Source organism: Salmo salar, chromosome 17, assembly GCF_965601325.2.
Source record: "Salmo salar chromosome 17, fSalSal1, whole genome shotgun sequence".
Taxonomy (NCBI): Eukaryota; Metazoa; Chordata; class Actinopteri; order Salmoniformes; family Salmonidae; genus Salmo; species Salmo salar.
Genome location: NC_138307.1, coordinates 14,585,805 through 14,697,500, shown reverse-complemented (window position 1 = coordinate 14,697,500; position 111,696 = coordinate 14,585,805). Strand labels below are relative to the sequence as shown.

Below are 111,696 nucleotides of genomic sequence, written 5' to 3'. Positions count from 1 at the left end.
TGTCAATCACCGTGTTCTTATCGGCAGACTTAACAGCCTTGGTTTCTCAAATGACTGCCTCGCCTGGTTCACCAACTACTTCGCAAACAGAGTTCAGTGTGTAGAATCGGAGGGCCTGTTTTCCGGACCTCTGGCAGTCTCTATGGGGGTACCACAGGGTTAATTTCTCGGACCGACTCTTTTCTCTGTATACATCAACGATGTCGCTCTTGCTGCGGGAGATTCTCTGTTCAACTTCTATGCAGACGACACCATTCTGTATACATCTGGCCCTTCTTTGGACACTGTGTTAACTAACCTCCAAATGAGCTTCAATGCCATACAACACTCCTTCTGTGGCCTCCAACTGCTCTTAAATGCTAGCAAAACCAAATGCATGCTTTTCAACCGTTCACTGCCCGCACCCGCCCGCCCGACTAGCATCACTACTCTGGACGGTTCTGACCTAGAATACGTGGACAACTACAAATACCTCGGTGTCTGGCTAGACTGTAAACTCTCCTTCCAGACTCATATCAAACATCTCCAATCCAAAATCTAATCTAGAATCGACTTTCTATTTCGCAACAAAGCCTCCTTCACTTACGCTGCCAAACTTATCCTCGTAAAACTGACTATCCTACCTGTCCTCGACTTTGGCGATGTCATCTACAAAATAGCTTCCAATACTCTACTCAGCAAATTGGATGTAGTCTATCACAGTGCCATCCGTTTTGTTACCAAAGCGCCTTATACCACCCACCACTGCGACCTGTATGCTCTAGTCGGCTGGCCCTCGCTACATATTCGTCGCCAGACCCACTGGCTCCAGGTCATCTATAAGTCTATGCTAGGTAAAGCTCCGCCTTATCTCAGCTCACTGGTCACGATAACAACACCCACCCGTAGCACGCGCTCCAGCAGGTATATCTCACTGGTCATCCCCAAAGCCAACACCTCCTTTGGCCGCCTTTCCTTCCAGTTCTCCACTGCCAGTGACTGGAAGGAATTGCAAAAATCACTGAAGCTGGAGACTTACATTACTAACTTTAAACATCAGCTATCTGAGCAGCTAACCGATCGCTGCAGCTGTACATAGTCTATCTGTAAATAGCCCACCCAATCTACCTACGTCATCCCCATATTGTTTTTATTTACTTTGCAGCTCTTTTGCACACCAGTATCACTACTTACACACCATCATCTGATCATCACCATCTGCTCATCTATCACTACAGTGTTAATCTGCTAAATTGTAATTACTTTGCTACTATGGCCTATTTATTGCCTTACCACCTCATTCCATTTGCACACACTGTATTTAGACTTTCTTTTTTTCTATTGTGTTATTGACTGTATTTTTATTTATTCCATGTGTAACAATGTGTTGTTGTTTGTGTCGCACTGCGTTGCTTTATCTTGGCCAGGTCGCAGTTGTAAATGAGAACTTGTTCTCAACTGGTCTACCTGGTTAAATAAAGGTGACATAAAAAAATGTAAAAGACAAACATATGAAACTGTCTTTACTTATGTGACCATTTATGGTCCTTTATTCCTACTATTTGTTCTAATATTACTGTTTTAAAACGGCCTCATCTGACTCCAAGTTGCAGTGCTGTCTATGTTATTCCATCTGCCAACAACTGAGTGAGACAGGTGATCATGAACAAGTCTTGTTCACACAATTCACGGACACGACTCCATACAACTACTTTTAAACAAGGCCCACAGGACAACCAGGTTGCGTCAAAGCATCATAACACTAGCATCTAGACACTAGCATCTAGACATTAGCATCATAACACTAGCATCTAGACACTAGCATCATAACACTAGCATCTAGACACTAGCATCATAACACTAGCATCATAACACTAGCATCTAGACACTAGCATCATAACACTAGCATCTAGACACTAGCATCATAACACTAGCATCTAGACACTAGCATCTAGACACTAGCATCATAACACTAGCATCTAGACACTAGCATCATAACACTAGCATCTAGACACTAGCATCATAACACTAGCATCATAACACTAGCATCTAGACACTAGCATCATAATACTAGCATCTAGACACTAGCATCATAACACTAGCATCTAGACACTAGCATCATAACACTAGCATCTAGACACTAGCATCATAACACTAGCATCTAGACACTAGCATCATAACACTAGCATCTAGATTGACATTGTGTTGTTGCTTATTTATATGCATTCGTCAAATTTCTGAGTCTGCTTTTAATTTGCGGTGCTCAGTTGGTAGAGCATGGTCCTTGCAATGACAGAGGAGTTGGTTTGATTCCTGGGACTACCCATACATAATAAAACCAGAAATGAATGCACCCACGACTGCAAGTCGCTTTGGATAAAAGTGTCTGCTAAATGGTATATATTATTTGATTCATTGTTAGTGAAGAAACACAGACGAGTCCAGGCAGATATACATATTAATTTATCTTCAAAAAGGAAAATTGTGTGTTAAACGTGGAATTAATCTTCAGAGAGTTCATTTTAAAGGGAGACTCAGCTACATGACATCATCGTACACCGCGGGTCAACTTCCTGTTTAGAGACATCATCAACAACAAAATTCAAATCAGTCACTGGCTCTTCCCAATATGGGCATGTGTCAATGAACAATGAAAATTGTCTGTAAGCAGGAAGTTGCCCTTCTGTGTATGATGATGTCATTTTTCAGAGTCCACCTTTAATAGAAAAAATATATATATTATAGAATTAGTGAATTCAATATTAAAGTTATCTTCATTGCCAGACTACAGGCAGCAGTGTCTTTGTGTGAGTGTGACTACATAGCAGTGAACAAACTTTGAGTGGTCTTTTCCAGTAAATCAACACGTGAACAGATAGATGTCCATTTTCCCATCAACTCTCTAACAAAGAATCACAAAAGGATGAGAAGTGAGGAAGACTAAGATGTGAAGACTATGGCTTTGTCGAAAATGGCATCCTATTCCCTAGATAGCGCACTACTTTTGACCAGACCCATATGAGTCCTGGTCAAAAGTAGTGCACTATATAGGGAATACAATGCAATTTGGGACGCACCCTATGAGAAAAGTAGAAAGTGCATGGTGTGAAAACAGTAAAACAGTAAAATCTCTTTTATCAATACTAGTCTAAATTATCAACAGTGTCATGATCAACATCTTCTAGTAAGTGTACAGCATCTCTGTTTTGAAGGACTGAAGGGTAAGGGTTAAGTGAAACATCATAGAATTGGACAAACAGATGCCCTCGTTGGCGAAAATGTTTGTGTGTTTGTATTGTTTTAGCCAGGATTATATATAATGCATCCGGATATCCCCTTACAATATTTATTTTTTAAATCACATGTAAAACTGCAAATTTGACATGTGTTTTTTTCCCCTAAGGGTCAGAGAGGTCAACAAGGGACATACTGCTCCTTTAAACTCTGGAAGAAAATAAAATCTTTTGAGCTTTAGTCGTTGAATGTAATGTAATTAGACACTCCAGACGTAAAGCAAACCTACAATGAAAACACATATAGCCCTCATGTCAGTCACCTCGTTCACATTATCAGGTTCCAGGCAGAGGAGAGAGAGAGAAACACCAGTGTGTTGCTGTTTCAATCTTCTCCCATCATCTGTAGTAATCTCCCATAGTCAAACCCAACATCCCCTCCACTGTATGGGTTACCAGATGACCAGACCTCCACACCGCCGCACCAGACAAGGGTCTGTCTGTGGTTCTGTCCCGATCAGGAGGCTCCGTCTGTGGGTTCAGTGTGTGGCTCTCTCCCCTGGATGGGTGATACTCTGGATGTCTCTGGGTCTCTTTCCCCTGGGAGAAGGAGTGTTTGTATGAGTACGTGTGTGACGTCAGTGTGTGTGTGTCCATGTGCGTCAAACCGGTGTGCTGTAGGGGCGTCTGTTACTGCAGGGTGTGTTAGGGTAGATGTCAACGGGGCTGGGTTGGCAGGGCTGGGTCAAAAAGAAGGGGGCCTGTGGCGTGTCTGACAGGGGCAGTGATTGACACAGTCCGGGGTTGTCATAGTGATACGTATGGAATCCCAGCCGCTCGGTTCCGTTGTGCAGCTCGTCACTAAGTCCCGGGCGTAGCCAGAAGGGGGAGCAGTTGGGGCAGTAGCTGGGGGGAGGGCCCACCTGGAACACACACAATCACCATAGAAATAGAATGAGTCATTCAAATTCTATGTATGGATCAACTGCCTACTGTAGCTCTAGGTTTAGGTCTAGGGTTTTGTGTTAGTGCTGTACTCTAACCTCCAGGGGCTCCAGGCAGAGAGGGGTGACAGCCAGGCTGTCCATCCCAGGGGCGCTGCACGCATTGCAGGCAAAGTGAGCCTGAACCTCCCCTTGAGCATCCCCTTCTCCTCCTCCCGTTCCATCACCTCCTCCAGCCAGGGAAGCCAAGTCCACCTCCGACTCATTTTTCTTACAGCAGTAGTACTGGAATTAGTGAAGGGGGGGGAGGTTTTGTTGCAATCAGTTATTGTTCATGAAAGACTGTGCAGATAAAACATACACGGGCACACGCACACACAAACACACACACACACACACACACACACACACACACACACACACACACACACACACACACACACACACACACACACACACACACACACAATTTACAATTTAGTCATTTAGCAGACGCTCTTATCCACACAGGTTACCTGGAGCCTGCAGTAGCACAGCACTGCTACAATACAGAGCAGGATGACTGTGGCGAGAAGTCCTCCACTTATTACTACTGTTCCTGCTGACATTAAACTGGTTAGAACTCTCCATCAAACCCTGGAGAAAGAGAGATGGGGAGGAGAGAGAGAGAGAAGAGGGGGAACTATAGTAGTTACTTATACTCTATGTTCCTAACTATAACTTGACAGCACATTCAAGGAGTGTAATACTTACGTTCAGCAATGGGTTCTATACCTGCAAGGACAAAGACAATCAAAGGACCTAAATTAGTTTGGTTGGGATAGAACCATGATCTAAATGAACTAAGGCCAGGGCCCGTGTCTACCATGTGCCTCAGGATAGGATAGCTGATCTAGGATCTGTCCATACAATCTTATTCATCATGAAATAAAATGTTAAACTGATCCTAGATCAGCACTCCTCCAAGACGCTTTTTGTGGATACAGGCCCAGAACTCACATCAAAAGTCAGGTAGAGGTGGAGAGGGGGAGGAGGCAGAGAAGGGGGCGGAGGGTCCTGCGAGGCCTCAAAACCTCTTCTGGTTGGATCTCCTGCAGAAAGATGAGTTAGAAGATAAAACATGGATCTCTTCATCCATTATATCTTCATCGGTCTCCTATCAGCAGGTGAGAGAGAGAGAGAGAGAGAGAGAGAGAGAGAGAGAGAGAGAGAGAGAGAGAGAAAGGGGCATTCCACAAATCTGTGTGCGTGTGTGCATCTGTGTCCATCAGACAGCTCCTCCTCTATGTCACCACTGCTCTAAATTATATACAGCATGGGCAGGTTGATGCCGTTAAAAGCAATGTGAAATGTCCATCTCTGCCTTTCTCTCTTCCCCCCTCTCTCTCTCTCTCCTTCTCCCAATCTTCTACCTCTCTCTACTCCTCCTCTTCTCCTCACCTCCTTCTCTCTCTATGGGCCATGTCCAAGCAGTTCATCACACAACAGGGTCTGATTACAATGGCGAGAGAGGAAAGGAAGAGGCAGAGAGTTAAGCCTGGAATAAAATATAGGGTTGAAGATTCACCCCTCTACCTTTTCTGACCATCACAGCACACACTGTGTCAGAAAATGCTATGGGATTGAAGACACACACACACTCCTGTAGTGTATGACCTAAAAGGAACCTGTGGTCCCAGGAGGGATCTGCCAAAAACTCCATTAACTATTAACCAGGAGGAAAGAGAGAGACAATGGAGGAGAGGAGAAAAATAGGATCACTATATTACCTACGTAAAATAGTCTACAGAGAATTCAGGAGAGGAGAGGAGAGGAGAGGAGAGGAGAGGAGAGGAGAGGAGAGGAGAGGAGAGGAGAGGAGAGGAGAGGAGAGGAGAGGAGAGGAGAGGAGAGGAGAGGAGAGGAGAGGAGAGGAGAGGAGAGGAGAGGAGAGGAGAGGAGTGAAGAGAGGAGAAGTGAAGAGAGGAGAAGTAAAGAGAGGAGAGGAGAAGTGAAGAGAGAAGAGGAGAAGTGAAGAGAGAAGAGGAGAAGTGAAGAGAGGAGAAGTGAAGAGAGGAGAAGTGAAGAGAGGAGCAGAGAGAAGAGAAGATAGGAGAAATAGAGGAGAAGATATGAGAAGAGAGGAGAAGAGAGAAGAGACGATATGAGAAGAGAAAAGAGGAGAGGAGAGGAGAGGAGAAGAGAGGCGAAAAGAGGAGAAGAGACTTGCAATATCGTAGTAGATCCTCAATATATCTTCTTTTAAATATAATGATATTAATATTTCGTTGTGGTGTGTGTGTGTGTGTGTGTGTGTGTGTGTGTGTGTGTGTGTGTGTGTGTGTGTGTGTGTGTGTGTGTGTGTGTGGTTTCTAACTTTTCACAGGAATAAATCTCGGTGAGCCTGCAATTTTAAAGCCCTGGACGTTCAATTATTCAAAAATCTTTCCTGCAACAATATTTTTCCATCAGGGGACAATTTAGCCAGGTAGTCAAGGCGAGACTCTCCCTCTCCTCTCTGCTCTCTCCCTCTCTTCTCACCTCTTCTGAAAGCACTCTTCTCTCTGTGTAAATAGAGATACACACTCATTCCTAATCTCTCTGTGTGCGTGTGTGTGTGTGTGTGTGTGTGTGTGTGTGGTGTGTGTGTGTGTGTGTGTGTGTGTGTGTGTGTGTGTGTGTGTGTGTGTGTGTGTGTGTGTGTGTGTGTGTGTGTGTGTGTGTGTGTGTGTGTGTGTGTGTGTGTGTGTGTGTGTGTGTGTGTGTGTGTGTGTCTAGGACAGCCACACCACTTGCAAAAATGAACAATGCCAGAAGAGGAGGAGAAGTGGAGAGAGAAAAGTCTACAGGGAATTCAGTCCTACCTGGTCTTCTGTGGCTGCCAATAGACTGTAACTATATGTCCCAGTGTTTGGAGTTTATACTTTATTGCATTAAAGGTGCTATATGCAACAATTTAGTGATATGAATACAACTGAGAAATACCTGAACTCTCTCAGTACATCTTTCCTTGTCATAATCCAAAAACATCCGCTGCAGAGTCATGGTGTTCTACTGTTTATGTTGTCTACCTGACGGAGATCTTTGGGTTGAAAAGTTGCACTGAACAGAAGTCGATCTATTCAACACTGGGTATCTACTCAACAATCTATTCAACACTGGGTATCTACTCAACACTGGGTATCTACTCAACACTGGGTATTTACTCAACAATCTATTCAACACTGGGTATCTACTCAACAATCTATTCAACACTGGGTATCTACTGAACAATCTATTCAACACTGGGTATTTACTCAACAATCTATTCAACACTGGGTATCTACTCAACAATCTATTCAACACTGGGTATCTACTGAACAATCTATTCAACACTGGGTATCTACTCAACAATCTATTCAACACTGGGTATCTACTCAACAATCTATTCAACACTGGGTATCTACTCAACAATCTATTCAACACTGGGGTATCTACTCAACACTGGGGTATCTATTCAACACTGGGTATCTACTCAACAATCTATTCAACACTGGGTATCTACTCAACAATCTATTCAACACTGGGTATCTACTCAACAATCTATTCAACACTGGGGTATCTACTCAACACTGGGGTATCTACTCAACACTGGGTATCTACTCAACACTGGGGTATCTATTCAACACTGGGGTATCTACTCAACACTGGGGTATCTACTCAACACTGGGTATCTACTCAACACTGGGGTATCTACTCAACACTGGGGTATCTACTCAACACTGGGGTATCTACTCAACACTGGGTATCTACTCAACACTGGGGTATCTACTCAACACTGGGTATCTACTCAACACTGGGGTATCTACTCAACACTGGGGTATCTACTCAACACTGGGGTATCTACTCAACACTGGGGTATCTACTCAACACTGGGTATCTACTCAACACTGGGTATCTATTCAACACTGGGTATCTATTCATGACTTTTGTTTTTGAAACCTGCACCTGAAAGTCACTGGAAGTGTATACACTGATTTTGAACTGTTTTCAACATTACACACACGGACGCACGCACGCACGCACCACACGCACGCGCGCGCGCACACACACACACACACACACACACACACACACACACAGAGTTCTCACCTGTGTAAATCAGCACCAGGAGGATGCATCCTGTAGGTCAGGAGTGGACAGCACCTAACAGTCCCCTGGGAAGAGAGACATGACATCATCAGCACAGCACAGGTCAATGTAAACACTGTCAGAATGGTTGAGACATGAGCACAAACATGCTGGAACACTAACTTACTGGTCTTCAACAGTCTTGCAACTTTACCTTTCAATTAAGGCAAAACAGTGTTTCTCGTGCATTCTTCCCTTCCTATAACATGAATTGTACCCCACTCACAATGCCATTATGTAGATGTAATAGTTCTCTGGAAATAGATCTACACTACCTTTAAACTGATAGCACTTCTGGCACTCATATAAGTACATAACTGAGCCAGTTGGGTCAGCGATGCCAGGGTTACAGTGACATTATAGGAAAGGCGTTATAGCAACTAGTAATAGTGATATTAATAGTGTAATCACACACCGCGGGAAACACAGGACCAATTATTGTATTTTAAAAAACGTACCTGTCAGATAAGCCCGTATCCTGGTATTTCACAAACCTGTGATTGGGATATTCACTAAAACACTTTCGGTGTGATGGTCAATGGTGCACTAACTAGCCTACTGTATTACACCGTTGCCCGATGCTTTACTTCGACATCACAAATCCTTTGCCCTGTTCGCTCCAGCAGCTTGTAGTCAATCCGCGCTATAACCGAACTCTCATGTTATCCTTCTTTTCCGTTGTCCCTTGTTTCCACACTCTCACCTGTACTGAGACGGCGTGAGAAATAACCCAGCTGACATCTCATGGCATGTCCCAGATGGTGTCCGTAGGGGCACAGAGACATCGATACGGGCAGAGATTGTGTGTGGTCGGCGAGGCTTTATCCATCACACCGCTGAGACTGGGGGACTGGGGAGAATGGATGCCGTTACGCGTAGTGCTACTCCCTCCGAGAAAACGCAACAGCCTGCGATATGTTACTTGTATCTAACAGCGCCCTGGGTGGATTCTGCTGATATAGGATCAGATTACCAAACCTCTCATTTTAACTTTAAACCGCTCATTCTAACTTCAAACTGGCCTCAGATCAGCTTCCAGGGACAAGCACATCTATCCTACACCAGAGGATGGGGGGTTAAAGCCGGCTATGGAAAACGTTCAATCATAAACCAGGCTTACGTCACTGACCTGCAGGGCTCAATTGTATTGCCAAGAAAAGTAAATATTAAGAAAACTTCTGTTGGACTACCATCCATTGGCACCCACGACCCAAACATATTAGGTTAGTAAGGTATGTTATTAAAGTGTTAGAAAGACAGTCAACGATAACTTTCAATTCGAAATGTCTAACTGTGTGCACGAGTTCTCTAGTCCTAGACCTTATCAAATCAAATCAAATCAAATTTTATATAGCCCTTCGTACATCAGCTGATATCTCAAAGTGCTGTACAGAAACCCAGCCTAAAACCCCAAACAGCAAGCAAAGCATGTGAAAGAAGCACGGTGGCTAGGAAAAACTCCCTAGGAAAAACTCCCTAGAAAGGCCAAAAACCTAGGAAGAAACCTAGAGAGGAACCAGGCTATGAGGGGTGGCCAGTCCTCTTCTGGCTGTGCAGGGTGGATATTATAACAGAACATGGTCAAGATGGTAAAATGTTAAAATGTTCATAAATGACCAGCATGGTCAAATAATAATAATCATAGTAGTTGTCGAGGGTGCAACAAGCACGTCCGGTGAACAGGTCAGGGTTCCATAGCCGCAGGCAGAACAGTTGAAACTGGAGCAGCAGCACGGCCAGGTGGACTGGGGACAGCAAGGAGTCATCATACCAGGTAGTCCTGAGGCATGGTCCTAGGGCTCAGGTCCTCCGAGAGAAAGACAGAAAGAGAGAAAGAGAGAATTAGAGAGAGCATATTTAAATTCACACAGGACACCGGATAAGACAAGAGAAATACTCCAGATGTAACAGACTGACCCTAGCCCCCCGACACATAAACTACTGCAGCATAAATACTGGAGGCTGAGACAGGAGGGATCAGAAGACACTGTGGCCCCATCCGATGATACCCCCGGACAGGGCCAAACAGGCAGGATATAACCCCACCCACTTTGCCAAAGCACAGCCCCCACACCACTAGAGGGATGTCTCCAACCACCAACTTACCGTCCTAAGACAAGGCCGAGTATAGCCTACAACGATCTCCGCCATGGCACAACCCAAGGGGGGGCGCCAACCCAGACAGGAAGACCACGTCAGTGACTCAACCCACTCAAGTGACGCACCCCTCCCATGGACGGCATGGAAGAACACCAGTAAGCCAGTGACTCAGCCCCTGTAAAAGGGTTAGAGGCAGAGAATCCCAGTGGAAAGAGGGGAACCGGCAAGGCAGAGACAGCAAGGGCGGTTCGTTGCTCCAGCCTTTCCGTTCACCTTCACACCCCTGGGCGAGACTATACTTAATCATAGGACCTACTGAAGAGATAAGTCTTCAGTAAAGACTTAAAGGTTGAGACTGAGTCTGCGTCTCTCACATTGGTAGGCAGACCATTCCATAAAAATGGAGCTCTATAGGAGAAAGCCCTACCTCCAGCCGTTTGCTTAGAAATTCTAGGGACAATTAGGAGGCCTGCGTCTTGTGACCGTAGCGTACGTGTAGGTATGTACGGCAGGACCAAATCGGAAAGATAGGTAGGAGCAAGCCCATGTAATGCTTTGTAGGTTAGCAGTAAAACCTTGAAATCAGCCCTTGCCTTAACAGGAAGCCAGTGTAGGGAGGCTAGCACTGGAGTAATATGATCAAATTTTTTGGTTCTAGTCAGGATTCTAGCAGCCGTATTTAGCACTAACTGAAGTTTATTTAGTGCTTTATCCGGGTAGCCGGAAAGTAGAGCATTGCAGTAGTCCAGCCTAGAAGTAACAAAAGCATGGATTAATTTTTCTGCGTCATTTTTGGACAGAAAGTTTCTGATTTTTGCAATGTTACGTAGATGGAAAAAAGCTGTCCTTGAAACAGTCTTGATATGTTCTTCAAAAGAGAGATCAGGGTCCAGAGTAACGCCGAGGTCCTTCACAGTTTTATTTGAGACGACTGTACAACCATCCAGATTAATTGTCAGATTCAACAGAAGATCTCTTTGTTTCTTGGGACCTAGAACAAGCATCTCTGTTTTGTCCGAGTTTAAAAGTAGAAAGTTTGCAGCCATCCACTTCTTTATGTCTGAAACACAGGCTTCTAGCGAGGGCAATTTTGGGGCTTCACCATGTTTCATTGAAATGTACAGCTGTGTGTCGTCCGCATAGCAGTGAAATTTAACATTATGTTTTCGAATGACATCCCCAAGAGGTAAAATATATAGTGAAAACAATAGTGGTCCTAAAACGGAACCTTGAGGAACACCGAAATGTACAATTGATTTGTCAGAGGACAAACCATTCACAGAGACAAACTGATATCTTTCCGACAGATAAGATCTAAACCAGGCCAGAACTTGTCCATGTAGACCAATTTGGGTTTCCAATCTCTCCAAAAGAATGTGGTGATCGATGGTATCAAAAGCGGCACTAAGATCTAGGAGCACGAGGACAGATGCAGAGCCTCGGTCTGACGTCATTAAAAGGTCATTTACCACCTTCACAAGTGCAGTCTCAGTGCTATGATGGGGTCTAAAACCAGACTGAAGCGTTTCGTATACATTGTTTGTCTTCAGGAAGGCAGTGAGTTGCTGTGCAGCAGCTTTTTCAAAATTTTTTGAGAGGAATGGAAGATTCGATATAGGCCGAAAGTTTTTTATAATTTCTGGATCAAGATTCGGCTTTTTCAAGAGAGTCTTTATTACTGCCACTTTTAGTGAGCTTGGTACACATCCGGTGGATAGAGAGCCGTTTATTATGTTCAACATAGGAGGGCCAAGCACAGGAAGCAGCTCTTTCAGTAGTTTAGTTGGAATAGGGTCCAGTATGCAGCTTGAGGGTTTGGAGGCCATGATTATTTTCATCATTGTGTCAAGAGATATAGTACTAAAACACTTTAGTATCTCCCTTGATCCTAGGTCCTGGCAGAGTTGTGTAGACTCAGGACAATGGAGCATTGGAGGAATACCCAGATTTAAAGAGGAGTCTGTAATTTGCTTTCTAATGATCATGATCTTTTCCTCAAAGAAGTTCATAAATTTATTACTGCTGAAGTGAAAGCCATCCTCCATTTGCGAAGGCTGCTTTTTAGTTAGCTTTGCGACAGTATCAAAAAGAAATTTTGGATTGTTCTTATTTTCCTCAATTAAGTTGGAAAAATAGGATGATCGAGCAGCAGTGAGGGCTCTTCGATACTGCACGGTACTGTCTTTCCAAGCTAGTCGGAAGACTTCCAGTTTGGTGTGGCGCCATTTCCGTTCCAATTTTCTGGAAGCTTGCTTCAGAGCTCGTGTATTTTCTGTATACCAGGGAGCTAGTTTCTTATGACAGATGTTTTTAGTTTTTAGGGGTGCAACTGCATCTAGGGTATTGCGCAAGGTTAAATTGAGTTCCTCGGTTAGGTGGTTAACTGATTTTTGTCCTCTGACATCCTTGGGTAGGCAGAGGCAGTCTGGAAGGGCATCAAGGAATCTTTGGGTTGTCTGAGAATTTATAGCACGACTTTTAATGCTCCTTGGTTGGGGTCTGAGCAGATTATTTGTTGCAATTGCAAACGTAATAAAATGGTGGTCCGATAGTCCAGGATTATGAGGAAAAACATTAAGATCCACAACATTTATTCCATGGGACAAAACTAGGTCCAGAGTATGACTGTGGCAGTGAGTAGGTCCAGAGACATGTTGGACAAAACCCACTGAGTCGATGATGGCTCCGAAAGCCTTTTGGAGTGGGTCTGTGGACTTTTCCATGTGAATGTTAAAGTCACCAAAAATTAGAATATTATCTGCTATGACTACAAGATCCGATAGGAATTCAGGGAACTCAGTGAGGAACACTGCATGTGGCCCAGGAGGCCTGTAAACAGTAGCTATAAAAAGTGAGTGAGTAGGCTGCATAGATTTCATGACTAGAAGCTCAAAAGACGAAAACGTCATTGTTTTTTTTTTTGTAAATTGAAATTTGCTATCGTAAATGTTAGCAACACCTCCGCCTTTGCCGGATGCACGGGGGGTATGGTCACTAGTGTAACCAGGGGGTGAGGCCTCATTTAACACAGTAAATTCATCAGGCTTAAGCCATGTTTCAGTCAGGCCAATCACATCAAGATTATTATCAGTGATTAGTTCATTGATCCACACATTGATCCACAGAAATGTGGGCAATGTCCCTCAGAACGTTGGGGAGAAAAAAATCTCAAATGCTTGCCTGGGCTGGGGAGGTAGACCAACAGTAGTAGGCCTATCTATTCTTTTTGTTTTAAGTGATTTTAGACATTCAGTGGAAAGGGTAAAATAGCAGCTTCAACTTGCATTTGTTTTGACTTTATTAGGCAGCGGAGGTCACAGTGTTGCCAACTCCTCAGTAAGGAAAGTAGCTATTGGCTGTCCTAAAAGTCGCTACATGACGCCATCCCCTAATTTGCATAATTGGCCATGTGCATGTAATTGTGATGGACGCTGTAGGAGAGAGGAATAACGTCGTGGGAGAGACAAAAAGTGAGTAAAAAACACCCTAAATATGTTTAGAATTACAAATGAACTTTCTTCTGTCCATTCTTGTTTTTTTTAATGTCACAATTCCAACCCTCCTCCTTTATCCGGGCTTGGGACCGGCAGAAGTGACCCAAAAGAGACACTCTGGCGGAGTTACTTCGTTTTTTATTTACATTTTATTTTTTCGTTTTTTCATTTAGTTTTCTTAATTTGGTTTGGTTTTTAACCTTATGGTCCACTTAGGAGTGGCCAAAAGTTTTGAGAATGACACAAATATCACAAAGTCTGCTGCCTTAGTTTGTATGATGGCAATTTGCATATACTCCAGAATGTTACGAAGAGTGATCAGATGAATTGCAATTAATTGCAAAGTCCCTCTTTGCCATGCAAATGAACTGAATCCCCGAAAAACATTTCCACTGCATTTCAGCCCTGCCACAAAAGGACCAGCTGACATCATGTCAGTGATTCTCTCGTTAACACAGGTGTGAGTGTTGACAAGGACAAGGCTGGAGATCACGCTGTCATGCTGATTGAATTCGAATAACAGACTGGAAGCTTCAAAAGGAGGGTGGTGCTTGGAATCATTGTTCTTCCTCTTCCTGTCAACCATGGTTACCTAGAAGGAAACACGTGCCGTCATCATTGCTTTGCACAAAAAGGGCTTCAGAGGCAAGGATATTGCTGCCAGTAAGATTGCACCTACATCAACCATTTATCTGATCATCAAGAACTTCAAGGAGAGCGGTTCAATTGTTGTGAAGAAGGCTTCAGGGCGCCCAAGAAAATCCAGCAAGCGCCAGGACCGTCTCCTAAAGTTGATTCAGCTGCAGGATCGGGGCACCACCAATACAGAGCTTGCTCAGGAATGGCAGCAGGCAGGTGTGAGTGCATCTGCACGCACAGTGAGGCGAAGACTTACTTCTCTCCAGGAAAAACATCAGGGACAGACTGATATTCTGCAAAAGGTACAGGGATTGGACTGCTGAGGACTGGGGTAAAGTCATTTTCTCTGATGAATCCCCTTTCCGATTGTTTGGGGCATCCGGAAAAAAAGCTTGTCCGGAGAAGACAAGGTGAGCGCTACCATCAGTCCTGTGTCATGCCAACAGTAAAGCATCCTGAGACCATTCATGTGTGGGGTTGCTTCTCAGCCAAGGGAGTGGGCTCACTCACAATTTTGCCTAAGAACACAGACATGAATAAAGAATGGTACCAACACATCCTCCGAGAGCAACTTCTCCCAACCATCCAGGAACAGTTTGGTGACGAACAATGCCTTTTCCAGCATGATGGAGCACCTTGCCATAAGGCAAAAGTGATAACTAAGTGGCTCGGGGAACAAAACATCGATATTCTGGGTCCATGGCCAGGAAACTCCCCAGACCTTAATCCCATTGAGAACTTGTGGTCAATCCTCAAGAGGCGGGTGGACAAACAAAAACCCACAAATTCTGACAAACTCCAAGCATTGATTATGCAAGAATGGGCTGTCATTAGTCAGGATGTGGCCCAGAAGTTAATTGACAGCATGCCAGGGCGGATTGCAGAAGTCTTGAAAAAGAAGGTTCAACACTGCAAATATTGACTCTAAGGCAACTTCATGTAATTGTCAATAAAAGCCTTTGACACTTATGAAATTGTCACGACTTCTGCCGAAGTCGGTGCCTCTCCTAGTTCGGGCGGCGTTCGGCGGTCTTCAAGGCATCATCGATCTACTTTTCGTTTTCCATTTGTTTTGTCTTCCCACACACCTGGTTTCAATTCCATCATTACATGTTGTGTATTTAACCCTCTGTTCCCCCCCATGTCCTTGTCCGGAATTGTTTATTGTAAGTGCTTGTGCACATTATGTCTGGTGTGCAACGGGTTTTGTACCCATTTATTGATTGTTCTGTTTCCGGTGGTTTTATTATTAAACTGCGCCGTTGTAAACACAGCTTTTGCTCTCCTGCGCCTGACTTCTCTGCCGCCAGTACGCACCCCTTACAGAAATGCTTGTAATTATACTTCAGTATTCCATAGTAACATCTGACAAAAATATCTAAAGACACTGAAGCAGCAAACGTTGAAAATTAATATTTGTGTCATTCTTAAAACTTTTGGCCACGACTGTACAAGTCACAGTAAAACATTACAATTTTTAACCATAACATTTTTTTAAAACGTAGTATACAATTTACATTAACAATCTAAATGGACCAAAAATAGACAATAGAAAAACTGTCAATGGCAATGTGAGAAAATTATGGTAACTAGTCTGCCCTAATTCAAGTAAAAAAAATATATATTTATGTAAGCCAGGGCGGGATCAGCCAGTGGCGGCTTCCCGCATGCGCGATTCATTTGCAGTCTGGACGCGGAGTGGTGAACATCTCCTGCTCTGACTGCAGTTGGTCGGGACCGCTGCGGAGGACTGGGCCGTATGTGAGTGCTTTGGGACGGGGGTGGGACCAGTGATGCCAACTTAACAATTTTGTTGCTAGACTTAGCAACTTTTCAGACTACCCTGGCAACAAGAATACTTTTCAGACTACCCTTTTCAAACAGCACCTAGCAACACATTTAGCTACTTTTAAAAAATGTATTTGGAACTTTTAGAAACTTTTGAAAAGTGACTAAAACGCTAAAATGCACGCATTTCCCCTCTAAATGGCACAAAAACGATTTCTCTATCACACACAGTCACAACACACGTGCCTGGCTGCAAAAGTGCATTGTGAGTGACGTCAGCAGCAGGCCAGCAGCAATTTCAGTAAATTGCAAATCATTGTTGGCTGACTGCAGTAGTACGGGTTCGACGAGCCAAACCCAACGAATATAGTTGGTCACGAATGTTTGATCTTGAACAGAACTTACATCAATCAACATGCCTCAATCAAAAATGTACAGAAAAGAGTGGGAGTCTGTACCTGAACAAATGTCAAATCATATTTTTTGCTGATGGCCAGTCAACTTGAGTAACGTTATTGTGTATCCTACGTAATGACGCAGTTTTACGTTACCACGCAATGACATGCCAACGTCATTTAGCACCTAATCACCCTGCGTCTAGCAACTTACTCTGAAAATGAGTTCGCAACACGGGGTGGGACCCGCAGTAGCACCCGCTGCTCGTTGAGAAGAGTAAGAACGATATGTGCTTTCACGTCAGAGTCTCCAAAAGTCTCCAATAACACCAGAAAAAGTCGCTAGATTTGTCGCTTTTTTGAAAATGTGTCGCTAGAGGGGTCTGAATACTCGCTAAATATAGCGACAACGTCGCTAAGTTGGCAACACTGGCGGAGGACCGATAGGCGAACACGTGCTACACCGGCGGAGAGATGACTTCTAGTGATGACGTGAGGTTCAACATGGACAACAGTAGGCATAACTTTAGCATGTAGCACAAACGTCAATTTGTTTTCTAACATCTATTAAGTCTCAGATGTATTGGTGCTTATTAAAAGTAAACTAGGCCGATGCTATTTCTGTCTGTGTGCACACCTGTATTGTGCTAACTCTTAGGATGACTGTGAGGAGATGAATGTGTATTTTCTCAGAGCAAATGGACCAGTTTGGCGGAATGGGAGAAAAAGCGCTACAGAAACATGAAGAGGAACCACTTGGCCATGTTGGCTATAGGTACTATATATCTCTATGAGGCCATGACTATTGTGATGAAGGATAATGCTCTCTGTTGTTCCTCAGGGGCTTGTTTCAGGACATTAGCCACAGATAGAAATGTGTTGTGTAGAACAGATTATAATTGTCTGTCAGGTAGATCAGGGAATCGTGATCTATTCATTATTTTTCTATGTGGAAAGTTAAGATTGTGCCACCTCTCTGAATACACCTCAGGTCTGCAGCCGCTGGTCCCTGTATTTATGATGCATGGCCGGAGGGGAGGAAGAGAGAGCGCAGACCGCCCCCACAAGGACCCAGTGACACAGTGGAGGAAGAATGGACCTCTCACCTGGAGAGACAACACCAGGGTAAAACTCAAAGGAGAAGGGAGAATGAGTCCAGAACACCTTCTATAGCCTGCACATCTAAACCCCCTCAGTCCAGACCACCTTCTATAGCCTGCACATCTAAACCCCCTCAGTCCAGAACACCTTCTATAGCCTGCACATCTAAACCCCCTCAGTCCAGAACACCTAAAACATTATTGACTACAGGGTCCTATATCTCACCTGCTATCTCAGCCTCAACCAAAACCCTCAACACAGAGACCTTATCCCCTACCGAGACACAGACCTTAAACTCATCACCAACCAGAACCAAACGTTCTGACACCACAGCCACACCTAAAACCTCGACTAGCTCAGAGGTGACCCCAACCTCAGCCACGCCCACTGCTACACAGGTAACCACAAGATCTAACCCCTCGACCCCAGCCAGACCCCAGCTGAGCAGAGGACCGGTGGTGACACGTACTTACACCTGGATGTGGACTGACTGGGACAGTCACAAAATGGGAAGAGAACCTTCAGGACAACCTCACCTGGATGAGCTGACTGGAGAGAGAGAAGGAGAGGAGAGAGAGAGTAGGGACGAGACGGAGCGGAAGACAAAGAAAGAGAAGGAAAGAGAGGGAGAAGAGGAGAAACAGGAGCCGCTGAACGAAGAGAGAGACGGAGAAAAGGAGAGAGGAAAAGAAGGAGGGATGGAATCAGAGTGGAAGAGTGGGGGAGAGGAGGAGAGCGGGAGTGAAGGAGAGCGCACACCCAGCAGCTCTCACAGGGTGAGTGAGGAGGGAGGGAGAGGATATTTTATTCATGTTGACTAATTCCATGAAGATAAGTATTTAGTAATCAGTAGTAAAACATGTCTGAGTAAACAACTCTACTCAGGTGTGAGCCACACCACTGTTGCTACTCTGTAACCATTTCCTCCTCTCCTTACAGGACCCAGTGTGCGTGTCAGAGCAGATGAAGAGGGCGTGGCTAAGGCAGATGAACCTCCGCAGCAGAGCCAGAGTTGGCTATACTGAGGAAGAGGAGCTGAGAGATGAAGAGTACTTCTGTGAGTCTCCATCTAAATACAGTGTATCTCTATGTGAAACCTTCATGAACCTGTTTTTAAGGTCTTTATAGATGCAGTATTTTTGTGATATTTGGTTAAATTGCCCCTAATGTCTTGTTTTATCTACTGGCTAGCATAAACATGATACAATCCTGTAACTCGTTTGTATATTGTGTAGAGAATGTGCTGTTTTTCATATCTATCAGTCTGTGAGGAGTGCAAGTCTTTCTTCATCGAGGAGTGTGAGCTCCACGGTCCCCCCCTCTTCATCCCAGACACCCCTGCCCCCCTGGGGGCCCCAGACAGGGCCAGACTCACCCTGCCGCCCGGCCTGGAGGTTAGGACATCAGCCATCCCTGGAGCTGGGCTGGGGGTCTTCAACCACGGACACAGCGTGACCCAAGGGACGCACTACGGACCGTATGAAGGAGAACTCACAGACAAGGAGCTGGACATGGAGAGTGGATACTCCTGGGTGGTGAGAGGAGTCTGTCTTTGTCTCTGTTAGAGGTCGACCGATTATGATTTTTCACCGCCGATACCGATTATTGTAGGGCCAAAAAAGCCGCTACCGATTAATCGGCCGATTTATGTTTTTTTTGTGTGTGTGTGTGTGTGTGTATTTATTTATTTATTTATTTATTTATTTATTTATTTATTTATTTATTTATTATATATATATATTTATTTATATATATATATTTATTTATTTATTTATTTATTTATATATATATATATTTATTTATTTATATATATATATATATTTATTTATATATATATATATTTATATATATATATATTTATATATATATATATTATATATATATTTATATTTATATTTATATATATTTATATTTATATATATTTATATATATATATAAATATATAATATATATATATAAATATAAATATATATAATATATATATATATATATATATAAATAAATATTTATATATATATAAATAAATATTTATATATATATAAATAAATATATATATAAATAAATATTTATATATATATAAATAAATATATATTTATTTATTTATGGAAAGTGTAAACAGACTTTTTACTCCAGGTTATGAATGTTGTATCTCGACACTGCAGAGATGTTTTGGGACAAAATGGCTGTCGTCTTCTTGGCTCTGCAGCCAGTTGGTTAACTTATCTCCACTTTTTGTTAAAGTCTGGCCACCTATTGATAAATATAATAAACCCATGTATTTGTAAATCACCCTCACCCCAAGAAAAATAGACAAGTTTAAAAACAGTAAGCCAAGTTTATTGACGTCACTGTTTACAGCACAGCTTTTGACTCGAGTGATTGACATCACTTAGGACCTATATATATATATATATATATATATATATATATATATATCACACACAGCTCTGAAGTGACAACGATACTGAAGAGTCTGCTTAGGAGACAAATACTCTCAACTGTTTGAATAATAAAAATAGAGTTTAAGTTACCTGTGATGAATGCTGAAAACAAAAACTGTAATTTCTATATGCAGGAAATCCTATTTTAATAATGGGCATGGTATGAATTGACTACCAAAGTGCGAGTCACAATTCCCATGACACCTTCTAGCAAAATCTGAAAAGCGGTTCCTTCATTTATTCCATAGGATATTTTTAGATTAACTGAAAATAAGGTCTGTGTTTGGTTTAGGCTTACACCACCTTGCCAATTTTATAACTGTGTAGATATCCATAGGATATAACTCTGATCAATATAAGCGAAGATAATTTTTTTTGTAGAGTGGATTTATGAAAATATGTTGACAAAGGTTACCTAGTGAGATTTACACGGGTATCAAAACGCCGAGGCGGTTTAAGCACAAAACACAGACCTTATTTGAAGTAGATCAAGACATTCTCTATGGAAGACATGAACGGTAAAATAACGAAGGAACCCCTTTCAAGTTCAGCCGCAAGTTATTACAGGAATTATGACGCGTCGACTATTTCTCTCTAAACCATATACCTTTGACTATTACGAGCCTGCTGCTGCCTACCACCGCTCAGTCAGACTGCTCTATCAAATATCAAATCATAGACTTAATTATAATATAATAAACCTTAGGTCATTAATATGGTCAAATCCGGAAACTATCATCTTGAAAACATTATTCTTTCAGTGACATACGGAACCGTTCCGTATTTTATCTAACAGGTGACATAAGTCTAAATATTCCTGTTACATTGCACAACCTACAATGTTATTTCATAGTTCTGTAAAATTCTGGCAAATTAGTTCGCAACGAGCCAGATTCTGTATACCCTGATTCTGCGTGCAACGAACGCAAGAGAACTGACACAATTTCACCTGGTTAATATTGCCTGCTAACCTGGATTTCTTTTAGCTAAATATGCAGGTTTCACAATATATACTTCTGTGTATTGATTTTAAGAAAGGCATTGATGTTAATGGTTAGGTTCAGTCGTGCAACGATTGTGCTTTTTTTCGCAAATGTGTTTTTGTTAAATCTTCCCCCGTTTGGCGAAGTTGGCCGTCTTTGTTACTAAGAAATAGTCTTCACACAGTTCGCAACAAGCCAGGCGGCCCAAACTGCTGCATATACCCTGACTCTGTTTGCAAGAGAAGTGACACATTTTCCCTAGTTAAAAGAAATTCATGTTAGCGGGCAATATTAACTAAATATGCAGGTTTAAAAATATATACTTGTGTATTGATTTAAAGAAAGACATTGATGTTTATGGTTAGCTACACGTCAGAGCAAAGACGCAAATGCGCACCACATCGATTATATGCAAAGCAGGACAGGCTAGATAAACTAGTAATATCATCAACCATGTGTAGTTAACTAGTGTTTATGATTGATTGATTGTTTTTTATAAGATAAGTTTAATGCTAGCTAGCAACTTACCTTGGCAACGTAAAGCAGGTGGTTAGAGTGTTGGGCTAGTTAACGTAAGCTTGCGTCCCCAAGCTGATAAGGTAAAAATCTGTCGTTCTGCCCCTGAACAAGGCAGTTAACCCACCGTTCCGAGGCCGTCATTGAAAATAAGAATGTGTTCTTAACTGACTTGCCTAGTTAAATAACGTTTTTTTTTTTTTTTAATCGGCAAATCGGTGGCCAAAAATACCGATTACCGATTGTTACGAAAACTTGAAATCGGCCCTAATTAATCGGCCATTCCAATTAATCGGTCGACCTCTAGTCTCTGTCTGTCTCTCTCTGTCTGTCGATCTGTCTGATTAAAGCTCAACACCAAGTGCTGATTGGCTGAGTGAAATAACTGCTGAGATACAATTGGTCCTCAGATCTACAAAAGCAAGCAGAGGGACGAGTACATTGATGGCAAGAGAGACACTCACTCCAACTGGATGAGGTGTGTCTTTTCTCCAGCTATCCATCCCTCTCTCCGTCCATCCCTCTCTCCGTCCATCCCTCTCTCCGTCCATCCCTCTCTCCGTCCATCCCTCTCTCCGTCCATCCCTCTCTCCGTCCATCCCTCTCTCCGTCCATCCCTCTCTCCGTCCATCCCTCTCTCCGTCCATCCCTCTCTCCGTCCATCCCTCTCTCCGTCCATCCCTCTCTCCGTCCATCCCTCTCTCCGTCCATCCCTCTCTCCGTCCATCCCTCCATCCCTCTATCCCTCTCTCCATCGATCCCTCCATCGATCCCTCCATCGATCAATCCAGCCCTCTCTCCATCTATCCATCCATCCCTCTCTCCATCTATCCATCCATCCCTCTCTCCATCTATCCATCCATCCCTCTCTCCATCTATCCATCCATCCCTCTCTCCATCTATCCATCCATCCCTCTCTCCATCTATCCATCCATCCCTCTCTCCATCTATCCATCCATCCCTCTCTCCATCTATCCATCCATCCCTCTATCCATCCATCCATCCCTCTCTCCATCTATCCATCCATCCCTCTCTCCATCTATCCATCCATCCCTCTCTCCATCTATCCCTCTCTCCATCTATCTATCCATCCCTCTCTCCATCTATCCATCCATCCCTCTCTCCATCTATCCATCCATCCCTCTCTCCATCTATCCATCCATCCCTCTCTCCATCTATCCATCCATCCCTCTCTCCATCTATCCATCCATCCCTCTCTCCATCTATCCATCCATCCCTCTCTCCATCTATCCATCCATCCCTCTCTCCATCTATCCATCCATCCCTCTCTCCATCTATCCATCCATCCATCCCTCTCTCCATCTATCTATCCATCCATCCATCCCTCTCTCCATCTATCTATCCATCCATCCATCCCTCTCTCCATCTATCTATCCATCCATCCATCCCTCTCTCCATCTATCTATCCATCCATCCATCCCTCTCTCCATCTATCTATCCATCCATCCATCCCTCTCTCCATCTATCTATCCATCCATCCATCCCTCTCTCCATCTCTCCATCCATCCATCCATCCCTCTATCCATCTATCATCCATCCATCCATCCCTCTCTCCCTCTCTCCATCCATCTCTCCCTCTCTCCATCCATCTCTCCCTCTCTCCATCTCTCTCTCCCTCTCTCCATCCATCTCTCCATCTCTCCATCCATCCCTCTCCATCTCTCCATCCATCCCTCTCTCCATCTATCCATCATCCCTCTCCATCTATCCATCATCCCTCTCCATCTATCCATCATCCCTCTCTCCATCTATCCATCATCCCTCTCTCCATCCAGCCATCATCCCTCTCTCCATCCAGCCATCATCCCTCTCTCCATCCATCTCTCTCTCCATCCAGCCCTCTCTCCATCCAGCCCTCTCTCCATCCAGCCCTCTCTCCATCCATCTCTCCCTCTCTCCATCCATCTCTCCCTCTCTCCATCTCTCTCTCCCTCTCTCCATCCATCTCTCCATCTCTCCATCCATCCCTCTCCATCTATCCATCCATCCCTCTCTCCATCTATCCATCATCCCTCTCTCCATCCAGCCATCATCCCTGTCTCCATCCAGCCATCATCTCTCTCTCCATCCATCTCTCTCCATCCATCTCTCTCCATCCAGCCCTCTCTCCATCCAGCCCTCTCTCCATCCAGCCCTCTCTCCATCCAGCCCTCTCTCCATCCAGCCCTCTCTCTATCCAGCCCTCTCTCTATCCAGCCCTCTCTCCATCTATCCATCCAGCCCTCTCTCCATCTATCCATCCAGCCCTCTCTCCATCTATCCATCCAGCCCTCTCTCCATCCAGCCCTCTATCCATCCAGCCCTCTATCCATCCAGCCCTCTCTCCAATCCATCCAGCCCTCTCTCCATCCAGCCCTCTCTCCATCCAGCCCTCTCTCCATCCAGCCCTCTCTCCATCCAGCCCTCTCTCCATCCAGCCCTCTCTCCATCCAGCCCTCTCTCCATCCAGCCCTCTCTCCATCCAGCCCTCTCTCCATCCAGCCCTCTCTCCATCCAGCCCTCTCTCCATCTATCCATCCATCCCTCTCTCATCTATCCATCTATCCATCCCTCTCTCCATCTATCCATCCAGCCCTCTCTCCATCTATCCATCCAGCCCTCTATCCATCTATCCATCCAGCCCTCCCTCTCTCCATCTATCCATCCATCCATCCCTCTCTCCATCCATCCATCCATCCCTCTCTCCATCTATCCATCCATCCCTCTCTCCCTCTATCCATCCCTCTCTCCCTCTATCCATCCAGCCCTCTCTCCATCTATCCATCTATCCATCCAGCCCTCTCTCCATCTATCCATCTATCCATCCAGCCCTCTCTCCATCTATCCATCCAGCCCTCTCTCCATCTATCCATCTATCCATCCAGCCCTCTATCCATCCAGCCCTCTCTCCATCTATCCATCCATCCAGCCCTCTCTCCATCTATCCATCCAGCCCTCTCTCCATCTATCCATCCATCCATCCCTTTCTCCATCTATCTATCCATCCATCCCTTTCTCCATCTCTCCATCTATCCCTCTCTCCATCTATCCATCTATCCCTCTCTCCATCTATCCATCTCTCCCTCTATCCATCTCTCCCTCTCTCCATCTATCCATCTCTCCCTCTCTCCATCCATCTCTCCATCCATCTCTCCATCCATCTCTCCATCCATCCCTCTCCATCTCTCCATCCATCCCTCTCCATCTATCCATCCATCCCCCTCTCCATCTATCCATCCATCCCCCTCTCCATCTATCCATCCATCCCTCTCTCCATCTATCCATCCATCCCTCTCTCCATCTATCCATCCATCCCTCTCTCCATCTATCCATCCATCCCTCTCTCCATCCATCCATCCATCCCTCTCTCCATCCAGCCATCATCCCTCTCTCCATCCAGCCATCATCCCTCTCTCCATCCAGCCATCATCCCTCTATCCATCTATCCCTCTCTCCATCTATCCATCTCTCCCTCTATCCATCTCTCCCTCTCTCCATCTATCCATCTCTCCCTCTCTCCATCCATCTCTCCATCCATCTCTCCATCCATCTCTCCATCCATCTCTCCATCCATCCCTCTCCATCTCTCCATCCATCCCTCTCCATCTATCCATCCATCCCTCTCCATCTATCCATCCATCCCCCTCTCCATCTATCCATCCATCCCCCTCTCCATCTATCCATCCATCCCTCTCTCCATCTATCCATCCATCCCTCTCTCCATCTATCCATCCATCCCTCTCTCCATCTATCCATCCATCCCTCTCTCCATCCAGCCATCCATCCCTCTCTCCATCCAGCCATCATCCCTCTCTCCATCCAGCCATCATCCCTCTCTCCATCCAGCCATCATCCCTCTCTCCATCCAGCCATCATCCCTCTCTCCATCCAGCCATCATCCCTCTCTCCATCCAGCCATCATCCCTCTCTCCATCCAGCCATCATCCCTCTCTCCATCCAGCCATCATCCCTCTCTCCATCCAGCCATCATCCCTCTCTCCATCCAGCCATCATCCCTCTCTCCATCCAGCCATCATCCCTCTCTCCATCCAGCCATCATCCCTCTCTCCATCCAGCCATCATCCCTCTCTCCATCCAGCCATCATCCCTCTCTCCATCCAGCCATCATCCCTCTCTCCATCCAGCCATCATCCCTCTCTCCATCCAGCCATCATCCCTCTCTCCATCCAGCCATCATCCCTCTCTCCATCCAGCCATCATCCCTCTCTCCATCCAGCCATCATCCCTCTCTCCATCCAGCCATCATCCCTCTCTCCATCCAGCCATCATCCCTCTCTCCATCCAGCCATCATCCCTCTCTCCATCCAGCCATCATCCCTCTCTCCAGCCATCATCCCTCTCTCCAGCCATCATCCCTCTCTCCAGCCATCATCCCTCTCTCCATCCAGCCCTCTCTCCATCCAGCCCTCTCTCCATCTATCCATCCAGCCCTCTCTCCATCTATCCATCCATCCATCTCTCCATCCATCCATCCATCCCTCTCTCCATCTATCCATCCATCCCTCTCTCCATCTATCCATCCATCCCTCTCTCCATCTATCCATCCATCCCTCTCTCCCTCTATCCATCCAGCCCTCTATCCATCCAGCCCTCTATCCATCCAGCCCTCTCTCCATCTATCCATCCAGCCCTCTCTCCATCTATCCATCCATCCAGCCCTCTCTCCATCTATCCATCCATCCAGCCCTCTCTCCATCTATCCATCCATCCAGCCCTCTCTCCATCTATCCATCCATCCAGCCCTCTCTCCATCTATCCATCCATCCAGCCCTCTCTCCATCTATCCATCCATCCAGCCCTCTCTCCATCTATCCATCCATCCCTCTCTCCATCTATCCATCCATCCCTCTCTCCATCTATCCATCCATCCCTCTCTCCATCTATCCATCCATCCCTCTCTCCATCTATCCATCCCTCTCTCCATCTATCCCTCTCTCCATCTATCCATCCATCCCTCTCTCCATCTATCCATCCAGCCCTCTATCCATCCATCCATCCAGCCCTCTCTCCATCTATCCATCCATCCATCCAGCCCTCTCTCCATCTATCCATCCATCCATCCAGCCCTCTCTCCATCTATCCATCCATCCATCCAGCCCTCTCTCCATCTATCCATCCAGCCCTCTCTCCATCTATCCATCCAGCCCTCTCTCCATCTATTCATCCATCCATCCAGCCCTCTCTCCATCTATTCATCCATCCATCCAGCCCTCTCTCCATCTATTCATCCATCCATCCAGCCCTCTCTCCATCTATTCATCCATCCATCCAGCCCTCTCTCCATCTATTCATCCATCCATCCAGCCCTCTCTCCATCTATTCATCCATCCATCCAGCCCTCTCTCCATCTATTCATCCATCCATCCAGCCCTCTCTCCATCTATTCATCCATCCATCCAGCCCTCTCTCCATCTATTCATCCATCCATCCAGCCCTCTCTCCATCTATTCATCCATCCATCCAGCCCTCTCTCCATCTATCCATCCATCCATCCAGCCCTCTCTCCATCTATCCATCCATCCATCCAGCCCTCTCTCCATCTATCCATCCATCCATCCAGCCCTCTCTCCATCTATCCATCCATCCATCCAGCCCTCTCTCCATCTGTCCATCCATCCAGCCCTCTCTCCATCCGTCCATCCCTCTATCCCTCTCTCCATCTGTCCATCCATCCATCCCTCTCTCCATCTGTCCATCCATCCATCCCTCTCTCCATCTGTCCATCCATCCATCCCTCTCTCCATCTGTCCATCCATCCATCCCTCTCTCCATCTGTCCATCCATCCATCCCTCTCTCCATCTGTCCATCCATCCATCCCTCTCTCCATCTGTCCATCCATCCATCCCTCTCTCCATCTGTCCATCCATCCATCCCTCTCTCCATCTGTCCATCCATCCATCCCTCTCTCCATCTGTCCATCCATCCATCCCTCTCTCCATCTGTCCATCCATCCATCCCTCTCTCCATCTGTCCATCCATCCATCCCTCTCTCCATCTGTCCATCCATCCATCCATCCCTCTCTCCATCTGTCCATCCATCCATCCATCCCTCTCTCCATCTGTCCATCCATCCATCCCTCTCTCCATCTGTCCATCCATCCATCCCTCTCTCCATCTGTCCATCCATCCATCCCTCTCTCCATCTGTCCATCCATCCATCCCTCTCTCCATCTGTCCATCCATCCAGCCCTCTCTCCATCTATCCATCCATCCATCCAGCCCTCTCTCCATCTGTCCATCCATCCAGCCCTCTCTCCATCCGTCCATCCCTCTATCCCTCTCTCCATCTGTCCATCCATCCATCCCTCTCTCCATCTGTCCATCCATCCATCCCTCTCTCCATCTGTCCATCCATCCATCCCTCTCTCCATCTGTCCATCCATCCAGCCCTCTCTCCATCTATCCATCCATCCATCCAGCCCTCTCTCCATCTGTCCATCCATCCAGCCCTCTCTCCATCCGTCCATCCCTCTATCCCTCTCTCCATCTGTCCATCCATCCATCCCTCTCTCCATCTGTCCATCCATCCATCCCTCTCTCCATCTGTCCATCCATCCATCCCTCTCTCCATCTGTCCATCCATCCATCCCTCTCTCCATCTGTCCATCCATCCATCCCTCTCTCCATCTGTCCATCCATCCATCCCTCTCTCCATCTGTCCATCCATCCATCCCTCTCTCCATCTGTCCATCCATCCATCCCTCTCTCCATCTGTCCATCCATCCATCCCTCTCTCCATCTGTCCATCCATCCATCCCTCTCTCCATCTGTCCATCCATCCAGCCCTCTCTCCATCTGTCCATCCATCCAGCCCTCTCTCCATCTATCCATCCATCCATCCAGCCCTCTCTCCATCTGTCCATCCATCCAGCCCTCTCTCCATCCGTCCATCCCTCTATCCCTCTCTCCATCTGTCCATCCATCCATCCCTCTCTCCATCTGTCCATCCATCCATCCCTCTCTCCATCTGTCCATCCATCCATCCCTCTCTCCATCTGTCCATCCATCCATCCCTCTCTCCATCTGTCCATCCATCCATCCCTCTCTCCATCTGTCCATCCATCCATCCCTCTCTCCATCTGTCCATCCATCCATCCCTCTCTCCATCTGTCCATCCATCCATCCCTCTCTCCATCTGTCCATCCATCCATCCCTCTCTCCATCTGTCCATCCATCCATCCCTCTCTCCATCTGTCCATCCATCCATCCCTCTCTCCATCTGTCCATCCATCCATCCCTCTCTCCATCTGTCCATCCATCCATCCCTCTCTCCATCTGTCCATCCATCCATCCCTCTCTCCATCTGTCCATCCATCCATCCCTCTCTCCATCTGTCCATCCATCCATCCCTCTCTCCATCTGTCCATCCATCCATCCCTCTCTCCATCTGTCCATCCATCCATCCCTCTCTCCATCTGTCCATCCATCCATCCCTCTCTCCATCTGTCCATCCATCCATCCCTCTCTCCATCTGTCCATCCATCCATCCCTCTCTCCATCTGTCCATCCATCCATCCCTCTCTCCATCTGTCCATCCATCCATCCCTCTCTCCATCTGTCCATCCATCCATCCCTCTCTCCATCTGTCCATCCATCCATCCCTCTCTCCATCTGTCCATCCATCCATCCCTCTCTCCATCTGTCCATCCATCCATCCCTCTCTCCATCTGTCCATCCATCCATCCCTCTCTCCATCTGTCCATCCGTCCATCCCTCTCTCCATCTGTCCATCCGTCCATCCCTCTCTCCATCTGTCCATCCGTCCATCCCTCTCTCCATCTGTCCATCCGTCCATCCCTCTCTCCATCTGTCCATCCGTCCATCCCTCTCTCCATCTGTCCATCCGTCCATCCCTCTCTCCATCTGTCCATCCGTCCATCCCTCTCTCCATCTGTCCATCCGTCCATCCCTCTCTCCATCTGTCCATCCGTCCATCCCTCTCTCCATCTGTCCATCCGTCCATCCCTCTCTCCATCTGTCCATCCGTCCATCCCTCTCTCCATCTGTCCATCCGTCCATCCCTCTCTCCATCTGTCCATCCGTCCATCCCTCTCTCCATCTGTCCATCCGTCCATCCCTCTCTCCATCTGTCCATCCGTCCATCCCTCTCTCCATCTGTCCATCCGTCCATCCCTCTCTCCATCTGTCCATCCGTCCATCCCTCTCTCCATCTGTCCATCCGTCCATCCCTCTCTCCATCTGTCCATCCGTCCATCCCTCTCTCCATCTGTCCATCCGTCCATCCCTCTCTCCATCTGTCCATCCGTCCATCCCTCTCTCCATCTGTCCATCTGTCCATCCCTCTCTCCATCCGTCCGTCCATCTGTCCATCCCTCTCTCCATCCGTCCGTCCCTCTCTCCATCTGTCCATCCGTCCATCCCTCTCTCCATCTGTCCATCCGTCCATCCCTCTCTCCATCTGTCCATCCGTCCATCCCTCTCTCCATCTGTCCATCCGTCCATCCCTCTCTCCATCTGTCCATCCGTCCATCCCTCTCTCCATCTGTCCATCCGTCCATCCCTCTCTCCATCTGTCCATCCGTCCATCCCTCTCTCCATCTGTCCATCCGTCCATCCCTCTCTCCATCTGTCCATCCGTCCATCCCTCTCTCCATCTGTCCATCCGTCCATCCCTCTCTCCATCTGTCCATCCGTCCATCCCTCTCTCCATCTGTCCATCCGTCCATCCCTCTCTCCATCTGTCCATCCGTCCATCCCTCTCTCCATCTGTCCATCCGTCCATCCCTCTCTCCATCTGTCCATCCGTCCATCCCTCTCTCCATCTGTCCATCCGTCCATCCCTCTCTCCATCTGTCCATCCGTCCATCCCTCTCTCCATCTGTCCATCCGTCCATCCCTCTCTCCATCTGTCCATCCGTCCATCCCTCTCTCCATCTGTCCATCCGTCCATCCCTCTCTCCATCTGTCCATCCGTCCATCCCTCTCTCCATCTGTCCATCCGTCCATCCCTCTCTCCATCCGTCCATCCCTCTCTCCATCCGTCCATCCCTCTCTCCATCCCTCTCTCCATCCGTCCATCCCTCTCTCCATCCCTCTCTCCATCCCTCTCTCCATCCGTCCATCCCTCTCTCCATCCGTCCATCCCTCTCTCCATCCGTCCATCCCTCTCTCCATCCGTCCATCCCTCTCTCCATCTGTCCATCCGTCCATCCCTCTCTCCATCTGTCCATCCGTCCATCCCTCTCTCCATCTGTCCATCCGTCCATCCCTCTCTCCATCTGTCCATCCCTCTCTCCATCTGTCCATCCCTCTCTCCATCTGTCCATCCCTCTCTCCATCTGTCCATCCCTCTCTCCATCTGTCCATCCGTCCATCCCTCTCTCCATCTGTCCATCCGTCCATCCCTCTCTCCATCTGTCCATCCGTCCATCCCTCTCTCCATCTGTCCATCCGTCCATCCCTCTCTCCATCTGTCCATCCGTCCATCCCTCTCTCCATCTGTCCATCCGTCCATCCCTCTCTCCATCTGTCCATCCGTCCATCCCTCTCTCCATCTGTCCATCCGTCCATCCCTCTCTCCATCTGTCCATCCGTCCATCCCTCTCTCCATCCTGTCCATCCCTCGTCCATCCGTCCATCCCTCTCTCCATCTGTCCATCCGTCCATCCCTCTCTCCATCTGTCCATCTGTCCATCCGTCCATCCCTCTCTCCATCTGTCCATCCGTCCATCCCTCTCTCCATCTGTCCATCCGTCCATCCCTCTGTCCATCCGTCCATCCCTCTCTCCATCTGTCCATCCGTCCATCCCTCTCTCCATCTGTCCATCCGTCCATCCCTCTCTCCATCTGTCCATCCGTCCATCCCTCTCTCCATCTGTCCATCCGTCCATCCCTCTCTCCATCTGTCCATCCGTCCATCCCTCTCTCCATCTGTCCATCCGTCCATCCCTCTCTCCATCTGTCCATCCGTCCATCCCTCTCTCCATCTGTCCATCCGTCCATCCCTCTCTCCATCTGTCCATCCGTCCATCCCTCTCTCCATCTGTCCATCCGTCCATCCCTCTCTCCATCTGTCCATCCGTCCATCCCTCTCTCCATCCGTCCATCCCTCTCTCCATCCGTCCATCCCTCTCTCCATCTGTCCATCCGTCCATCCCTCTCTCCATCTGTCCATCTGTCCATCCGTCCATCCCTCTCTCCATCTGTCCATCCGTCCATCCCTCTCTCCATCTGTCCATCTGTCCATCCGTCCATCCCTCTCTCCATCTGTCCATCCGTCCATCCCTCTCTCCATCTGTCCATCCGTCCATCCCTCTGTCCATCCGTCCATCCCTCTCTCCATCTGTCCATCCGTCCATCCCTCTGTCCATCCGTCCATCCCTCTCTCCATCTGTCCATCCGTCCATCCCTCTCTCCATCTGTCCATCCGTCCATCCCTCTCTCCATCTGTCCATCCGTCCATCCCTCTCTCCATCTGTCCATCCGTCCATCCCTCTCTCCATCTGTCCATCCGTCCATCCCTCTCTCCATCTGTCCATCCGTCCATCCCTCTCTCCATCTGTCCATCCGTCCATCCCTCTCTCCATCTGTCCATCCGTCCATCCCTCTCTCCATCTGTCCATCCGTCCATCCCTCTCTCCATCTGTCCATCCGTCCATCCCTCTCTCCATCTGTCCATCCGTCCATCCCTCTCTCCATCTGTCCATCCGTCCATCCCTCTCTCCATCTGTCCATCCGTCCATCCCTCTCTCCATCTGTCCATCCGTCCATCCCTCTCTCCATCTGTCCATCCGTCCATCCCTCTCTCCATCTGTCCATCCGTCCATCCCTCTCTCCATCTGTCCATCCGTCCATCCCTCTCTCCATCTGTCCATCCGTCCATCCCTCTCTCCATCTGTCCATCCGTCCATCCCTCTCTCCATCTGTCCATCCGTCCATCCCTCTCTCCATCTGTCCATCCGTCCATCCCTCTCTCCATCTGTCCATCCGTCCATCCCTCTCTCCATCTGTCCATCCGTCCATCCCTCTCTCCATCTGTCCATCCGTCCATCCCTCTCTCCATCTGTCCATCCGTCCATCCCTCTCTCCATCTGTCCATCCGTCCATCCCTCTCTCCATCTGTCCATCCGTCCATCCCTCTCTCCATCTGTCCATCCGTCCATCCCTCTCTCCATCTGTCCATCCGTCCATCCCTCTCTCCATCTGTCCATCCGTCCATCCCTCTCTCCATCTGTCCATCCGTCCATCCCTCTCTCCATCTGTCCATCCGTCCATCCCTCTCTCCATCTGTCCATCCGTCCATCCCTCTCTCCATCTGTCCATCCGTCCATCCCTCTCTCCATCTGTCCATCCGTCCATCCCTCTCTCCATCTGTCCATCCGTCCATCCCTCTCTCCATCTGTCCATCCGTCCATCCCTCTCTCCATCTGTCCATCCGTCCATCCCTCTCTCCATCTGTCCATCCGTCCATCCCTCTCTCCATCTGTCCATCCGTCCATCCCTCTCTCCATCTGTCCATCCGTCCATCCCTCTCTCCATCTGTCCATCCGTCCATCCCTCTCTCCATCTGTCCATCCGTCCATCCCTCTCTCCATCTGTCCATCCGTCCATCCCTCTCTCCATCTGTCCATCCGTCCATCCCTCTCTCCATCTGTCCATCCGTCCATCCCTCTCTCCATCTGTCCATCCGTCCATCCCTCTCTCCATCTGTCCATCCGTCCATCCCTCTCTCCATCTGTCCATCCGTCCATCCCTCTCTCCATCTGTCCATCCGTCCATCCCTCTCTCCATCTGTCCATCCGTCCATCCCTCTCTCCATCTGTCCATCCGTCCATCCCTCTCTCCATCTGTCCATCCGTCCATCCCTCTCTCCATCTGTCCATCCGTCCATCCCTCTCTCCATCTGTCCATCCGTCCATCCCTCTCTCCATCTGTCCATCCGTCCATCCCTCTCTCCATCTGTCCATCCGTCCATCCCTCTCTCCATCTGTCCATCCGTCCATCCCTCTCTCCATCTGTCCATCCGTCCATCCCTCTCTCCATCTGTCCATCCGTCCATCCCTCTCTCCATCTGTCCATCCGTCCATCCCTCTCTCCATCTGTCCATCCGTCCATCCCTCTCTCCATCTGTCCATCCGTCCATCCCTCTCTCCATCTGTCCATCCGTCCATCCCTCTCTCCATCTGTCCATCCGTCCATCCCTCTCTCCATCTGTCCATCCGTCCATCCCTCTCTCCATCTGTCCATCCGTCCATCCCTCTCTCCATCTGTCCATCCGTCCATCCCTCTCTCCATCTGTCCATCCGTCCATCCCTCTCTCCATCTGTCCATCCGTCCATCCCTCTCTCCATCTGTCCATCCGTCCATCCCTCTCTCCATCTGTCCATCCGTCCATCCCTCTCTCCATCTGTCCATCCGTCCATCCCTCTCTCCATCTGTCCATCTGTCCATCCCTCTCTCCATCTGTCCATCCGTCTCTCCATCTGTCCATCCCTCTCTCCATCTGTCCATCCCTCTCTCCATCTGTCCATCCCTCTCTCCATCTGTCCATCCCTCTCTCCATCTGTCCATCCCTCTCTCCATCTGTCCATCCCTCTCTCCATCTGTCCATCCCTCTCTCCATCTGTCCATCCCTCTCTCCATCTGTCCATCTGTCCGTCCAGCCCTCTCTCCATCTGTCCGTCCAGCCCTCTCTCCATCTGTCCATCCAGCCCTCTCTCCATCTATCCATCCAGCCCTCTCTCCATCTATCCATCCAGCCCTCTCTCCATCTATCCATCCAGCCCTCTCTCCATCTATCCATCTATCCAGCCCTCTCTCCCTCTCTCCATCCATCTCTCCATCTCTCCATCTATCCATCTTTCCCTCTCTCCATCTGTCCATCCCTCTCTCCCTCTCTCCATCTGTCCATCCCTCTCTCCTATCTATCCATCCCTCTCTCCTATCTATCCAGCCCTCTCTCCTATCTATCCAGCCCTCTCTCCTATCTATCCAGCCCTCTCTCCTATCTATCCAGCCCTCTCTCCTATCTATCCAGCCCTCTCTCCTATCTATCCATCCAGCCCTCTCTCCTATCTATCCATCCAGCCCTCTCTCCATCTATCCATCCAGCCCTCTCTCCATCTATCCATCTATCCAGCCCTCTCTCCATCTATCCATCAGCCCTCTCTCCATCTATCCATCTATCCAGCCCTCTCTCCATCTATCCATCCATCCAGCCCTCTCTCCATCTCTCCATCCATCCAGCCCTCTCTCCCTCTCTCCATCTCTCCATCGCTTCCTCTCTCCCTCTCTCCATCTCTTCCCTCTCTCCATCCCTCTCTCCCTCTCTCCATCCATCTCTCCATCTCTCCATCCATCTCTCCATCTCTCCATCTATCCATCCATTCCCCTCTCCATCTATCCATCCATCCCTCTCTCCATCTATCCATCCATCCCTCTCTCCATCTATCTATCCAGCCCTCTCTCCATCTATCCATCCATCCATCCCTCTCTCCATCTATCCATCCAGCCCTCTCTCCATCTATCCATCCAGCCCTCTCTCCATCTATCCATCCAGCCCTCTCTCCATCTATCCATCCAGCCCTCTCTCCATCTATCCATCCAGCCCTCTCTCCATCTATCCATCCAGCCCTCTCTCCATCTATCTATCCAGCCCTCTCTCCATCTATCCATCCAGCCCTCTCTCCATCTATCCATCCAGCCCTCTCTCCATCTATCCATCCATCCCTCTCTCCATCTATCCATCCAGCCCTCTCTCCATCTATCCATCCAGCCCTCTCTCCATCTATCCATCCATCCCTCTCTCCATCTATCCATCCAGCCCTCTCTCCATCTATCCATCCAGCCCTCTCTCCATCTATCTATCCAGCCCTCTCTCCATCTATCTATCCATCCCTCTCTCCATCTATCCATCCATCCCTCTCTCCATCTCTCCATCCATCCATCCATCCCTCTATCCATCTATCCCTCTCTCCATCCATCCCTCTCTCCATCTCTCCATCTCTCCATCTATCCCTCTCTCCATCTCTCCATCCATCCATCCATCCCTCTATCCATCTATCCCTCTCTCCATCCATCCCTCTCTCCATCTCTCCATCTCTCCATCTATCCCTCTCTCCATCTCTCCATCCATCCATCCATCCCTCTCTCCATCTATCCCTCTCTCCATCTCTTCCTCTCTCCATCCATCTCTCCCTCTCTCCATCCATCTCTCCCTCTCTCCATCTCTCCATCTCTTCCTCTCTCCATCCATCTCTCCCTCTCTCCATCCCTCTCTCCCTCTCTCCATCCATCTCTCCCTCTCTCCATCCATCTCTCCCTCTCTCCATCCATCTCTCCCTCTCTCCATCCCTCTCTCCCTCTCTCCCTCCATCTCTCCATCTCTCCCTCCATCTCTCCATCCATCCCCCTCTCCATCTATCCATCCATCCCTCTCTCCATCTATCCATCCATCCCTCTCTCATCTATCCATCCATCCCTCTCTCCATCTATCTATCCAGCCCTCTCTCCATCTATCCATCCATCCCTCTCTCCATCTATCTATCCAGCCCTCTCTCCATCTATCCATCCAGCCCTCTCTCCATCTATCCATCCATCCCTCTCTCCATCTATCCATCCATCCCTCTCTCCATCTATCCATCCAGCCCTCTCTCCATCTATCCATCCAGCCCTCTCTCCATCTATCCATCCAGCCCTCTCTCCATCTATCCATCCAGCCCTCTCTCCATCTATCCATCCAGCCCTCTCTCCATCTATCCATCCAGCCCTCTCTCCATCTATCCATCCAGCCCTCTCTCCATCTATCCATCCATCCCTCTCTCCATCTATCCATCCATCCCTCTCTCCATCTATCCATCCATCCCTCTCTCATCTATCCATCCATCCCTCTCTCCATCTATCTATCCAGCCCTCTCTCCATCTATCTATCCAGCCCTCTCTCCATCTATCCATCCATCCATCCCTCTCTCCATCTATCCATCCATCCATCCCTCTCTCCATCTATCCATCCAGCCCTCTCTCCATCTATCCATCCAGCCCTCTCTCCATCTATCCATCCAGCCCTCTCTCCATCTATCCATCCAGCCCTCTCTCCATCTATCTATCCAGCCCTCTCTCCATCTATCTATCCAGCCCTCTCTCCATCTATCCATCCAGCCCTCTCTCCATCTATCCATCCATCCCTCTCTCCATCTATCCATCCAGCCCTCTCTCCATCTATCCATCCATCCCTCTCTCCATCTATCCATCCAGCCCTCTCTCCATCTATCCATCCAGCCCTCTCTCCATCTATCCATCCAGCCCTCTCTCCATCTATCTATCCATCCCTCTCTCCATCTATCCATCCATCCCTCTCTCCATCTCTCCATCCATCCATCCATCCCTCTATCCATCTATCCCTCTCTCCATCCATCCCTCTCTCCATCTCTCCATCTCTCCATCTATCCCTCTCTCCATCTCTCCATCCATCCATCCATCCCTCTCTCCATCTATCCCTCTCTCCATCTCTTCCTCTCTCCATCCATCTCTCCCTCTCTCCATCCATCTCTCCCTCTCTCCATCTCTCCATCTCTTCCTCTCTCCATCCATCTCTCCCTCTCTCCATCCCTCTCTCCCTCTCTCCATCCATCTCTCCCTCTCTCCATCCATCTCTCCCTCTCTCCATCCCTCTCTCCCTCTCTCCATCCATCTCTCCATCTCTCCCTCCATCTCTCCATCCATCCCCCTCTCCATCTATCCATCCATCCCTCTCTCCATCTATCCATCCATCCCTCTCTCATCTATCCATCCATCCCTCTCTCCATCTATCTATCCAGCCCTCTCTCCATCTATCCATCCATCCCTCTCTCCATCTATCTATCCAGCCCTCTCTCCATCTATCCATCCAGCCCTCTCTCCATCTATCCATCCATCCCTCTCTCCATCTATCCATCCATCCCTCTCTCCATCTATCCATCCAGCCCTCTCTCCATCTATCCATCCAGCCCTCTCTCCATCTATCCATCCAGCCCTCTCTCCATCTATCCATCCATCCCTCTCTCCATCTATCCATCCAGCCCTCTCTCCATCTATCCATCCAGCCCTCTCTCCATCTATCCATCCAGCCCTCTCTCCATCTCTCCATCTATCCATCCAGCCCTCTCTCCATCTATCTATCCAGCCCTCTCTCCATCTATCCATCCAGCCCTCTCTCCATCTATCCATCCATCCCTCTCTCCATCTATCCATCCAGCCCTCTCTCCATCTATCCATCCAGCCCTCTCTCCATCTATCCATCCATCCCTCTCTCCATCTATCCATCCAGCCCTCTCTCCATCTATCCATCCAGCCCTCTCTCCATCTATCCATCCAGCCCTCTCTCCATCTATCCATCCAGCCCTCTCTCCATCTATCCATCCAGCCCTCTCTCCATCTATCTATCCATCCCTCTCTCCATCTATCCATCCATCCCTCTCTCCATCTCTCCATCCATCCATCCATCCATCCCTCTATCCATCTATCCCTCTCTCCATCCATCCCTCTATCCATCTATCCCTCTCTCCATCTCTCCATCTCTCCATCTATCCCTCTCTCCATCTCTCCATCCATCCATCCATCCCTCTCTCCATCCATCCCTCTCTCCATCCATCCCTCTCTCCATCTCTTCCTCTCTCCATCCATCTCTTCCTCTCTCCATCCATCTCTCCCTCTCTCCATCCATCTCTTCCTCTCTCCATCCATCTCTTCCTCTCTCCATCCCTCTCTTCCTCTCTCCATCCCTCTCTCCCTCTCTCCATCCCTCTCTCCCTCTCTCCATCCCTCTCTCCATCCCTCTCTCCATCCATCTCTCCATCTCTCCATCCATCCCTCTCCATCTATCCATCCATCCCCCTCTCCATCTATCCATCCATCCCTCTCCATCTATCCATCCATCCCTCTCTCATCTATCCATCCATCCCTCTCTCCATCTATCTATCCAGCCCTCTCTCCATCTATCCATCCAGCCCTCTCTCCATCTATCCATCCAGCCCTCTCTCCATCTATCCATCCAGCCCTCTCTCCATCTATCCATCCAGCCCTCTCTCCATCTATCCATCCAGCCCTCTCTCCATCTATCCATCCAGCCCTCTCTCCATCTATCCATCCAGCCCTCTCTCCATCTATCCATCCAGCCCTCTCTCCATCTATCCATCCAGCCCTCTCTCCATCTATCCATCTCTCCATCCATCTCTCTCTCTCTCTCTCTCTCTCTCTCTCTCTGTCCGTCCCTCTCTCCACCTATCCATCTTTCTATCCTCCTGTGTTTTCATCTGGTTCGATGATGTTGAGTTGGCCTGAATTGATTTAATTCTTATTGTCTCCCACTTTTAAAAAAATGCATGTAGTTCTGTCCTTGAGCTGTTGTCTATTAATGTTCTGTATTATGTCATGTTTCATGTTCTGTGTGGACCCCTGGAAGAGTAGCTGCTGCTGCCGCTTTCGCAACAGCTAATGGGGATCCTAATAAACTACCAAATGCCTTCCCTCTCTCTTACCACTCCTCCTCTCTCTGTCAGGTATGTGAACTGTGCCCGTAGTGAAGACGAGCAGAATCTGGTGGCCTTCCAGTACAGAGGAGGGATTCTGTACCGCTGCTGTAAGCCTATAGCTGTTGGAGAGGAGCTGTTGGTGTGGTACGGAGAGAAATACGCCAGAGACCTGGGCATCGTCTTCGACTTCCTCTGGGACAAAAAGTGCTCAGCTAGAGGTACTTTTGGGCTTTCTCTCTCTACCTCTCTCCCTATTCCCTTTCCTCGTCCCTCTAGAACAGGCAGTCATTGTGCAATAATGTGAACGAATGTGTTTCCCTCAGTCAGCTGAATCCACCGCTTACTTCATAGAACCGTGGTTACGTGAGTAATCTTCTATAGCCGCTATAGCGGCTGGGGCAAACAGAGAGGTAACAGCGGTTTCTAGCCCATGTTCAAATGGTTTTCTTCCTACAAATTTCTCTCTTGCTTTTTAAGGATTGCCGCTATTAGCAACTATGACCCCATGAGTGAAAGCTAAGATTTTCAGGAACACGTATGGTCTGTTTCCATCTATGGCACACACAGGCTGAGCAGGCCTTGGAAGGCGGAGTGATGTGAATGTATCTGCACAGAATGACTAGTGGAAATAAATGGCTTCTCCACGGAAGACCATACACACCTAATGTTTTCCTGAACTTTCCAATCACCCCAAAACATACTTCCTTCCAGTGGTGGAAAAAATACCCAATTTTTATACATGAGTAAAAGTAAAGATACCTTAATAGAAAATGACTCAAGTAAAAGTGAAAGTCACCCAGTAAAATACTACTTGAGTAAAAGTCGAAAAGTATTTGGTTTAAAATGTACTTAAGTATCAAAAGTAAAAGTATAAATTATTTAAGTCCTCATATTAAGCAAACCAGACTGCAGGATTTTTTTTGTTTTTTATTTATTAATGGATAGCCAGGGGCACAATTCATCACTCATACATCATTTACAAACTAAGCATTTGTGTTTAGTGAGTCTGCCAGATCAGAGGCAGTAGGGATGACCAGGGATGTTCTCTTGATAAGTGTGTGAATTAGACAATTTTCCTGTCCTGCTAAGCATTCAAAATGTAGCGAGGTCTTTTGGGTGTCAGAGAAAATATAAGGAGTAAAAAGTATATTATTTTCTTTAGGAATGTAGCGAAATGAAAGTAAAACTTGTCAAGAATATAAGGAGTAAAATACCCCAAAAAACTACTTAAGTAGTACTTTAACTTAAGTACTTTCCACCACTGCTTCCTTAAGACTTAAATTTGGCATTATCCGATTTGACATATTGTGCTATTATTGAGATAATGATACCCCCAAGTGTCCAAACATTGTGAATCAAATAGCTTCATGGTCCTTGTCAATAAAATGTCAAATAGCATGAATATGAATCAATTTGGGTAGGTTATGGTGGCTCACCCAGTGAGTGTTTTCACATGTCTCCCCCAGAAATATTAGACTACCACTGCTCTAGAACTACCTGTTCAATTACCCCTCGTTCCATCTCTCTATTCAAGTGAAGTGGATTATAATCATATCATTAGTCTCTTTTTCTTTCAGTATTTACTTCTCTATCAAACTTGCTATTCTCTTTGACCTCTCTGAACACCCCTTCAGTTCTCTATCCAGCTTGCTATTCTCTCTAAACACCCCTTCAGTTCTCTATCCAGCTTGCTATTCTCTCTGAACACCCCTTCAGTTCTCTATCCAGCTTGCTATTCTCTCTGAACACCCCTTCAGTTCTCTATCCAGCTTGCTATTCTCTCTGAACACCCCTTCAGTTCTCTATCCAGCTTGCTATTCTCTCTGAACACCCCTTCAGTTCTCTATCCAGCTTGCTATTCTCTCTGAACACCCCTTCAGTTCTCTATCCAGCTTGCTATTCTCTCTGAACACCCCTTCAGTTCTCTATCCAGCTTGCTATTCTCTCTGAACACCCCTTCAGTTCTCTATCCAGCTTGCTATTCTCTCTGAACACCCCTTCAGTTCTCTATCCAGCTTGCTATTCTCTCTGAACACCCCTTTCGTTTCTCTCCTTTCCTTTCAGGTGTGAATGAGTCATCCCAGTCTCAGATCTTTTCCTGCTCTGGTTGTCTGTTCTCCTTCACGGCTCAGACCTACCTCTACAAGCACATAAAGAGATGCCACAGGGAAGAGTGCGTCAGGCTGCCTAGGAGTGGAGGGATTAGAGCAGAGACGCTAGCACCACCCAGTGGCTCTCAACGATGTTCAACAACTCCAGATCGCACCCCCATCACACTCCTCACCCAGAAACACAGAGACACAGGGAAGCCAGCACCTCACCACTGCTCTCAGTGTGGGAAGAGTTTCCGTCGATCAGGAGACTTAAAGGTGCACCAACGTACTCACACAGGAGAGAGGCCATATCACTGTTCCCAGTGTGGGAAGAGGTTCAGTGTGTCAGGACATTTAAAGACACACCAGCGTACTCACACAGGAGAGAGGCCATATCACTGTTCCCAGTGTGGGAAGAGTTTCTGTCGATCAGGAGACTTAAAGGTGCACCAACGTACTCACACAGGAGAGAGGCCATATCACTGTTCCCAGTGTGGGAAGAGGTTCAGTGTGTCACGACATTTAAAGAGACACCAGCATATTCACACGGGAGAGAGGCCATATCACTGCTCTCAGTGTGGGAAGAGTTTCAGTGCGTCGTGGAGTGTTAAGAGACACCAGATCACTGTTCACAGTGTGGGAAGAGTTTCAGTCAGTCAGGAAGCTTAAAGGAACACCAGCGTACTCACACCTGACTCTGAATCACTAGCACCAACTGATTTACTGGTGCCATTCCAAAACTCAAAATGCTGCAAATAGTTTGTTTGCCTGAATAAAAATCCAGTGTAACTGTGTGTACACCATCTTTGATTCCGTGTGTGCTGTGTAAGAGGAGGGTGACTGCAGTGAGAGACATGTTGAATATGACAGGCCAGGACTCGTCCATGTTTGAATGTTGTAGGGAGCTGGTTGCTGACTGCCAATAAGCTGTTATGAACACTTATAGCAAGTCTACATAAGCTATACACTATGCCTAAAAAAAAAAAACATTTTCACAAAAAATTGCAGATTCCTACTTTTGTCACCAAAATTGATGACTCCGATCATGCCGAACTAGCGACATTCTGGACAGGCCTAAAAAAAAAACATTTTAAAACCATTTTCACAAATAAGCGCAGATTTTTTTTTTTTTTTACACAAAATGTCCAGAATGTCGCTAGTTCGGCATGACCGGAGTCACTGTTTTTGTGTCACGAAAATGAAAAAAAAAATTCTGCAATTTTTTGTGAAAATAGTTTTTTACATCCTCCATTAGAGGCATACTACATACTGTATTTATAGTAAGTGTTATATTGCCTTATAAACATGCATGGTGCAGTTTTAAAGTCTCATGAGATGAAGTTGTGATAATCAGCCCCAAAGACAGTGCATCTCATTGAGTTTATTAGATGTTATGGTCAGGCAATATTGAGAAAATAGATATTGGTAGTCTATTGGATGATCTTGTGGTATGGGAAGAGGGTAAGGCTCTGGGTAAATGAAGGAATGTCCATGATGGATGTAGCGGCGGCCATCTTGGGCGAGGCGGGGAGGAAGGTCAGTTTGGACACTTCTCCATAGGACGAACTGCCACACTCTTCCTCATCCCGCTCTCCGTTGCCATGATGATTCTGCTTGTCATCTCCTGGGGGGTCGCCCTCCTCCGGCCCAAAACCCACCACCTAGGGAGGGAGGTCGATGTTAGAGCGCACACACACACACTGCTCAACTATACACACACACTGCTCACCTATACACACACACACACTGCTCACCTATATACACACACACTTACATGTACACTGAGTTTTCTGCAGTTGTGTCCTCGGTGCTCCAGATACCAGGATACCAGCTCTGCTCTGGTCATCTGCTTCAGGGCCTCAATCTACTCACACGCACACACATGAAATACATGAAACATCTGCAGCAACCACAGAAAGCAATGTCAAATTCTGCACACACCACAAACAGAAGAACTGAATTGTCTGGTGTGTGTGTCTCACCTCTCTGTGAAGCCGGTTGAAGACATACTGCTGTGTAGCGACCTCGGCCCAGTTCCTGTCCACCTCCTCTCCCAGGTGTGTGTCCTCACACTCCTTTAGCTTGACCAGCGCAGTCACCTGTACACACACACCTTCAGCTTAACACGTAAACTACAGTACACTCAGATATAGTCAGACACACACCTGTGTGTTGAAGGCACTCTCAGTCAGAGCACTCAACTTCTCTCCAAAGGAAGACAGAAACTCCTCTATCTTCAACTCTACCAGCTCAGTACTGAGAGAGAGATGGAGAGAGAGAAGAGATGGAGAGAGAGCCCACTGTCATTACTATGAGGTGTTTACAGGTCATAAGAGACAGTACTTCTAGCCTCAGGAAGGTCACATCAAAATCACTGCAGTGCACAATCAGTATGAGGACCTCACTTGAACTTGGTGGCCTGTGTTTCCACCGTGACAGAGAAGCCCAGGACTCCAGATGTGTTTCTGCAGGTTGGATAAACATGATACCTGGAGAGAGTTGGAGAGAGGGGTTTAAGTTGACTGAGCCAATTGGAAGCTGGGACGCTGAGGAAGGTTGGGGCACTGGGACGCTGAGGAAGGTTGGGACACTGGGACGCTGAGGAAGGTTGGGGCACTGGGACGCTGAGGAAGGTTGGGGCACTGGGACGCTGAGGAAGGTTGGGACACTGGGACGCTGAGGAAGGTTGGGGCACTGAGGAAGGTTGGGGCACTGGGACGCTGAGGAAGGTTGGGGCACTGGGACGCTGAGGAAGGTTGGGACACTGGGACGCTGAGGAAGGTTGGGGCACTGGGACGCTGAGGAAGGTTGGGGCACTGAGGAAGGTTGGGGCACTGGGACGCTGAGGAAGGTTGGGGCACTGGGACGCTGAGGAAGGTTGGGACACTGGGACGCTGAGGAAGGTTGGGGCACTGGGACGCTGAGGAAGGTTGGGGCACTGAGGAAGGTTGGGGCACTGGGACGCTGAGGAAGGTTGGGACACTGGGACGCTGAGGAAGGTTGGGGCACTGGGACGCTGAGGAAGGTTGGGGCACTGAGGAAGGTTGGGGCACTGGGACGCTGAGGAAGGTTGGGGCACTGGGACGCTGAGGAAGGTTGGGACACTGGGACGCTGAGGAAGGTTGGGGCACTGGGACGCTGAGGAAGGTTGGGACACTGGGACGCTGAGGAAGGTTGTGACGCTGAGGAAGGTTGGGGCACTGGGACGCTGAGGAAGGTTGGGACACTGGGACGCTGAGGAAGGTTGGGGCACTGGGACGCTGAGGAAGGTTGGGACACTGGGACGCTGAGGAAGGTTGGGGCACTGGGACGCTGAGGAAGGTTGGGGCACTGGGACGCTGAGGAAGGTTGGGACACTGGGACGCTGAGGAAGGTTGGGGCACTGGGACGCTGAGGAAGGTTGGGACACTGGGACGCTGAGGAAGGTTGTGACGCTGAGGAAGGTTGGGGCACTGGGACGCTGAGGAAGGTTGGGACACTGGGACGCTGAGGAAGGTTGTGACGCTGAGGAAGGTTGGGGCACTGGGACGCTGAGGAAGGTTGGGGCACTGGGACGCTGAGGAAGGTTGGGACACTGGGACGCTGAGGAAGGTTGGGGCACTGGGACGCTGAGGAAGGTTGGGACACTGGGACGCTGAGGAAGGTTGTGACGCTGAGGAAGGTTGGGGCACTGGGACGCTGAGGAAGGTTGGGGCACTGGGACGCTGAGGAAGGTTGGGACACTGGGACGCTGAGGAAGGTTGGGACGCTGAGGAAGGTTGGGACACTGGGACGCTGAGGAAGGTTGGGGCACTGGGACGCTGAGGAAGGTTGGGACACTGGGACGCTGAGGAAGGTTGGGACGCTGAGGAAGGTTGGGACACTGGGACGCTGAGGAAGGTTGGGGCACTGGGACGCTGAGGAAGGTTGTGACGCTGAGGAAGGTTGGGACACTGGGACGCTGAGGAAGGTTGGGACACTGGGACGCTGAGGAAGGTTGTGACGCTGAGGAAGGTTGGGGCACTGGGACGCTGAGGAAGGTTGGGACACTGGGACGCTGAGGAAGGTTGGGACGCTGAGGAAGGTTGGGGCACTGGGACGCTGAGGAAGGTTGGGGCACTGGGACGCTGAGGAAGGTTGGGACACTGGGACGCTGAGGAAGGTTGTGACGCTGAGGAAGGTTGTGACGCTGAGGAAGGTTGGGACACTGGGGTTAACACTCCTACTCTTTCCAGAGGTTCCATGGTCTATTTAGTCACCAGAGAGACAGAAGAGTGAAAGACAGACACTGACCCCAGAGTCTCTTTTGTCCTGAGGAAGTCAAAGCAGGGCTCCTCCATGTGCATCTGGAACCACAACAATAACAACAGAGGTCAGAGGAAGAAGGGATGAGGGGTTAGGGGATGAATGGTTGTTGGTGTACTCACCACCAGCAGCTCCATCAGTGTGTGTTCTCTGAGGTTTTTCAGACCAGACTGGAGAGAGAGGAAGGAAGAGAAGAGAGTGAATGAATGTCAGTGGTGAGTCAGTCATGAACAGATGAATTGTACCAGTGTGTGTGTACCTGGTAGTAGACTGTGACCTCTGAGTTGGCGTCTCCCTTGTTCAGTGCTTTGACCTTACAGAGGTGCTGTTTCAGAGGCAGCTCCACCACTCTGAACAACACAGGGACCTCTGCTGGCAGCTTGGAGAACTGCAGCTTACTGACAGAGGACAGGGAGAGAGGACAGCAAAGACAGTTATGTGTATGTGTATGTGTGTGTGTGTGTGTGTGTGTGTGTGTGTGTGTGTGTGTGTGTGTGTATAAACTTACTCAGTGACGTACTGCAGGAACTGGATTGACTCCTACAGAGAAAACAGATCACACTTTAATAAACATCAGAAATCATACAAGAGGGTTTGGTGGAAAGGGTGTGTAATGTGTGTGTGTGTGTGTGTGTGTGTGTGTGTGTTCATGGTCCAGTCACCTGGCTAGTGAAGTTCCCCTGCACCAGTCCCTCTGCATAGAGCTGGGTCTTGAAGGTTCTGCTGAACTCCATCAGTTCTTCTACAGTCAGACCACCGTCTGCCAGCGCCTGGTACTTCTCTACCATGGACCAGCGACCATGCTCCAGGACCAACAAACGCACATCCCTGAGAGGGGGAGGGAGAGAGAGAGGGGGAGGGAGAGAGAAGACAATGGTGAGGTGGAACACACACCAACAAATAGACCCACACACACACACACGTGACGTACTTGCCCAGTTTCTCAGGTCGTATGAGGATGTTGAAGTAGGTCTTTTTGAGCTGCTCAGAGAACATATTGAAGACATCTTGACAGGCAGAGAAGTCAGCCAGATGGTCCAGGATCAGATGGAACAGGAGCTACAGAGGAGGGAGTGTGTGAGTGTGGAGTGTGTGGCGCGGCGTGCGGTGCAGTGTGTCTGGTCTAACTCACAGGCAGTTTGTGGTTGAAGCCCTTGACCTTGATAACCAGTCCGTGTTCTCCTACTGACAGCTTGTAGTCCAGCTGGGCCACGTCAGCCTCGTAGGCTGGTTCTGCTAGGTTATGACCCAGTATGTTCACTAGCAGGTCAAATAACACCAGGCTAGGGAGGGGAGGGGGAGAGAGAGAGAGCAGAGAGTAAGAGAAAGGGGCGGGTGGAGAGAGTGGAGAGAGAGAGAGATAAGCAGAGAGTAAGAGGAGGGGGCGGGTGGAGAGAGGGGGGAAGGGGATGAGAGAGTGGAGAGAGAGAGATAAGCAGAGAGTAAGAGGAAGGGGCGGGTGGAGAGAGGGGGGAAGGGGTGTTGGGAAGGGGCGGGTGGAGAGAGGGGGGAAGGGGTGTTGGGAAGGGGCGAGTGGAGAGAGAGAGATAAGCAGAGAGGAAGGGGCGGGTGGAGAGAGGGAGATAAGCAGAGAGGAAGGGGCGGGTGGAGAGAGGGAGATAAGCAGAGAGGAAGGGGCGGGTGGAGAGAGGGAGATAAGCAGAGAGGAAGGGGCGGGTGGAGAGAGGGAGATAAGCAGAGAGGAAGGGGCGGGTGGAGAGAGGGAGATAAGCAGAGAGGAAGGGGCGGGTGGAGAGAGGGAGATAAGCAGAGAGGAAGGGGCGGGTGGAGAGAGGGAGATAAGCAGAGAGGAAGGGGCGGGTGGAGAGAGGGAGATAAGCAGAGAGGAAGGGGCGGGTGGAGAGAGGGAGATAAGCAGAGAGGAAGGGGCGGGTGGAGAGAGGGAGATAAGCAGAGAGGAAGGGGCGGGTGGAGAGAGGGAGATAAGCAGAGAGGAAGGGGCGGGTGGAGAGAGGGAGATAAGCAGAGAGGAAGGGGCGGGTGGAGAGAGGGAGATAAGCAGAGAGGAAGGGGCGGGTGGAGAGAGGGAGATAAGCAGAGAGGAAGGGGCGGGTGGAGAGAGGGAGATAAGCAGAGAGGAAGGGGCGGGTGGAGAGAGGGAGATAAGCAGAGAGGAAGGGGCGGGTGGAGAGAGGGAGATAAGCAGAGAGGAAGGGGCGGGTGGAGAGAGGGAGATAAGCAGAGAGGAAGGGGCGGGTGGAGAGAGGGAGATAAGCAGAGAGGAAGGGGCGGGTGGAGAGAGGGAGATAAGCAGAGAGGAAGGGGCGGGTGGAGAGATGGAGATAAGCAGAGAGGAAGGGGCGGGTGGAGAGAGGGAGATAAGCAGAGAGGAAGGGGCGGGTGGAGAGAGGGAGATAAGCAGAGAGGAAGGGGCGGGTGGAGAGAGGGAGATAAGCAGAGAGAAACAGGATTAAAATACTGTGTAAAACAGTTCCTAGCTATGGCTGCATTCTCGAGAGGCTAGCAATTTTAGCACAATTTCTACCTGTGAAACAATTGTTGGCTAATGGCTTACTTAACCCTGGACTTACTTCTTGGCTGACTGCTGGATGACCGGAGAGATGAGATGGAAGCGGATGTACGCTGAAGGAGAGAGAGAAGAAACGACAGATCAGCGAAGGAGAGAGAGGAAACGTCAGATCAATGGAGAGAGAGTAGAAACGAGAGATCAATGAAAGAGTGTAGCTATTGACCATTTTAATTGTTCACTGATGTCGTAACTCAATCAATCAAATTTGTTTTATAAAGCCCTTTATACATTAAATAAAGGTTAAAAAAGAAGAAATGATCAGCAGACGATGAGGAAACCTAGAGAGGAACCAGGCTCAGAGTGGTGAACAGTTTTCTACTGGCTGTACCAGATAGAGACCAAGGCAGCAACTCTGTTGATATAGTCCCAAAATGTTTTGCATGTCAGCAATCATGTTTTAAAGATATATAACTTTCAAAATACAGAAATACAGCCAGTATGATGCTAATGATAAACTGCTGACATTTTGTGACTATATCAACAATGGACTAATGAAACAAATACCAAAAGATCGTTTTTGGGTGGAATCTTCCTTTAAGAGAATATGTGGACATTGAGGCCAGATTGTGTGTTTTATAAAGTAGTTACTTCGAAACACACACACAATTACTGTATGGATGAAAATAAAATAACCATAATTTTTTTGGGGTGGGGGGGTACGAAGAGGACGGCCTGGAATTTGTGCGATTGAGTCTGTTAGTGCTGTAACATGTACTCTAAACAACGTGATGAAACGTCGTTGCTCCTACTTGAAACAAGCATGGTGTTGTAGCAAACGAGTCTTCGGTTGCCTAGGAAACAGCAGCACACATTGAAAAGAACGGGCTTGGAACCATAGAATTATCAACTGTGTTTCAAAGTAACTACTTTATAAAACACACAATCTGGCCTCAATGTCCACATATTCTCTTAAAGGAAGATTCCACCCAAAAACGATCTTTTGGTATTTGTTTCATTAGTCCATTGTTGAATCATTTAAGAGGATCTATATGCTTGGAACCTCCTACCCTGGTAATTTGACTGGTAAACTCATGGTTACACTCAGAACGGCTGCATGGTATTGTGATGCAATAACTTCCATGGTAATGTAGAATGTTCATTCAAATGATGTAATGAAATGTCTTTTTTGTAACGTCAGTTGAGTTAAATCAAAGATGTTCAATTATATTGGCAAGATAGTAGAGTGACCGCTCTAACAATGGAAATACATACCTTAAAGATGAAAGGCATTCAGGTGGGACCATTCTAGCCAATGAGAGGGCAGAATGGTCCCACTTGAACAACAGGCACAACTCTGATATAAAGTCGTTTTTTTCAAAGTTGGTCAAATGCGTCAACTTATATCAGTGCACCTAACCATTCCGAAAAATCTATCAGAATCAAATAAGCCTCACGTAGCAATATAGCAATTACATTGTTTGTTCACCAAATTCAACACTCTCTCATTGACCTCCATACAAAAAAAAATCCTCACTTCGTGGTCTTATTTTTGCGGAGAGATTTTGGGCGGAGTAAACCCTCCTATGGGTACACTCGCAATGGCTGCCAGTCCACCCATTATGCCATCATTGACTTGAATGTGGACGCCCGTTCTATTTTTTGTATTACCATTCAAACGGTTATTACAGAGATCGCGTCATTTGCCTGGCCAATTACCGTCATCCAAAATTCCATGACCGTCACAGCCCTAACACACACACACACACACACACACACACACACACACACACACACACACACACACACACACACACACACACACACCTTTGGGTATGTTGAACTTGTTGTCCTTCTTGTACCAGAGACATCCTCGGTCGTTGGCAGTTACTCTGACTGGCAGATCAGTATCAGGACAGTCAGACTGCTTCAGGCTGAAATCAGTCGCTGGAAGGAAGACACAAAATATAAACACATTAGGAAGGTTCACAACACACAAACACACAGACACACACACTAACCGATGAACTTGTTCTCGACAGGGAGGTGCAGCTCAGAGCTGAGCTCTAAGTCTCCGTTCCAGCGCTCTCTCCACTCCTGCTGGATATCTGGACAGAGAAGAGACAACTATCAGGATACCCTCTCTCTTTCTCTACATATTGGGACCATGTTGATATGATCGGGTCCTTTAATAATGCAAATACATACCGTGCCTTCAGAAAGTATTCACACCTCTTGACTTTTTCCAAGATTTTTTTGTGTTACAGCCTGAATTTCAAATGTATTCAATTGAGATTTTGTGTCACTGGCCTACACACAATACCCCATAATGTCAAAGTGGAATTATGTTTTTAGACATTTTGACAAATGAATTAATAATGAAAAGCTGAAATGTCTTGAGTAAATATGTATTCAACCCCTAAAAGCCTAAATCCGATCAGGAGTAAACATGTGCTTAACAAGTCACATAATAAGTTGCATGGACTCACTCTGTGTACAATAATAGTGTTTAACATGATTTTTGAATGACTACCTCATCTCTGTACCCCACACATACAATTATCTGTAAGGTCCCTCAGTCGAGCAGTGAATTTCAAACACAGATTCAACCACAATGACCAGGGAGGTTTTCCAATGCCCCGCAAAGAAAGGCTGGTTAAATGGTAAAAAAATAAAAAAATAAAACAGAGATTGAATATCCCTTTAAGCATGGTGAAGTTATTAATTACACTTTGGATGGTGTATCAATACACCCAGTCACTACAAAGATACAGGCGTCCTTCCTAACTCAGTTGCAAGAGAGGAAGGAAACCAATTACAGAGTTTAATGGCTGTGATAGGAGAAAACTGAGGATGTATAAACAACATTGTAGTTACTTCACAACACTAGCCTGTACAGAATAAAAAATATTCCAAAACATGCATCCTGTTTCCATTAAGGCATTAAAGTAAAACTGAAAAACATGTGGCAAAGAAATAAACTTTATGTCCTGAACACAAAGTGTTATGTTTGGGCCAAATCCAACACAACACATCACTGAGTACCACTTCATATTTTCAAGCATGGTGATGGCTGCATCATGTTATTGGTATGATTGTCATCGGCATGACTAGGATAAAAAGAAACGGAATAGATCTAAGCACAGGCAAAGAGGAAAACTTGGTTCAGTGTGCTTTCCAAGACACTGGGAGACAAATTCACCTTTCAGCAGGACAATAACCTAAAACACAAGGCCAAATATACACTAGAGTTGTTTACCAAGACGGTATTGAATGTTCCTGAGTGGCCTAGTTACAGTTTTGACTTAAATCGGCTTGAAAATCTATGGCAAGACCTGAAAATGGCTGTCTAGCAATGATCAACAACAAACTTGACAGAGCTTTAAAAATAATAATTTGCAAATATTGCACAATTCAGGTGTACAAAGCTCTGAATAGCCTTAATTTCTCAGAGCAAGAATAGACTGACGAGTTTCAGAAGAAAGGTCTTTGTTTCTGGCCATTTTGAGCTTGTAATCGAACCCACAAATTCTGGATGCTCCAGATACTCAACTAGTCTAAAGAAGGCCAGTTTTATTGCTTCTTTAATCATCACAACAGTTTTCAGCTGTGCTAACATAATTTCAAAAGGATTTTCTAATGATCAATTAGCCTTTTAAAATGATAAACTTGGATTTGTCACATCCTGACCATAGAAAGATGTTATTTTCTATGGTAGAGTAGGTCAGGGCGTGACAGGGTTTTTTTCTAGTTTAGATTTTCTATGTTGTTATGTTCTAGTTTTGTATTTCTTATTATTCTTATTCCCACCTGGGTTTGTGGGAGATTGATTTGGAGTATGTGTATGTTAACTCTTCGTCACGGTTTGTTCAGTCAGTTTATTTTGTATGTATTGCATAGTTTCACAGTTCAATAAAATATGTGGAACGATAATCACGCTGCACTTTGGTCTGCTTCATCCTACGACAACCGTGACAGGATTAGCTAACACAACGTGCCATTGGAACACAGGAGTGATGGTTGCTGATAATGGACTTCTGTACACCTATGTAGATATTCCATAAAAAATCTGCAGTTTCCAGCTACAATAATCATTTACAACATTAACAATGTCTACACTGTATTTCTAATCAATTTTATGTTATTTTAATGGACAAAAAAAAAGGGTTTTCTTTCAAAAACAAGGACATCTCCTAGTGACCCCAAACTTTTGAACGGTAGTGTATATTTAATCCATTTTGAATTCACGCTGTAACACAAGAAAATGTGGAACAAGTCAAGGGGTATGAAGACTTTCTGAAGCCACTGTAGTAGGCCCGTATGTGTGTGTGTGCGTGCGTGCGTGCATGTCTCACCCTCTACACTGTAATGTGTCCCAAACCATTTCTCCCTGAGGGGACAGTGGCCTTCGTGGTCTGGAGAGAGCAGCAACAGGTTGGATCTGTCTGGAGTCAGCAAAGACAGGGCCGCACTGATCACCTACACACACAATAAATACTTTCTTTGAATCAACAAATCACATTACATTCAAGAAGGTTTCAAACATTTCAAAGGTCTTTGTATGCATGGACACTTAAGGATACAGAAAGCACCTTCTCCAAACAGCGCGCGCACACACACACACACACACACACACACACACACACACACACACACACACACACACACACACACACACACACACACACACACACACACACACACACACACACACACACACACACACGTCCGTACCTCAGGTGAATACTGGAACATGAGCTGGTCTCCGGTGAGGAAGTGTTCTTTAGGAAACAGCTGCATGTTCTCACAGATATCCTCCACATACTCTATAGGGTCTGTCTGAAACACACAGGGGTTCATCGGTAGGTTGGGTGCATTCATTCCTGAGCTTGTAGATAGGAGGAGAATGCTAGTAGTATTTACCTGTTCCTGGTAGTGAAACTCATTGGCTTCAATCTTTTGAATCTCCTCATAGATCCTACAAACATAGAGAGGAGAGAGGCAGAGCGAGGGAGGGAGAGAGACAGAGAGACAGAGTACGAGCAAGATGGAGAGAGAGAGAGAGATGGAGAGAGGGAGAGAGAGAGACAGAGAGCGAGCGAGATGGAGAGAGAGAGAGAGATGGAGAGAGAGAGAGAGAGGGAGAGAGAGAGAGAGATAGTCATATACTGTATATATAAAGCACATATTCTGCATTTCACATGCCTATAATGAAGCCATAATCACAGAGGCACTACCTTTGTTGGGGGCCCAGGCTCTGCAGCATCTTGAGGTACTGGAAGACCAGGTGAGCCACCTGTAGAGAAACACAGATAATGTGTGTACTGTATACCAAATGTTTTACTATACTTGTGAGTACCAAAAGTGCTCACGAGAATAGTAAGCCAACTAAAATTCAGAAGTGAGGAAATGTTGCCAGTCCTCACTTGTAAAAATACTATTTTAGGCTTAGGGGTTAGGTTTATAACTAGGGTTAGGGTTATAATTAGGGTTAGGGAAAATAGGACTTTGAATGGGTGTGTGAGTGAGTGTGTACCAACCTGGTAGAAGTTCTGGAATCCTTCGTCAGTGAGTGTGTACCAACCTGTTTAAGTTCTGGAATCATTGGTCAGTGAGTGTGTACCAACCTGGTAGAAGTTCTGGAATCCTTGGTCAGTGAGTGTGTACCAACCTGGTAGAAGTTCTGGAATCATTGGTCAGTGAGTGTGTACCAACCTGGTAGAAGTTCTGGAATCCTTGGTCAGTGAGTGTGTACCAACCTGGTAGAAGTTCTGGAATCCTTGGTCAGTGAGTGTGTACCAACCTGGTAGAAGTTCTGGAATCCTTGGTCAGTGAGTGTGATGGAGATGGAGAAGATGGAGTAGGTAGAGTTCTGGTCAAAGCCTGTTTCACTGTTCCCTCCAAACAGAGCCATGGCCCAGCACCTACACACAGACACACACAGACACACACACACCTCAGCAGCTAAGTACAGTTACCACATAAACATTGCTATAAAACGGTGCATTATGGGTTATGTAGTCCTGTATGCTGTAGTTCTGACTCACTTCCTCCTGAGAATTGATAGGATGCTGCCTGTGCCCTCGTGACCAATCAGCCAAGAGATGTAGTGGAGAGGCTTCACCCTGAGAAAGAGAGAGAGAGAGGTAGAGCGAGAACGGGATGGGGGGACGGAGAGAGGCAGAAAGAGTGAGGCAGAGAGAGAGGTGCATCATCAACTGTAGTATCTCTCCTGTAGTTTCTGTGTTATAAAGTTGTATTATCTGGAGTAGCTGTAGTAGCTGTACTATCTGTAATTGCTGTATTATCTGTAGTAGCTGTATTATCTGTAATAGCTGTATTATCTGTAGTAGCTGTATTATCAGTAATTGCTGTATTATCTGTAGTAGCTGTATTATCTGTAGTAGCTGTATTATCTGTAGTAGCTGTATTATCTGGAGTAGCTGTATTATCTGGAGTAGCTGTATTATCTGGAGTAGCTGTATTATATACCTGTATTATCTGTAATAGCTGTATTATCTGTAGTAGCTGTATTATCAGTAATAGCTGTATTATCTTGAATAGCTGTATTATATGGAGTAGCTGTATTATATGGAGTAGCTGTATTATCTGGAGTAGCTGTATTATCTGGAGTAGGTGTATTATCTGTAATAGCTGTATTATCTGGAGTAGCTGTATCATATACCTTTATTATCTGCATTAGCTGTATTATCTGTACAGCTACTGCAGCTATCTGTATTATATGTAATATCTGTAATAGCTGTATTGTCTGTAGGAGCTGTATTATCTGTAGTAGCTGTATTATCTGTAGTACCTGTATTATCTGTAGTACCTGTATTATCTGTAGTAGCTGTATTATCTGCAGTAGCTGTATTATATGTAATAGCTGTATTATCTGGAGTAGCTGTATTATCTGGAGTAGCTGTATTATCTGGAGTAGCTGTATTATATACCTGTATAATCGGTAATAGCTGTATTATCTGTAGTAGTTGTATTATCTGTAATAGCTCTATAACCTATAGGAGCTGTATTTCCCTGTAATAACTGTATTATTTGCAGTAGCTGTATTATATGTAATAGCTGTATTATCTGTAGTAGTTGTATTATCTGTAATAGCTCTATAACCTATAGGAGCTGTATTACCTGTAATAACTGTATTATCTGGAGTAGCTGTATTATCTGCAGTAGCTGTATTTTATGTAATAGCTGTATTATCTGGAGTAGCTGTAGTATATGCCTGTATAATCTGTAATAGCTGTATTATACACTGCGTGCACAATTGTTAGGCAAATTGTATTCCTCGGGATTAATTTTATTGTTGAACAAACACAATGCTCTCAGTCAATCTAAAATGTTATTGAACCTCAAACCTGAATGTTTAACAAAGGAAAAGTGAGTTGTGTCTTTCTCAGGGAAATATATAAGTGTGCACAATTATTAGGCAACTAAATTACAAAAATAATTTCTCTCAACTCACTTGTTGATTCTCAATTTTTAGAGTAAGTGTAACAGAAGTAACACAAAAAAAAGATCATGGCCTTCTAGAACGCTGAGGACTTCTTCCTGTACCACTGTTTGACGAAAGAATCTTCCAGAAACTGGCAGTATGTTCGGGAGTTGAGTTTCAGTCCATCTTCAACCCGAAAAGGTCCAACTACCTCATCCTCAATGATAGCAGCCCATACCAGTACCCCTCCTTCACCTTGCTGGCACCTGACTCAAAGTGGTGTCCTGTGTCCATTACTGATCCAGCCACGGGCCCATCCATTTGGTACATCAAGAGTCACTTTCATTTCATCTGTCCATAAAACCTTTGAAAAATCTGTCTTCAGGTATTTCTTTGCCCAATCTTGACGCTTCAACTTGTGAATCTTATTCAGTGGTGGTCTTGTTTCAGTCTTCTTGACCTTGGCCATGTCTCTGAGCACTTGACACCTTGTACTTCTGAACACCCCAGGTAGGTTGCAGTTCTGGAATACGGTGGCACTGGAGGATAATGGGTTCCTGGTAGTTTGACGTTTAATTCTTCTCAAGTCTTTTGCAGTTAATTTGCGCCTTTTCTTCCCCATGCATTTTTTGCGCCCCAGTTGACTATTTGCAACAAAACGTTTGAATGTCCGGTGGTCACACCTCAATAGTTTAGCTATTTAAAGAGTGTCACATCAGTCTGAAAGGCATTTTACATTTTGGGCTTTTCAGTGTCAGTTAAATCTCTTTTTTGGCCCATTTTACCTGAGGTAATGAGGCTGCCTAATAATTATGCACACCTTGATATAAGGTGTTATTCACCTTCGCCACACCCTCCCTCATTACACAAATACATATCACCTGAAAATGATTCAATCCAATAAGCATTCAAGTTTATATGGTTTGGAGTTGGAAAATGTGAATGGAAACAATGATAAGATCAGAATACACACTTGCCTAATAATTGTGCACGCAGTGTATGTAGTAGCTGTATTATGTACCTGTATTATCTGTATCAGCTGTATTATCTGTAGTTGCTGTATTATATGTAGAAACTGTATTATCAATAGTTGCTGTATTATCTGTAGTAGCTGTATTATATACATGTATTATCTATATCAGCTGTATTATCTGTAGTAGCTGTATTATATGTAGTAGGTGTATTATCTGTAGTAGCTGTATTATATACCTGTATTATATGTAGTAGCTCTATTATCTGTTGTAGCTGTATTATCTGAAATATTTGTAATAGCCATATTGTCTGTAGTAGCTGTATTATATATAGTAGCTGTATTTTCTGTAGCAACTGTATCATCTGTAGCAGCTGTATCATCTGTAGCAGCTGTATCATCTGTAGCAGCTGTATTATCTGTAGCAGCTGTATTATCTGTAGCAGCTGTATCATCTGTAGCAGCTGTATCATCTGTAGCAGCTGTATCATCTGTAGCAGCTGTATTATCTGTAGTACCTGTATTATCTGTAGCAGTTGTATTATCTGTAGTAGCTGTATTATCTGTAGTAGCTGTATTATCTGTAGTAGCTCTATTATACTAGAGGTTAGAGCGTTGGGCCAATAACCGGAAGGTTGCTGGATCTAATCGCTGAGCTGACAAGGTAAAAATCTGTCATTCTGCCCCTGAGCAAGGCAGTTAACCCACAGTTCCCGGGCGCCGAAGACGTGGATGTCGATTAAGGCAGCCCCCCGCACCTCTCTGATTCAGAGGGGTTGGATTAAATGCGGAAAACACATTTCAGTTGAATAATCTGGAGTAGCTATATTGTCTGTGGTAGCTGTATTATCTGGAGTAGCTATATTGTCTGTGGTAGCTGTATTATCTGTAGTAGCTGTATTATCTGTAGTAGCTATATTGTCTGTGGTAGCTGTATTATCTGTAGTAGCTGTATTATCTGTAGTAGCTGTATTATCTGGATTAGCTGTATTATCTGGATTAGCTGTATTATCTGGAGTAGCTGTGTTATCTGTAGTAGGTGTTTTATCTTTAGTAGCTGTATTATCTGGATTAGCTGTATTATCAGGAGTAGCTGTATTATCTGGAGTAGCTGTATTATCTTTAGTGCCTGTATTATCTGGATCAGCTGTATTATCTGTATTAGCAGTATTATCTGTAATAGCTGTAATAGCTATATTGTCTGTGGTAGCTGTATTATCTTTAGTAGATGTATTATCTTTAGTAGCTGTATTATCTGTAGTAGCTGTATTTTCTGGAGTAGCTATATTGTCTGTGGTAGCTGTGTTATCTGTAGTAGCTGTATTATCTGTAGTAGCTGTATTGTCTTTAGTAGCTGTATTATCTGGATTAGCTGTATTATCAGGAGTAGCTGTATTATCAGTAGCTGTATTATCTGGAGTAGCTGTATTATCTTTAGTAGCTGTATTATCTGGATTAGCTGTATTATCAGGAGTAGCTGTATTATCAGGAGTAGCTGTATTATCTTTAGTAGCTGTATTATCTGGAGCAGCTGTATTATATACCTGTATTATCTGTATTAGCAGTATTATCTGTAATAGCTATATTGTCTGTGGTAGCTGTATTATCTTTAGTAGCTGTATTATCTGTAGTAGCTGTATTATCTGTAGTAGCTGTATTATGTTGAGTAGCTGTATTATCTGGAGTAGGTGTATTATCTGTAGTAGCTGTATTATCTGGAGTAGGTGTATTATCTGGAGTAGGTGTATTATGTTGAGTAGCTGTATTATCTGTAGTAGGTGTATTATCTGGAGTAGCTGTATTATCTTTAGTAGGTGTATTATCTGTAGTAGCTGTATTATGTTGAGTAGCTGTATTATCTGTAGTAGGTGTATTATGTTGAGTTGCTGTATTATCTGTAGTAGGTGTATTATCTGTAGTAGGTGTATTATCTGTAGTAGCTGTATTATGTTGAGTAGCTGTATTATCTGGAGTAGGTGTATTATCTGTAGTAGCTGTTTTATGTTGAGTAGCTGTATTATCTGTAGTAGGTATATTATCTGTAGTAGGTGTATTATCTGGAGTAGATGTATTATCTTTAGTAGGTGTATTATCTGTAGTAGCTGTATTATGTTGAGTAGCTGTATTATCTGTAGTAGGTGTATTATGTTGAGTTGCTGTATTATCTGTAGTAGGTGTATTATCTGTAGTAGGTGTATTATCTGTAGTAGGTGTATTATCTGTAGTAGCTGTATTATGTAGAGTAGCTGTATTATGTTGAGTAGCTGTATTATCTGTAGTAGCTGTATTATCTGTAGTAGCTGTATTATCTGTAGTAGCTGTATTATCTGTAGTTGTGTTTCTTACCTGTAGTGTTTCTCCTGAGGAGGCAGGGACCAGGTGATGGTCAGAGCATGGACCTTCCTCACAGGAACAACTGAAACACACAGCTATGTCTTACTATACTTGTGAGCATATCTTTTTGGGGACCAACAATTGATTCCCATTCAAAATCCTGTTTTCAAAGAGCTGAACTGAAGCAGTATGGCACTAATGGAGATCAGGAGAGAAGTCTGTACAGGTCCGCTCAATAGAGCAGGTGTTCCTACCTCTGTACAGCTTGTTGAAGGCTGGAGTATCAAAGGGATCCAGCAGCTCAGAGAAGTCCGGCTTGGGCTGAGCACTGAGGAACAGGGTTCAGTAAGTGTTCGCTAAATGGCCATATTATAATATGAATGGTGAGGGATTTATGTACAGCTGAGACTCACTTGTTGGGCACTCCACTGAAGATCTCCTTCACCCACTCCTCTAGAGTGTCCAGCTTCTCTACACACACACACACACACACACACACACACACACACACACACACAGGAGGACAACAGAGTTACATGTGTGACTGCGCGGCCAGGTCGTGTGTGTATGTGTGTGTGTGAGTGTGTGCCACCTTTAGACTGCACAGCCAGGGTCATGTAGTGGGCAGAGTAATGTCTCTTCCAGAAGGAGCGGAGCCTCTTGTAAACGTTGATCTTCTTTTTCCTGGGCTCTGTCTTCAGAGTCTGGGCGTTACCTGGGGAAACCATGACAACCACTGGGTGAAACCATGACAACAGCTCAGTCACATACCACAATAACACAACATCTGTCTCTCATTTACACATGACAACACAGTACACAGAGTAGTTTGTGTGTGTGTGTGTGTGTGTGTGTGTGTGTGTGTGTGTGTGTGTGTGTGTGTGTGTGTGTGTGTGTGTGTGTGTGTGTGTGTGTGTGTGTGTGTGTGTGTGTATGTGTGTGTGTGTGTGTGTGTGTGTGTGTGTGTGTGTGTGTGTGTGTGTCTGCCCTCACCCCAGCAGAACTTGCCCATGGGGTGACCTGGCTTCGCTAGACTCCCAAACAACATCTCTTTCCTGTGAGAGTCAGACGGCTTGGCCAGTTGGTACTCTGATAAAAGAGAGAAGGGAGAGCAGGTCACTACATAACCAGTGCATAAGGTCTGAATAAGGTCAACAACCAAAAAATCCCAGAATGCCTCTCACCGGAGTCGACAGCTTCCACCTCCCTGTCAATGGCGTCTCGGATCATCAGAGGACTGATGAAAAACTGGGCCCATCTGGAGAGAGCCAATCACAGACAGGTACAGAGTCAGATGGACTAATCCGAATCAAGAGACAAGGCACAGAGACTATAATGGTGGTGTGTTGCTGACCTGTCCAGAGCCTCTCTGAATTTCTTCCTCTGAACGTCAAACTGGAAGACGGTTCTCTCACAGTCCGTGGAGGCGTTGTCGCTGCCTCCATGTTTCTTCAGGAAGGCATCGAAACCATTCTCTGATGGGTACTTCTCACTGCCCATGAACACCACTACAGGAGGAGAGTGGGAGAGAGGGAGGAGAGAGGGAGGAGAGAGGGAGGAGAGGAAAGTCTGTTTTATATCCCCTTGTGTCACAAACACAGCATTGCACCAGATTTATCACAACAAAACAATCTCATCCTTAAGGGTCATCATACTCACTGTGTTCCAGGAAGTGGGCGAGGCCTGGGAGATCATTGGGGTCACTGAAGCTGCCAATACCCACACACAGCGCTGCTGCAGACTGACACACACGCAAACACACACACATAAACACACACATAATCATCAACGCCCTTATTACTATTGCTGCTAATGTGCTGTTATCTCCTCTTCAGGTCACCCTCTCACCTGTTTCTCTGAGTGTCCCTTCTTCCTCTTCCCTTCATCCTCGTCATCCTCAAAGTCACTGTCCTTGTCATCCTCCTCTTCTTCTGACTCTTCCTCTGTTCCCTCTCCTGAGTCTTCTTCCTCCTCTTCCTCCTCCCCCAGTTCCTCCTCCTCCTCCTCTGATTCGTCGTCTCCAGAGGAGGCGGGACCAGTGAAGTCTGAAATTAGCAGAACTCGAAGCCCATTGGTTAGCTCGATGTACCTGTGGGAGGGGTTAGACAGAGGTAAACACTATTCTCTTATTCTAAGATGCTGACACAACCACACACACAGTTTGGCCCTCCAGACAGACAGACAGACAGACAGACAGACAGACAGACAGACAGACAGACAGACAGACAGACAGACAGACAGACAGACAGACAGACAGACGGATGGAAAGAAAGACAGTCCCTCTCTCTCACACAGTCCCTCTCCCTCTCTCACACACACACACACACGTTGGTGTGTAAGGTAAAGGTTGATGTTACCTGTACTGTTTGGGGTCACTAGGGGACTTGATGATCTCTGGATCTCCAGTGTTCTCTCCTCCTCCATCCCCTGCTTCCTGGACTTGGACCTTTAGTTCTGGCTCAGCTTCCTCTCTTTCTTCTCCTCTTTCCTCCCCTCGGCCCGGTCCGGTGCTAGAGCCACTGGCTGAGGCACTTCTGGACTTGTTGGTCTGTGGCATTCTGAATAGCGACGACACTTTGGCACTGTGGGGCGACAACAGCGAGCCACGGTGAATAGAACTCAGGGAAACCAATAGACAGGTTATTCAACTCCAGGTCTGGAGGGACTCTACTCTACTTGGAAGTTCATTCATGTCACTGATTGGGCAGAGAGTCCATTCACCTTGTGTGCCAGGTCTGAGTCAGTCCATGATTAGCAGGGAAGGATGACAAGCAAAGGGGTTTGGGCCCTGCAGGTCTGGAACTGAATAGCCCTGCTCTACTGGCCAACACCGTGACACAGCGTGTCACTCTAAGGACAGCAATGGTGATAGGCTGGATTTAACTTAATTTAGAATGATTGCGTAAGCTAGGCTACTGAGTAAATATTTGATTTTAATGACACGTCTGTCAAGAAGTGACAGTGATTGAAAGTAAGACTCTGTGAAGCAAGCATCTGTGTATTAGTTTGATCAGCTGTCAAAAAATGCTGATCATGTCAGACACAGTCAACAAACGCAATGGGGGGGTGAGGGGACAATACATCTATTCACCCAACGCCCGTCTGGTTTGTTCGCCCGTATTCAGCTGTGTGTCAGCTAAACCAACATCCCCAGTCCCCCAGGGCCTTACACTACACCGTCCTCGCTAGCAGCAAACTGTCGCAAGCGAGACATCCGTTACAAGATGGCAATAAGATGAAAGATACAGTAACACAGCGAGAGCAGGCTACAGGCTACTTCACCATGATTGACCGACAAGTCTATCAAAAAGCCTCAGACTTTTCTAGGCTAGCGACTCACACAACACATGTCAAACCCCACCCAACGTTTCTACTACAGAAACGTACACTTTAAATTGGTTCTACGTCCTAGAAATGAATCTTATGTTTGGTCAAGTTTGACAGCTAACGAAGTAGCGTTGATCATGGCGATGTTTCCATACCTTGCTTCTTGATATCACAGGGACGGAACCTAGTGTTTCCCCTGCATATGGTGGGATGGTTATTCTGCTATAAGGAGCGCCTTGATTCGTCGAAAACCAAGAGCATTTCAACATTGCAACATTTGATTGCTCCGAAACAAGGCAGACACACCCAGGGGCGTGATTACGGAAACGTTGAACGATCGTGATTGGGCAGAAATACGCGACACGTGGGAACTTCTCTACTCTTCACATTGTGGTTACATTGTAGCAGCAACACGAGACTGTTTGTTACATTGTAACTAACAAGTACTGTAGCACTAGCAGCAACAACAAAATGGACAGTGTCGACAAGTTGTCTGGCAGGACCTATACTTACCACAGTCCCGCGTTACAGCAGGCCATAATGAGTTTATAGCACTCATTCATTACACCGTAATAAAAACAGCATCGAGGTAGTTACAGTCGCTTGTTGGCTTGTCCATGGACAGGCCTGAGGTAGGCAATTGTACATTGTGATGCAGATACAGTAGATACGTTCTATTGAATTGCTTCCTAAATTCCAAACCTTCCAGTGGCAGTGTTAAACCGCTAGGGGGTAGGCGACAACAGGCAGATATTGATAGAGTTTGTCTGCTGATGGTCTGTAGGCCTACAGTTGAACGAGCGACTGCTTAAGACATGACCTTGCTTTTGGGCCGTTCGCAGACACACAGATTAGACTCTCAGTCTCCTGAACAGACTGAAGACTAATGATAATGTGCTGCATATCCTGATAATGACTAATGAAACCACAGACTTCACAGTCTGTTTAATGCAGAACCAGGCCAGGGAAGATTCAACAATACTTTCAAAAATACAGTCTACTCTATGTAATTCTATGCTGTTTATTTATATTATATTTGTCTCTCTGTGTGTGTGTGTTTCTACCTGTGTGTGTGTGTGTGTGTGTGTGTGTGTGTGTGTGTGTGTGTGTGTGTGTGTGTGTGTATACTTAGTCTGACTTTAGATTCTAAAGGGCCAAGGTTCCCATGGCAACTGATTAAAACCCTAATTACATTACATTTTTACATTTAAGTCATTTAGCAGACGCTCTTATCCAGAGCGACTTACAAAATGGTGCATTCACCTTATGATATCCAGTGGAACAACCACTTTACAATAGTGCATCTAAATATTTTAAGGGGGGGGGGGGGGGGGGTTAGAAGGATTACTTTATCCTATCCTAGGTATTCCTTAAAGAGGTGGGGTTTCAGGTGTCTCCGGAAGGTGGTGATTGACTCCGCTGTCCTGGCGTCGTGAGGGAGCTTGTTCCACCATTGGGGTGCCAGAGCAGCGAACAGTTTTGACTGGGCTGAGCGGGAACTGTGCTTCCTCAGAGGTAGGGGGGCCAGCAGGCCAGAGGTGGATGAACGCAGTGCCCTTGTTTGTAATTAAAGCAGGGGGTTTAATTCATTAGCTGATGTGTGTGTGTGTGTGTGTGTGTGTGTGTGTGTGTGTGTGTGTGTGTGTGTGTGTGTGTGTGTGTGTGTGTGTGTGTGTGTGTATGTGTGTGTGTGTGTGTGTGTGTGTGTGTGTGTGTGTGTGTGTGTGTGTGTGTGTGTGTGTGTGTGTGTGTGTGTGCGTGTGTGCGTGTGTGTGTGTGTTCCAGAACCAAATGCAAGAGACTAGAGGTGAGTAGAAGCCAGAGCAGAGTGTCTTGTCTCTGGCTGGGTAGAGTCCACGGAAGAGGAGAGTAGGGTAAGAAAGAAAGAGAGAAAGAAAGAAAGAAGATTGTCAGGTTTAACAGTACAGAGGAATGAACAAAAAAGAGGAAGAGAAGAGAGGGAAGTAATGCAGTCAATTTCAGCGCTGGACAGCTCTTAACATAGATAGTACCTGAGTATAAATAGACTACCTATTTTAGAGGCTCCTCCAACAGTCTAAAAAGTACACTCACAGACACAGTGCACAACTCTACCCCCAGAGAATAGACAGAGGTATCTGATTAGCATCTCTGTTGGCTCCCTTCATGATTTATTCTTTTTATTAGGATCCCCATTAGGTGACACCAACGGCGATAGCTAGTCTTCCTGGGGTCTGACACATAACAAAAAAAGACATTACAGACAAAAATACTTCAGAATTGACATATATTAAAAACATTAACATACACATTACAGACTTATTTATAAACAAATATTTTTAAAACCGCAACAAAAATGTGTGTGTGTGTCTGTCAGTTATGTCAGTACATACACATCAAAATTAGGTCACATGGGGGAGAGGTGCTGTGCTGTGAGGAGTTGATTTATGTTTTTTTTAAATCAGGTTTGCTGTTCAGTTGACCTATATGACAAAAAATGATTGATGCAGTAAATCTCTCCTCTGCTTTGAGTCAAAAGAGACCGACGTGGATATTGTTGACATTGACCTCTGGGTACATTGAAGGGCATGACGTGCTGCTCTTTTCTGGGCCAGTTGCAGCTTTTCTAGGTCCTTCTTTGCAGCATTTGACCACCTCACTGGGCAATAGTCAAGATTAGATCAGACGAGAGCCGGCAGAACTTGTGGTTGACAGTGGTGTAAAAAATGCTGATCATCTCTTTATCACAGACATACCTCTCAACATCTTTACAACAATTGAACCAATATGCCTTAACCATGACAAATTGCAGTCTAACTCTTTGTTTAGGGTTGCAGTGATTTCACTAGCTGTGGTTCCTAACAATATAATGTTGAATCATCAGATTACATAGACCCACAGGTTTTGTTAAATGCCAGTGGTAGATTATTAGTAAAAATAGAAAACAGTAAAGGAACAAGACAGCTACCTTGCGGAATACCACACTTTACATGTTTTACATTAGAGAAGCTTACATTAAAGAAGCCCCTCTGTGTTCTATTGGATAGATAGCTCTCAACCCATGAAATGGTAGATGTAAAGCCATGACAATTTATTTTAGTCATTTGTGTCATTGCAGTACATGTTGAGTGCCCTTCTCATGTTGAGTGCTCTGTGACGTAGTAGAGTAGTGGCCGGAGGGCACAGACTTAAGGTATTGTGAAATCCATTGTAAAATGTATTTTAATGTTTAAAAATGTTATTATAATGTTGTCCCTGCTCTCGCTTCCCCTCCCTGGCGCTCGAGGGTGCCAGGCTGCCCATCATTACGCACACCTGTTAACATCATGTGCATCAGTGCTCATTGGCCTCACCTGGACTCCTTCACTTTGTTGATTGCCCCCTCTATATCTGTCTGTTCCTTAGTTTGTTCCCTTTGTCAGCATTATTGTCATATTGTTATTTTGTTTATCCCCTGTCCAGACACTGTTCTGGTTTGTTTCATGTCCATGATTTATTAAATGTTCACTTCCTGTACCTGCTTTTCGTCTCCCAGCATCTGTTCCTTACAAATGTATACTACTGCCTTAATTTTTGCTGGACCCCAGGAAGAGTAGCTGCTGCCTTGGTATCAGCTAATGGGGATCCATAATAAATACTAATACAAATAAGCATGCTGAAAGTCTGTTGTTAAATTGTTCACAGAGAAATACAGTGGATTGCGAAAGTATTCACCCCCTTGGCATTTTTCATATTTTTTGCCTTACAACCTGGAATTAAAATGGCTTTTTGGGGGGTTTGAATCATTTTATTTACACAACATGCCTACCACTATGAAGATGCAAAATATTTTTTATTGTGAAACAAACAAGAAATAAGATTTAAAAAAAACAGAAAACTTGGGCATGCATAACTATTCACCCCCTCAAAGTCAATACTTTGTAGAGCCACCTTTTGCAGAAATTACAGCTGCAAGTCTCTTGGGGTATATCTCTATAAGCTTGGCACATCTAGCCACTGGGATTGTTGCCCATTCTTCAAGGCAAAACTGCTCCAGTTCCTTCAAGTTGGATGGGTTCCGCTTTAAGTCATACCACAGATTCTCAATTGGATTGAGGTCTGGGCTTTGACTAGGCCATTACAAGACATTTAAATGTTTCCCCTTAAACCACTCGTGTGTTGTTTTAGCAGTATGCTTAGGGTCATTGTCCTGATGGAAGGTGAACCTTTGTCCCAGTCTCAAATCTCTGGAAGACTGAAACAGGTTTCTCTCAATGTCACGTCCTGACCAGTAAAGGGGTAATTTTGTTATTGTAGTTGGTCAGGACGTGGCAGGGGTGTGTTTGTTTTGTGTGTTTCGGGGGTTTTGGTTTATGTTCTATGTTTTCTATTTCTATGTGGGTTTTCTAGTTTGTCTATTTCTATGTTAGTTTTGGGAACGACCTCCAATTAGAAGCAGCTGGGTGTCATTGCTTCTAATTGGAGGCCATATTTAAGTGGGGTTATTTTCTCTTGTGTTTGTGGGTGGTTGTTTCTTTGTATTATCGTAGTACCTTACAGGACTGTCGTTCGTTTTCTTGTTTTGTTTAGTGTTCACGGTTAAATAAAAATATAAGTATGGACACTTACCACGCTGCATATTGGTCCGATATTTCTTACTCCTCATCTGAAGACAAAGAATATGACACTCAATAATTTCCCTGTATTTATCTCCATCCATCATTCCATCAATTCTGACCAGTTTCCCAGTCCCTGCTGATGAAAAACATCCCCACAGCATGATGCTGCCACCACCGTCCTTCACTGTGGGGATGATGTTCTCGGGGTGATGAGAGGTGTTGGGTTTGCGCCCGACAGTGTTTTCCTTGATGGCCAATTTTTTTCTTTTTTTTTGTCTCATCTGACCAGAGTACCTTCTTCCATATGTTTGGCGAGTCTTCCACATGCCTTTTGGTGAACACCAAACCTATTTTTGCCTATTTTTTTCTTTAAGCAATGGCTTTTTTTCTGGCCACTCTTCCGTAAGCTCAGCTCTGTGGAGTGTACGGCTTAAAGTGGTCCTATGGACAGATACTCCAGTCTCTGCTGTGGAGCTTTGCAGGCCCCACAGGGTTATCTTTGGTCACTGTGTTGCCTCTCTGATTCATGCCCTCCTTGCCTGGTCTGTGAGTTTTGCTTGGCGGCCCTCTCTTGGCAGGTTTGTTGTGGTGCCATATTCTTTCCATTTTTTAATAATGGATTTAATGGTGCTCTGTGGGATGTTCAAAGTTTGGGATATTTTTTTATAACCCAACCCTGATCTGTACTTCTCCACAACTTTGTCCCTGACCTGTTTGGAGAGCTCCTTGGTCTTATTGGTGTTGCTTGCTTGGTGGTGCCCCTTGGTTAGGGATGTTGCAGACTCTGGGGCCTTTCAGAACAGGTGTATATATACTGAGATCATGTGACAGATCATGTGACACTTAGATTCCACACAGGTGGACTTTATTTAACCAATTATGTGACTTCTGAAGGTAATTGGGTACGCCAGATCTTATTTAGGGGCTTCATAGCAAAGGGGGTGAATACATATGCACGCACCACTTTTCCGGGTTTTCTCATTTTACATTTTTGAAACGTGTTATTTTTTTCATTTCACTTCACCAATTTGGACTATTTTGTGTATGTCCATTACATGAAATCCAAATAAGAATCAATTTATTAAATTACATGTTGTAATGCAACAAAATAGGAAAAATGCCAAGGGGGATGAATACTTTTGCAAGGCACTATAGCACTGTATCTGGTCAAACACATTTTTTTCCAAAAGTTTACTAAGAGCCGGCAGCAAACTGACTGATCGGCTGTTAAAACCAGTAAAGGGCACTTTGATCTTAATTTTGGGGTCCTCTGTGGATTACAGTTTTGAGGACACTTAGTGTTTTTTTAATGGATTCTGTCTTACAATTTGCCCCTAACCACAGATTTTATGATCCGATTACTGTGTACTGAAATCGTAACTTATTCACCTGGGGGATAAATACATACAGTGCATTCGGAAGGTATTCAGACCCCTTAACTTTTCCCCGAATGTTTATACGTTACAGCCTTATTCTGAAATGTATTGAATTGTGTTTTTTCCTGAACAATCTACACACAACACCCAATAATGACAATTTAAAAAACAGTTTTTGTGAAAATTTTGCTAATATATAAAAAAAAATGTATGAAAGATAACAACTACATATGTATTCAGACTCCTTCCTCAGTACTTTGTTGAAGCACCTTTGGCAGCGATTACAGCCTCGAGTCTTCTTGGGTATGACGCTACAAGCCTGGCACATCTGCATTTGGGGAGTTTCTCACATTCTTCACTGCAGATCCTCTCAAGCTCTATCAGGTTGGATGGGGAGTGTCGCTGCACAGCTAATTGCTGGTCTCTCCTGAGATGTTCAAGTCCGGGCTCTGGCTGGCTGGGCCACTCAAGGACATTCAGAGACTTGTCCCGAAGCCACTCCAGTGTTGTCTTGGCTGTGTGCTTAGGTTCACCTGTTGGAAGGTGCAGGTTTTCATCAAGGATCTCTCTGTACTTTGGTCCGTTCATCTTTCCCTCGATCCTGACTAGTCTCCCAGTCCCTGCCACTGAAAAACATCCCCACCACCACCATGCTGCCACCACCATGCTTCACTGTAGGGATGGTACCAGGTTTCCTCCAGACGTGACACTTGGCATTCAGACCAAAGAGTTCAATCTAGGTTTCAGCAGACCAGAAAATCTTGTTTCTCATGGTCTGAGTCTCCTTTAGGTACCTTTTGGCAAACTCCAAATGGGCTGCCATGTGCCTTTCACTGAGGATTGGCTTCAGTCTGGCCACTCTACCATAAAGGCCTGATTGGTGGAGTGTTGCAGAGATGGTTGTCCTTCTGGAAGGTTCTCCCATCTCCACAGAGGAACTCTGGAGCTTTGTCAGAGGGACCATCGGGTTCTTGGTCACCTCCCTCACCAAGGCCCTTTCCCCCCGATTGCTCAGTTTGGCCAGGCGGCCAGTTCGAGGAAGAGTCTTGGTGGTTCCAAACTTTTTCTATTTAAGAATGATGGAGGCCACTGTGTTGTTGGGGACCTTCAATGCCGTAGAAATGTTTTGGTACCCTTCCCCAGATGTCTTGGAGCTCTACGGACAATTCTTTCGACCTCATGGCTTGGTTTTTGCTCTGACATGCACTGTCAACTGTGGGACCTTATATAGACAGGTGTGTGCCTTTCCAAACAATGTCCAATCAATTGAATTTGCTAAAGGTGGACTCCAATCAAGTAGAAACATCTCAAGGATGATCAATGGAAACAGGATGCACCTGAGCTCAATTTCGAGTCTCATAGCAAAGGGTCTGAACACTTATGTAAATAAGATTTTTCTACAAACCTGTTTTCGCTTTGTTATTATGGGGTATTGTATGTAGATTGATGAGGGAAAAAAAGTATTCAATCAATTTTAGAATAAGGCTGTAATGTAACACGATGTTGAAAAAGTCAAGAGGTCTGGATACTTTCCGAATGCACTGTATCTGGTCCTATGCCATGTGTATGCGTACAAGTGCGTGTACGTGTATGTGTGTGTGTTTCCATTGTTTGTGCATTATAGCTTTGTGGGAAAACTGTTATCATACACTAATGCACCTGAGAGCTCTGAAATCTATAACCATCATCTAACACACACACACAAACAAACACACACACACACACACATTGACATTACTGGAAGTGCCTCAGTCTCTCCCTCTCTGATAAACATCTACAAGGAAAGATTCTCTTTTTTTATCTCTGTCAGGAGAGAGAGAGAGAGAGAGAGAGAGAGAGAGGAGAGAGAGAGAGAGAGAGAGAGAGAGAGAGAGATTGTGAGAGACATAGTGTGAGAGAGAGAGAGAGAGAGAGAGAGAGAGAGAGAGATTGGGAGAGACAGTGTGAGAGAGAGAGAGAGAGAGAGAGAGAGAGAGAGAGACAGACAGACAGAGACAGACAGAGAGAGAGAGAGATATGTAAGTACTACTCCATTACCCGTAGGTAATTCACATCAATGTAAGCTGAGATCAATGTGAAATTGAACTGGAAATGGTTATAATGGCATGTAGGCCAGGCCTGCGTTTACATGTTGTGATGTGCTGTTAGGCTCACAATGTAAAATAAAACGCTCATTTATACGGTAATTTTTGTCATTATCAACTGTAAAATACTGTGAAATATTTTACTGCAGCATACTCTAAATTATGGTCCATAGTGGGAAAATGTTGTGGCCAGGGAAAGAATTCCTGTATTTTCATATTTTTGGAGTGCAATTTTTGGGGGGAACACTAGTGGGTGCATGGTATTTTCTTCTGGCTCAGTAACATATTTTGAGACGTGCCTTGTCAGAGGATATGTTTGTTGCACCTGTTAGTGAGAGTGCTGTACCAATTTAACTGGTATGCGGTAGTAGTGCCCCATGAATTTAAAATGTATAGGGGACAGATTGGAGTGGCAGCAAGTCTTAAACCATTCATGGTTGAGCATTCTGCTATATCATGTTGGTCTGTTTAGTCGCTGCCAGTTTGGAAGCCTTTGTTAATAAGGTCTCTAGAAGTGTAAGTAATAAAAATCCCATATATTCATTGACATGCTGTAATCTGTTTGCACCAATTACATGTAATTACAATAAAATACTGTGAATTAGAAACCCCATCTCCCCTCAATGAATTTAATTAATTCACTCATTCATTACGATTACAGTAGCATTTGCTTTGTTACTGTATAATACAGTCAATTATACGGTATTGTACTGTGTCATAACACAGTTCTTGCTTTGATTCTGTATTTAGATTACAGTAGGTGTACTGCAATATGAAATACAGTAACTTACTTGCCAATGAGCTGCTTTGAAGTTACAGTGTCCGGGAGGGAAAAGCGCATTCAGGCCTTAGCCTAGCATGGGGTAGCATTGATCTATGATGGCTATTATGGCCAGTCTTTCTCCATGCATTCCATCACATTATTGTTCTAGCCCAATTCCACTTTTTATTATTAACTAGTGTGTGTGTGTGTGTGTGTGTGTGTGTGTGTGTGTGTGTATGTGTGTGTGTGTGTGTGTGTGTGTGTGTATAACCGGTCTATACAGTATATTCTGTGTATACAGTACAGTAGAACAGCAGAAGATAAGTCAGTCTACCGAGGTGTGCAAGGATGCCGGCTGGCGCGGGTCGCCATGGTAACTAAAACACCGGTTCTCTAGAAATCCGTTGTTGGTGCTTAAGGGCATGAGCAGAGATATAGAAAGTAATGAGATGATAAATTATTGTCGGTAAAGCTGAAGGCCTGGGTAGGGTGCTTTACATCTGTGCATGTGAAGATACAGTTGATTGCCCGCTAGGCAGTGGCGGTTCTAGACCATTTCAACTGGGGGGGCCAAGCTGGGACCAGTTGTACTGTTAGAGGGGCCAGTTACATTAGACGTTATTGTTGTCATATCGTTTTCTTCACTGCATTGCAGGCATTAGCAGGCAAAAGACCATGTTCCGCGTTGCCACTGTCTAATAACGGATGTAAAAAAAAGAACGATAGCAAAAATGTGTTATGTAAAAATTATTTCATACTCCACATTTAGGGGGGGCACAAGGGGGTCCAAAATTGTTGTCACAGGGGCACTGGCACCCCATGCCCCCCCAGATCCACTAGTGCCGCTAGGCCAACAGTTTAGGTAGACTAATGTCTGCGTGGTGTCATCTGTCAACAGTCCTCGATTGAGGAATAATTCAAAACGAAGAATATTTGGTCACTTTTACAGACCTAGCCGTTTTAACGTTTAAACCCTTATTTACAAATACCCCAATGGACACCGATTACATTTACATTGGATGCAGAATCCACCACCCTAGTACTAAACTGTTTCTTAGCGAAGTAACCTACCGATAGCCCTATAGGCCTACTCTGGTTTTCTTTAGGCCTGTATAATCCATTCAAATAGAATTAAGCATGGCACTAAATCCAAACCAGCTTCTTCTTCAAATGCTTCCCCAGTTTCCCACTTCACTCCACTCATTCCTCCTTTCTTTTATTGTCCTTTAGGCTACTTCATGTTCTTTACTTTAATCAGGCTACCTGGTTATCAAAGATGGAGAGACAAGTCATCCTCCTAAAATATTCCACGCAGCATCATGCGCGTGTTCGGTGGCAGTCCCGCGCCGCAGCTGAGTTCCCGCGGGCAGCACTGTTGAGCGCTGGAGAGGGGAACAGACCTGCATTCTAAAGCGGTGCGCTTTTTCTACGGTTCTCTCTCTCTCTCTCTCTCTCTCTCTCTCTCTCTCTCTCTCTCTCTCTCTCTCTCTCTCTCTCTCTCTCTCTCTCTCTCTCTCTCTCTCTCTCTCATCCACATTGCAGTCCTGTCACGTTCCCTCTGCTCCCCCCATCCGCCTCAACCGCTCCAGGAGAGGAAAGGAGAGAGGGAAGGAAGAGTGCAGCTGAAAAGAAAACAGACATGTCGACAGCCAACGCATAAAGTCTCCCATCGGCTGTTCGTGGATTTCTTCGCGGGACCTGAGTGAGTAAAGACCTCGTCTCTGCAGATCCACTGCCGCTGTATGGTTCTTAGCGCTAGTGGGAGGGGAAGGGGAGGCAGACAAAGGCGAATATACATGGTTTGCGTTAGTGCCAAGGATTTAGTGCCTTAATAATAGGTTAAATTAATGACTATTTGGACACGCAGTAATTCTATAATTACAATTGTGCCCAGTAATGTTACTAATTGACATTATTGTATGGATGTAGCTATTCACATAGTCTTGATTTTGGATGGTGCGTTGTGTTTCTTGGGAAGAGGGGCCGGATTGCGCCAGGCAGGGAAAGCTCTGTATCGGCCCTGGTTGGACAGTGGGTTCGTGAGGAAAGGTAGACGCTGGGATTATGTGACATGAATATGTGTTGTAATAAGCAGCTGCCGCGGTCATTGCTGGTTGGTTTGCGCCAGGGTGCAGGGCCTTGGAATGGAGAACAGGAGGAGGAAGGTAGGAAGGAAGGAAACAAGGAAGGAAGAGTCACGAAAGAAAAGCAAAGTAGGTCTAACCACACCTGTTCTGGATGCATAGATGAATGGATAGATGAGTGGATGGATGGATGGATGAATAGATTTCTGTGAGAGAGAGAGATGAAAAATGAGAGAGGGTGACAGGAGAGAGGGGCCTGAGTTATTAGCCAATGAAGTGGCTAGAGCAAGTAAACAGTCTTGTCTTGTAGGTCAGACAGTCATTATCCAATGAGGACCAAATTGCAATACTTCAGTAGTGTCTATTTAAATATTGATCCAGCACAATATGTTTAACGTCATAATTATAGTGTGAAAAGGATACTAGAATCCACGGAATACAAACCTGCATGTATTTATCCACTGAATACAAACCTGCATGTATTTATCCACTGAATACAAACCTGCATGTATTTATCCACTGAATACAAACCTGCATGTATTTATCCACTCAATCTACAAACCTCTCTCTCTCTCTCTCACACACACACACACACACACACACACACACACACACACACACACACACACACACACACACTCTCTCTCTCTCTCTCTCTCTTTCTCTCCTTATATTTCTCTCCAGCCAGGGAACACTGTGTGCAGGGAAAAGGAAGGCTTTTGATACAATCAATATCAATAGATTTGAACCGTTTCACTTGGAGCTCTCCTGTGTGTGTCTGTGTGTGAGAGAGAGAGAGACACGATAGCCTTGACTGACTGACTCACGGTTTCTCATGGTTACGCAATCAATCCTCTCTCTTCAGCACAACATTCTGCTCCTCCTCTCCTCTTTCCATAAGACCCTCTCTTTTCTTTTCTCCTCTTATTTTCTCTCTCTTCTGCTCCCTCTCTTCCTCTGCTCATTTCCCCCTCACTCCAATCTTCTATTTTCTTCTCTTCCCCCGTCTCTCATCTTCTTTTCCCTGCTCTCCAGTCTCCTTTTCATATCTATCATCCTCTCCTCTCCCCCTTTCTTTCCCACTCCCCTTCTCCTCTTCTCTCCCCTTGTCCTCTTCCTCTCATTCCATAATCACCTCTCTCTGACATCTCATCTCAGGTTGTCTGTTTATCGTACTGCAGTATTTTCCCAGCCACTGATTCACATCATTACCTTATCATCACCCTTTATTACATTATCCTTATTGTTACATTATCATTACATTTTATTATATGGTCCTTGTTGTTACATTACCACTGTACTTTATTGCATTACCCTTATTGTAATAGTATTGTTGCCTTTTATTACATTATCCTTATTGTTACATTATCGCTGTTGTAGTTGCTGTTATTGTTATCATTGCATTATTCATTATTCTTTTTTTTACCTTCATTATCATGGCCTTCTTCAGTGTGTGCTAGCTGCTTCTAAACTAATCTCGTCCAGCAGCCAGCCGGCTCTCTGTCTCTCTAAATGCAGGAGCAATTGAGCCTGTGGACGACTCTCTGTCTGTCTAAATGCAGGAGCAGTTGAACTGGCTAGTAGCTTCTGATTGTTATTGTTTTTTTATTAGTAGCCCATTACCTTCTGCATGGTGGCCTCCAAGTTACATGAATCAGGCAAAGAGAGACTCCTGATTTAGATGTAATTTTCCTGGTTAAAGACAGCATAGAATTATACTGCATCTCTTGTTTTCTAGTGCAGTCTTCTCCTCTCATCCATCCGGCCCTGTGTTCATAATATATTATTTTATTGTCATCATCAGCATCTCTCTGACTGTCATTATGATTTTAAAGCAGCCTCTTATGTCCCAAAGAGGTCTTCAGAGCCTCTCTCATGCAATCTGCTGTATTATCATGGTAATCAACCTAATGTATTATAATGGCCTTGGATTGCTGTTGTCAGTTCCTTGTTGATGAATGTAATGGGTGTTTTCCACATCACTGTCTGGTATGGAACCTGAAGTGTTATGTATCCTGAACCGTGCTATAACTCCTAAATAAATATATATACTATAAACTTGAATTCTATTATAATTAAGCAATAAGGTCAGAGGGGGTGTGGTATATGGCCAACGCAGGGTGTCTAGACACAGCCTTTAGCCGTGGTATTGTCATAGGCGTCGTAAGGATAGGACCAAGGCGCAGCGGGTAAAGTGCTCATCTTCTTAATTTATTTAAAGAAACCACTTACACAAAATAAACGAACGACGAAAACAGTTGCATAAGGCTCCCAGGCTATACAGAAAATAACGACCCACAAAACACAAGTGAAACAAACCTCAACTAAATATGGTCTCAAATTAGAGGCAACGACAACCAGCTGCCTCTAATTGGAGGTCCTACCAAAAACCCAACATAGAAAACTAGATTTAAACATAGAAATAGAAAACATAGAACCTAAACCAAAAACACACAAAACAAACACCCTCTGCCACGCCCTGACCAAACTACAATGACAAATAACCCCTTTTACTGGTCAGGACGTGACAGTACCGAATGCACGTGACAGTACCGTGCAGACACCGAATGCACCTCAGACACCGAATGCACCACAAAAACAGCCCCAAACTGGAAGGGAGGGTGGCCACCGTCAACGACGGTCCCTGTGCTACACCCCCCCTTCCCAATCCTCCCACTACGGAGGTGGCTCTGGCTCTGGGCGTAGCTCCTGTTCAGAAGACTCCGGGCTGAGGAGCGTCACTGGAGACTCTGGGCTGAGGAGCATCGCTGGAGACTCCGGGCTGGGGAGCGTCGCTGGAGGCTCAGGGCTGGGGAGCGTCGCTGGAGGCTCAGGGCTGAGGAGCATCGCTGGAAGCTCAGTCACTGGAGGCTCAGGGCTGAGGAGCGTCGCTGGAGGCCTCCGGCGTGGAGCTGGGACCGGTCTCCCCGGACTGGGGAGACTTACAGGAGATTGGGTGCGCAGAGCGGGCACGGGGCACACTGGGCCACGGAGACGCACCGGTGGTCTGGAACTCAGGGCTGGCACACCCCGTCCTGGCTGAGTGGTCACTGTAGCCCGGCACGGGCGGAGCGCTGGCACAGGGCGAACTGAGCTGTGCTGGAGAGTGAGGGCTGCCGTGCGTAGAGCAGGCGCAGGGAAAACTGGACCGAGGAGACGCACTGGTGGCCAGATGCGCTACGCCGGCGCACTTCTCCCTGGCTGCCGGCCAACTCTCGCCCGGCAACGCTGCGGAGCCCTTACTGGCCGCACCGGACTGTGCGTGCGTATGGGCGACACCGTGCGCATTTCTGCGTAGCTCGGTGCTTTCCTCGTCACCCGCTCCCAACGGTAAGCACGGGGAGTTGGCTCAGGACTCCATCCTGACTCTGCCCAACTCCCCGTGTGACCCCCCCCCCCAATTTTTTGGGGGGGGATGCCTCTCGGCCTCATGTAGCTCCCTTAATTTCCTCTCCCAGAAACGTTGTTCTGCCTCCCACGTCCATCCTTCTCCTCGGTGCTCCAATCCTCGCTGCTTGGTCCTTGTTTGGTGGGTGGTTCTGTCATGGGGTTGTAAGGATAGGACCAAGGCGCAGCGTGTAAAGTGCTCATCTTCTTAATTTATTTAAAGAAACCACTTAAACAAAATAAACGAATGACGAAAACAGTTCCATAAGGCTCCCAGGCTATACAGAAAATAACGACCCACAAAACACAAGTGAAACAAACCTCAACTAAATAGGGCCTCCAATTAGAAGCAACGACAACCAGCTGACTCTAATTGGAGGTCCTACCAAAAACCCAACATAGAAATAGAAAACTAGATTTAAACATAGAAATAGAAAACATAGAACCTAAACCAAAAACACCAAAACTCACAAAACAAACACCCCCTGCCACGCCCTGACCAAACTACAATGACAAATAACCCCTTTTACTGGTCAGGACGTGACAGGTATATTGGCCATATATCACAAATCCCTGAGGTGCTTTATTGCTATTATAAACTGGTTACCAAGGTAATTAGAGCAGAAAAATAAATGTTTTGTCATACCTGTGGTATACAGTCTGATATACCACGGCTGTCAGCCAATCAGCATTTAGGGCTCGAACCACCCAGTTTATAATAATATTTACTCTGCGTTGCGTTGTGCCTAAGAACAGCCCTTAGCCGTGTTATATTGGCCATATACCACACCCCCTTAAATATAGCACTATAACTCATATATCTATATACGATATAAAACGATATTTTCACTCATGTGAAAACCAAGTTAATTCTGGTAAACCAAGTGTTGGTTCCAGGATGTGAAACCAGAGTACTACCAGGAACAGTAACGTTAACGCGACGGTGCCAGTAGTTCATAAACAAAGGGACATGCATAAGCATCACTCTGCTGGGTCTGAGAGGATCCCATTTAACAGTAGCCATGTGTGTGTTTCTGTATGCAGTGCGGTGAGGGGTGGGTGTGTGCCGCTGCCCTGGGCTGGGCTGAAGGCAGAGGAGGCAGGATGCTGTGGCTCTCCCTGCTGTCTGTGGTGGTCCTGGGTTGTGTGACCCCAACCCAGACACACACTCATACACACACCCCGACGCCCACCTCCACACACACCCCTATGGTGGACAGTTCGGAGGAGGAGGTGGACGAACCGTGTTTCGAGCCGTGCACGTGCGAGGTCAAAGAGGGCGTGTTGCACGTGCACTGTGATGGGCGGGGCTTCACTAACGCCAGCCAGGTGACTGCACTGCATTACCTTAATCTAATGTACTTCATATTATAATATACATACTGCAGTAGTATATTAATAAACAACCCTGTTCTGCACTGTACTGCATTACTGCACTAAATGTGCTGTTTCTGTTTTGGCGTATGTGTATTTGTATATGATTAAATAAAGTCAACCAACCAATCAATCAATCTACCAATCAGGTGTCCCAGTCTTGGCTCCGCCCCTTCAAGCTCAACCTGCAGAGGAACTCCTTGAGGCGTCTCTATAGCAATGGCTTCCTGCACCATGGCAATGCTGTGGCGATAAACCTAGGCAACAATGCGCTGCAGGACATCCGTGCCGGGGCGTTTCATGGTCTGGGGACACTGAGACGCCTCTACCTCCACGAGAACAAGCTGGAGGTGTTCCGCAACGACACCTTCTCTGGCCTGGAGGCACTGGAGTACCTGCAGGTAGGCCTGCCATCATTACTACCCATTAGAACCATCAATAAACACTATGGTCAATCCTCATCAATAATCACTGGGATTAGTCCTCATCCATACTTACTGTGACAACGATAATCAATAAGTTCTGTGTGATCTCCTGAGCCTGATGAGTTCCTGTTTGTGTCAAAATGTAACATTCGAACACTTTGACTTTAGCTCTATCCCCTCTACCTACAGGCCGACTACAATGTCATCAAACGCATCGATAGCGGGGCGCTACGCTACCTGCATAAATTACGAGTGCTCATCCTCAATGACAACCTGATCCCTGCTCTGCCTCCTCATCTCTTCAGGTATCTACCTGCTTATTAAACGTGCCTTACCATGTCCACATCATGGGTCTGTTTCTCACTCTGACCAAGGTAGCTGTCTGAAAAAGTTGTTTCCAATCACATTTATAACATGCATCAGTCATGTTGCTTATTCTTCAATAACATGATCACCAATTCCAATTCTTCGCAATGTGGAAATTTCATTCCTGAATTGAAATGGAATTGACCCCAGCCCTAATGATCCCTTCCACCCCCAGATCTGTGTCTCTGACCCACCTGGACCTGCGGGGGAACCGTCTGAAGAGCCTGTCATACGCCGGGACCCTGGAGTACGTGGGCCGCAGCCTGATGGAGCTCCAGCTGGAGGAGAACCCCTGGATCTGTGGCTGTGAGTCTGTCCAGCTGCAGACGTGGCTGGGACACATCCCTTACACCGCAGTGGTGGGGGACATCACCTGCGAATACCCCTTCCACCTGCACGGGAAAGACCTAAGGGAGATACCACGCAAAGAACTGTGTGCCGGAGAGGTGGAGGGAGAAGGGGAGAAGGAGGGAGAGAGGGAGAAGCATGGAGGGGTACAGCCTCCTCAGCATCCGCCCTCTCACCCGAAAGCGAACCCCAACCATGGGAGGCCCAGACCCACCAAGCCGTCCTCCATGGTTCACCATCAGAACCCACATACCTCATCTTCGTCGACTTCTTCATCATCGGTGGAGCGGAGGGAGAGAGAGAGGTCCCCTCGGCCCACCAAGCGTCCCCGGCCCTCCAGGACGCCCCCCACCCAGCGTAGCCTCCTCCCCAACCAGCCCCCTCCCATCGCAGGGTACCAGACTCGCCCCCCTATCCCTATCATATGTCCTCTGGGGTGTACCTGTAACCTCCACATCTCAGGTACAGTTTGGATGGGACTTCTTTGGCTCAGCAGTATGACATCACACACAGCAGGGTGACTTCCTGATAACAGATATAAACAACAACAAGATTTGAATTTGCCAAGACTGCTACTATTGTGCTTTTCACAATGTGGGCAAGCCACAAGGGACACAAACTAACAGGGACAATCATGGCACTATGCACAGGGGACAAATCTGATTTATGTTGTTGTTTGTAAACAGGAAGTCGCCCCTACTGTGTCTGATAATGTCATACTGCTGAGACTAGCTTTGCATATGTGCTCAATGCAAAACACTTTGGGCTGAAATGTATGAAAAGAGCTGAACAAACAAAGTTGATTCAGTATAATTGTTCCAGACCTAGGGTTGACAGTCAACTGTAAGGAGAGCGGCTTCCACAACGTGTCCCAGCTCACGCCACGCCCCCTCAACGGACGGAAGCTGTACCTCAGCGGAAACCTCATCCAGCGGATCTATAAGTCAGATTTCTGGAATTTTTCCAGTCTGGATCTACTTCACCTGGGAAACAACCGGATCTCCTTTATTCAGGTTGTCTTTAGCCAGAGGATCTCCTTTATTCAGGTTGTCATTAGCCAGAGGATCTCCTTTATTCAGGTTGTCATTAGCCAGAGGATCTCCTTTATTCAGGTTGTCATTAGCCAGAGGGTCTCCTTTATTCAGGTTGTCATTAGACAGAGGATCTCCTTTATTCAGGTTGTCATTAGCCAGGGGATCTCCTTTATTCAGGTTGTCATTAGCCAGAGGATCTCCTTTATTCAGGTTGTCATTAGCCAGGGGATCTCCCTTATTCAGGTTGTCATTAGCCAGGGGATCTCCTTTATTCAGGTTGTCATTAGCCAGGGGATCTCCTTTATTCAGGTTGTCATTAGCCAGGGGATCTCCTTTATTCAGGTTGTCATTAGCCAGGGGATCTCCTTTATTCAGGTTGTCTTTAGCCAGAGGATCTCCTTTATTCAGGTTGTATTTAGCCAGAGGATCTCCTTTATTCAGGTTGTCATTAGCCAGAGGATCTCTTTTATTCAGGTTGTCATTAGCCAGGGGATCTCCTTTATTCAGGTTGTCATTAGCCAGGGGATCTCCTTTATTCAGGTTGTCATTAGCCAGGGGATCTCCTTTATTCAGGTTGTCATTAGCCAGAGGGTCTCCTTTATTCAGGTTGTCATTAGCCAGAGGATCTCCTTTATTCAGGTTGTCATTAGCCAGAAGGTCTCCTTTATTCAGGTTGTCATTAGCCAGGGGATCTCATTTATTCAGGTTGTCATTAGCCAGGGGATCTCCTTTATTCAGGTTGTCATTAGCCAGGGGATCTCCTTTATTCAGGTTGTCATTAGCCAGGGGATCTCCTTTATTCAGGTTGTCATTAGCCAGGGGATCTCATTTATTCAGGTTGTCATTAGCCAGGGGATCTCCTTTATTCAGGTTGTCATTAGCCAGGGGATCTCCTTTATTCAGGTTGTCATTAGCCAGAGGATCTCCTTTATTCAGGTTGTCATTAGCCAGGGGATCTCCTTTATTCAGGTTGTCATTAGCCAGAGGATCTCCTTTATTCAGGTTGTTATTAGCCAGAGGATCTCCTTTATTCAGGTTGTCATTAGCCAGAGGATCTCCTTTATTCAGGTTGTCATTAGCCAGGGGATCTCCTTTATTCAGGTTGTCATTAGCCAGAGGGTCTCCTTTATTCAGGTTGTCATTAGACAGAGGATCTCCTTTATTCAGGTTGTCATTAGCCAGAGGATCTCCTTTATTCAGGTTGTCTTTAGCCAGAGGATCTCCTTTATTCAGGTTGTCTTTAGCCAGAGGATCTCCTTTATTCAGGTTGTCATTAGCCAGAGGATCTCCTTTATTCAGGTTGTTATTAGCCAGGGGATCTCCTTTATTCAGGTTGTCATTAGCCAGGGGATCTCCTTTATTCAGGTTGTCATTAGCCAGAGGATCTCCTTTATTCAGGTTGTCATTAGCCAGAGGATCTCCTTTATTCAGGTTGTCATTAGCCAGAGGGTCTCCTTTATTCAGGTTGTCATTAGCCAGAGGATCTCCTTTATTCATGGTATCTTTAGGCAGAAAATCTCCTAGGGTTCAGATTGTCTTTAGCCTGAGGCGTCATACACGGGGAGCACTGATGGCCACGTTTGATATCCATGATTTAATTATGCGTAAAAAAACAAACATTAGGCCTATAAATTGAGGGGCCCTGTGGCACAATGGACATGAAGTCCCTGTATTTACCTTCTCTTTCTCTCTCGCTCTCTTTCTCTGTCTCTCTCTCTCTTTCTCGGTCTCTCTTTGTCTCTCTCTCTTTCTGTCTCTCTCCCCTCTCTCTCTCGCGCGCTCTCTTTCTCTCTCTCTCTGTCTGTCCCTGTCTCTCTCTCTGTGTCCCTGTCTCTCTCTCTCTCTCTCTCTCTCTCTCTCTCTCTCTCTCTCTCTCCCCTCTCTCTCTCTTTCTCTCTGTCTGGTTCTCCAGGAGGGAGCGTTCTCCAGCCTGCCGACCCTGAGGAGTCTCTACCTGAACGGCAACAACCTGCAGAAGCTTAGCCCACACATGTTCCTGGGTCTACTTAACCTCAGGTAGGACTGACTGCCACACACACACTCGCTCACACACACACGTTCCTGGGTCATGTATGATCATGTCTCCTTGTAGGTACCTGTACTTTGAGTACAATGAGATCGGTGTGGTGGAGGCAGGAACGTTCAGCCCCATGCCGTCTCTCCAGCTGCTCTTCCTCAACGCCAACCTGCTGAGGTCACTTCCTGTCGGAGTGTTCCAGGGCATCTCCCTCTCCCGCCTCAACCTCCGCAACAACCACTTCCTCAGCCTGCCTGTAGAGGGGGTGTTAGAGCACCTCACTGGACTGGTGCAGGTATGAGGAGGAAGGGAGTTTTTTTTCGGGGGTTAGGTGTGTGTGCAGACAGGATGTGTGTAGCGGGGCAGTGTGTATGGGTATAGGTGTGTGTAACGTGTAACGTGTATGGGCACAGGTGTGTCTGTCAGTCTGTCTGTAAAGGGGATTCTAGAGCATCTAACTGGACTAGTCCAGATGTTCCTCATTTTGTACGGCACCAATCACATTTCTATGGAAACAGACTGAAATAAAGCTTTTCTCATCATCTCCTCCCAGGTGGACCTGCAGCAGAACCCATGGGAGTGCAGGTGTGATGCGGCCCCTCTGAAGCGCTGGCTGGAGGGCCTGAGTGCGGTGGTGGTGGTGGGGGAGGTGGTCTGTCACTCACCAGAAGAGACCACAGGTACCGGGGGCTAAGGCTCATGGCAGCACAGTTAACATTCTAATTAAAAGCATGAGCTTGCGCACACCCAGAGAACATTATTTTGTGTAGAGGTGCTTAATAACGGTGAATAAACTGTAAGCTATAAAAATAAATCGAGTCGCACACTCTCTATATATATAAAAACTGGATAAAACAGCAACATCTGAAGGCTTCCGAACGTCTGCCGAAACATTGGTGTTTTATCCAATAAATGACTGGGAGTTTATATACTGTATATATAGAGTGTGCGACTCTTTATTTATTTTTCTAGCACAGTTAACATTACCATACCATTCACCATTCCTCTCCCCTTGACACTTCCCACACTTCCCAGGTGTGAAGGAGTGTCTATGTGAATTCATTAATCGGGCACCACTTGTTTGTTCTGAGTCAGCAAGTCAGCATTTAGCAACAAGGGATAAATACAACTTATCACATAGTTCTATCTGAAGGTAATTGAGTACTGTTAATTGGCAAGGCAATGCATTCATGGAGAACAGAAGATACTTTATGAACAACGGATTTATTAGGAAATAACCAGGATAATGTGCTGAATGTAAAGGATGAATGAATAATAAACATGTTGGTATAATGCTAAATGAAAGGAAGAGAAAAGGTGAGGGGTATTTCCGTAGTATTTGATTAAATGGGAAAAAGACCAGGAAATTGAAAGTCCTGAGGTGAAAACCCGCAGACACTCGGCCCTCCATGGACTGAGTTTGACACCTGTGGTTTACGCTATTAACGTTTCCTTCTGCTGTGAGAATTGTGATCGAATCAACATATTAGCCGCATTCAATGAAACATACCAAAAACACAAGACTTATTATGTGATTTTGTTTAAGCAGAGCACACCGGAGGAGGATTCTATTGCATTGACAGACACGAGCGTTCGCGCGAAGATGTGTTTGTTTTGAGATCAATGCATGTAGCCGCGTGTGCACGTTTGTTCATATTCTATGCTAGTTTGTGAGTTATTAGCCCAGTTGTAGCTCATTTCTGGTCAGCAATAAGGGAGTGAACGCTTCCTACAAGACCACAAAACATGTACATTTCCAGTCAACATTGAAAAGCGAGTCAGGTAGAGCTTTTTTATATCTTAAAGGGGCAGTGTTGTATTTTGAGACCGGCTTGAATAAGCTAAGAAGCCAATAGGCAAAGGGTAGCGTATGTTTTTGTCTGACTCTCTGTAATGATAATGGTATGGTAATAATAATGAATTGTATTTTGTCTTGTGGTTTCTTGCATCATACAACACAATACAAGAACATTTTCAGTCACATACACAACATGACCAAAAGTATGTGGACAGCTGCTCGTCGAATGTCTCATTCCAAAATCATGGGCATTAATATGGAGTCTGTCCCCCCTTTGCTGCTATAACAGCCTCCACTAATCTGGGAAGGCTTTCCACTAGGTGGGACATTGCTGCTGCTTCCATTCAGCAACAAGAGTATTAGTAAGGTCGGGCACTGATGTTGGGCGTTTAGGCCTGGCTTGCAGTCGGCTTTCCAATTCATCCCAAAGGTGTTCGATGGGGTTGAGGTCAAGGCTCTGTGCAGGTCAGTCAAGTTCTTCCACACCGATCTCGACAAACCATTTCTGTATGGACCTCGCTTTGTGCACAGGGGCATTGTCATGCTGAAATAGGAAAGGGCCTTCAGCAAACTGTTGCCACATAGTCAGAAGCACAGAATCATTGTATGTTGTAGCGTTAAGATTTCCCTTCAGTACAAATAAGGGGCCTAGCCCGAAACATGAAAAACAGCCCCAGACTATTATTCCTCCTCCATCAAACTTTACAGTTGGGCAGGTAGTGTTCTCCTGGCATCCGCCAATACCAGATTTGTCCGATGCCAGATGATGAAGTGTGATTCAACACTCCAGAGAATGCATTTCCCCTGCTCCAGAGTCCAATGGCAGCAAGCTTTACACCACTCCATCTGAGGCATGGCATTGCGCATTATGATCTTAGGCTTGTGTGCGGCTACTCGGCAATGGAAACCCATTTCATGAAGCTCCCGACGAATAGTTATTGTGCTGACTTTGCTTCCAGAGGCAGTTTGGAACTTGGTAGTGAGTGTTACAACCGAGGACAGATGATTTTTACATGCACTCAGTGGTCCCGTTCTGTGAGCTTGTGTGGCCTACCACTTCGCGGCTGAGCCATTGTTGCTCCTAGACGTTTACACTTCACAATAACAGCACTTACAGTTGACCGGGGCTGATTTGCTGTAAAGTTGGCATCCTATGACGGTGCCACGTTGAAAGTCACTGAGCTCTTCAGTAAGGCCATTCTACTGCCAATGTTTGTCTACAAAGATTGCATGACTGTGTGCTCGATTTTACACACCTGTCAGCATCGGGTGTGGCTGAAATAGCCAAATTCACTCATTTGAAGGCTTGTCCACATACTTTTGCATATATAGTGTACTTGTCTGAAGGACACGTGGCTAAAAAGGTTAATGTTTTCAAAAGTCTCATGGAATGTATGCCTACATTGAACATACACATTGGCTGCTACTGTAGGCTGTGTCATGGTAATGGTGCCGGAGGGGATGCCTGCCGTTTTTTGTGCTCCTAACTAATTGTGCTTTTTTGTGTGTTTTTTCGCATTGTTTGTAACTTATTTTGTACATAATGTTTCTGCTACCATCTCTTATGACCGAAAATAGCTTCTGGATGTCAGAACAGCGATTACTCACCTCAAACTGGACAAAGATTTTTTTCTTTGGATATACTCCCGAACCAGGCCCATATCCCCGTCATTCGCATGAAGAAAAGACGGAGATACAGGTGGCACAGATCTGGGTACCTTGTGAGAATTTGTCGGCGAGTGGGTAACCCGCCTCTACCATCCGTTCTATTGGCCAACGTGCAATCACTGGAGAATAAACTGGATGAGCTCCGTTCAAGACTATCCTACCAACGGGACATTAAAAACTGTAATATCTTATGTTTCACAGAGTCGTGGCTGAACGATGACATGGAAATTATACATTTGGCTGGTTTTTCTGTGCATCGGCAGGACAGAACAGCTAAGTCCGGTAAGACGAAGGGTGGTGTGTGTCTACTTGTCAAAAACAGCTGGTGCGCAATGTCTAATATTAAGGAAGTCTCGAGGTATTGCTCAGCTGAGGTAGAGTACCTCATGATAAGCTGTAGACCACAGTATCTACCAAGAGAGTTTATCTATATTTTTTGTAGCCGTCTATTTAACACCACAGACCGATGCTGGCCCTAAGACCACACTCATCGAGCTGTAAAAGGCAGTCTTGAAGAGGGCGTGACAACGCCTTTTCCCCCTCAGGAGACTGAAAAGATTTGTCATGGGTCCACAGACACTCAAAAAGTTCTACATCTGCACCATCGAGAGCATCCTGACCAGTTGCATCACCGCCTGGTATGGCAACTGCTCCCGCATCTGACCGTAAGGCGCTACAGAGGGTAGTACGTACGGCCCAGTACATCACTGGGGCCAAACTTCCTGACATCCAGGACCTATATACTAGGCTGTGTCAGAGGAAGGCCCAAAAAATGGTCAAAGACTCCAGTCATCCAAGTCATAGACTGTTCTATCTGCTACCGCACGGCAAGCGGTACCGGAGCAAAAGGTCCAAAAGGCTCCATAACAGCTTCTACCCCCAAGCCATAAGACTGCTGAACAATTAATCAAATAGCCACCCAGACTATTTTTATTGACCCCCCCCCCCCCTCCCCGTTTTTACACTGCTGCTACTCGCTGTTTATTATCTATGCATAGTCACTTTAGCCCTACCTACATGTACAAATGACCTCGACTAACCTGTACCCCTGCACATTGACTCGGTACACCATGTATATAGCCTCATTTTTACATTTATTTCTACCTTAAAACTGCATTGTTGTTTAAGGGCTTGTAAGTAAGCATTTCACGGTAAGGTCTACACCTGTTGTGTTCGGCACGTGACACATTTGATTTGACACCATGCAACAGCTTTTTCAATAGCTACAGTATTTACAAGTCATCTAGCTATAACAAACATAACCACACCATGGGACTACAGAATCCTAGTGTGGGACTATACGATATGGGAGGTGGCTCCTATAATTATTATATAAATAAGTGTCTGAATCAAAATGTGTGACTAAGTCAAATCTAATTTCTAGACCGGCTTAGGGAGATGTCAGCATTAGTGGGACATCAGGTGTAGTGGTACATGTGTGTTGGAGGGTACTTTGTATGGTCATTTTGCAACCCAATGTTTTTGGGTTGTTGCTGAATGTGTTTTGTGCACAAAACATTTTTTGGGGGTTAGTGTGACATCATTGTAGTGTGTGTGGCCAGGTTTCCTAGATGGGGTGACCGTTTGAAACCATTCCATCAATTATTGTTCAACAATCTATCTTTTGGTGTTAAAATGAATAGTTATTGGTAATGTTTTAAAATATAATAACTACTCATGTACGCAGTTATATGTTATGAAATCAGATTTATAGTACTGTCCCACTTCCCTTGAATGTAGTTTGAATAGTGGGACAGGGACCTTTTCAGCTGTAAAATACAATTGTAAAATACATTGAAATATGTTGTTTTAGTTGTTCATAACAGCTCTGAATCGATGCTATACAGCAAATAAACAGCATAGGATGACGGTGGAAGGAATCAGAGGGTTGTGACCTGTAAGAAAGGGAGGATGGGGGAAAAAGGCTACATTTATGAAAGGGGACAGAATGTGAAACCATATTACACCAGTTAGCTTGAAGAAATAAGAGAGATTGGAAGCACTTTTGGTGCTCTCCACTGTTCTCCATGGAGAAGTAGTTTAGCTGAGTCGTAGTCTTCATCAGGACCCTGCTGGGTCTCTGTCTCTGACAGGCATCTGAGTACCATTTGAAGGCTGATTGGTCTGTGCATTGTCCTATGCTGGAACAGGTTTTTTTTTGTGCTAATTTATAAAAAAATATATATCACATTTACATAAGTATTCAGAGCCTTTACTCAGTATTGAACAAAAGGGGGGAGGGCTCCTGCTGGGAACTTGCTGTGAACGTGGCCCCCCTCTTCTTGTGTTCTCTGGCCAGTGAAGGGAGGTCTTTGCGTATTTTCAATGTGGTTGATGTCTGGCATGGATGTGTGAAGTTGCCGCTCCTCTACACAGGTGTGCAGTGTAGGTGAATGCATGGGGCTCTTCCACTGTTGTTCCTATATTTGTTTGGTTTGTTGCTCTTCATTGACTTAAAGAAAGTGCCTTTCTTTTCATTGTGTATCTTTGTTGTAGGTACAGACCTTCGCTCTCTTTCCCTGGACCTCCTCTGTCCAGACCTGGACACCCACCAGGCCACAGTGGAGAACCAGGGGGAGTGGAACAGCTCCACAGCCCCAGACGGTGATTTCTCTCTGGGCTACCCCGTGCCAGGCCATGGCCCCCTGGATCCCCTCACCAAGGCTTCCATCCCTCTGTCGGTGTTGGTGCTCAGCCTGCTGGTGCTGTTTGTGTCGGCGTTCTTTGCGGCAGCAGCGCTGATCGCCTATGCCCTGAGGAGGCGGGACAAGCTGCCGTTCCGGCGGCAGGGTGAGGTGGATCTGGCCGGGATCCAGATGGAATGTGGGATATTCACCGAGCAGCAGCACCACAGGTTACCGGTACCAAAGACCCCTCCTCCTCTGTCTGCCTTGCAGCATAGCCTCGTCTACGATAGCATCCTTCCCGTCGACCCTGGCCCTAACCCTAACCTCAGTCTCTCAACACACATGTGCAGTAGCCCAGTCTATAAGAATGAGGATGATTCATTGGTGAGGCAACAACAGCAGCAGTTCTCTGCTTCTAAAGAGAAAGGGAACGTGGGGAGATACCACCCGTCGGGGGAGAGAGAGAGCGAAGGACACTATCGTTTGGTGGCAGAGAGAGAGAGAGAATGGAATATGGAGGTGTCCCCCCCCTCCATCAGTACCGTTGCCGGGGCAGTGGGACCCCCTCTTTCAGATCTCCGCAGAAACGGGACCCTCTGCCCAACGGTCATAGACAGCCAGGGCCCCACCCCCAAGGTGGGATTGGTTGACTGCCTGTTTGGGATCTCCGGAATGTCCGCCGCCGTCCCAGAGTTCCGAGACCTGCCGGACAGGTATACACGTCCCCCACCACCCCGGTATCCCCACCCTGCACAACCCCCTCAGCCCCCCGAACCCAAAGAGGAAACTAGACCCAGCCAATCACTCGTGGTTACTACAATGACAGCGTGCGCGGGGCCAAGCACTAGTAATCAGAGCCAGAACTCAGAGTTTCCGCGAGAGTTGAGAATGAGACTCAGTACCAAGCCGGATTACATGGAAGTCCTGGACAGATCTTACCAGTTCTAATAGATAATGTTACGATGGAACCACTGGCGATGACAAGAAATGACTCCTGTAATATGTCATGTCTTGAAAATGTAAACCTGTGTGTGGGGAGAGCTGTTAGAACTAGGAGGAAGTTACCCTTAGATGAGGTTTTGGAAAGGGTAAGCTGATCCTAGATCAGTGCCTGAGACTAGCAATTCTTTTTTGTACCATTGATGACTAAGTACTAAGTATCAGGCTTTTTTATTCCCAGCATCACAAAGAAAGACAATGTGGTGGGTGTGTGTTCATTGTGTATCTTTGTTGTAGGTACAGACCTTCGCTCTCTTTCCCTGGTGGGTGTGTGTTCATGTTAGACAATATAGTGGGTGTGTGTGTGTGTGTTCATGTTTGCTCTCTAAAGACCTGCTGATGAGATACTCAGTTGTCTGCCTCTCCAATAACATCAGGAAGCACAGTGAGAGAGAGAGACTGAGACACAGGAAAGATATGAGTCAGGAATTAAGTGGTAAAGAGGGGGGTGTAAACGCAGAGTCCCAGTCTGATGGGCGTCTAATGTAGCATGAACACTTTCCATATGAAAACAATGTGGAAGAGGTGTTGAAGTGTGTTTACCCAGGACACTGCATTCCTGGTATTAGTGTCACTGTGTCTGTGGACCACAGGCGGCTGGTGGTACCTTCATTGAGGAGGACGGGCTCATTGTAGTGGCTGGAACAGAATAATGGAATGGTATCCAAACATGTGTTGGGTACCATTCCATTCACTCCATCCCAGCCATTATTATGAGCCATCCTCCTCTCACCAGCCTCCTGTGGTGTGGAAAGAGGGAGAGGGAGATATGACACAGCCAAGTGCCTTAGCAACTAGCAGCCAGACGTGGGTCTAATACACATGTCCGATACTTTCAAAAAAGTGCTTGAGATGAGTTTGGATTTAGCTTACACACTTATGGGGCTATTCCGTTGGTGCCACAGTTGTACTGGGCAAACTAACTCAAAGGCAGCTCAAGTACAGTATTTGAATGTATTTGACACACGTATTTGACCGGGGCCTGCAAGCAGCCAGCAAGTGGTCAAGGCTTATTTTTCTATGAACACAGATCTATTTATCTAAACAGAGGTTTGAATACTAATGGCCGGGACTCAGAGCTGCTCTGGGAAATTGAGGGCCCTATTCAATCAAAAGCTGAAACGGTATTTCCCGGATTATAGTCAAAAGTAGCCTTCCTCATGTGAAGAGACAGAGGAGTATATTTGCATTTGTAAGAGTTTATTTGCGTTTGTATGTTTGCATTTCCTGAATAGGGCTCTGAGAGTGTTTGTTCTCAGGTGGAATATAAGAACATTTGGGATGTGAGAGAACCATGAGACACAGCTATAAACTCCTAAAGGGGATGTTGACTTAACTACTTTCATCGGACAACGGCAGTCAAGTCACTTCATTGGATTTAAAGTGGGAAAAAGAACAGAACACCAGGACGAAGCGTTTTCGACACGGGACAGACACTTCTATGAAATATCGATTATTATCTTTTAAAGGAGGTACCTTTTTATGCTTTTATCTCCTACAAATATTAGAGGAAATTGTGAATATATTTATTCTTAGTTTCTTGTGTGTTGGAGCTTTGCTACTGTATGGGATCATATTATATCAGTGTATAGCAGAGATGGCCAGTCCTCCTGGAGAGATACAGGGTGGTTTCCACTGGTTACCACAGCCACAAAGTCAAGATTGGCCGCATATAAAAAATATATGGGATTTTTTTGTTGGCTTTTTGGTCTTCATTTCAGGTTAGGGTAAGGCATAAAGTTAGCCATGTGGTTCATGTTAGGATTAAGATTATTGTTAGGTTTAAAATAACATTTTAAGAAGAGAAATTGTAGAAATAGGCAGAGTTTAACCATAATTATGACTTTGTGGCTGTGGAAGCTAGTAACGACCCTACTGTAGATGTAGGCTTTTGCTCCAGCCCAACATAAACACTTCATTTTAGCGATGAAAAGCAGCTTGTTCAGATGGTATCTCTGCAGGATGAAGTTTGGCCAGCCCTGGTGTAAAGGACAGTTCTGCATCTGGTTTAGCGTTCTCTACAGTGACCACATCATATATACAATAAAGGGTGCTACTCTAAAACCATGGCCTGAATTACACTGTGCCTCACACACACACACACACACACACACACACACACACACACACACACACACACACACACACACACACAAACAAACAAACAAACACTGGCCCAGAGAAGTACATTTAGAGCAGGCTCTTTCGTTGGTGTTTGATGTAGTATGTCACACACACAGTCACACATACATACACACACATACACGCTGTCCTCTAATGATGCATGAAGGCAGTATTTTGAGGTATGAAGTCTATAAGCAGTGTTAAGCCCTTACAAACAAAAAGGGGGGGAGAGAATAAGAATAAAAAAGCGTAACAGAGAGTAGAACGAGAGAGGCCTTAGGACATGAAACATTGAAGGATATAGATAGTCACTAATAGTGTGAAATCTGCCGTATTAATGGTAGGAAATCTATACAATCTTTTTGTGAGGAGAACATCTTAGGCTGGGGAGCCTAGGGGCAGTGAGTGTAGTGCGGTGCCATGTGGTGAATTCATTTGGTCTTTGAGGTCTCTGCCGCCTGCTGTTCCTCTGACTACCACAGGAGGGAGACCAACAATCTGCTCTTAGAGCCACAGTTAGAGGTATCACAACACAAACGCACGTCTAAGGAGGAGATATCGAGGATGGGTTCATACCTTTCCATTTAGTCCATTTCAGCCTATGAGCCTGTTTTCCTCTCCTTCATTGTCTCTGCACACACATACAAACAACCCACCGGCCACAGGCGTCACTTCAACGTTTACTTTTGATTTACCTAATGTGAAATCAACAAAAAATGTCCCCATATCATTGGATTTAGGTGAAAAAAATACAAAATGCCCTTACGTTGATGACTGTTTGCAAATCCAATCCGTTTTCCACGTTGATTCAATGTCATCACATAGATTGTTTTGGTTGAAATGGTGTGAAAACAACGTTGATTTGACCAGCGCTTCATATCATACAAAACCTGACACATTAAAACATTGTCAATAATAATTTTAACAATACCTCTGTTGTGTATGGGTGGCGCACACATGCACTGAATACAACTCGCCACACATTTAATCAAGCGAGATATAAATATGTGCACCAACTGGTTTCTGTTTTTTTAAGAGGGACACCTGGGTAAACGTAAAGTTATGTAGAGAGACGGACTACATAAACTGAACAAGTTCCACAGACATGTGACTAACAGAAGTGTAATAATGTGTCCCTGAACAAAATCAAAAGTAACAGTCAGTATCTGGTGTGGCCACCAGCTGCATTAAGTACTGCAGTGCATCTCCTCCTCATGGACTGCACCAGATTTGCCAGTTCTTGCTGTGAGATGTTACCCCACTCTTCCACCAAGGCACCTGCAATTTCCCAGACATTTCTGGGGGGAATGGCCCTTGCCCTCACCCTCCGATCCAACAGGTCCCAGACCTGCTCGATTGGATTGAGATCCGGGCTCTTCGCTGGCCATGGCAGAACACTGACATTCCTGTCTTGCAGGAAATCACGCATAGAACGAGCAGTATGGCTGGTGGCATTGTCATGCTGGAGGGTCATGTCAGGATGATCCTGCAGGAAAGGTACCACATGAGGGAGCAGGATGTCTTCCCTGTAACCCTCCACCTCCAAACTGATCCCGCTCCAGAGTACAGGCCTCGGTGTAACGCTCATTCCTTCTACGATAAACACGAAACCGACCATCACCCCCGGTGAGACAAAACCGCGAGTTGTCAGTGAAGAGCACTTTTTGCCAGTCCTGTCTGGTCCAGCGACGGTGGATTTGTGCCCATAGGCGACGTTGTTGCCGGGGATGTCTGGTGAGGACCTCAGCCTATTGCAGACAGTCTGAGCACTGATGGAGGGATTGTGCGTTTCTGGTGTAACTCAGGCAGTTGTTGCCATCCTGTACCTGTCCCTCATGTGTGATGTTCGGATGTACCGATCCTGTGCAGGTGTTGTTACACGTGGTCTGCCACTGCGAGGACGATCAGCTGTCCGCCCTGTCTCCCTGTAGTGCTGTCTTAGGCGTCTCACAGTACGGACGTTGCAATTTATTGCCCTGGCCACATCTGCATTCCTCATGCCTCCTTGCAGCATGCCTAAGGCACATTCACACAGATAAGCAGGGACCCTGGGCATCTTTCTTTCTTTTGGTGTTTTTCAGAGTCAGTAGAAAGGCCTCTTTAGTGTCCTAAGTTTTCATAACTGTGACCTTAATTGCCTACCGTCTGTAAACTGTTAGTATCTTAACGACCGTTCCACAGGTGCATGTTCATTAATTGTTTATGGTTCATTGAACAAGCATGGGAAACAGTGTTTAAACCCTTTACAATTAAGATCTGTGAAGTTATTTGGATTTTTACGAATTATCTTTGAAAGACAGGGTCCTGAAAAAGGGACATTTATTTTTTTTGCTGAGTTTAATTCGCTCCTTTTCCTGTCACGCCTGCTCCCGCTCTTCTTCCCTCTGGCGCTCGAGGGCGAAGGATCTGCTTCTCTTGTCCGGCGTCACTCCTTACATTTCCTGTACTTACACGCAGGTATATTCAGATCCTTCTTGAACTTGATTGATGTTTGTTGGCATGTGGACTAATATGTTGTTGAGTTGTGTTCTTACACTCGTACAGTCATGCCCTATGAGAGATGTATGACTGCGCATGTGCGAAAATAAATAAAGTGCATTTTCCCCCGTTCTGGTTAAAACACCAATGATGAACATGTGTGTTTATTCCTCCGTTAAGTAAACCGGTATTCCTGTCCTGAAGATGTCAGCACCAACAGGTTATGGGCCCAGGAGGGAACATGGAAGCCGATGGAATAGATTATATTTCGACGGAGATGAAAAAAACTACGAGTTATGGGAGACAAAGTTTTTGGGGCACTTGCGTTTGCTTGGGCTAAAGGCCGCCATATTAAGCGTGGATGAAGATGAAGAAGACGGAGAGAAAAATGAAGAAGCCTACGCCGAATTGATACAGGTTTTGGATGATAAAAGTCTTTCCCTGATAATGAGAGAAGCAGCAGATGATGGGAGAAAAGCTTTGAAGATATTGAGGGAACATTATGCAGGTAAAGGGAAGCCACGTGTGATTAGCCTCTACACTGAACTAACTTCTCTTCAGAAAGCCGCTGACGAAAGTGTTACGGACTATATCATTCGTGCTGAGACGGCTATTACAGCACTGAGAAATGCTGAAGAGACTTTAAGTGATGGGCTGTTGATTGCAATGATTCTGAAAGGTTTGCCCGAATCATTTAAGCCGTTTGCCATCCACATTACGCAGAGTGACGAGCCGACAACTTTTGGCAAGTTCAAAACCAAGTTGAGGAGCTATGAAAGCACCGAGAAGTTTAGCGCCATTTCCACTGACAACGTGATGAAGGCAAGTAACATTAAAGTTAGCTGGCCAAGAGGGAGAGATAAAGGGACCGAGATAACCTGCTTCAACTGTGGCCAGAAAGGGCACAAGGCCCGGGAATGTACCGTTACTGGAGAGCGCAAAGAACGGAGACAGTGGTGTAGTTTTTGCAAGAGCTCCACTCATACTGACGCAAATTGCAGACGAAAAAGAAGAGACAATGTGAAACAAGCAACAGATGCTGAAAGCCACACATTTGCATTCAGAATAAGTGACTGTCAGGTTAGTGGACTGAAACAGTCAGGAAGGAACTGGAACAAAATGTTGCATGATCACCTTAGTGAAAATGGTTTTACACAGAACCCAGCTGATCACTGTGTTTATAACAAACAAACTGCAACAGAAAGGATCATTTTGATAATTTGGGTCGATGATCTAATTATCGCTGCTAGTGATAGTGACTCACTCACAAGTGTAAAAGAAATGTTAAGTGAAAAATTTAAGATGAAAGATCTTGGGAGGCTTGGACATTTCCTAGGCATTGATTTTACACAAAGTGAAGGGAAAATAAGTATTGAATATTGTCCAACGGCAGACATGGCTGCAGATGTTTTGACTAAACCTGTAACGAAGTTCAAAAATGAAAACAATTATTGGGTTACATGTTTGGAATATAAACTGACATTTGTGAGATGAATAACTGTAAGCTAAATGTGTTGATAAAGTTAGGTTGAATACGACTTGTACAGTATAAGAGCAAGTGGGGATGTTGGCATGTGGACTAATATGTTGTTGAGTTGTGTTCTTACACTCGTACAGTCATGCCCTATGAGAGATGTATGACTGCGCATGTGCGAAAATAAATAAAGTGCATTTTCCCCGTTCTGGTTAAAACACCAATGATGAACATGTGTGTTTATTCCTCCGTTAAGTAAACCGGTATTCCTGTCCTGAAGATGTCAGCACCAACAATGTTGGTCCCAGAAATATATTGTCGCTTAAAAAACATGAATAACTAGGCTACTTGCCATTTCCAAGAGATTGTTAAATACATTGTAAAACTATTCGTTTTTTATTATAGTCCCAAACTCTACAAACCAGTTCTATCAGCAAGGACAGCAAGGACACATTTTGCGATGTGACGTTGAGGGGGAAACAGGCATATGAGATGTCATGCCCGGGCCCTTGGTTCCCCACACCATTATGGAAATGTATTTCTCCAATTACAGTACAGTTTCCGACATCGGCATTGTGTACCCACAGGTGAGAGAGAGAGAGACAGGCTACTGTCATATCCTGTAGTAGGCTTTAATATCCACCCCATTTCCATGGTTTGGCTGCGTCTGGTGGATTCGACTAAACAATTTGAACTTTGAAAAAATGTCAGTGCTTGGATGTGAATCTATCTACACATCTACACAACCTTTTTGTGGATATTATTCCCTCCTTTTCCTGTATTTACACGCAGGCATATTCAGATCCTTCTGGAGATTGATTGATGTTGGTGCCAGAAATGTATACGATTTTCGGTATAACCATGAACAACTAGGCTGCTTGTCGTTTTCAAGAGATTTGTTAAATATATTGTATAACTATTTGATTTTAATAACATTACCTCTTGAATAGCATAGTCAGAACTACCCAGACATTTCTGATTATTCCACATTTAGCTCTATCATCAGAGTTATACAGCAAATAACTGCATGCTTTTCATGATCAGTAAACATCAGTTGATCATGTATTTTCAGATACATGATAGTAACCTATTCATTTGACATGAGCTACCTAGCTAGCTAAGCAAACAACGTGTCATTTAGCATAGATTAGGTTTATGGAAAGAAATGTGACATTGGCAGATCCGTGTCCTGGTAAAGATGTCAATCAGACCTACTGTCTTCACCACTACATTCAGAACACGGCTGCCAGGATCCTGATGAGACACTGAAAGGTGTCAATGTATTTGTTCACAAACGTTCTTTCTTCAATTGAAAAGTAACCCAAGAAGAAATCATTTAGATTTTCAAAAGTATCTGTATTCTGATTACAATATTTTTGCTAATAACATAATTTATTCCAGTCCAGGTGATATTTATGTTGGGTGGGTCTTTCCAAATCGTCTTTGACGGGAGGCTTATATTTGGTGTGGGGGTGATGTTTGCCAGGACAGCGAGCCAGGGAAGCGGGGTGGATCATAATGTGTCGGTTCCTAAATAAAACGAATCCAATCTGTAAGTGTTACAGATTGGATTGTCAAGGTTGGCTCAAGGAAGCAGGAGAGACAGAGTCAAGCGCAGGAGACAGAAAATCCGTGAATACACTTTTAATGAGCATCCACAACGTACGAACAAGCTAGGACAGGGCGCATAAAAACAAATGCTCCAAAAACCCCAGCTCAAACACTACGCAGGGACGCAGCCCACAATAACCTCTGCGGCAAAAAAAAAAACACAGGCAGAGGGAAACACTCGTTCCTCAAACGACATAAGTCCTGACACGGAACAATCACTCACAAAACACAAACCTACCTAGCTAGACTAAATAACCCCCCCACTAACAACTAATACAAAACAGGTGCGAGCCTAACCTAGACCTAACCAACAGAAAGTGAAACAGAGGATCGGTGGCAGCTAGTAGGCCTGCGACGACGACCGCCGCGCCGCCCGGGCGAGGAGGGGCGCCACCTTCCGTCGGTGTCGTGACATGGATTCATTTCAGCTGTTATTGAGATGGTTATGCAGTTTAGACAGTTTAGTCTCATTTATCAATCTTCCCTACCTTGGCAGTCATTCTAACAGCAGATTGTGGGTGATGTGCATGATGGCATTTAGCTGTGTGTGTGTGTGTGTGTGTGTGTATGTGTGTGTGTGTGTGTGACGACCTTGGCCTTACTGGTGCACCATACTCACCTAATGAAAAAACACATGCATTTCACATGTGAAGTGTTCCAAAAACACGTTTTCATGTGACGTTAATGTGATAACGTGACAACATATGAAGCAACATGTGATAACATGAAACTACACAGGTGAAAACGTGATCACAAAAAACACGTGTTTTCACATGATTTGACACGTGATTTTCCAAGTGAAATCGTGTGAATTTTCTGTAAGGGTCTGCTGCTGAGAACGAGAGTACTAGTTCTGAGTTACAGAGGGTGATGGTAGCGGTTCTCCATGTAGAACCAGCTGGAGATGTTCCTGGTTTTGACCTTGGCTGGATGAACTTTCTGGATGAAAGCCTTGTCTCCTGCGGAGTGTCAGTCACTGTCTGTAGCCTTTGTGATGATTTTGTTGACATGTGTGAGATACTTATTTGATCTGTACTGTATTTAGTTTAGCAGGCTGCTACAATGGGATATTGGAATGGAATAGGCCTACCAAAAAAGTGCAAACTCTAATTTACACTAATTCAAGCACAGATTGACATATGTATTGCTAGCCTCAGTAGGCAGCCTACCAATCTGTTGGAGTTTTCATTCCACTCCTTGTCATTCTTAGCATGACACAGAGTACAATGAGTAGGATGTCAGCAAACAAGTTGTATGTTAGCGTAACAGGCTCTGGATGTTAGACTAACGTTTTACATTTTACTTTGTATTTTTGTTGTAGGTCTGCTTGATGGGAGCACATCCATAACCTGTGCATTAATCAGGTCATGGCTCCACCTGTCGATTAAAAAACATGAGCTGGCGCACACCCAGAAAAATTAATTTGTGTGGAGGTGCTTCCTACCGAAGGTTTCTATGGACGCATTGCGTTTGGGGGGAGGTATAAATGAACTCTTTGCTCGAAATGTGGTTCTCTCAGAGTTCTCAGGAACCTCAGCTGGGTTAATGGCTACATCTCCTCCTTGACTCACAGTAGGACAGGTAAGTCTATTGATTAGCGTGGTAGACCTACAGTTGAAGTCGAAAGTTTACATACATCTTAGTCAAATACATTTAAACTCAGTTTATCACAATTCCTGACATTTAATCCTAGTAAAAATTCCCTGTCTTAGGTCAGTTAGGATCACCACTATATTTTAAGAATGTGAAATGTCAGAATAAAAGCAGAGAGAAATATTTATTTCAGCTATTATTTCTTTCATCACATTCCCAGTGGGTAAAAAGTTTACATACACTCAATTAGTATTTGGTAGCATTGCCTTTAAATTGTTTAACTTGGGTCAAACATTTCAGGTGGCTTTCCACAAGCTTCCCACAATAAGTTGAGTGAATTTTGGCCCATTCCTCCTGACAGAGCTGGTAACTGAGTCAGGTTTGTAGGCCTCCTTGCTTGCAAACGCTTTTTCAGTTCTGCCCACAAATTTTCTATAGGATTGAGGTCAGGGCTTTGTGATGGCCACTCCAACACCTTGACTTTGTTGTCCTTAAAATATTTTGCCACAACTTTGGAAGTATGCTTGGGGTCATTGTCCATTTGGAAGACCCATTTGCAACCAAGCTTTAACTTCCTGACTGATGTCTTTAGATGTTGCTTCAATATATCCACATAATTTTCCTACCTCATGATGCCATCTATTCTGTGAAGTGCACCAGTCCCTCCTGCAGCAAAGCACCCCCACAACATGATGCTGCCACCCCCGTTCTTCACGGTTGGGATGGTGTTCTTCGGCTTGCAAGCCTCCCCCTTTATCCTCCAAACATAATGATGGTCATTATGGCCAAACAGTTCTATTTTTGTTTCATCAGACAAGAGGACATTTCTACAAAAAGTACGATCTTTGTCCCCATGTGCAGTTGCAAACCGTAGCCTAGCTTTTTTTATGGCGGTTTTGGAGCAGTGGCTTCTTCCTTGCTGAGCGGCTTTTCAGGTCATGTCGATATAGGACTCGTTTTACTGTGGATATAGATACTTTTGTACCTGTTTCCTCCAGCATCTTCACAAGGTCCTTTGCTGTTGTTCTGGGATTGATTTGCACTTTCACACCAAAGTACGTTCATCTCTAGGAGACAGAACGCATCTCCTTCCTGAGCGGTATGACAGATGTGTGGTCCCATGGTGTTTATACTTGCATACTATTGTTTGTACAGATGAACGTGGTACCTTCAGGTGTTTGGAAATTGCTCCCAAGGATGAACCAGACTTGTGGAGGTCTACAATTTGTTTTCTGAGGTCTTGGCTGATTTCTTTTGATTTTCCCATGATGTCAAGCAAAGAGGCACTGAGTGTGAAGGTAGGCCTTCCAATTGACTCAAATTCTGTCAATTAGCCTATCAGAAGCTTCTAAAGCCATGACATCATTTTCTGGAATTTTCTAAGCTTTTTAAAGGCACAGTCAATTTAGTGTATGTAAACTTCTGACCCACTGGAATTGTGATACAGTGAAATAATCTGTCTGTAAACAATTGTTGAAAAAATTACTCATTACTTTGTCATGCACAAAGTAGATACCCTAACCGACTTGCCAAAACTATAGTTTGTTAACATGACATTTGGGGAGTGGTTAAAAAATGAGTTTTAATGACTCCAACCTAAGTGTATGTAACTTCCGACTTCAACTGTATGTTTACATCTCACTGAGGATGACATTTCAAGTGGAGTCATAAATTTCACTCTTATCAAAGAACTCACGGTTTTATGGTTTCTTGTGCTCAGAATCCCACCAGAGGTATATTAATCCGTTGTTCTTCTCTTCCAAATCGTGTTTATACTTCTTGATTTTCCTCTCCTTCAGTTCGATTGTAATCTTAGTCTGAAGGTCAGCGCTACTCTTAATGAGATCATCCAGTTTGATAGGGTCATTAAGCTCGTCTCGTAGAGCTTGCTGTGAATTTTCAACTGAGGTAATGTCCTTTTTACATTGTTCAATGATCAGAGTCATCAGGTCCAATGAACATTTACTAAGTATTTCACACCATCATTCACAAAACTCTTTAGTTCGTTGGCCAAGTGAAGGCTCTTTTTGCCAACGTAGTCCACGTGGGATAACTCCATTTCGAACATACTCACTTAAAGTGACGATGTGCAGGTGTGTTCTAGTCTTGGAATTCTTTAAAAAGATTTTCCCAAGGGTCTTCTGGATGATCAAATAGAGACTGTTACTAAAATGCTGTCTCATTGTTGTTGGCTGTATTCAAAAAGGCTCCATCGGGTACGTTTGAATTTGGTTCAGTTCCCATGTTGGCTAGGGAGTTGATATGTTGGGGTGCTGTCAGCGAGCGATAATAGTAGATTAAAAAACATGAGCTGGCACACACACAGAAAAATGTGTTTGTGTGGAGGTGCTGACTAACCGCGAATAAACTATAAACTATTAAAATAAAGAAAGTCGCACACTCCGTCTATAAACTCCCAGTAATTTATTGGGTATTTACCAACGTTTCGACATCACTGTGCCTTCAGGGTAATGTCATGAATACTAGGGGTCAATGTTTTTAGATAGGATATCCAGTAAGCCTCCCTTTGTAGTAGTAGGATCTCGATGTTTCCTCCTCTCCTTGGTAGAGCAACATGCTCAATGCCTGTGTATTTGAGGGAGGAGATTGGATAGTCAATGTTCTTACACCTGATTGAGCTGCGGTGTTCAGCTATGCGTTGTTTTAATTGTCTTTTCGTTTGTCCTACGTAGGATTTTCCACATGAACAGGTGATGAAATAGATTACTCCCTAAGGTCTTGCATGAGATGATGCCCCTAACAGGGATTTTTCAACCTGTATGTGGGTGTCTGAAGAAGGATGTTTTTATAGTGATATTGCACTGTGCGCACGAGCCACATTTGTAGTTCCCATTTGGGATAGGTATCAAGAGTGTCTGAGTGGGCTCAGGGGGCAGGTCAGATCTCACCAAACTATCTCCAATATTGCGACCACACTTATAGACCACCAGTGGGGGTTCCTTGAAGCGGTGTGCAATTTGTTTTTGTCTGATTGCAGAATATGCCAGTGCTTTTTCAGGATTGCTTTCATTTTCTCCGAACCCTTGGTGTAATTAGTGCAAAAGACGGTTGCGTTGTTTTTCTTCTTTGGTTGACTTTTTAGTAATTCCTCTCTTGGTTTTTGCGATATTTTCATCATTGCAGCATCAATAGTTTTGTCCTTGTAGCCTCTCATTTGGAATTTATCTGTCATTTTTTTAGCATTGCAGTCAAAATCAGTCTGATGGCCACAGATTCGTTTAACCCTGCATAACTGGCAGATCATTCTTGAGGGGAAGGGGATACATACTATCCGCACATAGCAAGGTATTGCGATCTGTGGGCTTTGTGTATAAGTCTGTGTGTAATGCATCATTCTCTTTGATGATCCATAAGTCCAGGTAGTTTATTTTTCTCTCATCAGTCTGCATGGTGAATTTGAGGTATTCAGAGCTCTCGTTTAGTAGAGTTTGGAATTCATTTAGTTCCTGCTGACTTCCTTCCCAGAGCACAAAGACATCATCTGTGTATCTCTTCCATAGGAGGAATTTAGGAAGTAAGGGGTGTGTCTCTGTTTTATAAATGAGTGCTTCCTCAAATTGTCCCACATACAGGTTTGCATCGTTGGGGGAAAAGGGGGAGCCCATGGCTACACCACGAATTTGAAGGAAAAAGTCTGACCCAAAGACAAAGTAGTTATTGGATAATATCAGTTCAGTAAGTTGTAAGATGCAATCATTGGATGGAGCAAGGGTAGAGTCTCTCTGCTGAAGGAAGTGTTGCAGCCTCCAGTGTGTGGGATGTTAGTGTACAAGCTCTCCACATCAAAAGTGTCCAGCAGGGTGCCCTCTGGTATCCTTCCTAAGCCCTCTATCAATGAGATCATGTGACTAGTGTCTTTGACATAAGATGGGAGATTCTCAACCATCGGTTTAATGTGGTAATCCAAAAATGTTGAAATGTTGGATGTCACAGTCGATGGCTGCTACAATGGGTCTACCTGGGGGAGGAGACACTTGTTAGTGTAATTTAGCGACTGTATAGAAAGTTGATATCTTGGGAAATTTCACACATAGAAATTCAACTTATTTTTTGGTGATTTGTAATGATTCCAAACAGCTTTCCACTGTGGATGAGATATTATGCTGGAATTTAGGGTAGGATCATAATTCAGTTTGTGATAGAAGTCACCTTTAGATAGTTGTCGGCGACATTCATTCACATAGTCACATTTGTTTTGTATAAAAATTCCTTCTCCTTTATCACATTTTTTTATGATAATGGAAAGATCTGACTTTAAGTCCTTAAGAGCCATTCTCTCGTCTCTACTCAGGTTATCATAGGATTTGTGTTTCTGTTTGTCTTTCAGTAGGTCACTTATATCATTTTCAACAATCCTACAGAAGGTTTCTATGGATGCATTGCGTTTGGGGGAGGTGCAAACTTTTTGCTCTAAATGTGGTTCTTTCATCTTACCGGTAGTATAACAGAATATGAATTGGATGAAATAACCATGCAGGATGAGTGCAGCAGTGCAAAAGCGCTTGCGGTGACAGAAGGGCGGTGAGGGGACTTTTTTTTCAAGATTCCTTCGTTTCTGAGAAATGATGTAGTTTGAAGGACAATTTGTTGCATTTAAATTTACAAGAGAGAAAAGAGACCTACAATTATATACAAAATAATTATTTTTAAAAACCTGCTACCAATCAAAAGGGAACTTTTTTCATAGGAGGGCAAAAGGGCAGGTGCCCCAGCAACTCTAGGGCACTGTGTGTGTGTGTGTGTGTGTGTGTGTGTGTGTGTGTAGTAAGCACAGAGACGGAAGAGAGACATTCCACTCCCTCATTTTTTTCTGGTTCATGTACAGTCAGCTAGGCAGACGAGACCCAGCTGCTAATGCATTGGTGCCTATGCGAGAGCCACCCCGTTAAGCATACCAGAACTGACCATTATTTTATATGGTAAACGGCCTGAGTGGGACATCTTCATTTATCCACCATCTTTGGTACTAATACCTGGTCATTGATCTCATCAGGTATCTTACTGAGGATGTGTTTCAGAGCTCTGGATTTCTCATTTAGGTCCTGAAACTCCTGCTCTGGTTTGTCCACTAAGAACTCTATACACACACAACAACAACAACTGCAATCAACCACAGCACACACCTGTCACTTCCCCTCAAGGCAGTGGTTGATTTATTTTATTTGACAGTTTAAGAAATACATACACACAGTACAAAACTAGAAAGAGATAATACAAAGTGAATGTCTTATTTCCATTGTGTCCCTTGCTGTCGTTTCCATTCTGGTGTGGATTTGTTATGTTTTTATGTCATACGTGCTCCCCTGCTGCAAAGACACTATTGCCTCTCTGGGACAAATAATGCTGAAAGTTGAAAGTTGAACTCGAGGCCCATTGAGTGTCATTAGATACAGTATTTTGCATGTCATGCATGTCTTCGTCTCACTCTAAGGATCAGAGGCTGTGTTTAAACAGGCAGGCCAATTCTGATCTTTTGCCTGTTAGGTTCTAATTTTCAGAGTACAAACTCAACGAACACTATGAACGCTCAAACCAAGTTTATTCTTCCCAGAGGATCAATACAGCTGCATTAGACAACGACACTTCACACAAGCACTGATATGTAACCCTTTCTCCTAGGCTGAGTCTCCTCCTACTCATTTGAACAAACATTGTATCTTTCTTGCTGGGCAGGAAACTAAGTGATATGGGCCATAAACTTTTCTTTCTCCCTTAACGTGACCTGACCTCGACCCCCTTCATCACTAATCCATGGCTCTCTCCCCTTATCAATGCCTGCCACATGTGATCGCTCTCCCTACACTCAGCACATTCCAATCTTAATTGCCCCCACCATACACTTTCCTCCTACAGAAAAACATTAACTTCTGGTCTAGACCCTCTAAACCTAAGTACTCAAAAAAAGTTTAGGAGTTAGGACCCAGAATCCATCATGCCCAATTATGGGAAAAAGAGCTGATCTGATTGATTGGTCGAAAGACTAATTTGTGGGAAATAATTATCAGAATTGGGCTGCCTGTGTAAACCTAGCCAGGGAGCAAGTGCGACTACATTATTAACTTTCCCTTCTCTTCAAAGGTCACCTCACTCTTCACCTTCTATAAACTACCTTCCTAGATCTGGCTCGTGATGGTGAGGAGGCATACGTTCCCTCTACTGATAGCTTCTGCTCTGGCAGTCATGGTCTACGTCATCTTCACATTCCCCGGGAACTGTGAAACCTCTGCCGTACGATCAAGAAATAAAAGTGCCAAAGGGAAAACATTGTCTGAGACACACATTTCTTCTGTAGAAATGCAACATCTGTCCGTGATTCCTCAGGTCACAGTCAGTCAACCACCAGCACTTCTATCCACCCCAAATCTCTGACCAGTCCATCACGCCTATCAACGACACCAAACTGACCTCGTGCCTGCCTGCCACTCTGTACCTTCTGGACTCTGACCTTGTTCATGATCTTTTGCCTGTCCACGACCGTTCTTTTGCCTGCCCCTTGGATTATAATAAATATCAGCGACTCGAACGATCTGCTTCCCTTGTCTGCATCTGGGTCTCGCCCTGTGCCCTTATAATTACATACCGTTCATGCCGCCTTTGGTGTGTTTATCAATGCACAAGCGCCTTTATTCCCCACTCCTATAGATAAAATAATTGTATAAAGTCATAGTGCGTGAAGTTTCGAATGCATCCTGTCATTACTAAATGTGTATTTAATATTTTAATATTACTCTTCTTTTTTTTTACACACCCCAAAAATATTTGATTAATACAATATTTCATCAGTGGTCTTCAAATGAAAGGGATGATGGGAACCTGCCTTGTAGCAGGTTAGTTCAGAAGGATTCGTTCCCATAAAAATGTACAGTACCTGGCTAAAAGGTGAGCCACATTTGTGTGAGTGGTTATCTCGAGTTGAACTCAGAGTTTGTAGTATAGGGCTCTGGTTAGACTCGACCAACCCTACAAGATGAATGTATGAGCCAGGTTAGAATAGAATACAACCCCTGTCTAACAACCCTAGGGCAGTGGAGCAGACCTCGGTCCACTCTGTTTGTTTAACAACCCTTCTGTGTCTCTGACCCCAGGGCAGTGGAGCAGACCTCGGTCCACTCTGTCTAACAACCCTTCTGTGTCTCTGACCCCAGGGCAGTGGAGCAGACCTCGGTCCGCTCTGTTTAACAACCCTCCTATGTCTCTGACCCCAGGGCAGTGGAGCAGACCTCGGTCCGCTCTGTCTAACAACCCTCCTGTGTCTCTGACCCCAGGGCAGTGGAGCAGACCTCGGTCCGCTCTGTCTCACAACTCTTCTGTGTCTCTGACCCCAGGGCAGTGGAGCAGACCTCGGTCCGCTCTGTCTAACAACTCTTCTGTGTCTCTGACCCCAGGGCAGTGGAGCAGACCTCGGTCCGCTCTGTCTAACAACTCTTCTGTGTCTCTGACCCCAGGGCAGTGGAGCAGACCTCGGTCCACTCTGTCTAACAACCCTTCTGTGTCTCTGACCCCAGGGCAGTGGAGCAGACCTCGGTCCACTCTGTTTAACAACCCTCCTGTGTCTCTGACCCCAGGGCAGTGGAGCAGACCTCGGTCCACTCTGTTTAACAACCCTCCTGTGTCTCTGACCCCAGGGCAGTGGAGCAGACCTCGGTCCACTCTGTTTAACAACCCTCCTGTGTGACCCCAGGGCAGTGGAGCAGACCTCGGTCCACTCTGTCTAACAACCCTTCTGTGTCTCTGACCCCAGGGCAGTGGAGCAGACCTCGGTCCACTCTGTCTAACAACTCTTCTGTGTCTCTGACCCCAGGGCAGTGGAGCAGACCTCGGTCCACTCTGTGCTGCGTAACTTTGGGCAGACAGTGAAGGTGCCTCCTAACTTGTGTCATATCATCCATGTCAGAGTTCCCCTACGAGGAGGACTGACCAAGGAGGAGCTGCATGAAGACAAGAGGGTCTGGGACTATGAGAGACAACTGGTGGCTAATGTAGATAAAGCATTGGAGAAGGCAGGACTACTGCACATGTGAATGGATTTGCTTCATGCTGTTACAGCGTGATACCGACGGAAGTTTAGCACCGCACTTGAACGCTTGCGGACACTGACCCGCTGTGCTGTTTACTTTGTGCCTCTACGTCATATTGCTGAGTGTATCTTTAAGTGTATTACAAATGTAATGAAAGTATGAATAGTATTTTTGAAATCTATTTGATTTCATCTGTACTTAAAGTATTAATAATAAATGGAATTTATAGAACACCATTTCTTTGCTCTTTTTATAGCCCTTTTCAAGGACTCAAAGCCCCTTTACAATGAGTAGGATCGACTTTGTACTTTTTAAAGTGTACTTTAAATTCATAGCTTATAAAGTTGTGCTTCAATATTCTTAGAATACATATACTACAATGGCATGTACTGCCAATTGTACTTCAGTGTATTGGAGTTATCAAAAATATACTGGATTGTCATGTAATGATATTTGTAAGTATTTCCAAAATGTACTCTATTTTTATGCGGTGAAATGTGTACTGAAGTAGCCTATACTTTATGAGAGTATAATGGATTTTCATATCTCAAGAAGTGTACTTTAGTATACTTACAAAAGGTATACTTTCTTTTTATGTCTTCTAAAGTGTAATACAGTATACTTACAAAATGTGTACTTGCATTGACTTTGTACCTCAGTGTTTTTTTTATGTGTACAGTTGAAGTTGGAAGTTTACATAAATAGGTTACATAGATAGGTTGGAGTCATTAAAACTCGTTTTTTAACCACTCCACAAATGTCTTAACAAACTATAGTTTTGGCAAGTCGGTTAGGACATCTACTTTGCGTGTGACACAAGTAATTTTTCCAACAATTGTTTACAGACAGATTATCTCACTTATAATTCACTGTATCACAATTCCAGTGGGTCAGAAGTTTACATACACTAAGTTGACTGTGCCTTTAAACAGCTTCGAAAATTCCAGAAAATGATGTCATGGCTTTAGAAGCTTCTGATAGGCTAATTGACATCATTTGAGTCAATTGGAGGTGTACCTGTGGATGTATTTCAAGGCCTAAGTCTGGTTCATCCTTGGGAGCAATTTCCAAATACCTGAAGGTACCACATTCATCTGTACAAACAGTAGTATGCAAGTATTAACACCATGGGACCACGCAGCTGTTATACCACTCAGGAAGGAGATGTGTTCTGTCTCCTAGAGATGAACGTACTTTGGTGTGAAAAGTGCAAATCAATCCCAGAACAACAGCAAAGGACCTTGTGAAGATGCTGGAGGAAACAGGTACAAAAGTATCTATATCCACAGTAAAACGAGTCCTATATCGACATAACCTGAAAGGCCGCTCAGCAAGGAAGAAGCCACTGCTCCAAAACCGCCATAAAAAAGCCAGACTACGGTTTGCAACTGCACATGGGGACAGAGATCGTACTTTTTGGAGAAATGTCCTCGTCTGATGAAAAAAAAAATTGAACTGTTTGGCCATAATGACCATCGTTATGTTTGGAGGAAAAAGGGGGAGGCTTGTGGGAGGCTACCCGAAGCGTTTGACCCAAGTTAAACAATTTAAAGGTAATGCTACCAAATACTAATTGAGTATATGTAAACTTCTGACCCACTGGGAATGTGATGAAAAAAATAAAAGCTGAAATAAATCAATCTCTCCTATTATTCTGACATTTCACATTCTTAAAATAAAGTGGTGATCCTAACTGACATAAGACAGGGAATTTTTACTAGGATTAAATGTCAGGAATTGTGAAAAACTGAGTTTAAATGTATTTGGCTAAGGTGTATGTAAGCTTTTGACTTCAACTGTACGTTAAATGCATACCTTTTAAAATGGTTATTTACTGTACTTAGGCTACAATAAATATACTAGGATGTAATACTTCAAATACTTCAAATTGTATTTTGTATTTCTTTGTTTTGGGCCGAGTAGGGTTCCTAATCAGAGGCAGCTGTCTATCGTTGTCTCTGATTAGGAATCATACTTAGGCAGCCTGTTTTCCTTTGGGGTTTTGTGGGTAGTTGTTTCTGTTGTGTGGTTTGCACCGACAGAACTGTTGGCTTTCGTTTTCCCTGTTTGTTTTTTTGAAGTGTATCATTAAAAATCATTATGACCACTTACCACACTGCATCTTGGTCCCCTCTTCCAGACGATCGTTACAGAACTACCCACCACAACTGGATCAAGCAGCGTGCTCGGGAGGAGATGGACACCTGGTCTCATCAGGAGTGGATTGGGAGGAGAGACTGGACTTGGGGCCAGGTGATCGACAGATATTGGAGCCTACCCGGGAAGAACGAGAGGCAGCCCCAAACATTTTTTTGGGGGGACACACGGGTAGTTCGGCTGGACCAGGGGTGAGGCCTGAGTCAACTACCCATGCTTTTCAGGTGCCTGCCTCTCGCACTCTCTCTCCAGTACGCCCTGTTCCTGCTCCTCGCACTGGCCTAGTAGTGCCTCCTCCCAGGACCAGGCCTCCAGTGGGTCTCCCCAGCCTGGTGAGTCCTGTGCCTGCGCCCAGAGCCAGGCCTCCTTCATGTCTCCCCAGCCTGGTGAATCCTGGGCCAGAGCCGCCCGCCAGTCTGGAGCCGCCAGAGCCGTCCGCCAGGTCAGAGCCGCCGGAGCCGCCAGAGCCGCCCGCCAGGCTGGAGCCGCCAGAGCCGCCCGCCAGTCCGGAGCCGCCAGAGCGGCCCGCCAGCCTGATGAGTCCTGTGCCTGCGCCCAGGGCCAGGCCTCCTTCATGTCTCCCCAGCCTGGTGAATCCTGGGCCAGAGCTGCCAGAGCCGCGCGCCAGCCTGGTGAGTCCTGTGTGCCTGCGCCCAGGGCCAGGCCTCCTTCATGTCTCCCCAGCCTGGTGAGTCCTGTGCCTGTGCCCAGGGCCAGGCCTCCTTCATATATCCCCAGCCTGGTGAATCCTGGGCCAGAGCTGCCAGAGCCGCCCGCCAGCCCGGAGCCGCCAGAGCCGCCCGCCAGCCCGGAGCTGCCAGGGCCATCCGCCAGCCCGGAGCCGCCAGGGCCGCCCACCAGCCCGGAGCCACCGGAGCCGCCAGGGTCGCCCGCCAGCCGGGCGCAGCCAGGGTCGCCCGCCAGCCGGGCGCAGACAGGGTCGCCCACCAGTCCTCCGATGCAGCTAGGGGCGCCACCTAAGTGGCCGAAGCCAAGGGTGGAGCGGGGTCCACGTCCCGCACCCGAGCCGCCGCCGTAGGAAGGCCCACCCGGACCCTCCCCTTCAGAGTCAGGTTTTGCGGCCGGAGTCCGCACCTTTGGGGGGGTACTGTAACACCCTGGCCATAGAGAGGGGTTTTTTGTTCTTTATTTTGGTTAGGCCAGGGTGTTACATTGGGTGGGCGTTCTATGTTCCTTTTTCTATGTTTTTGTATTTCTTTGTTTTGGGCCGAGTAGGGTACCTAATCAGAGGCAGCTGTCTATCGTTGTCTCTGATTAGGAATCATACTTAGGCAGCCTATTTTCCTTTGGGGTTTTGTGGGTAGTTGTTTCTGTTGTGTGGTTTGCACCGACAGAACTGTTGGCTTTCATTTTCCCTGTTTGTTTTTTTGAAGTGTATCATTAAAAATCATTATGACCACTTACCACGCTGCATCTTGGTCCCCTCTTCCAGACGATCGTTATAGCTAATAGCAGTAAGGCCAAATTAAATTAGCTCAGTAGAAACCCAGCTCCGGCCCCATAGACCTCAGGAGTTGATTAAAAACACAATAAGAACTGTCTTGACCAGGAAAAACTCTGTGCCTTTGTGGAAAAACTTCTGACACTTGCTGTTTTGTATTGCATTATAACATTATGTGTATGAATGTAAGGAAGTTAAGGAATTTAAGTCGAGGATGTTGTTGTTTGTTTGTTGGTCACACACACACAGGATGCAAAGATGATGACCAAGATCCAAGATGATGACCAGGATGCAAAGAGGACGAGCAGGATGCCAAGATGACGACCAAGATCTAAGATTTGTTATTTTACCTTTATTTAACTAGGCAAGTCAGTTAAGAAAAGACAAAAGAGTAGACCCGTCATGCTCCAACAGACGACCAAGCACCCTGCGCACCAGGGACACATGCTCGGCGCGTGTAGCGGAGTATATCAGAATGTCGTCGATATACACCACTACACCCTGCCCGTGCAGGTCCCGGAAAATCTCGTCTACAAAGGCCTGGAAGACTGATGGAGCATTCATCAACCCGTATGGCATGACGAGGTATTCATAGTGCCCTGAGGCTGTACTAAATGCCATCTTCCACTCGTCCCCCTCCCGGATACGCACCAGGTTGTAAGGGCTCCTGAGATCCAATTTTGTGAAAAAGTGCGCCCCGTGCATTGACTTGATCGCACTGGCTATGAGGGGCAGCAGGTAGCTGTACCTCACAGTGATTTGGTTGATACCTCGATAGTCAATGCACGGGCGCAGACCTCCATCCTTCTTCTTCACAAAAAATAAACTCGAGGAGGCAGGTGAAGTGGAGGGCCGAATGTACCTCTGCCCCAGGGATTCGGAGACATATGTTTCCATAGCCACCGTCTCCTCCTGTGACAGGGGATACATGTGACTCCTGGGAAGTGCTGCGTCTACCAGGAGATTTATCGCACAAGCCCCCCGTTGATGATTGAGTCGCCCTCTTCTTACAGAAGGCGAGAGCCAAAACGGCATATTCAGAGGGGATGCGTACGGTGGAGACCTGGTCTGGACTTTCCACCATAGTAGCACCGACGGAAACCCCTAAACACCTCCCCGGGCACTTTCGTGACCACCCCTTGTGAGCCTCTGTTGCCACGAAATAGTGGGGTCATGACAGGCCAACCAGGGTAAGCCCAGCACCATGGAAACGCAGGAGAATCAATAAGGAAAATACTAATTCTCTCCTTGTGACCCTCCTGCGTTACCATGCCCAGTGGAGCGGTGGCCTCCCTAATTAGCCCTGACTCTAATGGTTGACTATCTAGGGTGTGCACAGGGAAGGGCATATCCACAGGAACAATGGGGATCCCTAAACTATGGGCAAATGCTCTGTCAATAAAATTCCCAGCTGCACCTGAATCTACGAGCGCCTTAGGCTGGGAATGCGGGGAAAACTCAGGAAAATGTATAAACAAAAACATGTGCGCAACAGGGGGCTCTGAGTGAGCCTGGTGCCGACTCACCTGGGGTGACACCCGAGTGCCCTGCTTGCTGCCTCGACTCCCAGAGGAACCTCCCCAGCGCCGACCAGCAGTGTGCCCTCTGCGGCCACAGATGGTACAGGGACTGGCCC

At 45.9% G+C, this 111,696-nt stretch overlaps 4 protein-coding genes across 9 annotated transcripts; 2 read left to right on the top strand and 2 right to left on the bottom strand.

Moving 5' to 3' along the window:
- Positions 1–2,426: 2,426 nt before the first annotated feature.
- LOC123723732 (protein FAM163A-like) lies at positions 2,427–4,792 on the bottom strand. Its single transcript, XM_045698608.2, has 3 exons — positions 4,672–4,792; positions 4,256–4,441; positions 2,427–4,135 (listed from the first exon to the last, which is right to left on the bottom strand). The coding sequence occupies exons 1-3, from the start codon at positions 4,762–4,764 to the stop codon at positions 3,875–3,877; spliced, it is 540 nt and encodes a 179-aa protein (XP_045554564.1). The 5' UTR covers positions 4,765–4,792; the 3' UTR covers positions 2,427–3,874.
- An 11,420-nt stretch (positions 4,793–16,212) lies between these two features.
- Positions 16,213–42,148, top strand: prdm9 (PR domain containing 9). Of its 3 annotated transcripts, none has more exons than XM_045698506.2 (8): positions 16,213–16,299; positions 17,415–17,496; positions 17,713–18,598; positions 18,762–18,879; positions 19,086–19,357; positions 22,173–22,240; positions 39,280–39,470; positions 41,317–42,148. In XM_045698506.2, exons 2-8 carry the CDS (start codon positions 17,420–17,422, stop codon positions 42,012–42,014), a joined length of 2,310 nt encoding a protein of 769 aa, XP_045554462.1. In that variant the 5' UTR covers positions 16,213–16,299; positions 17,415–17,419; the 3' UTR covers positions 42,015–42,148. The 3 variants fall into 3 exon arrangements, with proteins under 3 accessions (XP_045554462.1, XP_045554461.1, NP_001167383.1); XM_045698505.2 differs by lacking the exon at positions 16,213–16,299 and adding an exon at positions 16,319–17,213; NM_001173912.1 differs by lacking the exon at positions 16,213–16,299 and adding an exon at positions 16,967–17,235.
- Positions 42,149–42,706: 558 nt separating this feature from the next.
- LOC106575437 (nardilysin) lies at positions 42,707–73,280 on the bottom strand. Of its 4 annotated transcripts, none has more exons than XM_045698945.2 (32): positions 73,225–73,280; positions 61,226–61,450; positions 60,717–60,957; positions 60,528–60,609; positions 60,223–60,376; positions 60,053–60,126; positions 59,862–59,957; positions 59,461–59,583; positions 59,282–59,339; positions 59,123–59,196; positions 58,881–58,950; positions 54,165–54,242; positions 53,921–54,041; positions 53,355–53,413; positions 53,041–53,095; positions 52,852–52,956; positions 52,473–52,596; positions 50,139–50,225; positions 49,945–50,064; positions 48,182–48,233; positions 46,762–46,912; positions 46,561–46,688; positions 46,292–46,457; positions 46,138–46,169; positions 45,889–46,027; positions 45,752–45,799; positions 45,618–45,670; positions 43,751–43,834; positions 43,511–43,601; positions 43,328–43,444; positions 43,120–43,209; positions 42,707–43,006 (listed from the first exon to the last, which is right to left on the bottom strand). In XM_045698945.2, exons 2-32 carry the CDS (start codon positions 61,423–61,425, stop codon positions 42,776–42,778), a joined length of 3,303 nt encoding a protein of 1,100 aa, XP_045554901.2. In that variant the 5' UTR covers positions 61,426–61,450; positions 73,225–73,280; the 3' UTR covers positions 42,707–42,775. The 4 variants fall into 4 exon arrangements, with proteins under 4 accessions (XP_045554901.2, XP_045554904.1, XP_045554905.1 ...); XM_045698948.2 differs by lacking the exon at positions 73,225–73,280 and adding an exon at positions 62,351–62,443; XM_045698949.2 differs by lacking the exon at positions 73,225–73,280 and adding an exon at positions 62,256–62,355.
- LOC106575439 (SLIT and NTRK-like protein 3) lies at positions 72,402–89,565 on the top strand. Its single transcript, XM_014151936.3, has 10 exons — positions 72,402–72,697; positions 77,511–77,795; positions 77,990–78,241; positions 78,455–78,570; positions 78,807–79,441; positions 79,802–79,992; positions 81,926–82,029; positions 82,106–82,325; positions 82,584–82,710; positions 87,993–89,565. Exons 2-10 carry the CDS (start codon positions 77,571–77,573, stop codon positions 89,069–89,071), a joined length of 2,949 nt encoding a protein of 982 aa, XP_014007411.3. The 5' UTR covers positions 72,402–72,697; positions 77,511–77,570; the 3' UTR covers positions 89,072–89,565.
- Positions 89,566–111,696: the final 22,131 nt, after the last annotated feature.

What these genes read in the sequence shown, in the direction of transcription:
- LOC106575437 (XM_045698945.2), bottom strand. Translation starts at nt 61,425, where the DNA reads ATGCCACAGACCAACAAGTCCAGAAGTGCCTCAGCCAGTGGCTCTAGC. An exon ending in AGTGACCCCAAACAGTACAG is followed by an intron (nt 60,958 to 61,225) that starts GTAACATCAACC and finishes CCCCTCCCACAG; the next exon opens with GTACATCGAGCTAACCAATG. An exon ending in AGGTCACAGTCTACTACCAG is followed by an intron (nt 45,800 to 45,888) that starts GTACACACACAC and finishes CTCTCTCTCCAG; the next exon opens with TCTGGTCTGAAAAACCTCAG.
- LOC106575439 (XM_014151936.3), top strand. Translation starts at nt 77,571, where the DNA reads ATGCTGTGGCTCTCCCTGCTGTCTGTGGTGGTCCTGGGTTGTGTGACC. An exon ending in AGGCACTGGAGTACCTGCAG is followed by an intron (nt 78,242 to 78,454) that starts GTAGGCCTGCCA and finishes CTCTACCTACAG; the next exon opens with GCCGACTACAATGTCATCAA. An exon ending in ACCTCACTGGACTGGTGCAG is followed by an intron (nt 82,326 to 82,583) that starts GTATGAGGAGGA and finishes ATCTCCTCCCAG; the next exon opens with GTGGACCTGCAGCAGAACCC.
- LOC123723732 (XM_045698608.2), bottom strand. Translation starts at nt 4,764, where the DNA reads ATGTCAGCAGGAACAGTAGTAATAAGTGGAGGACTTCTCGCCACAGTC. An exon ending in TGTGCTACTGCAGGCTCCAG is followed by an intron (nt 4,442 to 4,671) that starts GTAACCTGTGTG and finishes CACTAATTCCAG; the next exon opens with TACTACTGCTGTAAGAAAAA. An exon ending in TCTGCCTGGAGCCCCTGGAG is followed by an intron (nt 4,136 to 4,255) that starts GTTAGAGTACAG and finishes TGTGTGTTCCAG; the next exon opens with GTGGGCCCTCCCCCCAGCTA.
- prdm9 (NM_001173912.1), top strand. Translation starts at nt 17,196, where the DNA reads ATGACTTCTAGTGATGACGTGAGGTTCAACATGGACAACA. An exon ending in CTTGGCCATGTTGGCTATAG is followed by an intron (nt 17,497 to 17,712) that starts GTACTATATATC and finishes AATACACCTCAG; the next exon opens with GTCTGCAGCCGCTGGTCCCT. An exon ending in CAAAAAGTGCTCAGCTAGAG is followed by an intron (nt 39,471 to 41,316) that starts GTACTTTTGGGC and finishes CTTTCCTTTCAG; the next exon opens with GTGTGAATGAGTCATCCCAG.